Raw genomic sequence first — 142,808 nt, 5'->3', positions numbered from 1 at the left:
GTGGCGTGCAGGCGAGCCCAGGACCAGCCGAGGCGGGTGTGTGCCCCTGGGGCCGTGGGGTCACCGCAGGCGAGGGTGCTGTTGGGTAGAGGAGGGGGGACAAGGAGCTCCGCGTGCTCCTTAAATGTGAACTGTTGCCTGCCAATCATTCCTTATGGAAAGCAGCGCCAGTGTGAGGTGTCTCACACCGTGCCGTCCTGTCACAGAGAGAACAGACGAGAGGGGCCGGCTTCCAGCAACCTGAGTCCTCTCTGAGGCAAGAAGTACAATTTGGACGTCCTCTGTCAGCCTGACCTAAAATTCAAAAGATGCCTTTGCAAAAGGAACGAATCCAGTGTACTGATCCTTCTGGGATTCTGGTTGTGATCTATAGGATAATGTTTTGTTTTGTTTTTTAAAGATAATTCTGAGGGCGCCTGGGTGGCTTAGTCATTAAGCATCTGCCTCCAGCTCAGGTCATGGTCCCAGGGTCCTGGGATCGAGCCCCGCATCGGGCTCCCTGCTCGGCGGGAGGCCTGCTTCTCCCTCTCCCACTCCTCCTGCTTGTGTTCCCTCTCTCGCTGTGTCTCTCTCTGTCAAGTAAGTAAATAAAATCTTTAAAAATAATAATAATAGGGGCGCCTGGGTGGCTCAGTTGGTTGGGCATCTGCCTTCGCCTCAGGTCGTGATGCCAGGGTCCTGGGATCGAGCCCCACGTCAGGCTCCCTGCTCGGCAGGAGCCTCCTTCTCCCTCTCCTCCCCGCTTGTGATCTCTCCCGCTATCTCTGTCACTATCTCTCTCAAATAAATAAAATAAATAAATAAAATCTTTTAAAAAGTAATAATAGTAATAAAAGTAGAGATAATTCTGTTCCTTCTTGGCATGGCACAAACCAGCATTAATGTAGATGTTCTAGGAGTTACTCCTACTTTCTTGTAGACCAGCGTCTTTGCAGATGAACCTTTCCTTCAGAAAGAAACCATGAAATGTGTAACGTGGGGAAAAAGCCGTGTTAGAGTCCCACTTGCTATTCACTGATTACGAACCTTGGGTAGGGCCCTCCCAGCCTGGAACACACAGCCTGTTTTCAGCTGTGTTGATCCTCCATGTCTGTGGAGACTCACTAGCTCTGAGAAGCTCTCCTCCCTACACCCCAGCTCGGAGGCACCTCCCGGGCTCTGGGATTGCTCAGAGAAGCTAGAAGCTCTGCATTACTGCCTTTATAAAGTAATCATGCTTTATAATGCTTTATTGAATTCAGTTCTAGACTGATGTGTATATAAACTGCTGTGAAAAGGGGTGCGAGCCTCAGGCCATGAGCAGCTGCTAGTAGCCTTCATAACATTTTATGACCTCTGAAATTGCTTGGATAATCATCAGTGAGCCAGTGGGTGAAAATAATGATGGCCATAATGATCGAAGGAGGCCAAAGACCAGAGCCCAGATGTGCAAGCACTTGGTGGTAGAGGCATAGGCCTGGGCCCCAGTCACCGCACCTGCTACCCTCCAGTCCCTAGACTCCACGTAGTAGGCGAATGCTACAAAGCCCCGGCAGCACAGGGACCAGACGGGGTGGTCAGGCACGGAGGTCTCACTGCGGATGTTGATCATGGTGGTTGTCACGGGGCCCAAGCTCTGGGACACACAAGCGGGGGATGGGGCAGAGGGAGAGGAGAGAATCTCAAGCAGACTCCATGCTGAGCATGGAGCCCCACGTGGGGCTTGATCCCACGACCCTGAGATCATGACCCGAGCCGAAATCAAGAGTCGGACTCTCAACCAGCTGAGCCACCCAGGCGCCCCAGATTTCAGAATATAAAAGCAATTTCTAAATGTGTGGCCATGATCAGCTAGATCTCCCCATCCTCATCAGGCAGCATTCAGGAGTGGAGTAAGAGAAATTGAGCCTCCTAGTCTTTGTGACACTTCTCTTGGGGTGGAGGTGGGGGGAATTTTGATTTCGCGGTCTTCATCCAGACCCTTAACATCAGCCTCTTGCAGGTTTCTGCCTAGAAGGTGGGTGGGTGACCTTTTAAAGCTTTCTTCATTGGTCCAACAGGTGACTTGCCCCAGCATCTTCAAGTAATGATCAACCTTCTGCGTTGTGAAGATCGGATCAAGCTGGTAAGAAGAGACAAAGAGCGGCAAGTTTTAATTTTTAATTGTGCGATTTGGTAGGGAATTATTCACGAGCAGTGGGAGGTGGGGAGTTCCTGTGTTCCAGCAGATTCTCCCAAATTGTTCACAAAAGCCAGAGCCAGGTTTGCTCTTCACCACCCACAAGGTCCAGAGAAAGGATATGTTAGATGTCTGTGTCGATCTGAGGGTGGAGATCTTCATTCTCTGGATTGTACCTGTTCACCCATTTGACCAACTTTGGGGGAATCTCCCCAGAGCCAAGCACTGTCCGTCGTGCATGGATATAAACAGACGCGGCTCCTGCTCTTAAGAATCTCATCTTAATTCCTGAGCTCAGGGCGGGGGAGGTAGAAAACAAAAGCCCTCGGTGTTGATTTGGTCACGGAAGGGGCCACCACCTTGAAAGGCAGGCCAGTGAGACTGTCTTTGCCTGTCTAGGCCGTGCGCTTGGAGAGCGCCTGGGCGGAGCGGGTCCGGTACATGGTGGTGGTGGACAGCAGCGGGCGCCAGGACACAGAGGAGAGTATCTTGCTGGGAGTCGACTTTTCCAGTAAGGAAAGGTGAGTCTGGTAGGGCGGTGGGGACCTGGGTTGCCGTGGTCCCGTGTCCGTGGGAGATGATGACGGGATGTGTGGTGGTCAGCGGCACGGGTGACCAGGCATGCAGAACAGTAGAACGCACCATTGCAGCTCGTGTGTGCCTGGCGCTGTGCTAGATTCAGTCTCTGCTCTCAGCTCCGACTGAGAGGATAGAAGAGTTACACTGAGCTTTGAGGTTTACCACTGGGTTGCTATCGGGGGTGCCATGGAAGAGAGCACCTGAGCCGGGGGGGCTTCCTGAAAGAGGTGACGGCTGTGGTGAACACCCAGGAACAAGCAGGAGGGAGCCACATGAAGCGGGGACGGGCCCGTGTAGAAGTATGTGACTGATAGGCATCGTATCGAGCGCTTCCCCTATATTACCATCCCAAGTGGATTCCCAAGTATTTGTTGACGGGTCCTTGGTCAGAGGCTTAAAGGGAGGTTTGGAATTTTCCAATAACTGGAGGGCAAGTTAGTTGTATCATAGACCCTATTATGTGTGTGAAATGAGGGCGAATGGCTCTTCTTACATCCAGGATACGTGAATGTGCGTGAGATCATTGCAGACCCTGGCTTTGTGAAACCTGGATTAAGATAGGCTCCCTGTATTTGTGATCTTTAATCTACTCATCCGCCAAGGCAAGTGTGTACGTTCTCCTGTGTATGAGGCAATGGGCCAGGTACACAAAGAAGCAGCCGAAGCTGTGGTCCACCTCTGAGAGCCTATAAGCTCAGGGAGGAAGGAGCCATGACCAGATGGCAGGGCAACGGGCTCGGTGATGGAGGGGTGCTCGGGGGGTTGTGGAAGCACGGGACAGGGGTGGGCTCAGAGTGGGCAAGCAAGAGGCCTTCTGCAGCGTGTGATGGCTCACCGAGTCTTAAAGGGCAAGTGGGCAGTAGGGACAGGGCAGTGGGGGCTGCATTCGAAGGCATCTTGGGCAGAATCGATGGCAGGACAGAAAAAGCCACAGACGCAGTGAATGGTGTGGCGGCTACATGGTCTCGTCTTGTTCCCGCAAGAGAGCTGCTGTTAGGAGGGACCAAGACTTTGTTCCCGGCCAACAAGCCCGCGAAGAAAGAGGGAGGACGTTTCTTTTATGACCTTCTTCCTGGTACAGGATAGCATCCTAAGAAAGTTTTGTGCGGCACACGTAGGGAGAGACGTGTGAGCCGGCATCTGTGGCCTTGGGCTAGTTGGGAAGTCTGGATCTGGAAGACTGTGGAGCCTGGCGGGTCTTAGGAGGCAAGCTGTGAAGAGCGCCCCGGAAGGCAAGAGGGCCCAGCACCTCGTGTCAGGGCACCCCCAGGCCGGCGCTCTGGGACACGGGCGGAGCTCGGTGTTTTGTGCAGCACGGAGGTATTTAGTGTGAAACAACGATGCAGTTACATTTGCTCTTGGATGATCAGCCAGCCTTTCGGAGTTCCTTCCGGGGCAGGGGCGTTCCTCGCCACATGTGGTCCGTCCTTGTAACACCCTCCGGCCCAGAGCGGGAACCTGCCTCCCCGTGGGATGTGCCCACCGTGGAGGTCTGCCCCTCCTGCTAGCCATCTCTGTCGCTTCCGTGGGAAGAGCCCAGGGCGGTTGCCACGGCGTGTCCTCAGCATCTCATTGAACCCTTAAACCACCCCGTGGAGCAGGTAGCCCTGATTTGTGTGTAACAGATGAGAAATGCAGCTCGAGAGGTCGGGGTGGGTACCCCAAGGCCATCCTACTAGCAGGGCTGGGCATCAGAAGCCGGGCTTTTATGGTGGCCCTGCGGTGTAGACCCTGCACATCGATACGCTGCACTCTCCTCTGCACCCCGTTGTTCGTGAATTCATTCCTACGCGACCATCTGTACTGTTAGCACTTTCTGCGTGCCCGGCCTCTGCTCTCCGACCTCAGAGTCTGGAGGTCGTGACCGTAGCGTTAGATGCGTACACATGCCCTCCACGTTGTCCTTCATGGCTGGAGTGGACAGGCCCGTGTGCAGGCGTCAACCCCGAGGCCGGTGGTTGGGGAGGTGGGGCAAGGGGCTGCCGAGGGTGAGTAGGTGGTCAGAGGGGAATAGGACCTAAGTGGCCTTCGTGTTGTCGAGCCTGAGTGGCAGCCCTGCAGGCCCAGGCATGTGGAGGCGGGGGCCTGGGGCCTGGGCCCTGGGCGCTCTTCTGCGGCCGCACACTGGGGAGCCCCAGGCACCAAAGCCCTGGTGCTTACAGAAGCTTTTGGCCTGCTGAAAGCATGATATGCTTGTTTTTCTCAATTCCTGACATGAGATTTTGCTTCCTTATTCCAAAAAAAAAAAAAGGAGGGAGCGATGAGTGCTGCCCATAGCGGGTACATACCCTGTGGGAGTTCCGGCAGGAGGATAGGCAGGGGCTGTTTCGGACGGGACGATGCAGGGGCAGAGACGGGCCCCACGGGCTCACGGGTTCTCTTTCAGAGCCGCCCATCTGCACATGCGTCGCCCCAGAAGACAGGAGCGGCCACCCCCAGGTTCCATTTTGCGTTTGGGAGGCGAGAGCACCGTGAGTGCCTTGGGCACACACAGCTGCCCTGTGCTTGCTGGCACCGTGCGGTCTGCGAAGGGCTTCCACGGCGCCCCCCTGTGCCAGGCCTGGCTCCCGTGTGGCCCTCGAGTCCCCACGCTGGCCCCACTGGCCCCTCTGCTCCTGCTGTTTCAGTTTCCTCTGAAGCTTTTCTTCTCCCCCAGCTGCCCCACCCACGTCATCCCTTGAGGTCGTTTCTCCTGGAAGACCCCATGTCCCTGACCGGGTGCCCCTGCTCCCCCGTACGCCAGCACGCAGGCCCTCCTTCCCTGTAGACATTTGACTGTCCGTCACTGCAGGACTACTGGAAACTCACACAACAGCAGATAAGGGGACGTTAGGGAATTTGCAGTTTTTTCAGTCGTGCCATGGTCCCCGCCTGTGCTCTTGACCGCAGGTGGAGACCCTGCGTGGGAGTCCTCCGTGGACTGAGCCCCATGCGCACAGTGCTCTCTCCAGGCTCTTCCCCATCTCCGCAGGTAGGGGAGGCCAGTTTAGATGCTGCCCTTGCTTCATATGGACAGTTTCATCTCGGCCTGCCCTGGAAGGCCCCCTCCTGCTCTAGGCCTGGGCCTGGGCCTTTGGGCCCCCCCCCCCCCCCCACCGAGTCCAGTCCAATGCTCCTTGTAGCTCTGTCTTCTCTCCTCATTACCAGTCCCTGGCGTGGGTCGTCAGTGCTGAAAGGGGGTGAATCTTCCAGGCCTGGCAACGTGTTCCCAGGTGCCCTCTGCCCTGGGCTCTCAGCATGTCGGTTTGGGCTACGAGGAGGCCCCCTGCTCGGCCTCCCGAGCACTGACACAGCAAGCAGCTCCGGAGCTCTGCGGGTCTCAGCATACGTTTTATTTTGCAGCTCTACAAAGGAAGTAGAATTAGCCCATCAAGAGTGGGTAGGAATGCAGGGGTGGGGGGTCAGGTAATTTGCCTAACACAAAAGGCTTCGTCTGATTTGACCTGAAGGGCTTGCAGCTTCCTTCCCCACAGACGGAAGCAGAGGGTGGAAGAGTCCCGCTTGGTCACCAGCACTGCAGGGGAAGAGGGGGGTCTGTGAGCTCAGAGCTCCCTGTCATAGGCGTCACGTTACTCCCTGGGCTGTGGCTAAGAGGGAGTAGAGGTGTACGTCCACGATCCCTGGGGGCTCTCGGAGTTGGCCTTGGCCGTTACCGTGGTCTCTCATGAGCAGACTCTTTCTTTTAAATGCCTGAAGAATTTTCCTAACGATCCGAGTAACCCTCTGATAAAGTCCTTTCTGTCCCTCTGTTTCTCAGTGGCACCTGTCTCCAGAGTCACTAAGCATCATTTCACTGTTAGGGTGAGCAAACCAAAAGCAGATTAAGCTCGTTTTGAAACTGCAGCTGTGCAGAAGGTACGGAAACAGAGGCCCAGAAATGAACTGCAGCCCTGGTGTTGGCACTGTCCCCATCCCCGCCACCTAGGACAAGAGGCCCGGTTGGCTGCCACGGCTCGCCTGTGTCCCCTGGAGTGCGTGTGGCCTCGTGCCAGGAGTGCGCCAGCCATCAGCAGCTTCACCCCTGCTGCAGCGTGGGCGTGTGGTCAGCTGCTCGCTCCCTGCCCCCGAGAGCCATAGCCGGGGCCTGGCGTTTCCGGAGCTCCATCCGCACCTCGGTGGGGTCACAGTCCCCTGGGACTGTCTCCAAGTAGAGGTCACTGGGGACCCCGTCTGATGGGACCGTCCCAGACTCACGTCTTCTAGAATTCAGTGGCGAGTGGTCCCTACGCAGACAGCCTGAGAGCTTCTCCCTGATACGCACCCAGCAGCCAGGCCCAGGTCGGGGGGTGGTTCCTTTCTGAGAGCTGGACAGGCTGGGCGAAGGCAGGGAAGAGGGTGCATGAGCGGGCGGACCCTGACTCTGGGCATCTTCTCTTTTCTCCTGAGCAGTAAAAGCTGCACCATCGGGATGGTTCTCCGGCTGTGGAGCGACACGAAAATCCACCTTGATGGAGACGGGTAAGGAGATCTCTTTAAAAGATTCTTCCAGGGGCGCCTGGGTGGCTCAGTCAGTGAAGCGTCTGCCTTCGGCTCAGGTCCTGATCCCCAGAGGCCTGGGACCGAGCCCCGTGTCGGGCTCCGCCATCAGCGGGGGGCCTGCTTCTTCATCTATCTCCTGCTCCCATGCTGTGCTTTCTCTCTCTCTGACAAATAAATTAATAAAATCTTTAAAAAAAAAAATACTAAGAGATTCTTCCACTTTGGGCATCCTGGATAATCATTAGGAGCAGAGTCACCTGTGTGACGTGCTCACACAAGGACCAGGGATATTTGGGACATTATGTAAGGGAGTTTGGGTCTCGAAGTATCAACGGAAGAGTGTTTACAGGGGATGTGCTGCTGTGTGAAGTTCCAGCGCATCAGGGAGCTGACATCCATCCGTTCCCCTTGATGTGTTAAGTGAATACTCGGTACGTGCCCCCCACGCGGAGCCGGTCACTGTAGGTTCACGGTTGGAAAGGACACGGCCGGAGCACACAGCCGTGGGGGTGCGGGGGGAGGCAAGCGGCTAGTGGGCACAGCAGCGTGTCAGGTGCGTCTCCGGGGGCTGCAGAGGAGGAAGCCTTCCGTGTGGCTGGGGCGAGGTAGACAAGAGAGCCATCCGGGTTCCACGTACATTTGCTTCCAGGGGAAATACGCGGGTTCTGCCAGGAGTGGGAGGAAGGAGCTGAATACAAGTTGCCCCTTCACCAGGATTCCAACGGTAAAAGTTAAATTGCCTCATAGAATCGGGGAAGAAAAATTAAAATGTGATTTTTTTTTTTGAAGAGGCAGGATTACAATGGTTATATTTTTTTCCTTTGTCAGATTTTGCCATCTGTGAATATATTTCGCATGCAATTACAAAAACAGTGGGTGGGATGTGTGGGGCAGGAAGTAGCAGGGGGCTGGGACAGTGGCAGGAACGTGAACGAGATGGTGTGTCGGATGGTGGTGTTACCTTTGCCAGGGTTTGTGTTTTTGATAGACCTCGCGTAGCCGGGTTAAAAGCAAGTCTTAAAGATTTGAGAACACTTTTTTTTTTTCCCCACTTTTTTCCTGCTCTTGCCCTTGTTCGATGCAGCGGGCTTGTATTCCCTGCTCAGAAAGCGTGAGCCACCCTTGTCATCTGGTGTGGCCTCAGGGTCTAACTTCTCACCGCGCTTCCTTTCTTTTTTTGTTTTTCATCCTCAGGGGATTCAGCATCAGCACTGCGGGACGGATGCACGTCTTTAAGCCCGTATCCGTCCAGGCCATGTGGTAAGTGCTTTTAGGGACTTTTATCACCATAGGAATATTTTTTTTAGCTGCCAGCACGAATAGGAAAATCCCCTTCGACTTTAAAGCTCATTTTGGTGCATTTATTTTTGTGTGTATGGCAAAATGCACGTAACGTGAAGTGTACCGCGTTTACCATTTTTTAAGTGTGCAATTCAGTGTACATCCATGATGTGCAGACGTCACTATCCATTTCTCGAACTTTCTCATCATCCCATTAAACACTAAGTCCCTCTCCCCCGCCCAGGCCCTGGTTAACCTCTGTCCTACATTCTGTCTCTAGGAGTTTGCGTACTCCAGGTCACTCCAATAGGGGGGAATCCTCCCCGATTTCTCCCTTTGCGTCTGGCTTCTGTTGCATATCTCGATGTTTTCGAGGTTTGTCCGTCTTGTCGCACGTGTCAGAATCCTTTCTAAGGCTGAATGTTACTCCAGGATGTGGTCATAGACTATTTTTTGTGTAGCCCTATCATCCGTCAGTGGACATTTGGGTTATTTCCACCTTCTGGCTGTTGTGCTTGGAGCTGCTATGAACACGGGTGGGCAAAGTGTCTGTTGCAGTCCCTGCTTTCAGTTCTTTTGAGGATGTACCTAGAAGTGGAATTTCTAGAGCACGCGGTTAACTCTGTGTTTCACTCTCTGGGGAACCAAAACTGTTTTCCGCAAACTGGACTCTTGGTCCCATTTCACACTCCCACCAGCCGTGCACGAGGGTTCTGGTTTCTCCACGTCCTCACCAGCTCCTGCGACTTAGTTATTGAGTTTTCATCATCGCTCTCTTAATGGGTGTGAAGTGGTATCTCGCTATGGTGTTGATTTGTATTTCCCCACTTGATGAATACCGAGCATATCTCTTTATGTGCTTATTGGCCATTTGTACATCTTTTTTGGAGAAAACTCTATTCAGGTCCTTCAGCCAGTTTTTCATTGGGTGGTTTTTTTGTTGTCGAAGGTACTTTATTCTTACGTTATCTACAGTTCCTGCTGCCCAAATGCCATTCCAGCGCAAATTTGCATATTCTTTATACCTGGTGCACGCTCGGTTTGTGCCCTGAAGGGAATGGCACGCTGCCAGGCACTGGGCATCTGGGAAGGCATACGACGGACATAATTCCTGTCCTCGTGGGGTTTAAAGTCAATGGAGGGGAGGTGGCCATAACCCGCGCAGAGTCACGTGTTGGACCAGGGAGCGCAGGGAGCGTGTTCTCACAGGGTGCCCCGCTACAGGATGCGGGGTGCAGGGCCCGCTTCGGGGGGAGGGCCTCCCACACACTCTGCTTTGGGGATGAGGTAGCCGCGGGCGAAGGCTGCACTGGGTGAAACAGGTCAGGCCGGTGCTTCTTCAAACCCGGCACACACACCTGCGAGCCTCCCTCATCCTTGGAGGGTCGCACAAACCACCCCTGCAGCGAACTCAACACAACCGTCTCTCTTTCCAGCAGTCTGGAAAAGGCTCAGGAGAGAGCTGGTGGCATCTGACGAGAAGGGTTCTGCCCAGTGTTTCCCAGTCATTACTTTGTTTCCTGGGACGGTGAGAGTTAGGCCGAATTCTCCTATGGGCCACCAGTCAACATGGTGCTTCATTTTTACCTCGTCCATTACTCTACACTGCCCTCAATTCAGGCTCCTGGGGAAAATCACGAAATCATAATTCCCTTGATACCCCAGATGTCTCTTGCGTCCCTGGATCATTTCTTACCTCTTTCTCTACAGGCAAGTAAAAAACAGGCCCACATGTTTTTCCAAAATTTCAGGAGCAAAACTAAATTTAGTAAATATGCAGCTCAAGCCTATTCCCTGAAGCAGCCTAGAGATAGGACAGACATGCCTGAGTGGGACGGGTACAGCACATAGCAGGGGTGAGCCCTTCCCTGAGCACTCTCGCTCCCTCCGGGGCTTCCCCACTCCCACCCTTCGTCGATGCCTGGTTCACCCCCTTCACTGAGAAAGTTTCAGCCTAGATTTTTGTTAAAAAAAAAAAAAAAAAAAGATGACTAAGCTGAGCATTACCATACACATTCTCCACGTTGTTCCTTCTGCCCCACTCTTCCTTCCCGAACCTCTTCTTCATTTCATCCCTGTATTAATGTGAGTTTCTCGTACTCCCTTCCCTAAGAGAGCTAAGCATCGAAGCTGTTATAACAATGACGGGCAAAGGTTAAAAAGCAAGTTATTCAGAATGCAGTAAAATGTGTCTGCTGCATGTGAAAGACTTTCCTTCCACCTGCCAGGCTTTGTGGCGGTGTCCCTCCCACCCCCCGCCTCCGAAGTAAATCTGAGTTCTTGGGCGTTAACTGGCCGAGTGGGAGATGATCGTGAGCCAGCCTGGGTGGGAGAGTTACGAAGTTTGCCCTCTTTCCTTGCTGGGCACAGTGAAGGATGGCTCATCTGCTCTTGGGTTCCGTTACCCGGCAGCCGGAAGGTTTCGGGCTGCCTTGCATCCCGCACGTAACCTTTTGCATATGGCGACGCTCGTAGTGAGTCCTTGAGGGGTCGCCCTGCCCTGCCCCGTTCTCAACCCCCCCATGTGGAGGGAAGAGCCCATCACTCCCTGTGCCTCCCCAGGCCTGACCCTGTCCCCCCTCCTCACCCCAGGTCTGCCCTGCAGGTCCTTCACAAGGCCTGCGAAGTGGCACGAAGACACAACTACTTCCCCGGTGGCGTGGCGCTCATCTGGGCCACCTACTACGAGAGCTGCATCAGCTCGGACCAGAGCTGCATCAACGAATGGAACGCCATGCAGGACCTGGAGTCCGCACGGCCCGACTCCCCGGCCCTGTTTGTGGACAAGTAAGTGCGGCGCTGCCTCGCCCACGCCGGGCCTGACCCTGAGTCCGCACAGGGTCACACCACCCTGGTAGTCCTGGGATTGGGAGCCTCCTCTCCCAGGACCAGCATTCCAAGCAGGGGTGCCTCACCTGCTGCCCATGGGTAGTCTGTGGCTAGGGAAGGCTCTAGGACCACCACCCCACTTCTAAACTTAGAGACGGATTTGGGTGTGAATGCGTTTCCGGGGAACAGCTCCATAACTCCCATCAGCCTACGTGCTTCACCGGCTCTTGGGCCATGTTCTATGGTCTGGCCTTTCCCTCTGTTCTGAGGAGTATTATATATCCATCGTCCCAGGATCCCAAAACACCACTGCACCGGCACTGGCTGGGGGCGGCCTGCCTTAGAGGCCACAACAGTGAATCCGGGGCCTGTGTCGCGTGGCCACCAGCAGAGCTCACGTGGCCTGAGGCTGCACTCAGTGAAAGTCTGGGTCCAGAGGAAGGAAGTGGCTCCCCCCTTCTCTCTTGGTTAGGACCCTCCTCCCCCAGAGTCGTGTGTCCCTCTGGGACTGCATTATGAGGGCCATGGACACAGAGGTCAGCCTGAATGAGGAGAGGACCGGAAGCCACATTCTTTGAGGCCCCAAGTGATGAGCGGGTTGGGGAGAATGACAGTTGCCTTTGAATATAAAAAAGGGCATTCTGTGGAAGAATTATCCTGGTCTGTGTAGAAGCAGGGCTGATGGGTAGAAGTTACAGGGAAGCACATAGATTCTCCATGTAAGAAGGAGATGAGGAGAGCCGGACCCAGTGATGTCCTCCCACCCAGACATGTTCAAGCGCAGACAGAAGGATGTGGTTGGTGGGCGGACGTTCCGCGGGTGCTTCCAGCATCTCGTCCCGAGAGCCTGATTCTCTGCAGACCTGAACGAGGACTATGCTTTCCAGCCATTGTTTGTGCTCTCCATCCGCTCACCACTCTGTGGACTCCCACAGGAGTTCTAGACACAGAGCCGGACTTCTCTGTCCCTTTCCCCTCCTCCCAAAAACATGCACACCAAGAAGGTAGCTGTCTGGGCGCCTGGGTGGCTCAGATGGTTAAGCGTCTGCCTTCGGCTCAGGTCATGATCCCAGGGTCCTGGGATCGAGTCCCGCATCGGGCTCCCTGCTCCTTGGGAGCCTGCTTCTCCCTCTGCTCTCTGTCTCTCTCTCTCTGTCTCTCATGAATGAATAAATTTAAAAAAAAATCTTTAAAAAAAAAGGTAGCTGTCTGCGTGCAGGCCATGTTCTGTTTAGCCCAAGAGTATCTGGCGTTCCTGTAAACGCTGACCTCAGGCTCCCTGTCGTTCTCCATCTTACTGAATGTCCCTTCTTTCTAGGCCAACTGAAGGGGAAAGGACTGAGCGCCTCATCAAAGCGAAGCTCCGGAGCATCATGATGAGCCAGGATCTAGAAAACGTGACCTCGAAAGAAGTAAGAGAGCTCTTCCCTTACCAGGCCAGAGGTCACAAGCTGTCCATCTGTCCTGTTGCTCAAAGCACAGCAGAGGCAGGTCTGCCACTTGGCCTTCTTACCGACCAGCTCACCGACTCTCAGAGGCTTTTTCCCCGCAGGACTTAGCAGAGAGAGCGCAGGCCTTAGATTCCCACTCTAGTTTGGATCCAGCTGTGCTGCATACCAGCTCTGGGGCCTTGAGCAAATTTCCCGAGCTCTCTGAACCTGTAAGACCTTTGGTGTTGGGGCGCCTGGGTGGCTCAGATGGTTAAGTGTCTGCCTTCGGCTCAGGTCATGATCCCAGAGACCCGGGATCGAGTCCCGCATCGGGCTCCCTGCTCCTTGGGAGCCTGCTTCTCCCTCTGCCTCTCTCTCTCTCTCTGTCTCTCATGAATAAATAAATAAAATCTTTAAAAAAAAAAAAAAAAAAAAGACCTTTGGTGTTAATTCCACGAGACCCACGCATTGCCCCGAGATACATCTGCCTGTTAGTGCCCTCTTCTCTGCCTTGTGTTTTATTGAAATACAGCAAACTCTTATTTCTTATTTCAGGATTATCACTTACTAGCAAGTTACTAACCCTGGACTGCCTTCTGTGTGCCTTCGAATTTTTTTCTGGATCACTTTTTTCTTGTTTCAGTTGCTTTTTGTTCCAAAGAATGCAATGAATTATAATAAGCGCTTAAACTAGGTAGATATAAGGGCTTAAAAGGGCCATTTGAAAAAGCCATATATCACCCTTTGTATTAATTAATATACATAAAAAGTCATATTGTGGGGCAACCAACCCTCTTGGGTTCCCTCCCTCTTTGGGAACTTTGTACTATCGCTCAATAAACTTTGCTGCCCACCAAAAAAACAACAAAAAACTATCCTGTTGTGATGCCTTCCAAAGAAAGATAAAGCTGATTTTATGTGTTCACTGTGAGATATTTGATATTTAATTGTAAAAATAGAAGTGCCTTAAACTCAGTAGAAGAGATGCCCTGCGAATCAGCTTCTTGGTATAAAATGATGAACTTTGCCCAGTCTGACTGCCCGTGAGGCTGTGTAGCCTCATTCCCACCACCTACATACGTGCTGTGTGCGTCTCAGTGCGTTGTGTGCTTTCTCTGGGGTAAAAAAAACAAAAAACCGCCAAAACAACAAGACACCTTTTTTGAAAACAACCACAGTATAAGTTGTGACTTGACTTCTTTGGAGGTGGATGGCTCTTGTTTTGTTTTGTAACGAATCACTTTTTCTGCTCTTCTCCGCTCCACAGATCCGTAATGAATTAGAGACGCAGATGAACTGTAACCTGAAAGAATTCAAGGAATTCATAGACAACGAGATGCTCCTTATCTTGGGACAGATGGACAAGCCCTCCCTTATCTTCGACCACCTCTATCTCGTAAGAAGCGCCGCACAGGGCAGGGTCTGGTTTGGGGAACATCCGTCTACAGACCTTGATTGTTTGGAGCTTGCAGCAGAGTCAGAGAGGGGGAGAGAACTGGAGTCGCTGGGACCTCGATCCTGGCTGTTCTGGGAACTCCTGTCTTCGACCCCCTTCCTCTGGCCTGCGCTGGTTTGCCCTGGGGCCAGATGTGTGAGATGGGGCTCCCAGCTGAGCTGGGCGGATTTGTTTGAAGGCTCTCTGGCACAGTCCACTGGCAGCAATTTTCAGAACCTCTCCATCCTTGGTCTTCAGTTGCTAACACAGAGGCCGCATCCAGTTACCTCCCCACGGTTTGCGGGCTCAGAACCCCCAGGTACGAAAGGGCGCATGCTCGCCAAACCCCAGAATTACACCTGGGCATCACCAAGACGTGAGAAACAGTAGGCAAAACAAACCGAACCCCCGAAACCCAGCTTCTTCCCCTCTCACTGTCCGGGCGGCTACCCTGTGCCCTGCTCCCAGGCCCGCCGAAGGAACAGGCCCTGGAAGCACCACCGGGGGGCCGGGTCGTGCAGGTTCTCCCCACCTCCATCTCTTGCTCAGATGCTCTTAATGGTGTAAATCTCCATAGAAGGCAACTGGCAAGTTCGCAGAGTCCCTCAGAGAGACTATAGGGGAGAGCATGTTACTAAAATTAGAGAAGTGGTACAGTGTGATGGAAGTCAGACCCGCCAGGGCCAAGTTCCCACTCCCCAGCCGAAGCAGCTGTGTGAGGGGAGCGAGCCTCTTTGCCTTTTCTCCATTCTGTACCATGTGGGATGATTGTGAGGATTAAGTAAAAGACAATCTTAAAGCACCAAGTGTAGTTTCTGTAGGTACTAATAAATGGCAATCATTGTTACAGCAAAAATGACTTCCTGGGAAAGTGGAGGAAGTGTATTTGCTGCTGAAGCCATGAACATCTTGTTTTCTGCCCACAAGAATTAATTAATGGTTCTCCAAACGCATGTGTCGTGATATATACTTAGTATATTAAATATATATATATCGCAAATATATATATTTAATGTATTTGTGTGTATCAATTCATATTTGTGAATATGTGTGTCTGTGTATATATATACATGTATATATATACACATATATGTTTAACGTTTGTATTAAAACATATATGAATGTGTGGATTTGAAGCCTATATCTTGAAAGCCATCAGGCAGCACTGGGCTCTAATTTCCCCAGGAAGTTGGTGGTTTTTCCTAGTGGAAACAACAGAAGGCAGGCCGTCTCTCCACTAGGTGGTGATCACAACAAGAGGATGCTCACAGATGTAGTGAGCTTTCATTATTTTTTTCAGTGTGGTTTGGTGGTCTATGTCACTTTTTCCATGAGAGATACTAAAGGAATTTTTATATTTGAGCCTCTCCCTCCAGCATGAAAAATCCAGCTAACACCCGCACATTACCAGCCCCACTTGGCCGCCTGGGGCCCCTGCGTCCTGAGGGGTCTGCCCTCCTGGGAAGGGAAGTTTCTAGGGAGACTTGGTGGGGGGGTCTCTTGTTCTTCACAACTCTGTGTCATTTGCATTGCCGAAGAGCGAAGTGATAGCTTTTTCTTTGTTTTTTCCCCTTCTGTGTTCCTGGGAAGCTTAGAAATGGAGGGTTCATTTTATAATAATGCTTTAAAAGGCATTAAATTAAAACACGTTATAGAAGGTTCAGAAACACCAGTAACTCCAAAGAAGAAAGTAAAAAGCATTCCCAATTTCGCAAATCTAGACGTAGTCACCATTAACGTTTTAGTATATTTTTTTTCCCATCTTCTGGGTTTTTTCTTTTTATGTCTATATAGCTTCTTTAAAAAAAAGAAAGAAAGGAAAGGAAAGAATCATAATGTTTATATAGTTTTGTATCCTGTTTTTCTTTTTTTAATTGTTTTCATTATGCGGCATTTCCCTGTGTCGTTAAATAGCCACCCAAAGTACAATTTATTTTTAATTGCCCCATCGTGTGGCTTCATCGTCATCATCATTTATTTTACTGGTTTCTTCTTGTCGGATCTCTAAGTTGTTCTCATTGTTTGTCCTCGCAAATAACCATAAATATCCTCGTGCATAAATCTACGTGCGAATTCTGGATGTTTCCTCAGGGCAGCTCTTTGTATGTGGAACCACTGGGTCAGAGGGTGGGAACTTTTAAAAATACTTGCCCGAAAAGGTAGACAGATTCCTGCTTTAAATTAGTGGTGTGTGAAAGTGCCCTCTCCTGAGCGGGAAGCCGGAGGTCACTGCCTCTGGTGACAGGACCGTGCCGGAGCCTTAGGAAAGGACGTGGTGGGGGCGGGGGCGGTCCAGGTTTTGCCGTTTCCTGAAGGCCAGGGGACAGCCAGGGCCTTCCACGCAGGCTGACAACGCCGGGAATGCCTCCGGAACCTGCTTGGCTAGCGGCCTCTTTTAGTTCTGTCCGCCCATCTAAGGCCAAGGGCCCATGAAATAACCCTCCCCCACCTAGGGCTGGCCCACCCCATGCATCCCCTAAGCAGCTCTGAGGCGGACATGTGACACTCACGGGGGTTTGTGTGATCTGTCCCCCAGGGCTCTGAATGGAATGCATCCAATCTGGAGGAACTGCAGGGCTCAGGGTGAGTCTGCTCCCCTCGTCCCCCCTTGTCCTTCCAGGCAGCTTAGAAACCCCCGAGGTTGAGCCCTCATAACTGCCTGCACCCTGTCTCCCATCTCCAAGGGCTGGGCTGATTTGCATAGCTAAGCAGATGTGCTTCAAAATGCCACCTCCTGAATAATTCATGCGTTTTAGATCTTAACGGGGTTCTGTGGGATTGTGTGTGTCACCAAGAACGATTCTCAGTCACACTCCAGTGGCAGAGGACAGCCTGGATGCTGGTAGGGCCACGAGCCCCCTCCTGGGCCCCACTGCCCTCCCCCCCCCCCCCCCCCCCGGAACAGGTGCTGGCAGTCGTAGCGTGGACACACACACACCTGTGGGGCCAGTCGGCCACTCTGGTCCCAGGACCACTCCTGGTTCTCCCTGAGGTTAGACTTTGGGGCCTGGTGGGAATCTGGCGGCTAAATACTCAGTGTTGGTCAGAAACATATGCCCATCTCAGTCTGAGAAATGCCCAGCAGCAGGAATTAAAAAAAAAAAAATGTTTAAATCTAGACCTTCAAGAACAGATGTCTGGACATTTTTTTTTAAACAACACAGCCACAAAATCACCGTTCTGTGGGTCTGACATGATGGCATTCTTGAATTACTGCATTTAAAAATCAAGACTAAACAAATCTTAAAATATATCTTTAGAACTACTGGTTAAGATGTGTTCTTTCAACAGAAAATTTTCTTAAAATGTAGAGTGATACCATCTATGCTTTCTCTGGCTGGGAATAAATAAATGATTTTGAAAGGTATTTTGTAAAGCATTTATAAGTATTCTCTTACAAACCCTATTTGAGGTATTTTCTAACTCCTGAAATTATTTTGGTCTTCCGGGAATATAAGTATCAAGTTTAGAGAACCTGCGTTTGAAGACCCTCCCCGCTGTTTATGTATTTATTTGTAGTCTGCCTTGTTTCAAGAGGATTTAAGGCAATTCTCAAGGACATAAATAATGGATGGATATATTCTACTCTCTTAGCTATTTAAAAGTAGAGACTTTGTTTTTTGTTTTTAAGCCTCTGTATATTAATAAATAACCATTACGAAGTTTGAAACTTTGAGTGTGTCTGAAAATGTATTTAAGTAATACATATGTCTCGTTTCCAGAATTCACATTGCTCAGCAGTGCTTTGAACTTTTTTTTGTAAGTTTTTTTTTTTACAAAGAAATTTGTTGTTTATTATAAGTGTAATACATTCTCATCGTATAGAGGACATTTGGAAAATACAAAAAAAAAAAAAATTACTCCTTAAGGAAAAACCAAAGTCCCACCGTAAACATATACGCTTTATGTGTGTATTTAATTTTTTTCCTTGCTCAGTTTTCTGTTACTTTGTCTTTTTGTAGTTCCTCATTCTGATTCTCCAAATTTGTTCTTTTTTTTTTTTTTTCTCCTTACAGTGTGGACTACATTTTAAATGTCACCAGAGAAATAGATAATTTTTTTCCTGGCTTATTTGCGTATCATAACATTCGCGTCTACGACGAAGAGACAACAGACCTTCTTGCCCACTGGAACGAAGCGTACCATTTCATAAACAAAGCAAAGTAAGTGGATGGAGAAGCCAAAGAGGCTGGCCTGAGGAAGTAACTGGCAGATGCCGGCTGGGCAGAAACTAATGGCAGTCCCAGACATCTCTGGTTTGTGAAGCCTTTGATGTCTGGTGGACCTCTGGTTTTAGACCACAGGACTCCCTAGCACCAAAAGGCACAGTCACTGATCTTCTCAGGGTGGGGGCCCCAATGAGCCTGTTTCCCCTGTCATCGACTGTGACATTGGATCACACTTTTGTCATCATCACTGCTTCCAGGCAAGGATCTGATATCTCGTGGACATTCTTTGGAGCTCTGTCTACAGGGAGTCGCTGAGCCAAAGGAGGGAGGAGGGTGGGCCAGGTCTTGCGTGGACTATGAACACCTTTGGGGCTGCTTCCCCAGAGAAAGCTGCTCAGGCAGAGGCCGCGAGACCTGGCCCACCTTCTGCACCTGAGTTACTGTAGTTTTCTTGTTCACGGAATGGGGCAGACCATCAGAGGTCCTCGTCGCCCTGAGCCTCTTCCTGGCATCACCCTGTCTTCTGTCCTCCCCTTATTCTCCTGTGGGACAACTCTGCCTCACTGAAGTCCAGAATAGAGAGAGAGAAGCTTTTGCATTGCTATCGAAAGAAACCCTGTCTTCTGCTTCGTACCTCTTGAGGTCAAAGCTCTGTAACATGTCCTTACCGAATCTTAGTTTGTTTGCATTCCTGGGGGATAGATTCCAGGCCAGCAGTCAAACAAAAAAACAAAAACAGAACAAAATGCACTGACAAATGGGGATGAATTTGAAGCCTGGGGTCTAGGAAAGGAGCCCAGACCCACCTGATGGGCCAGCTGGTTCCAGTGTAAACAGGCAGGCTGGTGGGTCTGCCTCCTGTACAAATAAAGCTTCCCAGGTGCGGCCCCTTCCAGCATCGTGTACCCTCCCATTCTCGAGCCTCCGAAGAAGTCTCGACAAACACGGCCTTGCCGTTCCTGTGACATCAGCCCCGCCCAGGCCACTACCGCCTCCTTACAAATGACCGATCCACCTGCCTTCTTCCCCTCGTCCAAGTTGAGGTTGCTGCCGTCCTTGTTCTAGCTCCTCAACCCTCCCTGTCTGGCGAGCGTCTTGCCCTCCCGAGGACCTCGCAGCCTTCCATTTGCTGACCCCGTTTTCTCTGCAGTCACCCGTTGCCCATCTTCATCTGCTGGGGCAGCTGTGTAGCTTTTGCAGATTACCCTTTCGCTGCCCCCTTTGCTTCCTGCAAGAGTTTCTGGTCTCCTGGCCCATCCCAGCAGTCCCGCTTTGTCCCTGAGGGCGGCCCGATTTGGGAGCCCTCCCTGCACCACTCGGCAAGGCAAGGACAGATTTATCTCGATTTCCCATTGTGTGCTAATTGATTTTGCAGTGAAGGTATTTCCTTTCAAGGGTGTGTGGCCATCTGCTGCATAAATATCAGGACGTGGGGGGGCAGTGGGGTCTGGGCACTGAGATAACTTCAGGGTTTAAAGAAAAACAAAATGCATTGGGTAAAACCTGAAAGAATGAAATTATGGAAGTTTCTGGACTCTGTCCCCCGCCTCTGCAGGAGGAACCATTCCAAGTGCCTGGTACATTGCAAAATGGGTGTTAGCCGATCGGCTTCCACGGTCATAGCCTATGCAATGAAGGAATTTGGCTGGCCTCTGGAAAAAGCATACAACTACGTGAAGCAGAAACGCAGCATTACACGGCCCAATGCGGGCTTTATGAGGCAGCTGTCTGAGTATGAAGGCATCTTGGATGCGAGGTGGGTGAGCGTCTGCGGGGAAGGGTTGGCAGAACCAAGCGGGCTCCCGTCTGGCCTGGCAGCAGTCTCTGCAGCTAAAATCCTGCCTTTGGGGGGGTTGGTGGGGAGTCGGACTGAGAAAAACAGCTATTGTTTGGGGTTTGATTAGTGGTTTCCAGGAGGGATCTGTTTGATTTTGTTGGCACACACAGAAAGCTGTTTTGCTGCTGGAGGGAACGGTGCGCGGTTCCTCATCCAAGGCATGACGTCATGGGCGGCGCAGGCACGTGGCCGTCCCCGTTTCCTGAGCATCTGCTTTGTGCCGAGCCGTGGGCCAGGCTTCGCCACAGGGCAGTTCCGATGCCTCAGGGCCAACTGGCTTCCGGCACCGACGAGCCGGGCCTTGTAGGGCAAGCTCGCCGATCTCCCCCGGCCCTGGTTTCCTCTTCTGAGTTTGCAGTTCAAGCCCACCTGGTAGGGCTGTTGTGAGATCTACCTGAGGACTGTGCAGGTTTACCTCTGCAGATGCCGGGCTAGACCTGGCTCGTGGTGAATGAAACGGAGCTTTTGAAATCTCTAACCCCCACCCAGAAAAGGTCTGCCCAGGACAGGGTATCCCCGGCGTACGGGGGGAATGAGCTGACGCTGGAGGTTAGGGTGTCCCACATCATACAGCCAGTGGGCAGCACGGGAGAGAGCACACCCGGGTCTGCCCGCCCCCAAGGCTCCGGTGTGGGGAGGCCCCGTGGAGGCAGATCCCCACTGCACCTGGGACTCCCTTTCTCCCTGGATTATTTCTGACTCGTATTATGAGGAGGCCACAGGCTCAGTCCACGGGCTTCTTGGCCGAGTGTGAGCAAGCAGGAGTGCCCTGGCAGGGTGGAACGGGGTCTGAGAACAGCTCTGGACATCTCTGGAGTCCCTTTACTGTCACCCAGGGAGCGGCTGGACAGATCCCCAGGCAGGGCCCCGGGACGATGCGGAGGGGGCGGAGCCATGGGCATCCTGCTCCTTTCCCTTAGCCCTTCAGACACTTGCTGCCATCGGGGCTTGCGGCCTCCACAGCCTCCCCAGGGGTCGTCAGGCCGAGGTCACAGCCACAAGGCAGTGACCTTGACTTGCAGCCCCGTCTGGGGGCCCTCTTGGCCTTGCCTGGAACGGGCACACAGAGCGGTCTCGAACGGTCGTGGTGCTCCCGTGCGTTGCAAACAACAGCAGGCCCTTAATTCACACTGCCCCGTCCCCATCTCCTCTCGTCGTAGCCCACACCCCTGCAGGGTGTTGGTGCGGGTGCCCCAAGGGTCATGGAGGTGCCTTACCTGATTTCACCGTCAAATTTTCTCTTCTTTTCTTTTGTTTTTTGACCTTTACATTAAAAATGTGTTATAACCATACTACCACGATATCATAAGACCTATTTTTAAAAGTGACCTGTCATCTTTCTGACAAAAAAAAAAAAAATCTTGTGGTTTTCTCCAGTTTTCCCAACTTGACGTGCATTATGTTTACCCATAAATCTCCATGTGCTCTCTGCTTCGGTCCCCGCTGTCTCCCTACAGGATAGGGAGGAGAGGATTATTACTCTACTGACAGATGGAGGGCTTCAGAGGTGGGACGGGCGGTGGCGTGGCTGAGTTCACAGAACGAAGCGGCACGACGAGACCCTGATGGTACCCAAGGTCTAGACCGCCGTCACGGGTCTGCCACCTGGTCACTGCATGGCATAGTCACTGAGGGCTGCTGCCGGGAGCCCCGGGGGTTGAGCGCCCTAGCGCCATCTGTCAGCCATGGGCTGTGTCTTGCTGTCCCTCCCGGGACCCGCAGGGCACTGGCCCCCATGACCTTCCTCTGCCCTTCCTCCCCCACAGCAAACAACGGCACAACAAGCTCTGGCGCCAGCAGAGCAACACCTGCGTGCAGCAGCCTGCGGACGACCCTGCGGGGTCGGGGGACTTCTTGCCGGAGACGCTGGACGGCACCCCGGAGGCCCGGCTGCCCTGCCTGGACGATGCTGCCCAGCCCGCGTTCCCAGACAGCGGGGCCCCGGGAGGCCCCACTCTCCCCTGCTGCTTCCGGCGGCTCTCAGACCCCCTCCTGCCTTCCCCCAACGACAAACCTGGCAGCTTGGTCCACCTGGAGGATCTGGAGAGGGACGCTCTGTTGGAGGAAGCGGCCGAGCTGACTGAGGCACACATGCCAGCCAGACATCCCCAGGAAGCTTCTGGACTCTGCGAGAAGGAAGTGAGGAAGAAGCTGGAGTCCGGGAGCCCCAAGGCCCAGAGGGGCTCCTCGCAGCAGGTGGAAGAGATGGAAGGGGAGGAGGCCCCAGGGGCAGGGCGGTGGGGGCGGCCCCCACCCCAGCCCAATAAAGGCCTGCTCAACCGGGAGAACCTTAACAACAACAACAGCAAGAGGAGCTGTCCCGATGACTTCGAGGTGGGCAAGGGGGGCCGGCGCGGAGGGCGAGGGCAGCGGCCGTTCCCCGAGTGCGGCTGCAGGGCGCCTGGGAGTGCGGGCGTACCGTGGGTCGGGGGTGTGCAGGGCCTGGCGCTCATCCCTACAGGCCCCCCACAATGCGCCTCATTCACAGCTGGTCAGAGCTTCCAGCTCGGTCTCTTTCTTACGTAAAATGTAAAACAAAACTTACCACCCAGCTTCAACATTTATCAACACAAGGCTATTCCTATTTCATCCCCGCCCCACTCAGTTTCCCCACACTCTGAGTCATCTAACCAAACCCCAGCTGGGTCGCTTCATTCGCAGATGCTTCCGTCTATAACATAACCACAATACCACCTTGAAGAAATGGGTAGCAATTGCTCAGTATCATCAACTATCTGGTCTTCCAGCTCCTACTGTAATGCTTGACTCCATTAATCCCGCGTGGCTATCCTATTTAAATGGTGGGTTTCTGCAACATGGTCTTAGCAAGCTGGCCCTTGCTCAGAAAATTATTAAATCCGCCAGGCTCTCCCCTCCTCCGGGGGGCCCAGGAGCCGAGGCTGGTGTCATGAGCGGTGTGCTGTGCCGCCCGCTCCCGGGTCCCACCCTCGCTCTGTACCAGCTCTTGCCACGGCCCGGGCCAAGGAGCTTCACTTCCCCAGGCCTCCCCGCCCATCTTCCGAGACAGCCGGGATTCACAGGTGAGAGCACTCGGCAATGCATTCCCACATCCAGAGGGTTTGTCTTTCCCACGTTCTAATACAAAGGAAATGGGAAGTACCAGATGTTAGTTACTGGTGAATTTCTCCCACCACTCACCCTTCCCTCAAAGAGCAAATACCTATAAAGACAGATGATACAAAACGCCTGTCCAGGACTGTCCATCAGTCTGAAACGGCACCGGGTGGGTCGTGGATGAACAGGGGCAGCGTGGGTAAGGAGAGACATGAAGGACGGCCTGCCTTTCCTGGCCAGAATTGGATTGAATGGGTGAGGTTCTCTAGGGAATAGGACCAAGAGACAAGCACTCGTTCACTTGTTCAACTCTCCTTTCCTGACTACGGTGCCAGGTGGGAGAGGGCTGAGCTGCAAGGTGACTGCCTTCTCTGCTCGCCTCTGCCTGGTCAGCACCTGCTGGTCCCAAAGGTCTCAGCTGAGGTTCGGCTCCTCAGGGAAGCCTTCCCTCTGCAGAAGACTTTGAGCTCACCCTTCTCCATCCTGTCACTTGTCACTCAGTTTTCTGGTCCACACTAGACCCTCTGAGGGCAGGGACCATGTCTTGTTTGCAGCCCCTGTGCGTGACGCCAGTCCTGACGTGTGACAGGCGCTCCCTAAATGTGAGTTGGATGCGTGAATTTGCTCCCAGCCTATTGCTCCTGGGCTCCGAAAAGTAGTCCTAAATCTCCGACCGTGAGACATTCTAACCACATTTTAGAACATTAGGTCCTAAAGGTTTTAGGAGAAAACTTCAGTCAGAGCTTCAGAAAAATTTCTGGGTCAAGAGTTCGGGGGTGGTCAGGTCTCACTGGCTGACCCAGGAATCCTGACTAGGTTAGGAGGTCGGCCTCCCGCCTCCCCCACCACACGCTCTCCGTATGCTCCCCTGCAGCCCCTAGGAATCATGGCTGGGTTTCCTTACGATTCCTCCAGTATTGGACCACCCCATGACTTCTTCTCTTGGGGGACCTACATCTGTGACACAGGATGGGATTAGGCCCTGATGGTCAGGGCCGTGGGCAGGGGGCAGGGAGAAACATGGACCAGCAGCCCTTTGCCAGGGGGCCGCTGTTTTAGGCCAGCTTGGGAATCTCGCAGCTAAACCACTGTCCGCCTCAGCCCAGAGGAGCAGCCCTGTTGTCTGTCGATGGGCGTGTGAGGGAGGTGAGCAGTTGCCCTGCCCGTCGGAAGGGCCCGATGTGGAGGCGCATGGCACATTCGCCTAGAGGCAGGTGGCTTTCCTCAAAAAACAATGCAAACATGTTCCCCATTGGTCTATAAAACCCACCTCAGCCTGGTTCCCTCATGCGGGACTGTGAGCACCCGTGTTTGGGTCTGTATTGGAGTCTTTCCAAAGCCATTTTTGCCTTTGACCACCTCCACCGTGAAGACCACAGCCAATGGCTACATGGTGATTCTTTGGAGCTAGCTGTGTTCATGCTAGCAGGGAGGAGCCCCGTTTTCAGGCTGCGTACTCCCCAAGCACAGATTCTTTCTGAAAGGGAAAGAAAGGGAGAGGCGCCCGCGTGAGATGGTGAAGGCAGGGTTGAGCAGGCTGCGCCCCTGACCGTGCTGGCCGTGTGGCCGGAGGTGTGCCCAGGATCGTAGTCACGTAGCTTCTGGACAGTTGGGTTCAGCATCTGCATCCACCACTCACTGTTCATGGCTGCGCGGGTTCCGAGAGACCTGTGTTCCTGTGCGAGCTGGAGGGGGGTGGGGGAGCACTGCCTTTCCAGCGCCTGCCCAGGCCCACACACCCTGCTCGTGTGTTGCGGCCTCTGGCTCGCTGTTGTATACTCACGATGTTCTTGTCCCCTTTCAGCACGATGCTATATTCGGGATCCTTAACAAGGTGAAGCCTTCCTACAAATCCTGCGCCGACTGCGTGTACCCTGTAACCAGTGGGGCTCCTGAGGCCTTCAGGGAGCGGGGCGAGAACCCTGGAGCTCCCGCCATCTGTACCCAGCCAACCTTCCTGCCCCACCTCACCTCCTCCCCTGTGGCCCACACGTCCAGCAGATCCCGAGCTTTAGAGAAACTGGCGTCTGGCCCAAGCGAGAGTCCCCCATTGGTACCACCAGCAGGCTCGAGGAGGCCAGACGTCGGTGGCTCCGGGGCCGCGGCTGCCCCAGAACTACCAGCTAGCCTTTTGGAATCTTCCAGAGAAACCCAAAAAGTCCTGCCAAAGTCCCTCCTTTTGAAGAATTCTCACTGTGATAAGAACCTTCCAAGCATGGACGTAGCGAAGGATGAATCGCCGCCCAAGAAAGATCTGAAACCGGCCAAGGACCTGCGGCTTCTGTTCAGTAAAGAAGCTGAGAAGCCGACAACTAACAGCTACCTGATGCAGCACCAGGAATCCATCATTCAGCTGCAGAAGGCGGGCTTGGTCCGAAAGCACACCAAAGAACTGGAGAGGCTGAAGGGCACGCCCGCAGACCCAGCGTCTCCCTGCAGGGACGGCCCCGCCGGCAGGGTGGAGGCCAGCGTCCCCGAGGAGAACACTGATCTGGCTCCTGTCCACCCGCCAGGGCCCCCGGCCCTGCCCAGTCTCGCTGGGAGCGATGACAAGTCAGAGGCCATCCCGCCTCCGTTCGAAGGCGCCTCACTCAAGAGCCCCACTCCCTTCCTCTGCCGCCTGGATCACACCAGTCACTTCTCAAAAGACTTCCTGAAGACCATCTGCTACACCCCCACGTCCTCCTCCATGAGCTCCAACCTGACGCGGAGCTCTAGCAGTGACAGCATCCACAGCGTCCGAGGCAAGCCAGGCCTGGTGAAGCAGCGGACGCAGGAGATCGAGACCCGGCTCCGGCTGGCGGGCCTCACCGTCTCGTCCCCACTGAAACGCTCACACTCTCTGGCCAAGCTTGGAAGTCTCAACTTCTCGACAGAGGACCTGTCCAGTGAGGCAGATGCGTCCGCCCTCACCGACTCCCGGGACGCCAAGTCGAGCGAGTCTTCCTTCTTGCGTGAACCCCAGGCGACCCCAAGGAACCCAGCCACGACCTCTCAACCATCAGGGAAATCTGCTTCAGAACACTTGAGAAGCCCCTCGTGGATGAGCAAAAGCTGACCCGCCTCTTGCTGTATTCGGACGTCTATTTTCACGTGGTCCCTCCCTTTGTTTCACTGTGGGTTTTGGCCGTGATGTCTCCTAAACGATTGACACTCTAACTCTCCCACTCTCGCCGCAGAGAGGAGGAGAGGAAACAAGAATAACCCAGCACAAGAAGAAAGGGGGGGGTGATGCCAGTGGGGTGGCCCAGGAGAGCCAGAAGCCATCGGCCAGTAGACACAGAACTCCGATCCCCGAGTCCTGTGTTTTCAGGAAGAATCCTGTTCTTAAAAAGGGCGCATACAGATATGCACACACATCCCGAATACTCCATGTGCACCGTGCAAAAGGGTGGCAGCGGTGATGTTTCCGTCGCCACGGCGCACGTTCCTAGCTCATTCAGGCCCTTGCGGGGAAACCCTTGGATGGCAATATAAGTCCTACCTCTGTTCTTGCTGTGCTTTTTATTTTTAAAATACAGTAGTGACCAAGGCTCCTCCCAGGGAATAATGCTGTGTCAGAAAAGGTTTTTCCAAAAGAGAATTTTTTTTTTTAATTTTTATTTGGTGGGGACCCCCAAAAAGTGTTAAAAGACTTTTTAAGTCGACTGCATCCACCACTGCTAGGTAAAGTTAGACAAGGCCGTGGAATGCTGTTGTTGAACCAACTCTGTGGTGTGTGGAGATCATCTGTGCAGTTGGATTCCTTGTCCTGGTGTGTTGTCCCAGCGGAGCGGCGTGTGTCTGGCCGGCACTGGGGTGAGGAGGGGGGAGGTGTATATGGGACGTCCTCAGTCATTGCTAATGCTGACGTGTAAGTTACCCCTGGTCTGGGGAGAAGGACCCAAAAAGCATCACCGCGCCTCATCTGCTGCTAAACCCGATGTGGTTGCGTTGAGGCTTTGAAAGCGCTCGAACGTCTGGCAGGGGTGGTGGGTCCGAGACGTGTATCGGCCTGCCAGGAGCCCGGGCCCTTGGGCTCATGAGGTCACCGGAGCATGTTCGGGGAGGAAAGGGGGCTTTAAGCGGTCATGAGCAGCTCTGCCAGTCGCTCTCCAGGAACAGCCCTGCAGCTTCTCGGAGAAACGAGACCATTGAAAAGCTTCACAGATGTTTACAGTCGCCCCTTCCTTCCGTGAGGCTACTGTTCCCTGTCTCTCTTTGGCCCTTCCTAGCGGTGAGGACAGAGTAGAGGAGGGGTCTGTAGTCCCGGCCTGGGCTGGGGGGTGGGGTGGGGGGGGCCTTCAGAATCAGGTGAGCTGAGCCTGTGACACTCACTGGCCCGGGCCCCGGGCCTGGGCGGAGGGAGTCCGCTGGTGTCGATCGGCAGGACGGGCTGTTTAAAGTATTTTGGAGAGAGAGAGCGGGGAAAGGGCCTGGTAGTAAGGCAGAAGGGTTTCATCCAGGGAGTCCGCAGTGCTGTTACACAGACCCATGAGCTAAGGGTGGCGTTTATATTTATAAGGGGTTATTAAAAACAACAACCTGATCTGCAACAGGACCGCGTGGCCTGCACAGCCCAAGATCCTCACGATCGAGCCCTTTCTAGAAAAGGTTTGCTGACCCTTGGTTTCATTTGACAACAGGGCTGCCCGGGGCCCTCCAGGAAGAAACTGGCAGATCTGAAGCCCTCCTCCCCTGCCTCTTGGACACCTCAGGCCCAGCCCTTGCCTTCTCCCGACCCAGACCTTGCCCACCCACCCCTGCGTGCTCTCCTGCAGGGTGGGGGTAGCTGCGTAGGTATGGGGCGCTGCCGGCTGAAGCTTTCTTTTGCACTCAGCTGTCAGCCAGATGTATTCAGTGGAACTAGAAGCCTTCCGGCGCCAGCCAAGCTCAGAAAGTGGCCAAAGGAACTGCCATCTTGTATCTTACAGTGGTCGGACCTGGGTCCCCGAGAGCAGCCAGAGAGTACCCCAGGCAGGGTCTTCAGGAACAAGGGTGGACAAGGGTGGTCCACATTTCAACTGGTGGGTGGAGTTTGTGCCGAAACACTCTCTCCAGGAACTTTTCCTCCCCAGTGTTGTTTTTTTTGTTGTTTTTTGTTTTTTGTTTTTAACATAATGTTATTTTATAGGAATTTGTTTTTCCACCCCTGTCAATTGAAATCACCTTAAAAGGTGATTATCTACTTCTTCCTGGAAACCCTATTGGGGTCCTCCCTCCCCCCTCCGCCCCCAGCCAAAAGAAACATCATTCTCCAAAAACATAATTGAGTTCAATATGTTTTGCCAAATTAAATTTCGCGAGATGGCTCCATTTTTGTGTCAGATGATCCTTTAGATTTGATGGTGACGGGCTTATGTTGCTCTTTTAACCACACATGTCTGGTGTGTGAGAACAATATATTTTTGCAAACTTTAATTTTGAAAGCATAGGAGGAGGATTACAAATTGGAGTGAGACTTCGGCCTTTGGTGACCCTTTCGTTTTCACAAGCACGGCTTGTAGGTCAGCATCTACACAGACCAGGGCCCGGGTCCCCATTATCAAAGCAAAATGGCGGCGTTCTTGATTGGGTGGATAACACCGTGGCCTGGAGGAAAGTATACGAACTTTTTTCCATGACTCACTGGCCTCTGAAAAGAAAGTCTGTGCCATAAGATAGGCCGCATCTTGACCAATGCTCTGTCTGCAATCTTTGCTGATGGCAAACGTGCTGAACGTGGGGGGCACAAGTGGGAGGCGGGGGTTTCTGCTGTGAAAGTCATTGATCCTGGTGACCACCATCTTCAGGGAATGTCCTTACTGAAATGGAGAACGGGATTTTTCTAGATCAGCTGGATAATCTCCCTGAGTCTTGAACTGCCTTTCATGTCCCACCTCGCCTCTGTCTCTTTTACTGTAATTCAGGCGGCGTGCCGCAAGTTAGACTGAACTTCCCTCCATCTTCATCTTGCATTGATCCGGGGTGGGGTAGAGGGTCTTCTTGTCAAGCTTTGTTAAGTACGAGGGGGAAACCGGATCCAGAGAGAGGAGGAACCACGCTGCCCTCTGATCTTGATTCCATAATGCCAATTTCAGTTTCTTTGCCTTCATGCTACTTTAGGGTGTTGGAGCGATGGTCACCGCTGAAGAACCTCAGCACAAGGCTTCTTGCTCTTGGCATTCCCCGTTTCTTTGATCTCTTCGCGGGGACCCATGCCGACCTCTGGGTGCCCAACAGCACGCTCCTGGGTGGTGACACCGTTTGCATGCGTGAGATCACTCACCAGCTGCTCCCAGGTGGCCGCACTGTCCAGCCTTCCCTTCCGTTCCACCCCACCCCTCTAGCCAAAAACCATTCCAGCCCATTCTTAAAGCCTTTTCCCTCCTGGATAAGCCCAGAGGACGCCACAGGGTGGAGCCAAAGTTGCAAGAGCATTAGCATCTTCAGGACAGCCCAGTACTTCGGCACTCGTCTCTCCACCCTGGCCCGATCCCAGAAGGTTCATGACTCCCCCGGCCCCCCTGGGGCCTTTTCTCCCCAGTGAGAAGAATTGATGCGTCATTTAGGCACGGTCATATGCGTGACCTTACCCAAAGTATCTGAAGAAAGACGTGCTCTCTGTTGACCAGAAAGGCTTTGTTCCAGAATACATTCCACCCAACCCTCCTCTGGCTGGCCACCTAGCAGAGCTTCCCCGGACCCGGTGAGGACAGCCACGTGACCTCCGGCAGGAGAGCTAGGCAGGCTAAGGAACTGGCAACACTTAGGACAGCGAGGGTGCCCCCGCTCCGCTGCCATCCCACAGATTCTTGCCAATGCTGCATGCCAAACAAAGGGAGTTGATTGAGCCCCCCATGCTCAGCTACTTGGTCTTTTTATTGTGTACTCTGCAACTGCATACTTATGTGTATGAGCTCACTCTGCATACATATATATATGCATATATATATATATATATATATATATATATATATATATATATATGCAACTTGAATCAAATCATCTTGCGGGTCACTTCTCTCCCATCCACGTACATGCTGTGTCACCCTAGTACAAAGCGGATCACCTTGACCGATGTGGAATGGGGCCGTGTGCAGCGCTACTCCTTGGAGACCCGGACATTGACCCCCCCCCTTTTGTCTAGCGGTAGGTGCCACGGCCCCGGCTTCGGTCAGTCTCTGCAACAGGAGTCTTTACAACCAGCCCCCCAGCCCTTCTGCTGTCCTTTGTGTTGGCCGTGCCACACAAGAAGGTGGCTGCTTCCTCCCCCTTTTCCGACACTGTAATTATTGTTTTACAATTGAGTGCCTTAATAATAGTTTACAAATACTGTGTATTTATGGGAAACTGGTAAGCTCTCACCTTCTGTGATTGGACCTTTGCCTTGTCAGTGGTGGTTAGCGTGAGGGCTGGAGCTCGCCCTACCCCGTGCTTGTGCTCATCTGCTGTGCGATCATATGCGGGGGTGGGGGGGTGCCCCCCGCAACTGTCCAAGGAGCGTTGGTGGTTCCTGCAGGCGAGGCAGGCACTGGCTCACGGTGTGTCCCACGGTAGCAAGGAAAGCACAGAACTTGGTTTGCTAGCCAGCCGGGGGTGCACCACCCCCTCCCCCCATCACACAGTTGTACCCTTGTTTAATAGAGCTGTGTCACCACCTAGGCCTCCCTGTTTTCTCCTCCGTTGGTGTCCTGAGCTCGCTGCAACCAAATGCGGGGACAGACACCAGCCCCTGCAAAATCAGGAGCTCTCTAAGATAAGTTCTTTGGTTTTCAGAAGCTGCCAGTGGGTTCCAGCGTGTTGCGTTAAGATATCAATGATTTTTTTTTTATTCTATTGTTTTTCTTCGTGTTTTTTTTATATTATATATTTAAAAGGCAGTATCTTTTGTACTGTGAATTTGCAGTAGAAGATGCATAATGCACTTTTTTTTTTTTACTTCTGTTGGTGTGTACTGTAATAGTCTGTGTGCTTGTGATGAAAATAAACTTTTTCTTTATAAACGTTTGACGACCTGTGAACTCATGCAAAAGGAAGCTGCTTCTTCAGTCCTTGCCAAGACAGTCAGCGTATCTGCATCATCCTGACAGCCAGTCTTTACTGAGCACCTCCTTTGTGCTAAGCCCCATGCTATAGAAACCTGGACCCATTAGACGGAAGAAAGAACAAGGGAACAGATGTTAGCTCCTCTAGGAATTGTCTTGTTTCTCCTCCCGATTTTATTAGTAAGGAAGAGCGGGCCCGCATGTGGGTGGTCATTTGTATACCCAAAAAAACCTGTCCCTGCCAAGGTGGGACTTGGACTCTGGGAGGTGTCTCCTCTTGCTCGAGTGTGTTCGGCACCACCACCTAAGCCAGCCCAGCTGCACGTCATGGGAGAGGAGACTGTGGAGGCTGATTACTGCTGGTGGCCAAGGCAGGAGTCCTAGGGAACCTCAGTTGCTGCACACAACAAAGGCTGATCTCCTGCCCAGGTCCCAGTCCACTGCAGGTCAGGACCCTTTTGGTGGCTCTCCTCCCTTGGTGACTCACGAAGCTGAGCTACTTGTGTTTTAAACCCTGCTATCTTGGTGTCCTTTGCTCTGGCCGCGCAGTCAGGGGAAAGAGCATGGGGACTCACATTCACTCCGAGAAACACTATGTTTCGTTCACCTCGGCTTGCTGTGTCTGTCGCCTGGACTCACAGGAGACTGATGGATAAACCAGAATGCAAGCGGATTACTTGAGAGCAAGAATTAATAGCTGTCAAGCAGGTCCGAGTACTCTCACTTGCCAATGAGCACACTGAGTCCTCTAGACAAATCTACATTTGAAGCCAAATTACGGTTAGGAATTGCTCATGGAGTAGGAAATCAAAGCAAAAGGTTAAGGTGGGGTGGGGTGGGGGGGTGATTCCTGTGGTTAGTGCCAGCACGCTTCAGGGCAGTCCTTTCTGTAAGATGTTCGTGAAACCAAACCACTGAGGGTCCTGGTTCAGGACAGGCTTCGTCGGCAAGGCTGGAGACACCTCCTAAATTCTCTTCAGGCTCCAAACATGAATCAGAGCCTGGGGAGCGGGCCCAGCACTCTGTACGCTCCTGATGGATTCCCTGGGAATTCTAATGGCCAAGCACAGAAACCATCAAAGTAAGAGTGTGATGCAATGGGGCAGGCTTCCACTTCGCTAGCCACGATCACATTCCACACAGCTTCCTAGAGACAACACCCACATCCCCCTAACAGAACCCGGATGATCCCCAAACTCGTCAGATACTTCATTTACCCAGGGCGCTAGGAGAACGTTCCTATCATCGGCTGATTTTTACCCTGATTTCATCCTCAGAGTAACGATCCTGAGGTTGAGTGTGATCCCAGGTTACGCCACCAGTGGGGGTAGTTTGTAGAGGAGGACAACCCCTTCCAGCCCCCCATCCTCCCCCCTCCCACTTGCTGCTTGTGTTGATGCCTGGAGAAGCCCCTCTTGGCCAGATGCTTGGAGGAGGCTCCAGAAGGCGGGGCTTGGGGAATAACTGGCGTTTCAGAAGGATTCACCTCACGGTGGGGAAGCCCTTTCTAAAGATGTCCACCAACAGCGTCCAAAGTGAGCCCTGCTCAGAAAACCCAGCCATGCATGCTGTACCCTAGCACGAGGGCAGATTCTACCCACCCTCCTGTGTCCCCGGCACTTTACGTAAGGAATCCCGGAGTCCTCGAAACAGCCCTGTTGATGTGATCCACAGCTCACACATGAAGAGACAGGCCTGCAGAGGGCAAGTGGTTTGCCCACGGTTACATCTGGGAAGTGGTGAAGCCAGTAGGTACTGCTTATTCCCCGCCTGAAACCTTACCCAGAGCTGTCCCCACCCCAGAAGTAGAAAAAGCAACCTGAAGATGCATCTTGGTCTCCCTATAGGTATCAGCAAGAAAACACAGGAGTCAGGAATGAAGCCTCCAGCCCCTGGAAAATCTGACCCACGTCGTGCTCCAAAGGCTATTTGGATGACACAAAGGTGTGTGTGTCTCTTTCCCAAATCCTGTCCACCACTTTTTGCCTTTAAAGGGAAACTGCTCTTGCATCCTGAAGTATAGTTGTAAAGGGTCCCATTCCAGCTCAAAAGTCCTCTTGTTGTAAACTGTTTCAGCAAATAAAATGTTGGTGTTGGCAGGAACAGCCTCCCAGCGTAGGAAAGGATGCATAAGACCCTGATGCTAAGAGATTCTCCTGCAGGTGGTATGTTGGAGGTGGTGAGCTGTCTAGTTTGGAAGTCGGATATCAAAATGGGTTAAGGACAATGCTACCTACCTCGTGGAGCCAAGAATTTGAGAATTAGCTTATAATGTATGCACCCCCTTTGGCCTGGCCCACCACCCATGTTGTATCATGGTGGCTGTTCTTGTTGGTACTGGTGGGAGGGAAGGGGGGACGGAAGCGGGAAGGAAGTAGCCTACACTGAGCATCTACTACTTGCAAGTTTCACATATATTACTGGGTTGGTCCTCACAACAGATTTGACCCCCTTTTACAAACAAAAAGGTGGAAGCTCAGAGAGGTTAGGGAATGTGGGTCAGAGCCACGCAGCCAGAAAGGGACAAAAGTCCAGGGTGCCTGACTCCAGATTCATATACTTTCTACCCCACCATCCTCTCCCCAAAGAAAATAGTCCATAGTGTACTTAGTGCAATGCTGAGCACATAGTAGGTGCTTAATAAATATTTGATGATTGTGAATGAGCATTCATTTGATGATTGTGAATGAAATGTGCTCTGAAAGCGAGTCCTCATTTCATTCACCAAGGCCTGGAAAGTTTGGGGACACCCATGATTGCCTAAACCAAGTCCCTCTGGGGCAGGGTCGGTACCTGTCACCTTCTGGACCCCAACAAGGGCTTGGCATATTGGACCGAACCTTAAGTCAGCACCAGGCATTAGCTATGAATCTAAGAATCCTGAGTTTTTCGGAGTCCAGAGCATCTGAAAGGTCACCCAAGCCAGGTCCCTTTATAACATCCATCCCTTCTGGCATTCTCCCTCCTCCCCCCCCCCCAATTTGCGGCTCCCCTGCCATGTGCCAGGCGCTGGGGACAAAGAGGAGGCCATCTGTTTCATCCCTGGGGGTCCTGACAGAAAGCCCTTCTGTAAACGACAGGAAGAAAATACACCACCTGCTAACAGAAATGGAGTCAGACAGGTAGGAGTCAAGGTTTATGTTTTTTCCTCCTTTTCCCTATTTTCCCGCATCTCTGCAACAGGGTTCTGTTACTTTTATAATGAAAAAGAGAAACGTAAAGTTTTAATAAAAGGATGCGTTTGTATTGAGCTAAAATTTGCACTGTAAACTCCCAGGCTCTTGGCTCTGGGGGACTCAGCACAGCATTTTGCGGGAGAAGGTCTTTGCTCCCCTCTGATGAGCTGGCACAGCCCTGGGAACAGACAGAGTGCTCCCAGATTGCAGTGGCTCAGTATCCTGCTCTGTGAGCTTCTCCAGGCTGCTCAGGCCCACCCTCTGAGCGTCTGGGGGGTGGTGATGTAGCATCCAGGGTAGGCTTCACGGGCAGCTGCACAGGACTCTGCACTTACCAGGGCACTGCGATTGGTCTGAGGCTCTGCTTGTCACCCTTGAAATCCTTAATAATTCTTTTTTTTAAGATTTTATTTATTTATTAGAGAGCACGCACACATGGGTGGGAGAGAGGGGGGAGGGGGAGAGGAAGAAGCAGGCTTCCCGCTGAGCAGGGAGCTGGACATGGGGCTCGATCCCAGGACCCTAGGATCATGATCCGAGCCGAAGGCAGATGCTTAACCGACAGCCACCCAGGCGCCCTGAAATCCCTAATAATTCCTTAACAAAGACCAGGCCTTTTCATTTTGCAACAGGGTCCTGCAAATTACGTAGCCGGCCCTGGCAGTGTCACCTGTCCAATCAAGGGCTTCGGAGGAAGACAGGCCTGGACCCCAATCCCAGCTCCCTGACTCACCTACTCTGTGCCCTGGAGCAAGTGACTTAACCTCCCTGTGACTCAGTTTCCCAAGGTGAAGAACAAAAATAACCTCATAATGCTGTGCTAGAGATCGGCACTGGGTAGTTAGCACCAAGTACACCCCCCTGAATTTTAGTGTTATTTGTTACATGAAGTACTTAGTACAGGTCCTGGCCAAAGTAATCCTTCGGTGAGTCGTTGCTGGAACAGTGGGGAAGACTGGTTAGACACCCGCAGATCAGACCCTGCTGATGGGCAGCTCTCCTCCCCACCCTGCTTCCTTAGCAGGGCTCTGGAGGGCAGAGGGAGGCAGGGGGGAGGGGGACTCCGCTGGGGTGTGCACACACATCCTCCCCACCCCCGGCCACCGAACCCTCCGAGGACGCTGGCTCTGCGTCTCTCCGGATACAAACACCAACCCGTCCCCGACCTGGCCCCGCGTGGTTCTTTGCAATAAAGCCTTTGGGAGAGGGAACGGCGTGGGCGGCCTGGGAGCGTGGGCTTGTCCCTGCTGCGATCCAGCGGCACATCCTGTTCTGGCGTTGCCATGGCACAGCCAAACATCTGCCACAACAGACGGCCGTGGCCGGCGGCTGGCAGCGGGGCCGTGGCCAGCCACGGGAGGCCGGGGTGGAAAGGACGCAAGACGCAGCAAGACTGGAGCTGAACCCGGACCTGGGAAACCTCCTCGAAACCGCTCCCCCCCTCCACCCCACCCCGGCCTCCGCCGCAGATGCATGCACATGCACGCGCACAGGCACACGCACGCGCACCCGCACAGAGCCGAACACAGGCGCGCACGTGCACACAGTGTCTGGAAGGCTTCCGGGACCGGCGCGTCTCCCATAGGGAACAGTTCCTGATTCCCGAGTTTGTTCCTGGAGGTCCCGGGAGAAGATCCTAAGTGCCCAGCCCTAGCAGGACGGCCCCCCCCCCCCCCCGCCACCCCGAATTCTCATCCTGGCCTAGCTCACAGCCAGGCTCCCAGAGCTGCCCTTAGGCGGCCCCATCCTGCTCCCAAAATGGAATTTGCTTTCCTGGTTGTTATTGTTTTTCCTGATTCGAAAGTAAAACACAGTCATTGTATCAAAATCACGTGATGTCTAGAGTGACAGTAGCTGCCCGGGGGGGGGTGGGGGGGTGTATGAGCCGGCGCTCGCTGTGCCGCACCCTTGCATGCGTAAAGGGCTTAGAATGGCACCGGGCCCAGGTAGGTGCTATACATGCCCTTGTCAAATAAAACAATTGCTAATATCTGATTCCATACATCAAGCTGGCAACGCAGGTATGAACACATTTCCTACAGGAAGAAACAGAGGCTCAGATAAGTGACATCACCTGCCTAAGGTCACTAAGGAGTGTCTGACCCCGATTTGAATCCGGGTGACACCAACACTAGAGCTTTAAGCCCAGAATCTTCCACCACCAACAACCCCTTTTGCAGCTTCTCTTAGTCCTTGAACACCTCCTCTCTTTAGGCCACACGCCCCCAGCCCTGACCTCATTCCTGCTGGAAGCCTCAGGGGTCCAGCTGAGGTCACAGTTCTGGACTCTAGACTCACGGAGGCCACACCCTGTCTGGGGCCTTTGCACTCTCCTCACCCATTAGCCTGCGTTCCTGCCTTCCAAGGGTTTCCGCACTCTCTGCCTGTTGCCTCCCAGAGCCTAGACCTCAGTGACATCACGCCTCTTCCCTCCACCCACTTTCTCTGCCCGGCAGTGGAGGCTCGGTTGGGATCCTAATGTTAGTTGTAACAAGTGACACCCCTTGAGCTACCAGACAAGCTGGCTTTGTTTTCACCATTGTTCAGATGAAGAGACTCAGAAATTAAATGGCTTACCCAGGTCGCCCAGCCAGAAAGTAGACAGAATTCCAGATCCACCTCTTCCAGAAAGCCATCCCTAATAGCACGCCCCCAAGTCTGCAAGAGAGGGCTATTTAGTCTGAGCACTCCATGGGCGTGTACAAGACTGTGAGCCCCTTAGCTTGGGGGCTGGGTCAGCTTTATTGTGGCCCACCCTATGCCTGACATAATAGGCACTCAATAAATATTTGTTCAATAAATGGTTAAATAAATAAATTGATGAATGATGGAGCTGATCTCTTTTCCCCTTTGGGGCCATGAGAGGTTTGCGGGAGTCAGGCAGAGCTGGTTGAATCTTTCCTCTGCCACTTCCTGGCTGCGTGACCTTGGCCCAGTTACCTAACCTCTCTGAGCCTCCACTTCCCTCTCTGTAAAATAGGGTTACGGTCTGTGGGGAGGGGTGAAGATGACTTACAATGGCTGTACATAGTAGGTGTTCAGTAAACAGCACCATAGAGAGATAATTCAGGCCCGGAATCAGGCTGTGTGGCCTCAGACAAATCACTTTCCTTCTCTGGACCTCATTTTCCAGATCTGTCACTTGGGGATCATAACAGCACTGATCACTCGAGGTGGTGAGGATTAAAGAAGAGTCCACCTAGTAAGTCCCCCATAAACATGGGCTTCTGTGATTTGGGGTGAGTTCTTTCACTTCTTCTACCCCAGGGCCTTGCTCCCTGCTAGGCACACGATAGGTGCTCAGATTGCTGAAGGAACCGAATCTCCTTTCTGTGGCTGTTTGGCTATGGGCCCAGAGGACTGAAGCAGCTCCCAGAACACCCTCCCCACTGGGCCGGCTCTCGGGTGTTTTTTCATCAGACCTCCTGACTAGGTGGAGACGGAGCTTCGGCCCTGTCACTACCTTTGTGCTGAGTTCAGTGGAGCTGGGATGGCAGCTTCTCCTCCAGGAGAGCACCTCCCCACAGAGGCTGGAAGGAGGTGGGGAAGGTTGGAGCGGGAATGGAAGCCCCCCCAAAGTTAGCCTCGCACCCCAAGGGGAGGAAGCTACTTGTACAGGAGAGCAGGACTCAAGCTGAGCACCGCTACTCCTAGCTGTGTGCCTGGGGACATGTCCCCCCACCTCTCTGAGCCTCGCTGGCTGGACAATGGGCTGTCGATGACATGCGTGCCCCCTAGAATTGTTGAGAAGCAGGTGAAGGGTGGAGCATACAGTAAGCGCTCCATAAATGTACCAGGCACTGCTGTCTCAGCTTTTACTGTACGGCTCCTGACTTCCACAGATGGGGAAACTGAGGCCCAGAGAGGGCCAGTGACTTGTCCAAGGTCACAGAGCCTGTATCTTGCTGGTTCCAGCCGTGGCCTTAGCCATTCTCCCTGCTCAGCCCCAAAACAACCAGCAGGGCTGGGCTTCTGGGCAGACCAGGCAGGGGTCTCCCTAGAGCAGAGGGGGTGGGTGGGAGGGGGTGGTGGAGAGCAATTGTAACAGCCCCCTTTACCCAGGGCCTTGTTTTCTCGTTAAATCCTAAAAACTCTATGAAAGTGCTATTGTCATCCCCATTTTACAGATGAGGGAACAGAGGCTCAGAGAGGTGACTGTCCCTTGCCCAAGCATACAGTGGAAAAGGGAGGCTCTTGACCCCAGCCCCAGATCTGTTTGTTGAATGAAGGAAGTGACAGTGGCCAGTCCAGGGACACACAGTGAGTTGTGTGGTTTCAGGAGCTCAGTCGGCCTCCCATACCCGGGAAAGGGAGGTGAGGGGGACACACAAGGTCTGCAGCTTCTGGGCTTGGCGTGTTATTAGAAGCTCCCAAAGGGCAGGTGAGAAGGGGCCCTATCACCCATACGGCCTCCTCCCCCTGTGGGTCCAGAAGCCTCTCGGGGGTGGCAAAAGGGTGTCGGGATGGCTTCTGCAGCCCCAGGGGGCAGGGAGGGGTCGCTCTGGGCCAGATGGGTGGACTCTAAGCACTGCCTTCTACCTGCCGGTCCACAGGATGCTCCCCTGTCCCTGGCTCCACTCCTCACAGGACCGCTGGCCTCCTCGCAGGGACCCCAGGGACCACGCCCCTCCTCCTCCTGCCGGGCCCATGGTACACAGTCTGGAGGAGAGTGGGCATGGCCCGCACCTCCTGAGCCCTCCGGCCTCCAGTCCAAGGGTCCCAGCTGCAGGCCCTGCATGCCCACCAGCCTCCAGGGGCACCATCTCCGGCAGGGTGGGGGGGCATGACTGACGCCAAGGCCAAGAGCAGGTGCACTTAATACAGTTAGGTCCAATAGGCAGGGTTTGAAACCTGCTCGACAGTCTACACCAGATCCACCAGCTGATCTCAGCGTCCCAGCGGCATGGGTATGTCTTGTGTAGCCCCACTTGAGAGATGAGAAATCTGAGGTCTTAGTGGTTCAGCTTCTCCTAATTTCACAAAGGCTCCGTCTAGGCCAGCAGGTGTCGGCTCTTGCAGCCAGTCTTGTGAATCTGCAATAGTATGATCCTGACAACCATTTGTTATGCTCTTATTGCATGCCCTACACTTTGCTAAGCGTTTAAATGTGATCTCGTTAAACCTCACAGCAACCATGAGAGGTAGGCCCCATTAGTCTCTCCTTTTCTTTTTTCTTTTTTGGTTTTGTTTTTGTTTTAAGATTTATTTACTTATTTGAGAGAGAGAGAGAGAGAGAGCACAAGCAGGGGTGAGGAGCAGAGGGAGAGGGAGAAGCAGACTCCCCAAAGAGCAGGGAGCCCGATGTGGGACTCCATCCCAGGACCCCGGGATCATGACCTGAGCCGAAGGCAGACGCTTCATGGACTGAGCCATCCAGGCGCCCCTAGTCTCTCCTTTTAAAGGTGAAGAATCAGAGGCACAGAGAGGCAGAGTGACTTGCCAAAGGCCACACAGCATGTCTTTGGCAGAGATGGAAATCAAAACGGGGTCCACTCATTTGCCAAAGCCTGTGCTCATCGGCCGAGCAGCTCCAACTGCTAAAATGATAGCACAAAGCCTTGCTCTTTTTCTCTGTCACCTCTGGCTTGCCGACCGAGGTGGAGAAAGAGCTAGCCTCCTCCAGTTCTCTCACACCATCAGCCCCTTCCCCCTGAGGGATGACACTGCCCCAGGCCCTGGGAAAGCCCTCGGTTCCAGCAGCAGGGAGGCTGCAGCAAGCTGGCTGCAAGGAAACTGTATTTGCATCCTTTAAAAGCTGTTTGAGTCCTGGGAGTCTCAGGGAAATAGGGACAGATGGGGCCATAGATTTCTTCCAGAAATGGTCTCCTTTTCTTCGCACTCCCTGGGTAATTAATGTGTTGAGGGTCAAGAAAAATGACTGGTCATTTCTCACTGAGCTGGTGGAGGGGTTCAGGGGAGGGGACAAACGTTTGTTTCTAATTAACAGGACAAGGTAATATCTCTGTGGCCCTTGCTTGCCCTGGGTGCTCCAGAAGCCTCCCAGTGTCCTAATCCGCGTAGGGGACAGAGAGGATGGGGGAGGTGAATGAGGAGCAATCCCCGACACATCGCTGGACTAGCTGCTACTTGGAATCACACCCTAGGGGTAGGTAGCTGCTAAACCTCTGGTTTGAAGCCAGCCTGGTTAAAGGGGTGTTTCAGAAACCAAAATGCTCAGCTTCAATTTTCTGGGAGTGTCGAGGAGAGAGCAGCCCAGCAGGATGAATTTATAAATGAAGAGCCAGCTTCCTGCCCTCAGCGGTCCCACATTTGGGTGCCCTGAGCCTCAGCTACCCACACCACTCAGGCACATGCCCGCCCACAGGAATAACCAGGGCCAAAGCGGGATGCTGTCTTGACGATGTCTTCCCAGCTCTTTCTCTGGGCAATAGGCACGCAGATAATCGTTATTCCATTGTGTGGCTTCTCATATAGGAGGATGCATGCAGGGCGCCTGGGTGGCTCAGTGGGCTAAGCGTCTGCCTTCGGCTCGGGTCATGATCCTGGGGTCCTGGGATCGAGTCCCACATCGGGTTCTCTGTTTTTTGGGGAGCCTGTTTCTCCCTCTCCCTCTGCCCCTCCCCCTGCTCGTGCTCGCTCTCTTTCTCTCAAATAAATACAAAAAATCCTTAAAAAAAAAAAAAAGGACACATACATAGGCTGTTTCCAATTTCTTACTATTGTAAACAACGCTGCAGCGAACGCCTTCATGCCTAACACCATCCGTAGCACCTGTCACCCTCCCTTAGACCCGATGCTCAGAAATGGTAGCCTCCTTCCAACGGGGGCTCCACGCTACCTCATATTCACGCCTTTAGGAAGTCGCCTGCCATGTGGAATCAGGGCTGGCCTGCGTGGACAGAAATGACAGTGTGTGACTTTCAAAGCCAAGTCATAAACAGCATCGCAGTCTCTGTCTTGGGCTCTTGAATCTCACCGTCTGGGGAAGTCAGCTGCCATGTCATGAGGACACGCCAACAGCCAGAGGAGATACCCACCTGACGGGAAACTGAGGCGTCCCACCAGCGGCCACACCAGCTTGCTAGCCGTGTGGGGGAAGCACCTTAGAAAGGGAGTGGGGTCTCAGTCAAGCCTTCCACAGACTGCAGTCCCACTTTCACCAGACGGCAACCTTCTTTTTTAAAGATTTATTTATTCGAGAGAGAGAGTGGGCAGGGGCAGGGGCAGAGGAAGAGAATCTCAAGCAGACTCCCCATAGAGCACGGAGCCCAACATAGGGCTCGATCTCACAACCCTGACATCATGACCTGAGTCAAAACCCAGAGTTGGACGCTTAACCGACTGAGCCACCCAGGCGCCCCTGCCTCCGACCTTCTAAGAAGCCCTGACCCAGAACCACACAGCTAGGCGGCTCCCAAATTCTCAACCTGCAAGAGATGATAAATGAGTTTGTTTTAAGCCAATATGTTTTGGGTGATTTGTTTTTCAGCCAGAGGTAACTAATAGACATAGCCAAAGACCAGAGCACTTTTAAGACTCATGATAGAGAATGCCATTTCTTCTTTCCTCTTCATTCTGCCAGATTATCAGTTGACTCTGACATGGAACCGGTCTGATGATCTAGCGTGACCTCCCCATACGAGTTCCTATCAGCTCTGGGGATGCAGAGTATGTTTGGAAAGCCCCATACGTGACCAACAGCCGTCTCCACGCTGTCCCCCCATGAAGACTGATTTTTGATTTGTGGCTGTGGGCATTTCCAGGGAGAGATGTTCACAGCTTGTTTCTGTGCCCAGCTGATGCATCGAATAGCCCAAGCTGGGCAGCAGAGAAAGTCCGGCCTGTTGTCAGTTAAATGGCCCCTTTCTTTCTCTGGATTCTCAGAAACTTTTTAAGGAGTGTCAGCAAAATCGTCTGGCTCACCAAAGAATATTTCATCAGAGGCCATGCAACAAGAATGAGGGTTATGGTGAGGAATTCGGTTTTCATTTCTCTAGCTCACATGCTCAAAAGCTCTCCCACATGATGCACAGACCCAGAACCTGCATGGGTACTTGGAGAAACATTGAAGTTTCCATTCATTTAATCACTAGTATGTTTGGTAAATATTTATTTAGCATCCCAGACACTCAACAACACTATGTTGAGAACATTCAAAGGCATGTGTGTCATGGTCTTTGTGCCTGATGTTGTTCACAGAGGCAGCGAATGGAGTAAATAGTCCATAGATGTTGTTGTTTCTACTAGGTTCAAGTCCCCGCTATAACCACCTACAAGCTGTGTGACCCTGGTCAGGTTTCTATACCTCTCTGAGCCTCCATTTCCTCTTCTAAAAGGAGAAGATAATAACTATCTATTTGCAATGTTTTGAGGATTAAAGGAGATATGCATGTGAAATGATTAGTATGGGCCCTAGAGCTTGGCATGGGTTTAACCACTGTGGAGTGTGTAATTGTTAATAGTAAAAGGTCCCACAGCGCCACGGATAAGCCCACATCACAAATAAGACAGACCCCGGGGCACCTGGGTGGCTCAGTTGGTTAAGTGTCCGACTTTTGATTTCGGCTCAGGTTGTGATCTCAGGGTCCTGAGATCGAGCCCTGCGTTGGGCTCCACGATCAGCAGGGAGTCTGCTTGAGACTCTCTCTCTCCCTCTCCCTCTGCCCTTCCTTCCACATGCACTTTCACTCTCTCTCTCTCTCTAATAAATACATAAATCTTAAAACAAAAACAAAAACATAAACAAAACAGACCCATATTTGAATCCCGAGTGTGTGCCATGGATCAAATGCCTTCACCACTCTGAGCCTTGGTTTCTTGATCTATAGAAAAGGTCTAATCAATGCACCTTGCTGGGCTGTTGTGCAGATTAAGGCAATGTGTGCATCTAGATGTTCAGCACGCAGGAGACCCACAATATATGGCAGCTGTTTCTATTAGCAGGGAAGATGATCAGAAAAGCAAATCACTGCAATACAGTGTGATAAACGCTATAGAAAAGGTCTTTACATGGGTTCTTGAGGCGTGGGTGCGGATTTCTGAGGAACCAGCCAGCAATCCGTTTGGGTAATAGGACCTTTAAGAGCAAGCCTTCCTGGGCGCCTGGGTGGCTCAGATGGTTAAGCGTCTGCTTTTGGCTCAGGTCATGATCCCAGAGTCCTGGGATCAAGTCCCGCATCGGGCTCCCTGCTCCTTGGGAGCCTGCTTCTCCCTCTGCCTCTCTCTCTCTCTCTCTCTCTCTGTGTCTCTCATGAATAAATAAATAAAATCTTAAAAAAAAAAAAAGAGCAAGCCTTCCTTTGACTTTGGGGCAGGAACTCTAGCTGCAAGGGCAGGACCCTGTATGGTGAGCAGGTGATCCTGGAACCCCCAGGCACAATGGGGTTGTTATTAAGAGTCTGTCAGATCGGGGCACCTGGGTGGCTCAGTCAGTTGGACGTCTGCCTTCAGCTCTGATCATGATCTCGGGGTCCCAGGATCGAGCCCCATGTCGGGCTCCCTGCTCAGGGGGGAGTCTGCTTCTCCCTCTTCTTCTGCCCCTCCCTGCTCCCGGCTCATTCTCTCTCTCTCTCTCACTCAAATAATAATAATAAAAAAAGTCTGTCAGACCAGGGGAGCCTGGGTGGTACAGTCGGTTAAGGATCCAACTCTTGGTTTCCACTCAGGTCATGATCTCAGGTGAGATCGAGCCCCACGTCAAGCCCTGCATCAGGCTCAGCACCTGCTGAGAGTCTTTCTCTCCCTCTGCCAGCCCCCCTGCTTGCACCCTCTCAAATAAATAATCTTAAAAAAAAAAAAAAGAGTCTGCCAGACCAAGGTCCAAAATTCAGCTCCACCATTGACTTAGCCAAGTGAAATTAATCAATGCAGTTAACCCATTTGTGCTTCAGCGTCTTCATCTGTAAAATGCTGTCAATGATGGCTGTGGTATGAGCTGAGCGCCCCTGTGTCAGACCTGGTTTTAAGTACTTTACATTCATTAATGCACCGAGTCTTCATGACAGCCCCAATGAAATAAGTGCTGTTATCATATCCCCATTTTACAGATGGGCAAGTTGTGGCACAGGGAAGTTAAGTCACTTACTAGTAAGTGGCTAAGACGGGTTTTAAACCAGGTAGTCAGGGTCTTTGGCCAGTGCTCTGAACTTTTTAACTCTGCAGCTTTATATCCACGTGATGTGGTTTGGGAGAGGATAAAATCAGATGACACGCATGTAAAGTGCTAAACCCAGAGTCTACAATATATGTGTGGTGTTCCCTCACCTGGAAAGTGAGGATTATTCCCTTGGAAGGGGAGCTCCTGACATTTTTGGCCATTTTTTGCAAGTCGGTCTTCTCCAAGGAAGGTGTTTTCTCATTCCCACATATTTTAGAAAGGTCATACATACTCTCTTCCCTTACTGGCTATCAGGTATACAGAACAGGACGCAGAGAGGATGGGTGAACATTTGGGGCTCCCCCATCCAATAAGTCATGGGTTGTCAAAGAGCCTGTGTTCTCTAGCTTGGTGTGTGGGTCTTCCCGCCATGCTCCAGGGTGGACATATTTCCACAGAGCTTCCGAGCAGTCGATTATATGTCCACCAAGCTAATGAGGCCGAGGGCATGGCCAGGGTCCCCCAGCAAGCCACTGAACGGGGGCAGTAAACACAGTCCTCGCCTCATCTGCTGTCTTATTAACAATTGGTCCTGCTTTAGGGACTAGAGATGTCAGAGGGGGCCCTCATTGCATGGTGTAGGAGAAAGAGACTGAGCCTTGGCAAGCTTCTCCAAGTTTCTATTTCCTTGTCTGTAAAGTGGGAGGATAAGGGCTATGTATCAGTTACCTACTGCTATGTAACAAACCACCCGGAAGTGTTAGCGGCTTAAAGCAACATATACTATTTAGCTTGGTTGTGGGTTTGCTCTTGCATCTGTGGTCAGCTGGAACGTTGATCATGGCTGGATGGTCTAGGGTGTCCTCACTCAAATGTCTGATGATTGGTGGCTGCTGGGTGGGGGTGACAGGATGTGTCTGGGTCAAAGGACTGTCATCATCCAACAGGCTAGCTTTTCTTCCTGGGCTTTTTCACATGGTGGTTGGGGTCCAAGTACAGCAAGAGAAGGTAAGCTCCACACACAAACAGTTTGCAAGTCTTTGCATGTGTCATGTTTGCTCATGTCCCATTGGCCAAAGCAGTCCCATGGTAGAGGGCTGAGTCAGAGTGGAGAGCAACTGCACGGGGCATGGCTAGATGGAAGAGAATAATTTGTAGCCATTTTTGCAATCTTACCTCAGTGTCCCTGCTAGGAATATTGGGAAGGACAAATGAAAAAGGACATGGTTCTCAGTAGTAACTAAGTTAACAGAAATCACTTATTGGCATATAGTAGGGGCTCAAAACATGCTGAATGAATAATCCTCACTTTCCAGGTGAGGGAACTGTTGTTCACAAAAGTTGATCATTTAACCAGGGTCACACAGTTAATCCTTGAAACAACTGGACTCAGAACCCGGGGCTGTCTGATTCCAAAGCTCACGGTCATAGCCATCCCTGCGGCTGTTTTCCCCAGCACAGGTAATTCAGTTCAAACATTAATGGAGCTAAGAGAAGCCTCTATCTGGGTTACAAACCTGGTTTCTCCTGTCCGACCATGAAGGTCTGGCCTCATTTGAAAGAAGCCAGCTGACTCCTGCTTGCTGTCTGTAGTCCAAAACTAGAGTGCAGTTGAGCCTGGCGCAAAGCAGAAACCAAAGAACACTTGTTTGAATCAAAGATATTGCCGCCCTGGTGTATGCATGCAGACACAGAGTGGGAGATGTTTTGGATCCCACTGGGCAAATAATGCCTTCCTGCCACTGACAGTTCTGGTGGCAGGAGTCTCTCTGTTTCAGAGGGCTGTTCCCCCTTTTCAGCTTTCCTTTGGGAGAAATCATTTTCTCACACCTCTCAGAAAAGGAGGTGGCACTTCCTTGGGGAGAAAACAGATGATCTTCTACCTTGCTCTTCTGCTGGGAAAGCCATCAGCTGATGGGGGCTATGATCAGAACCTGTAAAGGAAAAAGGAACATATTCCAAACCACCTGAGAGAGGAGCTCCTGTGTCCCCCACCCTACCCCCACCCCAAGGGCTCCAAGCCTGGTGTGATTTACCCTGATGTGTTCAGGGATTCTTGATTCTGCAGGAGAGCATCCCCATCCTGGAGGTCCCAAGTGTAGCTCTGAGGCTGGAGAGTGGGAACACGTGGGCTCGCTCAACTGGTTTCTTTGCTTTTGTTTCTATCTGGAAGTTTCCATAATTAAAAAAAAAACACAGCAATTTTTTGTGTTTGGGATTTGGAAGCAGAGACTGTGGAGGGGAGAAGACGGGCCCTGAAGTCAGAAACATGCAAGATAGAGGTGTATAGTCTCAAGTTCCTTCCCCTCCTAAAGCCTCAGTTTCCTCTTCTATAAAACAGGCATGCTTACAGTCCCTATCTCCCAGCATTGCTGTGAGGATCACATGATTTTTCCTGTAAAACCCTGAGCCCAGTAAGACTTAGTAAATCTCCCCATGTCTGAGACAGGGTTTCTCAACCTCGCTACTGTTGGCATCTGGGGCCTAATACTTCTTTGTTGTGCGGTGGGATGGAGGCTGTCCTGTACATTGCATGATATTTAGCAGCATCCCTGGCCTCTACTCCCTAGATGCCAGTAACATTCTCATAGTTGTGACCACCAAAAATGTCTCCAGACATTGTCTGATGTACCTTGGGGGCAGAGGTGGGAAGTGTAACTGCCCCCAGGTGAGAACCATTGGTCTAAGCCTTTATCATTGCTGTTAATTAACAGTAACCCCCTTATCACGTGAGGCAGAGGCATCTGATTGGTGAGGGGAGGAACACAGGACAAGTTAGACTTTGGAAGCTGTAGCTCACGCTGCCATAGATGATACAGGCGTTTGTAAGGTTTATTGCCTCAACAACAGGATTTACGTGGGTGAGCGAGTGTTTTTCTGTACCCAGATTTGTATTTGAATTTTGAAAAATCTTCAAGGAGCTTGGGGGTCTTGACAGAACACCTTGAATATACAGAATTCCTTCACCCTCTTCGGAAAGGTGACATTTTAAAATTTCAAGCCATTGAATGCCCTTCACAGAAACATGAGAAAATAGAGAACAGGAAATAGAAAAAGGAAACTCACTCATAACTTGAATTCTGTCACTCAGAGATAATTTCTATTACTGTGTGTGTGTGTGTGTGTGTGTGTGTATAGAAATGGGACATAACTGATTTCGGACCTGCCTTTTTCACTTAACAGCACATCTGGGACAGCCTTACATATCATTAAGCAACCAATCATCTTCCACAAAATTCTTTTCTATTTCCTGCTTAACAACCTGTGGCTCCCCGTGGACTTAGGAATAGTCAGGCTTCACAAGGGGAAAAGGTTGAGGCCATATTCCATGGTTTGCGACAAACCAGTTGTTTACAGATGTTACCTGGGCATGTGGGGGCCAGGGACCATGGACCTCATGCAGGAGGAAGGCAGAGGTTGGATTCTGGGAAGTCCTATTTGCCTCTAGGATGAGGTACAAACATTTTGGCTGCTGTTCATTCTTTCCAGTGCCTGACCTCAGCCTGTCTTTCTGTTCATATCCCTCATTTATTGCATTCCGTCCAATTACTGCACTGGAATGTATTTACCTAACTGTTCTTGTTTCCAGCCAGGGTTGTTTCCAGAGCAAACAGCAATAAACGTCCTTACACATATATGGTCAATCCTCATTATCTGTGGACTCCGTATTTGCAAATTCAGCTACTTATTTAAAATTTATTTGCAGCCCCAAAAGCCACACTTGAAGTGCTTTTGTAGTCATTCGTGGGCACACGCGTGCACAGAGTGGAGAAGATGTTAATCATCCAGCATAAACACTGCCGGCTGAGGTCGAACTAGGCAACGTTCTGCCTTCTCGTTTCAGCTCTTGTAATGGAAGCAAGTGTCCTTTCACGGTATACTTGGTATTTGTGTGCATTTTTAGCATTTGTGTGCATTTAGGGCACGATCTGCTATTTAAAATGGGCCCCAAGTGTAGGGCTCAAGTGCAGTCTGCGATTCCTAAGTGGCGAGGAGGCTGCGATGTGCCTTAGGGAGAAAATGCTTGTGTTAGATAAGCTTCATTCAGACATGAGTTATAGGGTAAGTTTAATGTTAATGAATCAACTATATATATATATTTGTAATATATACAATGTATATTATACATTATATACAATATACAATATATTGTAATATATAATATACAATATATTTATATATATTATAATATATAATATAATATATATAATAAACAATATATTATAATATATTTATAATATATACAATGTATATGTTAAATAAGGTGCCTTCAAACAGAAACACACATAAAATGAGGTTAAATATTGATTGGTTGATGAAAATGCTGTGACCAGTAGCCTGCAGGAACCTAGCCTGTATTTCCTCTAGGTGCAAGGACTCAGTATTCACTAATGAAGTGTTTGTGGTGACTTTATTATAGAGTACAACAATAGTAAATAATGAAAATTGACTGTATCTTTGCATGCAACCATGATTATGGCCTTAGGATAAATTTCTGAGAATGGCATTACTGAGCTTAAGTAGAATAGCCCTCCTGAGGTCTTTTGAGTTTGTTTCAGTTAGCTCTTATTGTGCAACAACAAACCTCAGTCTCCCCTGTAAAATGGAGATTTTAAAAAAACCATATTAGTTTTCATCAACTTAGGATGAATATTCCTTGAGCTAGTGCCTGGCCAGTTGGTAACACTGGGCCTGGTGAGCAGTAAGTAAGTGCTTAATAAGTACCAGTTCCATTATAGTATTTATTTGTATTAACGATCTGTGGCAGGTGCTCTCACAAACATAATCTCAGATTAGCATCATTTTTTTTTCCCAGTGAAGAGATAAGGAAATGGAGGGCCCAAGAGGTGATGTGATTCACTCAAGATCACAGGGCGAGGAGGACTGGTAGCAGGGCCAGTCATTACCCCAGGGCTTCAACCATCAGCTCAGTCCATCATAGCGATCGTGCATGGACTCAGCCCCTAGCATGCGCTGGGCCCTGAGCCAAGAGTGCACACCATTTTCTCATGGATGCTCCCACATAATGACGTGGTGTCAGAGGAGGCTGAGTAGGGAGTGGGGATGTTCATCCCCACTGGGTGGTCATGAGGCTGTCACCCCATTGGTGTCAATGGAGACCTCTGGAGGAGTCTGGATTTCCACCCCCACCTGGTGAAATGATGTGCATGTCTCTCTCCTCTAGGGTGACATCAGAGAAAGCGTAATAAAGAGGTAGGACTTTTGCCACCATCTGATAGAGTCCTAATTGTATGTAGAGAAAATCTTTAAGATAATTGTATTACAAACAAAGGGGGCATAAAGGGAAATAAGTTTGCTATGCTTTACTTGAACTGGTGAAATGACACCAGCAGACTGTGAACATATCTATAGATACATAGATATAGATACATAGATATAGGCTCATCCTATGTATCATGTAATACTTAGAGCAACCACTAAAAAATGCTATACACAGAGATACACTCAAAAATACTAGGGATAAATCAAAATGGAATTCTAAAAAAAAAAAAGTTCAAGTAACCCACAAGAAAGCAGGAAAAAGAAAATAAGACAAATAAAAAGTAGAACAAGCACAAAGCACAAAACAAAATATCAGATTAAACTTTAACGTATCAATGATTGCCTTAAATGTAAATGGTCTAAATACACTAATTAAAAGACAGAGATTGGATTAAAAAAATATGAATCAACAATATGCACTCTATAAGAAACTCACTTCAAATATATCAGTATAGACAGGTTGAAAGTAAAAGGATGGAAAAAAGATATACTATGGAAACATTAATCAAAAGAATTCAGGAGTGGCTGTGTTAATATTAAATACATTTCAGAGCAAAGAAAACTACCAGGCAGAGAGGGACACTCTGTAATGATGAAAGGGCAATCCACCAAGAAGACCTAACAATCCTAAATGTGTATATACCAAACAATAGAACTGCAGAATATGTGAAGCAAGAACTGATAGAAGAAAGGAGAAAGGAGAAACAGACAAATCCATCCTTATAGTTTAAGATTTCAACACTCCTCTCTCAACAATCGAAAAAACAACTTGACAAAAAAAAAATCGGCAAGGACACTACCAGCTGACAGGATCCGATGGTCATTTGTAGAACACTCTGTTGAATCACAACAGAACACATACCAACATAGACCATATTCTGGACCATAAAAAAGAAACTTCAGGAGATGCCAAGCGAAGTGTGTGCATTTTTGATAACTATGTACATCTGGTGACTGTACAGTTTGAAATACTATTTTTTTTCAAGTTTTATAAAAATGCAAAAACAAAAACAAAACTTTGGGGCACCTGCCCGGCTCAGTCGGTAAAAGCATGTGACTCTTGATGTCAGGGTCATGAATTCAAGTCCCACGTTGGGCGTGACATCTACTTAATTAAGATGAAAATTATAAAAAAAAAGAAACTTCAACAAATTTAAAAGAATTAAATAAACCATACTGTGTGTTCTCTGATCATGATGAAATCAAATTAGAAATCAATACCAGAAAGATAACAGGATAATCTCCAAACACCTCAAAGCTAAATAACAAATTTATAAATAACTCATGAGTCAAAGAGGAAGTCTTCAGGGAAATTTAAAAGTACATTGAACTGAATGAAAATGACAATACAAATATCAAAATGTGTGGCACACAGCTAAAGCGGTACTGAGAAGGAATTCTATAGTACTAAATGCATATATTACAAAGGAAGGACTAAATACATAGATAAAGTCTCATATCAATAATCTAAGCTCCTACTTCAAAAACCTAGAACAAAAAGAGCAAAATAAACCCAAAGCAAGCATAAGGAAGGAAATAATAAAGAGCACAAATCAATGAGATGGAAAATAGAAAAACAATAGAGAAAATCAATGAAATGAAGAGCAGTTCTTTGGAAGGATCAGCAAAATGGACAAATCTCTAAGAAAGAAGACAAGAAAAAAGACAAGAAAACAAGAAAAAAAGAAGACACAATTTACAAATATCAGGAATGAAACAGGAACTATTACTACAGAACCTGCAAACATCAAAAGATAATAAGAACACTCTACAAACAACTCTACACACATAAATTTGACAACTTAAGTGCAATGGGCCAATACGGAATAGATAATTTGATACCAATATAACTATTAAGGACATTGAATTTGTAATTTAACAGCTCTCCCCCCCCCCAAATAAAAGCCTAGAGCCATATGGTTTCACTGGAAAAACCTACCAAACATTTAAAGAATTAACAGCAATCTACAAAATCTCTTCCAGAAAATAGAAGAGAAGAAAACACGTCCCACCTCATTTTATTAAGGCAGTGTTACTCTGCCTTATCAAAACCAGGCGAAGAGTACAAAAAAGGGAAACTATAGACGAATATCCCTCATTAGTTTAAAAACAAACATGACTAAAAACACATTAGCAAATAGAATTCAGCTACATGTAAAAAGAATTATACACCATGACCAAGTGGAATTTATTCCAGGGATACAAGGCCAGGTCAATATTCAAAAATCAATCAGTGTAACCCACCATAGTAATAGGCTAGAACAGAAAAACCATATGATCATTTCATTTGATGTAAAGAAAATATTTCACAATATTCAACACCTATTCATGATAAAAACTCTTTTAAAAAGTAAGAATAAAGGGGGAACTTTTACAACTTGGTAAAGAGTATCTACAAAGAAAATCTATAGCTAATGCCATAGTTAATGATGAAAGACTGAATGCTTCCTCCCTGAAGTCAGGAATAAGGCAAGGATGTTTGCTCTCACTATTTAGTCAACATAGTACTGGAGGTTGTAGCCGGTGCAATAAGGCAAGAAAGGGGAATAAAGGCATACAGATCAGAAAGGAAAAAATAAAACTATCCCTATTTATAGATGACATGATTATCTACATAGAAAATCCCAAGGAATCTGCAAAACACTTCCTGGAACTAATAAGTGAGTTCAAAAAGGTTGCAGGATACAAGCTAAACATACAAAAAAATCAATTGTATTTCAATACCCTACCAAGGAACTCACAGACACTGAAATTTAAAAATACAATGCTATTTATAATCGTAAAAAAATAACTTAGGTGTAAATCTCACAAAACATGTACAGGACTTATATACTAAAACCACATAACACAATGAAAGAAATCAAAGAAGATCTAAGCAGACATACGATGTTATGGATTGGAAAATAGCATAGTAAAGCTTCTGTCACTTCTCCCCAAATTGATATACAGGTTTAACAATTCCTATAAAATCTCAGAGAGATTTTTTTGCAGATATAAACAACATTATTCTAAAATTTATATGGAAAGGCAGTGAAGTTAGAATAACTAAAACATTTCTTAAAAAGGGTAAGGTGGGCAGAAACAGTATACCCAATTTCAAGATTTATTATTTAACTACAGTAATCATGACTGTGTATTAATGGCAGAAGATAGATAAATAGATCAATGCAACAAAGTAGAGAATCCATAAATAGACCCACATAAATATGCTCAATTGATTTTTGACAAAAGTACAAAATTTAAATTCCATGGAGGGAAGAAAGCATTTTCAACAAATGATACTGGAATGATTATACGACTGCTGGAAAAAAAAAGTTAACCTCAACCCAAGTCTCAAACTTTATATGAAAATTAATTCAAGGGGCGCCTGGGTGGCTCAGCTGGTTCAGCGTCTGCCTTCAGCTCGGGTCATGATCCCAGGGTCCTGGGATTGAGCCCTGTGTCGGGCTCCCTGCTCAGCGGGAAGCCTGCTTCTCCCTCTCCCTCTGCTGCTCCCCTTGCTGTGCTCTCTCTCTCCCTGTCAAGTAAATAAATAAAATCTTAAAAAAAAAAAACACCAAAAATTAATTCAACAAAGGTACACTTGGCTGGCTCAGTCAGAAGAGCATGTGACTCTTGATCTCTGGGTGGTGAGTTTGAGCCCTGCACTGGGTATAAAGATCACTTAAAAAAAAAAAAAAAAAACTTAAAAAAATGATAATTCGACATGGATCATGGACTTCTCAGATTTAATATCAAAAGTGTGATCCAAAAAAGGAAAATTGACAAATTGAATATCAAAATTAAAAATATTTTCTTCATGAAAGACTACATTAAGGGGATGAAAAAAATACTACATACTGGGAGAAAATTTTGGAAACCACATATTCAAAAGAGGACTAGTAGGTAGAACATATAAAGAACTCTAAAACTCAACAGTCAAAATACAGAAGGTTCAATAAAAAAATGGGCAAAAGACATGAAGAGACAAACAGATAGTAAATAAGCATATGAAAAGATTTCAGGGGTGCCTGGGTGGCTCAGTAAGCTAAGCATCCAACTCTTGATTTTGGCTCACTTCATGATCTCAGGGTCATGAGATTAAAGCCCACATCTGGCTCCATGTTCGGCAGGGAGTATGCTTCTCTCCCTCTTCTCCTCGTCCCCCTCCCCTGCACTTGCTCTTTCTCTCTCTCTCAGAATAAATAAATAAAAAAAATTTTTTTCTTTAAGAAAAGATTTCAACATCGTTAGCCATCGGAGAAATGCAAATTAAAACCACAATGAGATACCACTACATACCTATCAGAATGGCTAAAATAAATAATAATGACAACCCCAAATGCTGGCGAAGATGAGAGAAACTGGATCACGTATGGATTTCTGTTTGATAGGGGTCTAAAAGGGTATAGCCGCTCTGGGGAATAGTTTGGCAGTTTCTTACAGTACTAAACATGCAATTACCATATGACCCAGCCATTGTACTAGGCGGCAATTTTTTTTTCACAGAGAAATAAAAATTTATGTTTACACAAGAGCCTGAACATGAATGTTTATCATGTTTATAGCAGCTTTTTTGGTAATAATCTGCTCCGAACTGAAAACAACCCAGGCGTCTTTCAAGGGACGAATGGTTAGACTGTGATATATCCATCCATGGACTACCATCCAGAAATTTATACTGAGTGCAAAAAACCAATCCCCGAAGGCTGCATACTGTATCATTTCAGTTGTCATTCTTGAAATGACAGAATTAGAGAAATGGAGACCAGATGAGTGGTTGCCAGGAGTTAAGGAGGAGGCGGGCCAGAAGGAAGTGGGTGTGGCTCTGAAACGGGGCCGAGATTTTGTGGTTTTGGTCACGTTCTGTATCTCGACTATATCAAATGTCAACATCTGGGTTATATTGTACTATCATTTTATAAGACGTTACCATGGGGGGAAACTGGGTAAAGGGTACATAGGATCTCTTTGTATTATTTCTTACACTTACATGTGAATCTGCAATGATCTCAAAATAAAAAATTTAGTTTAAAAAAGGCAATCCAGGGACGCCTGGGTGGTTCAGTCCACGGAGCGTCTGCCTTCAGCTCTGGTCGTGATCCCAGGGTTCTGGGATCGAGCCCCCGCCGGGCTCCTTGCTCAGCGGGGAGCCCGCTTCTCCCTCTCCCTCTGCTGCTCCCCCTGCTTGTGCTCTCTCTCTCTCTGTGTCAAATAAATAAAATCTTTTAAAAAAATTTAAAAAATAAAATAAAATAAAAAAGGCAATCCATCTGCAGCCACTCATTTCCAGCTCCTCGTTTGCAGAAAGAGGGACTCAGAGCAGTGAGAACCGAGATTTATCGATGTAGCGTGAATTTTAATATTCTCTGAGCTTTGTCCTCTTCTGTCACTCAATTAGGGGTCTTGCCTGCTGAGATTACTCTAGGAGTTTCCAGTCTCTCATGTATTTAATATTATTATTTGTTAATGCTTCCACAGGGCTAATTCACTCAGCTTCCAGGTTGCCCGGGCAACCCAAGACTCATGTCCCCATTTGGTACAAAGAGAAACCAGAAACACGATGTGCTGAGGAGCTCCAAATGCAGGCTTCATAATCCTTTCTTCTGCATACATGAGCTGGTGCACCCGTAGTGTGTAGTATTTGGAATCCCTCTTATTTTTCCTGATCATTCAATTTCTCTTCATCTAGCACACGTCTTAGGTCACTTCAGAAACCACTGGCAAAAGACTCTAAAATCCAGCATCTCACCTGGACCGGAGTCCTTTCATTTAAGAGCCAGCTTGGGCAGAACTTGGGTAACTTCATTACCTTCAGGCTCACAAAGGCATTGCTGTGGATTCAAGAACAGGGAGATGTGGGGTTTTCTCCCAGCAAAGGGTTACACAATCTTCCTGCTATTTCTGGGAGTAGCAGCTCTAAGCTGACCACATTCAGGGCAGGTGTGGGGTGGGGTGGTGAGGTGGCCTTGTTTCTTGTGCAAGAATCACCACTCCCAACCCAGGAATTGAAACAGGCACCTGGAAGGCAAAGGCCTTGGGAACTTTCTTTCTCAGTGTATTCAGTGGTTGCTCTCTGGTGGTGTCATCTGGGGGAAATTGGTGTCATGGAAAATTTTGCTTCTAATTTCATCATTGAAAAAACTGGGGTAAGTGAATCAACAAGTTTTTCTTTTCTTTTCTTTTTTTTAAAGACTTTATTTATTCATTTGACAGAGAGAGACGCAGCAAGAGAGGGAACACAAGCAGGGGGAGTGTGGGAGGGAGAAGCAGGCTTCCCGCTGAGCAGGGAGCCCGACGCGGGGCTCGATCCCAGGACCCCGGGATCCTGACCTGAGCTGAAGGCAGACACTTAACGACTGAGCCACCCAGGAGCCCCGTGAATCAACAAGTTTTAAACATCTGCTGTGTGACAGACACTGTGCCGGATGCTTTGCCGTGCCTTAATTCATTGAATCTTAGACCCTTGAATCTTTAAAATCTACCCCGAAGTAAGCATTTGGATGAACCCCACTGTATAGATAAAGAGAGTAAGCCCAGAGAGGAGAAAATGACTTGCCCAAGGTCACACGGTGGGTAAGTAGAGGAGCTTGAAGGTAAGGCCAAGGCCACCAGGATCCAAAGTCCCTGTTTTTTCTAGTCTTTCTTGCTGCCATAGAGGCCGTTTAATGGAATGACTAATTGGCAGAGGGTGCAGATTCTGCCATTAGAGGGATGTGGGTTCTACCTTTAGCTCTGCCTGGCTCAAGTTGTGTGACCTTGAGCAATTAAATTAACTTCTTATTTTCTTCACCTTTATAGATGGGGATTAAGAATCATTTTTGTAGGGGCGCCTGGGTGGCTTGGTCAGTTAAGCATCTGCCTTTGGCTCAGGTCATGATTTTGGGGTCCTGGGATCGAGCCCCGAGTCATCTGTCCACCTGCTCAGTGGGGAGTCTGCTTCTCCCTCTGCCCCTCCCCCCGCTCCTGCTCTCTCTCAAATAAATAAATACAGTAGTAAGAAAAAAGAATTGTTTTTGTAGCCACAGGATTGTTGGAGGAATTTCAGGAGATTTTGTGTTCAAAGCACTCAGTGCCTGACATATATAAGCGATGTTAAATGTTAACAATAATCTGTTCCCAAAGAGTAAGCCAGTTTGGTTCTCGGTTCCTTCGCAAAGCACTTGCATCAAACTTCATTTCCCCCAAACCACTCAGAACTCCGCTGCTAACAATGCCCTTGCTTCACTAAAAATAGGAATCATGATAACAGCCAATGGTTTTTGTGCATGGCCAAAGGCCTGCCACTGCATCAGGTGCTTCACCAACTTCATCTCTCATTTAAACGACGTTAGTAGCCAAGTCTTTCTGTGGAAGGGGTGCTCCTGTTAGTGGCTGCTTGAAGGCAAAACGAAACTCACCTCTCCACTTTGTTGAGGCCCAGCAGTAGCAGCATCAGGTACCATTTGTTGAGGGCTCATCACAAGTTAGTCACCCTGCCAAGTGCATTACTAAGCTCACGGAATCCTTCCAGGAGTGGCTGTTACAGTCCCTATTTTACTGATAAAGAAACTGAGGCCTAGAGATGATAGGTAAGTTGCTGTTAGAGCTCTTTTGGTTCAGGTGGGCCATAATTTCATAACACAGATTTCTGAGACTAAGGCTTAAAATGAAAAATCACCCCTGCACCCCACCCCGTGAACAGCAAAGATGCCTTGCTTTGGGAAGTAACCAGCCCTAGGCGGGCCTGCTTTGTTCATTCAAATCCTCAGGTCCAATTTCCCCAAATCTTGGTATTTCAGAACTTGGTATTTTCAAAAGGGGCTCGGGCTAGTAACAGGACAACTTCACGCTAAAGATCAGGAACGTCGGGCCCGAAGAGGTGAAGGGAACTGACCCAGGACACACAGTCTGACAGCAGCAAAGCTGGGACTCCGCTGCTCTTTGGCCTGGGCGGCCCAGCTTTGGAGCAAACGGGTGAGGGATTTTGGCCAGCACAAGGAAGGGAAGAACCCTCTTCCTCACCTGCGAAACGGGGTCAAGACGGGACCTCCCTGTGGAGTGCGTGTCCCACCCAGGGGCAGCCACCCGGTGCTAGGAATGCGACAATGGAAAGTGGAGGGAGGGCTGGAGCGCTAGCTGTCCCCGGAGGTGGTGGTGGGAGGGTGTGATGGGGAACAGGGGCGGAACTTCGGATGGCAAAGGCGGGAGTTCGAGAATTCGGGAGGGGCTCGGAGATTTAAGGATTTAGATAGGCAGTGGGCGGGGCTTGTGATGCCGAGAATCAGGTTGGGGTCCGCGGGTGGGGCTTCTAGCAGCGGGGCGGGGTTTCGTGGCGCCGTTGGGCCAGTTCGGAAGCAATGGGAGGGGAGGCGGGCTTAGGGGGCCAGGAGGCCGGCTAAGGGTTTGGATGGGGCAGTGGGCGGGCTCAGAGGAGCTGATGTTCCGGTTTTGAGGGGCTCTGGAAGAATCTTTGAGGAGCGGGGGGATGTGGCCCTGCAGAGCCAAGCGGGTCAGTGGGCGGAGCTCTAAGAACGCCGCTCCCGGTTCTGAGGAGCAGCGGGCGTGGCTCCGGAGCGCCCATGGGCGTGGCTCTCCGGCTAGTTGACTAGTGGGCGGTGCGTGTGCTTGGGTACCGCCTTCCTCCGCAGCCAACCGGCATCCCTCGGCGCGACCAGAGGGGGCGCCAACGAGAGCGGGGCATGGAACCAGGGGTGGGAAGCAGGCTTCCCCTCCAGGAAGTGGGCGTGGCGGGCCGCAGCCCGAGGGGCCCTTTGGTTGGGCGCGGTGCGGCGCGGGGGCGGGGCCTGCGTGCGGCGGCGGTGGCGGCGGCGGCTGCCCGCGCCCCTCCCCCGCGCGGCGCTCAGTGCCAGGCGGGAGGCGGCAGCGGTTAGAGGCTTCGCCGGGCTTTGCAGCGGGGACTTCGGCGGCGGCGGCGGCGCCTCAGGCACCTCGGCCCTGGTGAGCAGCGCGCGCCTGGCGGGACCGCTCGTGAGCGAGCCGGCGGGCCGACCGAGCCTCTCGGCATGTGCCGGCGCCGGCTGACAGGAGCCGGCGGGGTGTGGAGCAGGGCCCGGTGAAGGGGAGTGGGCTGTGGTGGGCGCGCGCGGCGCGGACCCTTGGTCCGGGGCCCCCCTCCCCCGGCCGGTGTGCCGCGGGTTGGAGCAGGGGCTGCTGTCGGAGGTTCGGGACGGAACCGCTTGGCCTGGGAGGGTGAACCGTGGTCCCTGTGGGGAGGAGGCTGCCCAGGGGAGGCTTTCGGGGGTTCAGATGCCTCTCGGCGGGGTGAGGAACCGCGGGTCGGGTGGGGCGGAGCTGCCCGAGGAAGGGTTTTAGGGGTTGGGGACCCGCCTGGCTGGGTGGGGTCTGGGGTGGGGAGGGGCTGCTCGGGGCTAGGGCGCCGAGCCCCGGGGCGCTGGGCCTGGGGGCGGGGTTTGAGCCGCCCCAGGGAGCCAGTGGGTCGGGGGTGGGGGGTGGGCAGGGGCCGGGCTCACGTGGGGCCAGGGCGAGCTGGGGCCCTGCGTGGGAGGGGCGAGGGCGGCGGTCCAGCCTGAGGGTGGTTGGCCGTGGGTGCGAGGCCAGCTCCGGGCCCTGAAGATCTAGCTCGGGGGTCGGGAAGGGCGGGGCGCGGCTAGAACTGGAGTAATGTGGGCGGGGGCGGCTTGGGAAGAGGGATGAGCCGGGCGGTGGGAGCGGCGGGCTGGGAGGGCCGGGACTGGAAGGGGGTTGGGAGAGGAAGAACGGAGCCGGAACGCTGCAGGGTCCGGGGCCTGGAGCATCGGAGTGAACCCGGTGATTCAGAGGTGTGCTCCCCTAATAGCGGAGCAGCTGGCGAGGGACGCAGTCAAAAGGAGTGAGGTGCAGGTGGGGCTCCGCTGCGCCTAAATGACTGGGGGTGAGGTCGGATGTAGAGGGTGAAATGCAGGAACCCAGCTCTCCCGCCTGTCCACACAGGCGCGCACACACCAACCCTCGGTCTCTCAAATGATTTGAATGTGTTGGGGGAAGTGGCAGGCTGCAAGGGAGAGCCGAGAAGAAAGGGGCTTCCTCTTGGAGGGAGGCGCTGGCCCTGCCGTCCTTTTTTGGGAGTATTCAAAGGGTTTTGATCGCTGGAAAAGGAAACGTAGGCTTTACTGCATCGTGGTTTAGAATCACATCCTATATTTGGCCTTAATGTTGGCTGCCCTTGTTTTGTGGTGTCTGAAGTACTTGCTCTACATGTTGCAAACGTGGGATTCAGTGTGGGAAGCAAATTGCAAGTTGTTCATCTCCCCCAGGATAGGAAGATACAAAGGCCCTTCTTTCCTGTAAGACATTTAAATAGAATTGAATGTAGTGCGTGTTTTTAAATTGGTACTGGGTGGCCAATGCCTTTACTTTTGGTAATAGTTATCACAAAATATTAGGCCCTTTTACCGCAGCCGTCCTGCCTGGGATTACATTCTAAAACAGTACTTGTAGGGCTCTTAGTCACTCTATATAATAATGCATTTCATTGTCCTTATCTGGCAGAACTCTCTCCTGACACCAGGGCCTGGTAGAATAGACAAAAACATGATTAAGTATAAGCAGTTGCTTTGTACCGTCTGTTCATTTGTGAAGGCAAATAGATATCTGTTTATATAACTTCACTTTCTGCATTCCCGGTGAAACTGAAGAAATGGGAAAAATCTGTTTTGGACTTGATTTTGTATATAAAACTAACTTGAAGGTAATTTTTATTTTTTTATTTTTTTTTGAGTGGAGTACATTTGAGTACATTTCAGAGACACTGTTAGGATGTGAAGTCTAGTAGTAACCCTTGGGTCTGAGAGGTTGCATAACTACTTGGGGGGGGGATTGAAAAAAAAAAAGGGAATTCTGTTGAATGTTAGGCGTCCATGATGTGCAATGTTTTGTGGTGGGGATAGTCATGTGTACTGAGGATTTAACAAAGATTGGTAGAAAGGTAGGGTACACACCTTTTTGACAAATGCAGAATGTGCCTTGTCCATATTTGTTTTTGATTATTTGTGGAAGGTACATTGAAGCCTGATGAATTTTAATGGACACATAGCAGTGAGCTATCACACTGCACACAGTATTGAATTTTTCATGGTCATTTGTTACTTTGCCTGCAGATTGTGCTAATCAGCATTTATGGCTATTACTTTATGTAGTTCAGGATTAGATTCAGGGTGGCACATAGTACTTTTTAAACACTGTTGGATTTTTTGATTTACATTTTATGTTTAATGCACCTGTCACTTTTGGGATCCACACCAGCCATGAGGAAGAGAGTCACTCCAATGTCTGTGAAATGGAATGTTCAAAAGGATAAATGATCAGTTCTCAGTTATGTAACTGGGAATGGCAAATTATTTCTTAATTCTTTGATTTGTCACAAATTGGTGCTTTAGAAACAGATTTTTTTTTTTAAGATTGTATTTACTTATTTGTCAGAGAGAGGGAGAGCCCAAGAAGGGGAGCAGCAGGCCGAGGGAGAAGCAGGCTCCCCACCGAGCAGGAAGCTGGACTCGGGGCTCGATCCCTGGACCCCGGGATCATGACCTGAGCCGAAGGCAGGCGCTCAACTGACTGAGCCACCCAGGTGCCCCTAGAAACAGATATTATTAACTGGGCTATTTTACCTTTGACTTTTTCAGAGGTGGAACAGTAATAAATTTGGGTGCCTCTTTCATATGCAGGGTACAAATCCATGTTTGTTTTCCATTTGGTGACTTCCCTGTGTTATCCTATTTCTGAGTTATAAAAACTCTTTTTTGACACTTCTCTGTCTTTTTCAACTTAAGATGTCTTTCCTGTATTAAAACATGGAAATCTTCATGAATATTTCAGTATGACCTAGTACCTAGAATCAAGTAATAGAATCTCTCTGGGTTTTCTTTGCCCTAGTTTGGATTCTTTAGAATGAGTGAACAAGGTCCTATAATCCTTTTTGAGAGCTTATTTGTATTTCAGTAATGCATAATGGAATTTTTGTTTGTTGGTTTTATAACTGCTTTTTGAGATATAATTCACATACTATACAATTCATCCATGTAAAGTGTACAATTCAGTGGTTTTTATTATATTCACAGAATTGTGCAGTCATCACCGCAGTTTTAGACCATGTTCATCAGTCCAAAAAGAAACCCCATACCCATTAGTGGTCCTCCAACCCCCTTATTCTCCTCCCTCCCCTGCCCTAGGCAGCCACTAATCTATTTTCTGTCTCTGTGGATTTGCCTATTTTGGACTTTTCGTATAAATGGGATCATTCAATATGTGGTCTTTTGTGTCTCTTATTAAGTGTAAGGGTTTTCAAGGTTTATTTATGTTGTAGAGTGTATCAGCACTATATTCTTCTTTAATGGTCGAATAATACTCCATTGTATGGATATACTGTGTTTTGTTTATCCATTCATCAGTTGATGGACATTTGGGTGTTTTCCCCTTTTGGCAGTTATACATAATGCTGCTATGAACATTCCTGTAAAAGTTTCTATGTGGACTTGTTTTCATTTCTCTTGGGACTTGCTGGGTCATATTGGTTACTCTGTGTTTAACTGTTAGAGGAACTGTCAGACTGTTTTCCAAAGCAGCTGCATCATTTTACAGTTCCACCGGCATTGTATAAAGGTTTCAATTTCTCCACATCCTTGTCAACAGTGTTATTCTCTTACTTTTTGACTCTAGCCATCCTAGTGGGTGTGAATCAGTATCTCATTGTGGTTTTGATTTGCATTTCTCTGATGGCAAATGATGTCCAGCATCTTCTGAAGTAATTAGCAGACAGTTGTATATTTTCTCTGGAGAAATCTCTATTCAGATGCTTTTCTTATTTTTAAATTGGATTATCCGTTTATTGTTATGAGTTATTTATACATTCTAGATTATATAGTATCTTATTAGGTGTATGATTTGCGAAATTTTTCTCCAATTCTGTGAGTTGCCTTTTGACTTTCTTGATGATGTCCTTTGAAGCACAAAAGTTTTTAATTTTGGTGAAGTCCAATTTATGAATAATGGAGTCAGTTGATAATGGAGTTAGAAGTTACTTAGACCTTGGGCACCTGGGTGGCTCAGTTGGTTAAGCGTCTGCCTTTGGCTCAGGTCATGGTCTCAGGGTCCTAGGATTGAGCCCCTCATCAGGCTTCTTGCTCAGCAGGGAGCCTGCTTCTCCCCGCCCCTATCCCTCCCTCTGCTTGTGCTCTCTTGCTCTCTCTCTCTCAAATAACTATCTTTAAAAAAAAACAAACAAAAACGTTACTTAGACCTTAAATCACATCCTCATCAATATTTTGGTTCTATAAATTAAAAGCCAACTGTGAAAGGGTTAGGGAAAGATTTAAATTAGTTCTAGATCACAAAGGGTTCATCAGGAACATGTCATTCCCCTGTTTAAATCCTCTGGTGGCTTTTCACCTCTTGTCTGTGGTTAAACTTCAGGCTTCTTCATGTGGTTGTGGATCAAGGTGTCTCTGATTTCAGCCAGCCTCATCTCTCACTACTCTCCTTCCTGTGTTTTCATCTCTGTTGCCACTTCCTGAAACTTCCAGCCTTCAGATCTTGTGATGAATTTACTAATACCCGCCCCCCCCCGCCCCCCCATCTGCTGAATCCCACTTGTCCTTTGGGATCCTCCATGAAACCTTCCTCATCCCTGCAGGCAGACATTGTCCTTGTCGCCACGCATCAGACATTCATCACTATTGTCTGCTACGGGGAAATGGACCTGAACTTGAGCTTACTGTCTGAAAGGCGCCTTCTGAAATAGAAGGCAGAATGTGAGAGAGAAGTTCCTATGGAAGGCAGACCAAGATTCCCTTGCTCACAGCTTGGTCTCAAGTGTCTTTTGGGTTATTTGCTGAATGAAGGATTATTGAAGTTAATTGGAAAGATCTTGAGGTCAGTGGGTTTCTCTGATGATTATTTACCTCTTTGTTGCCTGTGTTAAAGTAACATGAAATACAGGGGTGATTCCCCATCTGTTTTTCTGGTACCCAAGTCCAGCTCATGCCAAAAAATTGCTCAGATGTAAAACCGAGCGTTTGAAACATTTTCCTGAGGGCAGAACCTTCTCATCCAGGTTCTTTCCCCCTAATGAACAGTGATGACTGGTGCACAGCCTTCTAAGTAGAACAGATGGCCAGGGAACATTTTTAGTTTGGTATGATTTAGCCACACCAAAGGCAGCAGGCCAGTCCTGATGGTACTGAGTCGGTCAGTCCTGGAACCACCCCTGTGTACACCTGATGACGGGTGTAAACTGGGTTTTCAGGGCACACACCTTCTTGCCTTTCATTCTTTGGTTCATGTTCTCTTGCTTCTCTCAGAGCGTCTGACTCTAGTAGTCTTTAGTTATGTTTTGTGCTCCTATGTTCACTCTTAGTAGTTTCATTGAAAATACTCCAGTTAGCATTTTCTTTTTTTTTTTTTTTAAGATTTATTTATTTTAGAGAGAGGGGGAGAGAGAGAGAGAGAGTGCCAGAGTGGGAGGGAGAGAGAGAACCTCAAGCAGACTCCATGCTGAGCGTGGATCCTGATGTGGGGCTCGATCTCACGACCCCAAGATCATGACCTGAGCTGAAATCAAGAATTGGACACTCAACTGACTGAGCCACCCAGGCTCCCCCGGTTAGTATCTTGAGAATTAGGAGAGACCAGTTGGCCATTTGGGAACATTTCTTTTTTTGTGTGTTCATTGAAGTGGTTGGATTATGATAAGGTAGTAAAGAAAAGAAAAATAAATTTCAAATTTCTTCATCCCTTTAGGCTCAATGAGCCATCCTACTTTATGCAGGTTCCTGCTCTAACAGAGTCTTATATTTAGAGAAACTGAGGCAATAAAAGGTGCAGGCCTTTAGAGCTAGACTGAGCTGGGTTTCACTCTTGGCTCCACTTCTTAATAGCTGTGACTGCCAGTTATCCCACCTCCCTGAGCCTGCCTTCTCTTCTATAGTGTAGGGGTGCTAATGGTGCCTTGCTGGGCTATCGAGTAGACCATGAATAAATTTGTGTTCCCTCTGTCATCACTCTTAATGTCTGTTAATGAATGGAACTGGGGAGAATCAAAGAGAGTAAGTTTAATACATTTTATTTCTGAAATTAGGCTATTAATGTATGGATTCCTACTCCCACCTCAGCATTTTAGACTTCAAATCAAAGTTGAATTACTGAAGAGGGGAAAAATGTCTAATTTTAGGTTAGGAGGATAACATTAAAGATGAGGCAGGGTTTTGTTTTGTTTTTGCCTTCTATCTGAATTAGAAATGTCTATTTAGGGCGCCTGGGTGGCTCAGTTGGTTAAACGACTGCCTTCGGCTCAGGTCATGATCCTGGAGTCCCGGGATCGAGTCCCGCATCGGGCTCCCTTCTCAGCAGGGAGTCTGCTTCTCCCTCTCCGGCTCCCCCCTCTTGTGCTCTCTCACTCTCTCTCTCAAATAAATAAAATCTTTTTTTTTTTTTAATTTTTTTTTTTTAAAGATTTTATTTATTTATTTGAGAGAGAGAATGAGAGACAGAGAGCATGAGAGGGAGGAGGGTCAGAGGGAGAAGCAGACTCCCTGCTGAGCAGGGAGCCCGATGTGGGACTCGATCCCGGGACTCCAGGATCATGACCTGAGCCGAAGGCAGTCGCTTAACCAACTGAGCCACCCAGGCGCCCTCAAATAAATAAAATCTTTAAAAAAAGAAAAAAGAAATGTCTATTTAGACAAGCTTCTCTTATTCAGGCCTCCGTTGTATTCAGTCTGTCTCTTTTAAGGAAAAATGTTTAGTTCCTGGAAAAGATTGATACCTTTTAGGGTTTGGAAAGAGATTGCACTGCGGTGCTTGAGACCCTCATCTGGTTATAATGTGAATGGCAGTGTTGTGATAAACTAACATTCCGTGTGGGGAAGAGCCTTAGTAGCTACATGGGATGTTAAATTGGGCCTGTCATTTAAATTTCACATTAATAACAAAAATGGTTCCTCCTCTTTGCCACAGTAAAGAGAAATTAAGTCAAATTAATGCAAAGGTCAGAGTGAGAGAAAGTGGAATACAGATGGGTATAGGGAGGCTTATATTTTGTATGACTGAAGGCAGTCATTTCACAATACATATCCTCCTCCTCTGGTCATGAAATTGCCTACATTAATTTTTTTAAAAATTATGAAAATGGATCATATATAGCACCAGTATCTTACTACCTTTTTAAGAATACATCATTTTAGGGTGTTCGGGAGATTATTTCTCAATTCCAGAGGTCCTCATTCTTTTTTTTTTTTTTTTTAAGATTTTATTTATTTATTTGTCAGAGAGCGAGAGAGCAGAAGCAGGGGAAGCAGCAGACAGAGGGAGAGGGAGAAGCAGGCTTCCCGCTGAGCAGAGAGCCCGATTCACGTGGCTCTATCCCAGGACCCCGGGATCATGACCTGAACCAAAGGCCAATGCTTAACTGACTGAGCCACCCGGGCGCCCCCAGAGGTCCTCATTCTTGACTATCCATGAGGATCAGCTGTAGACCTTTATAAATACATCTGCCTGGGCTTGTGCTCCCTGGTGATTCTGAATCAAGCCAGAGCGGAAAGTACCTTGTTGGTCTGTTCCTCCTCTTAACGGTTGAAGGGACTACTGTCATAGGAACATGAGAGACTTGCCCAATATCAGGAACTTAACTGTTCCATCCCTCTTCCCCCAACTGCCTTCCACCTCCTTCCATGTGTCTTGCGAATTTCATTTTTAGAGTTGGTTATGTTGATTTATAGTGTCTTGTGAATTTTTTTTTTTTTTTAAACAGTGTGAACCTGATGTACTTTCTCTTTTTAGTCCTTGACCGAATGCACCAGTTCCCTCTTAACCTTCCACCACGGTCTTTTGCCAGATTACTCACAGAGTTTGCCTCTTCAGTTTATCGCCACTATCAGTAGTTTGTACCAATGTTTGTGTCTTTTCTCAACATCTTTAGATTGTGCATGTATTTTATTTACACTATGAAGGTTGGTCCAGATTTTCAGGTTTTTTTAGATGCCTTTGTGGGGAACTTAAAAATACACTGAATCTCTTGGATAAGCCTTTGGTAGATTTGATTTCTTAGTTTTAACATAAAAAATCCCTTTTTATTTCCTCAATCTTATAATCTGACCATTAGTAAACAGTGGTTGTAGGTGTTTATCTCAAAAGTTTCAAAGACCAATTAATATTGCAAAGGTGCCTTTGCATTGTGTCTTGCCAGAATAATCGGCACCATCAGGCCATATGCATATGAAAACGCTAATTTTGACAGGAGCAACATGCTGGGTACTGGAACTACACAGATTGTAACAGGCGTAGTGAAAACCCTTTAGGATTAGCAGAAGTTGTTCACAGCTTCACAGTATGGTCATTCTGGCTCCACGGGACCAAGACAGACTGGGAATCTGGGCACAGGGCAGTTTGGTGCAAGAGCCTTCTTTGCCCCATTATGGAGTCAGATGCGTCCCCATATTCTGAGAACTGCTGAGGTATTCATCCTGAATGAACAGAGATGTAGTTTTTCAGTTTTGTGAAAGGCCATAAACACATGTGGGAAAGGAAGTGTTGGGAGAGTGCAGCCTTTGAGGGGGTATTTTCCACTCTTTATATTATAGGGCTTCTTGACAGAATTCACAAAGCACCTCCTCCTTAGGACAAATGTTTAATCACCATTGTTTGCTTACTTCATATGAAAGATACTTAAATTCCTTTCCATAACGGTCAAGCATTCTTTTCTAGTTAAAGATTCTAATTCCTTTCATTCTTAGGAACTTAAAGAATTGAGTCTGACTTACAAGTATAAAAACTCAGATGCTGTGTGCATGTGACCGAGAAACACATGTAAACTTGGGCTGTCCTCTCCCTTAAGCGGAAGGATTTATTGGGAGACCCGTCACTTTAGAAGCTAGGTGGTGAATTAATTTTGTGGTTAGCAGTGTCTTTAGCTTAACGTTGTCATCCTAGTTTTTCTTGGCAAGCAAGAAAGGGGTCTCAGCCAACGAGTGCCGGCCATAGCTCTTTCGGGTGGTATTTAATGCGATGCATGTTGTCTGTTTTAGAAATAGAGTAATCTTAGGCTTTCTCTCTTATCCGAGCCACTGCTGCTTCACAGTGCTACTGTAGGAAAAGATAAGTTAGAAGTTTTTGGTTCTTTTAGTACTCTGAGAGTTTCATTTTGTTCTTACACTGCATAGAGATACCTGGCATGCAACTGGGCTGAAATTGTCAAGTGGAACAAATAATATGTGTCACCTGCAAGGGATGGTTGTGAAGCATGCGGTTTTCTAAGACTGAATGGTTGAGAGCCCAGATACAGTTTCTGTTTTGCAGGCACTGTGTACATTCAGTCTTCAACCCAGAGTTGTGTTCCAAAGTGGAACTCAGATGGCATTTATGGTCTAGATTCAGTATTATAGGTGGTGGGTAAGTTCCCAGCCGAGGCTGAAGAAATCTGTTTAATTCGCAGCACAGGTTTTTCACCTTTTAATGGTGATAGTGGAGTCCTGTGAAACAGAGGAAAGGAACCATGTTCTACCCCCACCAGCCTATGCTGGCATCTGGTGGCCTCCTGCCCCGGCAGCCCTCCACAGGCTTCATCCTCCTTTCTTCATTTGAAGCTTCGACTCCCCCTGGTTAAGCTGATCTCTCCTTCAAAATAGTAAAGCAAATGGTTCAAATTCATTTCTACTAATGTGTTCCTGGATGGCCACAGTCACTACTAGGCTACCACTGTTAATCAGTGTTAGGATGACTGTGGGCTTTAATTATGTTATTTTCCTCACATCCCTTTACCCTTTCAGAGGTACAATATTAATATTTTTATTGTTATTGTTAATTTTTTTTTTTTAAGATTTTTTATTTATTTATCTGAGAGAGAGAATGGGAGACAGAGAGCATGAGAGGGGGAGGATCAGAGGGAGAAGCAGACTCCCCGCTGAGCAGGGAGTCCGATGCGGGACTCGATCCCGGGACTCCAGGATCATGACCTGAGCCGAAGGCAGTTGCTTAACCAACTGAGCCACCCAGGCGCCCCTAATTTTTTTTTTTTAAAGAGAGTGTGGAGCGGGGAGAGGGAGAGAGAATCTTAAGCATGTTCCACACTGAGCGCAGAGCCAGACTCGGGGCTTGATCTCACGACCCTGAGATCATGACCTGAGCTGAAATGAAGAGTCAGATGCTTAACCAACTGAACCACCCAGGCACCCCAGTATTAATACTTTTAAAAAGGAATATTCCTATTAATAGATCCTCTCTCTGAAATTTTGGCATTCAGTGAGCGCAGCAAGGTTTCAAGGAGAAAGTTGAACTAAGGCATGTGGGATCAGGGAGAGCCCATATAGAGAGGCTAGCTCTGATACCTGGAATCAGGAAGAAGCTTTGCCTGCTTTTGAAAGGTTCTTCCTGTTACCTCTAAAACAGTTAATCTGCTAAGTTTTTTTTTTCCTGAAATATTCATGATCCCTTTTTCTTTCTCTTTCCTTGTGGAAACCACTCTTGAAAGGGTATTAAGTTTTAGCAATGACTTGGTTTTTCTGACCTTTGCGAAGTGGATCAGGGCAGGGTAATGTCTGTAAATTGGGTCGGCTTGTACTGGCCAGAGCTAGGCACTGGTCTCTATATTCCTAGTCCCTTATAAACTCTTACCAAAAGCCCCTTCAAACAATGAGAAATAATTGACCTCTCTTTTTTGTTGTTGCCTCTTTGAAGGGTTTGGATTGTCCAGTTTCCAAGAACTCATTCAAACATTTTTATGTATTAAGTATTTTATTTGCTTTTTTTTTTTTTTTTTTTAGATTTTATTTATTTACAGAGAGAGACACAGCGAGAGAGGGAACACAAGCAGGGGGAGTGGGAGAGGGAGAAGCAGGCTTCCCGCCGAGCAGGGAGCCGAATGCGGGGCTCGATCCCAGGACCCTGGGATCATGACCTGAGCCGAAGGCAGACGCTTAACGACTGAGCCACCCAGGCACCCCTATTTTATTTGCTTTTAAAATGTGTAATAGTTTAAAAAATGTTACAAGCTTCCTGTAGCCCTCAAGTGTATAACTCCTTTTTTTTTTTTTTTTAAGTAGTATCTACGCCTAATGTGGGGCTCAAACTTACAACCCTGAGATCAAGAGTCGTGTCTCTACCAACAGAGCCATCCAGGTGCCCCTCACGTGTATAATTCTCGATACTGAATTCCATGTGGGGACTGAGCTCTGTGGGAGTTGAGAGGACAAGGTGTTGGAGAGTCAGTATTTATGGGACATGGGGTTGAGGCCCTAAGGGTGTATAAAATAGCACTTGGCTGATTTGGAACAGGTGTAATAGAGGAGGAGGAGTGTAAGATGGATAGAGGAAATGGCCAGATTGTGGGAAGTCATGGTAATAGAATATATATCCTATGTATGTAAAATATAAATATAGTTTAGATATGGAGTTACAAAGGTAAATGAAAATGTAATTTGTGGGTGTCACTAGTGTTAATGATTTCTCTGCTAATATGAATTATATTTTGGGTTAAATGAATAGAAATTTAAAAATAAATATCTGTATGGAATTAATTTGTGTGCCGGCCATAGCTCTTTCGGGTGGTATTTTTTGTGAAAGTAAACACTAATACCACTATCTTTCACATTCCTTAAAGGCAGAGAATAGCCTACATTTTCTGTGCCTCCATTCCCAGCATGCTGCCTGGCACACAGTAGGTGTCCAATAAATGTTAGTTGAATAATTGAATTTCAGTTTTATGTGATACACTTGTGATAGAGATGGTCAGTCTTCCCATTTTACTAGAAGATGAAAGTAATGAAGGGGATGTTTTCTGTGGTGTGGAAGGATTACTAATTGTAAACATTTGCTTATTAAATTATTTAACGGTAATCCAACCCCATAATTTTCATTATAAATACTGTAAGCAAAGTGTGTGTGTTTATGTACATGTTTATTGAAACATGTTTTATTTGCAAAGCACATTTTGGAGCTCTGGTTATTTAGAGCATGAATTCTGATGAAAAACGGTGACATTACATATTGGTACTTCATTGCAAATTTACTTAACTGACTTCTTGAATAAGTTGAAAATATTGGTAGCTTGGGGGTTTTAGGTCTTTGTTTTGTAATTTGGTTAGCAGCTTTGATTTTAGAAGCAATTGAAGTAACATCCCAGTGGAAGCATGCTTTCATCTTGTGAGTTTTTGATGAGATATGAGAAGAACCATAATTTGTATCAAGATGAGGATTTGAAGTTAAGGTAGACATGGAAAAAATTGAGCTTCCCTTTCCTGTCTTTCTCCTCTCAAGTTTCTTATCCTTTAATGCACTGACTGCCTGTTAAGTGGATCCTGAGGGGCCTTCAGGCCAGCCCCAGGGGAATCACGGAACAGCTATCAGCCCTTTTCAGGGGCTCCTGGGCTCCAAGGTTTTAATGTGTTTGCCTTCATTTGACTTGAGAAATTGACAAGAACTGGGTAAATTAAGATAGGGCAAATCGTGTACTGTTCCAACTGTTGAATCATTTGGGGGTTCATTTGTTCATTTTTTTGAAAAAGATTTTAATTTATTTGACACAGAGAGAGAGCACACAAGCAGGGGGAGCAGCAGAGGGAGAGGGAGAAGCAGGCTTACCGCTGAGCAGGGAGCCCCATGCAGGACTCGATCCCAGGACCCTGGGATCATGACCCAGGCCAAAGGCAGACATGTAACTGAGGCACCCAGGTGCCCTCATGTGTGCATTATTAAAATTTGAAAAACCATAGGCTTTGGTTTATATTAGTGATGCGTGATCACAAAAAATTTGTTTTGTAATTGTGATATGTGATCACAAAGAAAGAATTGTTTTGTAGTTGTGGTAAGTGATCATATCATAAGAATTGTTCTGTAGGGGCGCCTGGATGGCTCAGTTGGTAGAGCATATGACTCTCTCTCTCTTTTTTTTTTTTTTAATAGAGCGAGGGCGAGAGAGGGCGTGCCCACACAGGGAGGTGGGGAGGAAGAGGGGGAGAGAGAATCTTAGGCAGCAACACACCCAGCAGGAAGCCTGCTGTGGCTCAATCTCACAACTCTCAAGATCATGACCTGAGCGGGAATCGAGTCAGACGCTTAACTGATTGAGCCACCTAGGCGTCCAGAGCAATTGACTCTTGTTCTCATAGTCATGAGTTCAAACAGCACATTGAGCATTGAGCCTACCTTTAAAAAAAAAAAAGTTTTGTAATTGCATGTGTGTGTGTGTGTGTGTGTGTATTTCTGGCAGGTTTTAGAGATTACTACTAACTATAAATGTAGGTTTTTTTGCTTGTCTCTTATAAATGCAGTCTTTTAAAAGAGTATTAGGGATGGGAAGCCCCCTGATCTTTATGCTAGTTTTCTACCCAAAATGCTTTAAAGAGAATTCTTCCTACTTTCTTTTGAGGATTCCTCCTACTTTCTTTTGAGGCATATAGCATTTCTCTTTTAGTTCTGTTATGCAGTCCAGTTAATTTAACATAAAGAATTGACTGTGATTTTCTTTTCAAATCTTCATACAGTTTGGAAGGAAAATAGATTTGGGGGTTGTGTTATAGTTTTGCCAGCTAAGGCTACTAAAAGCTTCTTGTAATAGAATATTCACTCCCAAAATACTTAGCCCAACTGTTTCCTCCTCAAAGAGGGCTTTATTTGTTTGTCTCACTTCCCTGGAGGTATTTTCATTTTATTGGTGAAATGGGATGTATGATGTTTTTTCCTCAAGAACTGAGGTCTTTGGAAGGTAGTGGGTGGTGGGAAAGTATTTATTTGCTAGTAACTGCATTTTCCTCAGTGAAGTTACACCTTCCTGTTTCTTGTACTTTGTTGTAGATATTGCTGTTCTGTGGGGTTTTTGTCCCCTACTCCTTTTGAAGAGAGGTGTGCAGATAAGGAAATAGTTTGTATTTTTACCCAAAAGGGTCAGACAAAATGATTTGCCCTAAGGTGGTAAGATTTTAAGAGTTATACTTTCCTATTTCTATAGGATGTCTGAAAATTCTGGAGACATAGATTTATATTTAAATAATGTTAATTTCATTTTGAAATTGCATGCTCAATATGTTTACCTTCAAGCTCTGGGTATGTTTGTGGGCAGAGTACCTTAATTTTAAAGCCATGACTCCAGTTATTAATCTGAAAAGGGACAATAAGTAATTTGAATTTCTTCCCTATTTTTTTCTCTGTTCAAACACCCTACTTGTAGAGAGAAGGCTTTTTTTTTTTTTAAGGTTTTATTTATCTGTCAGACAGAACAAGCAGGGGGAGAAGCAGGCAGAGGGAGAAGCAGGCTCCCCGCTGAGCAAGGAGGCTGATGCGGGACTCGATCCCAGGACCTTGGGATCATAACTTGAGCCGAAGGCAGATTCTTAACCAACTGAGCCACCTAGGCGTCCCAAGAGAAGGCTCTTTGAAGCTACTACTAAGAGGTGGTTCTTTTCCCTGGCTCTTGACTCCTCTGTGTGCACTTCTGCATCCCAACATTTGTCACAGCAGCACATTAATGTTAGTGTGAATATTTGATTATGATGTGTGTCTTCCAGCAGATTGTAAGCTGCATGAGAGCTAGGGCTGGGTGTCCTTGCTCAGCATTGTGTCTGCCATGTCTAGCATGATGCCAAGCACATGATCAAAGCTCAATAAATATTTGAATAAATGAATGATGAATGACAAGGATTAAAGATCTACTCAGCATTCACAGTTGAGTGTATGTGTTCTATGTATAACGCTGTGAGTGCTAGTAACTGAGTTCTCAGTGAATTGTGTGTCTTTTATTAGAGGGTTGTGGACTGGATCCCAATGAAATAAGCATTTCGTATCGATTTGTAGGCTTCAGATTACAATAGGATCCCTAGAATAATAACATGGTAGTTGCCCATTTTGTAGATGAAGAAACCAACAGCCGTAAGACAAAAATGATTTAGTGGTTAAGTAACTGTGTCAGGATAAACTTGTGTCTTGCATCTAAGCCAGAGTTTTCCCACTCTATCTCACTGTTCCCTTGAAACATTGTTAGGAGTATATGTTTAGTCACTGCCCAGGGTACAGGGTATTAAAAAGGGAAGACAGATTCTTTAGTGAAAGGTGATTACTTTGTTTTTTGACATTGCTAGCTTTGCCTATGACTACCCTTATGAAGGTCTTCATAAAAATGTCTTTTAAAACCCCCCAAAAGATCCGGGAATCCAGTAATTTCATTTCCTGGTACAAGTTTAGTGGCAAAGAATTATTAAAATTTTATTACAGGAGTAATTCCGTCTGACTTAGTGGGAGAAACAGACTTAGCAAGTTTGAACAGTCATACAGTGTGCTTTTTACCAGTTGTTGATAAGAGAAGTAGGTCATAGGTATAGAGAGTATTTCAAAACACATACATCATTAATTTTTAAGTGAGATTGCTGGGTCAGTCATGTCTGTAAAAGTTCTGTAGTTGCTTTGAGAACTCTTGGGGTTAATTTGGCTCTTTGATGAGAAGAGTTTCAGCTTCTGAGACTAGTCTCCTGTGGTACCCTTGAGGGAGATGGTGCAGCCTCTGAATCCGATCCACAGTGTTCTCCGGGCAGGTAGTGCCTGCCTCTCCGGCTCTGTGAGGGAGGTTTCTTACGCAATTCTTTTTCAAAGCTCCAGGGCTGGGGAGAGGTGATTGTGTTTATGAAGATGCTGGTGATAAGCAGCAAATTGGGAGAATATGAGGGATAGTAAACACATCATCCTTGCACATGATCATAGGAAAAAACTCTCTTATTTTGATAGTGCAGTAACAAAAATATATTTCTGTCATTGAAGAGCCAGAGAGGACCCCTAAAACCTTATAACTCATGTTTTAGCACCTGTAAAATTTCTGTAATGTCATTATTATTTATTATAAGTAAGTTACAGGCCCTGTTAGGGCATCTTTTAGTTGATAAAGGGTCTCTAATTCAAATGTGAGAGTTAATTTGAAGATTTTTATTTTTTGCATTTAGGATCTTTATATGTTGCTATTTTGCTGCTCGTATGCTGATTTCATTTTTAAAATTTTGGCTTTATTGAGCTATAGTTGACATGAAATTGTGAGATGTTTGAAGTGTACCTTGTGGTGATTTGATTTATGTTTTATAGCTCATTTCATTTCTCATCAGACTTCATTTTTAGCATTTTCATAGCTTCGCATTCTACTCCAGATCATCAGTGTTTATGTCACCATCAGGAATCCCTAGCTTCTCTCTGTAACAGGTTCATAAAATGACTACAAAATTGCAAAAGGTAAAAGTAAGAGTTCTTTTCTTAGGAAGCTTTAAAAAGTATAAACCTGTTAGAAATTGTCCTTGATATATGGATTTCTAGCTTTTTATTCATGTCCTTTTGTGCTGTTCTCTTAGACCAGAGAGTGCATAGCCCTCTGGCATTAAGCCTAAGGATTTTCAATCAGAAGTAAAGATTTGCTTCCTTTGGCATGTTTAATGCTGTTTGTCTCTCTGTTTTGAGTGTTTACAACCAGTTTCTATATTTTATAAAATGTGAGCAAAATGCAATTTCATATTTAAAAATTGCACAAACGGGCCAAGTGGAACTGTGAACTGTCGAGGCAGCACCCCCACAAGAGAGCTCTGAGTGGCATATTGGCTGACGTGGGAAAGCCAAATTGTATGTATGATGGGGAATTTATCATTGAAAAAGTATGAAAGTTCAGGGGGTGGAAAGTTGAACTGCCCTGTACTTTGTGGTTCAAGGTCGTTGTCTCTCTCTAGAAGTCTTTTATCTTTGGGCAAGTCACATAATGTTTCTGTGCCGAAAATGAAGGGCCTGGAATTGATGAGCTTTGGAACCTTTTCCACTCCAGGCTTCTGTGAGGACTGAGCCTGGATGCTTCTTGGTGGATCTTACTTGTGTTTTCTTTTTTTTCATTCCTGGAAAGATTTAAAAACTAAAATGATAATGGGTCATTGAATCGAAACAAAGTACATTTATAATTGATGCCTCCTTCTTGGTATCTTGCCTGTTACTTGGATGAATAATGGTAATGGGATGAAACTACTTGGAAGGCAGGAATGAGGGTGAACTCCCTCCCCCCTTTGTTCTTACCATTCTCGATGTCATAATAAATTGAATCAACATCAGGACTGTTCCATACTTGCAGTCAGTTGTCTTAAGTGGTCAGCTATTTTTCTAGGAAAAAAAAACCATTTTTTTTCCAGCACCTACATGTCATTAGTGGAGTCCACATCTCTTTCAGCCATAGCTGCTGTGTATGAGGTCTTTGGTGTATCTTTCTGTTGTGCTTTATAAGAAATGTTGCATGTGGTCTTTTTTCTTCCTTTTTAAAACAGCTTCTATTAAAGTAGGTAAATTAGGCATATTTTTTCTTAGAATGTGTCACATATGAATCTGTTAATTAAGGAATTGGCTGCAGTTAAAATGATTTGTTAGATGAATTCGAGTGTCACTGGTAGATTTTATTTAAGAGAATTCAAAACAGCTCAGCCATCTCATATCCAGAAATGATGAATGTTGAATTTTTGTATTTAATTATAGCACCTCCCGTATTTGCTTTGGGTGGCTGTTCTCTTGTGAATGTGTATTCTTCATAGGCTTACATATTCCATTTTCAGCTTCCTAAAAGCAATTTTAACTGTTCGTATTGCCATTTAAATAGCTGATTTTAGGACATTTGTTTCCTCATCCACAATCTTACCTGTCATTTTCTTTTAAATAATGCATCCGATCTCTCCCACATTGAAAAGTGCCTGCCATTAAAGCAGCAACTTAGAGGGAACATGTTCTTTCCCTGTTGGGACATTCTGGAGTCTTCCTGCGGTTGCTGCTGGCAAGGGAACACTCTGTGAGCACTGGAGTCATTGATGCTCTGGAATAGTCTCAGCAAATGTGCTGGGCAGGATTTTGCTACTAGTAGGGGTTTTCCTGTATGTGTTCCTAGCAGGATGTGTTTCCTTTCATATGAACCATAGAAATACATCTGCTGGAATCTTTAAACAGATAACTTCTCAATAAACAGGAAAATGTCAAAATTGTGGTCATTTTTTATGAGATTGATGGAAGTAGACAGAGAATAGAGAAAATGTAGTAACATTTACTAAGGTGTTTTGAGTGTATTTTATTTGGTACCATTAAGTATAAACACCCTGTCTTGTCTATGTTTTTTCGTCCTAACACCCAACACATTTCTTGTATGGCCTATGAAATAAATTTTCTAGGTATAACTTGGCAGTACCTTAAGACTTTACACTCTCCTAGAGGTTGAGGATTATTAACTGACTGTAATATGCGAGTTGTATTCTGAGTATGATTTTTTACAAACTTTCCTCTGACACTTATAAGTTTGGGGCACCTGGCTGGCTCAGTTGGTAGAGCATGCAACTCTTGATCTCAGGGTTGTGAGTTCAAGCCCCATGTTGGGTATGGAGATTACTTTTAAAAATAAAATCTTTAAAAGAAAGTAAGTCCCTAAACCATAGAGATAGACCTTATTTTTTTTTTTTAAGAATTTTTATTTATTTATCTTGACAGAGAGACAGAGAGAGAGGGGACACAAGCAGGGGGAGTGGGAGAGGGAGAAGCAGGCTTCCCGTTGAGCAGAGAGCCCGATCTGGGGCTCGATCCCAGGACCCTGGGATCATGACCTGAGCCAAAGGCAGACGCTTAATGACTGAGCCACCCAGGCGTGCCAAGATAGACTTTATTTTAACAGCTTGTTCTTAGTTAAGATGATCACTCAACATGTAAAGAAAATTTTTTTTTGTTTCCTTAGATGAGCTGTTAAGTATTGTGAATGTCAATAGTCAGCTTTTAGGTTTTATTTGAAGCAAAAACAGGAGTATATTATCAACTCATTAGAAATCTTTGTGGAAATGTAAATTTGTGCAGCCATTATGGAGGGTCCTCAAAAGATTAAAATTACCTTATGATCCAGCAATTCCACTTCTGGGTGTTTATCCAAAGGAAATGAAATCACTAACTTGAAAAGGCCCATGTACCCTCATGTTCATTATAGCATTATTTATAATAGCAAGAATTGGAAACAACCTCTGTCCTTCAACAGATGAATTGATAAAGATGATGTGGTCTGTGTATATGTATATATGTGTGTATGTGTGTGTGTATATATATATACACACATACCACATCTTTTCAATTCATCTGTTGAATATGTATATAACGTATGTATGTATGCATATAAATATGTATGTGTATGCATATATGATAGAATATTGTTCAGTCATAAAAAGAAATTCTGCCGTCTGTGACAACACGGGTGGATCTTGAGGGTATTATGCTAAGTGAAATGAGTCAGACAGAGAAATACTGTATGATATCACTTACATGGTTGTTTTTTTTTTTTAATTTTTTATTGTTATGTTAATCCCCATACATTACATCATTAGTTTTAGATATAGTGTTCCATGATTCATTGTTTGTGCATAACACCCAGTGCTCCATGCAGAACGTGCCCTCCTCAATACCCATCACCAGGCTAACCCATCCTCCCAACCCCCTCCCCTCTAGAACCCTCAGTTTGTTTTTCAGAGTCCATTGTCTCTCATGGTTCTTCTGGTTTTTTTTTTTAAGATTTATTTATTTTAGAGAGTGTGTGCCCATGGGGGGGTGCGGAGAATCTCAAGCAGACTCCCCGCTGAGCACAGAGCCTAACATGGGGCTTGATCTCACGACCCTGAGATCTTGACCTGAGCTGAGATCAAGAACCGGATGCCTAACTGACTGAGCCACCCAGATGCCCCACTTCTAACAACAACAACAAAAACAAACGAACAAACAAACAAAAAAACCCAGAACAGAACTTAGAAACAGAACAGTGATTGCCAGAAGTTGGGGGACGGGGTTGGATGAAATGGGTGAAGGTGATCAAAAAGTACAGACTTGCAATTACAAGATAAGTAAGTCTTGGGGATATAAAGTGCAGCATGGCAACCGCAGGAAAGATTTAAAAAATTAAAAAAAAAATGTATTATGATAGTCACTGGACAGTCAAGACCTAACCCTAACTCTTTCCTGTCCTTCAGTATTACTTGGGGACTTGGGCAGTAGAGATGACTGCCCATGTTTCTAAAGTAGGGGTTTCAGGGCGCCTGGGTGGCTCAGTCGTTAAGCGTCTGCCTTCGGCTCAGGTCATGATCCCAGAGTCCTGGGATCCAGCCCCGCATCGGGCTCCCTGCTCGGCGGGAAGCGTGTTTCCTACTCCCCCTGCTGTGTTCCCTCTCTCGCTGTGTCTCTCTCTGTCAAATAAATAAATAAAATCTTTAAAAAAAAAAATAAATAAAAAAATAATGTAGGGGTTTCAGGGGCACCTGAGTGGCTCAGTCGCTTAAGCGTCTGCCTTCAGCCCAGGTCATGATCCCGGGGTGCTGGGATCGAGTCCTGTGTTGTGCTCCCTGCTCAGCAGGGAGTCTCCTTCTCCATCTACCCTTCCCCCTGTTCGTGATCTCTCTCTCACGCTCTCTCTCTCAAATAAGTAAATAAATCTTTAAAAATAAAATAAAATAAAGTAGGTGTTTCAACTAAATCCCAGAGAGAGCATTTCATAGTTGAGCCTCTGCTCTCAATGTGTTCTCACATTGTCTTTCAAAGACATCAGTTTTTATTACAATGAAAACCATTTTGGGATAGTCCCAGTCTTGTTAGATTTGTGGGTAGAATGATAACTTTCATATTATAAGGCCTTAAGTAAGGTTTGTAATTCCTACATTTTGTGGAAATTAAAAACCACGTTGCATTTTCTCACATCTAAAGTCAGTTTATTTTGAAATTTGTAAACATTTCTTTCTTTGATTTGCTTAATGGATGACTTATTGCTACATCTTCTCCCTCTACTGATGCTGCTGATCCTACAATTGCAAAGAAAAGGCCCTATGCATTTTTAAGAGTTTGTACTTGAAAGACCTAATGAGCAGGCAACTTCTCCAAGGTTGGACTCTGACAAGAAATTTAAAATTATACCTAGTATTTCCTTGGACTTTGTGTCTATTGTATTAGTTTAGGATTTTTTCATTTATTCTTTTTAATTTAATTGAAAATTAGATTTCTTTATAAAGTGTTTTAATTTTGGGGGATACTTTAGTTGTATAATTTAGGATAAGATTATTTAACAAAAGAATTCCTAAGGTTGGATGATATGACGTCTTAATTTGGAAATTCATAGCTGAGCATTTAAAAAAACAGTGAAACACTAATGCCATTTGATAATGCAGGGGAGTTGAGAAGTTGAGATAGATCTTATTTTTTCCTTTGGGGGGAAATAGAAATATAGTAAACACTGTGCTAAGGTAGGAGAACATAAAATTTTGTAAAGGGTTCATGATAACTGATGCTAGTTCTCTTGCGTGAAGTTATACTCTTGGCCCAAAATCAGTAGGGAATTGATTAGCTCTCTTCCCCTCAGGTAGAGAAACCTATTAGGGGACTCTTCAATAATTAATGGCTAACATTTATTGGACCGTGCTTACTATGCTTCAGAGTCTATGCTAGGTACTTTGCAGATATTTTTAAAAACAGCTTTGTTGAGATACACAATTGATCCTTGAACAACATGGAGGTTAGGGGCACTGACCCCTTGTGCAGTCAAAAATCTGTATATAACTTTTGACTCCCCAAAAACTTAATATTAACAGCCTGCTGTTGACTGGAAGCCTTACCGATAATATAAACAGTCAATTAACACATATTTTGTATGTTAAATGTTATATTCTGTATTCTTACAGTAGATAAGCTAGAGAAAAGAAAGTGTTACTGAGAAAATTATAAGGAAGAGGAAATACATTTACAGTCCTGTACTGTATTTATTGAAAAAAATCTGCAAGTGCACCCATGCAGTTGAAACCCATGTTGTTCAAGGGTCAATTATAATTCACATGCCATACAGTTCACCCATTTAAAACATACAGTTCAGTGGTTTTTAGTATACGTAGTCACAGGTATGTACAGCTATTACCACAGTCAATTTCAGAACATTTTCATCACTTCAGAAAGAAACCCTGTACTTGTTAGCTGTAACTTTTTATTCCCCTGTTGTCATCTTCCTTCCCCACCCCCTGCCAAACAACCACTAATTTACTTTCTTTATCTGTCAGTTTGCCTATTCTGGACTTTATATGAATGGAATCATAATATGTAGACTTTTGTGGTTGGGATTTTGTGATTTATTCAGCATAATATTTTCAAAGTTCCTCCAAGTTGTAGTGTGTATTACCACTTCATTCCTTTTTATTGCTAAATAATATTTCACTGTGTGGGTATACCACATTTTGTTTTCCCATTCATCTAATGAGGCTCCAACCTATGGGTTGTTTCTTCCCTTTGGCTTACTGTGAATATGCTGCCAAGAACATTCACATACAAATATTTGTTTGAATATCAATTCTTTGGGGTGTATTTCTAGGAGTGGATTTCTGGGTCATATGGTAACTGTTTAATCATTTCAAAAGCTGCGAGACTGCTTTCCAGAACAGCTCTACCATTTTATATTCCGCTAGTAGTGTATGAGGATTGTGATTTCTCTGTATCCTCATAACACCTGTTAACTCTCTGACTTTTTGATTCTAGCCATCTTAGGGGGCATGAAGTGGTATTTCTTTGTGGTTGTGATTTAAATTTCCTTAATGACTAATGATGTGCAGTATCTTTTCATGTGCTTATTGGACATTTGTATATCTGATTTGGAAAAATATCTATTCAAGTTCTTTGCTCCCCTTTAAATTGGATTATTTGTCTATTATCGAATTGTAGGAATTCTTTTTCTTTTTTAGGATTTTATTTATATATTTGACAGAGAGAGAGAGAGCACAAGTTTGGGGAGTGGCAGGCAGAGGGAGAGGGAGAAGCAGGCTCCCCGCAGAGCAGGGGAGCCCGACCAGGGACTTGATCCCAGGACTCCGGGATCATGACCTGAGCTGAAGGCAGTCGCTCAACCAACTGAGCCACCCAGGCACCCGAATTGTAGGAATTCTTCTATATTCTAGATACAGGTGCCTTATCAGATATATGATTTGCAAAAAATTTCTTCCATTCTGGTGGATTGTCTTTTCAGTTTCTTGATGGTATCTTTTGAAGCACAAAGGTTTTTAACTTTGATAAAATCCAGTTTATCTTTTTATTTTGTTGCTTGTGCTTTTGGTGGTGTCATATCTAAGAATCCTTTGTCAGATCCAAGGTCATGAAGATTTACTTCTGTGTTTTCTTCCAAGAGTTTCATAGTTTTAATTCTTTTACAATTATGTCTTTGATCCATTTTGAATTAATTATTTTGTATGGTGTAGGTCAGGGTCCAACTTCTTTTGTAGTGGCTGTCCAGTGGTCCCAGCACCTTCTGTTGAAGACTTTTCTTTCCTCATTGAATGGTTTTGGCACCCTTGTTGAAAATCACTTGACCAAAGATGTATGAATTTATTTCTGGACTTTGAATTTCATTCCATTGGTCTATTTATCTGTCCTTCTTGTCCGTCACTGTCTTGATTTTCATTGCTTTGTAGTAAGTTTTGCAGTCAGAAAGTATGGATCTTCCTAATTTGTTCTTTTTCAAGGTTGTTTTGGTTATTTTGGGTTCCCTTGCAATTCCATATGAATTTTAGAATCTGTTAATTTCTATGAAGTCAGCTGAGATTCTGATAGGGTTTGCATTAAATCTGTAGATCAATTTGGGGAGTATTGCTTTTTTTTTTTTTTTTTTTTTTTTAAGTAGGCTCCATGCCCACCGTTGGGGGCTTGAGCTCACAACCCTGAGATCAGGTGTCCTGTGCTCTACCAACTGAGCCAGCCAGGCTTCCTGGAGTATTGTTATGTTAATGTTAAGTCTTCTGATCCATTAGCACTAGATGTCTTTCCATTTAATTGTGGTCTTTAATTTCTTTCAACAGTGTTTTGTATTTTTCAGTGTACAAGTCTTTCACCTTCTTGGTTAGGTTTATTCCTAAGTATTTTATTCTTTCTGATACTGCTGTGAATGGAATTGTTTTCTTAATTTCATTTTCAGATTGTTAAGAGTGTATAGAAATACAATTGATTCTTGTGTATTGATCTCTTATCCTTCAACCTTGCTGAACTTCTTCTAATAGTTTTTTAGTAGATTCCTTAGGATTTCTATATGTAAGATCATGTCATCTATGTTCAGAGATAGTTTCACTTCTTCCTTTCCAATCTGAATGCCTTTTATTTCTTTTTCTTGTCTAATTACCCTGGCTAGAACCTTTAGCACGTTGCTGAATAGAAATGGCAAGAGTAGACATCCTTGTCTGGTTCTTGATCTCGGAGAAAAAGCATCTTTCATCATTAAATATTGTGTTAGCTGTGGGGTTTTTGTTTTAATCAGTTTGAGGAAGTTTCCTTGTATTCCTGCTTTGTTGAGTGTTTTTATCATGAAAGTGTTGGATTTTATCAAATGCTTTATCTGTGTGAGATGATCATACGATGTTTGTTTTTATTTGATTGATATGTTACGTTATTTGATTTTCAGATGTTGACCCTACCTTGCATTTCTAGGACAGGTCCCACTTGGTCATGGTGTATAATCCTTTTTATAGGTTGCTAGATTTGCTCTGCTAGTATTTTGTTGAGCATTTCTGCATCTGTATTCATAAGACATACTGGTGTAGTTTTCTTGTGATATCTTTCTTTGATTTTGGTATTAGAGTAATACTGGCCTCATAAAATTAGTTTGGAGGTATTCTCTCCTCTTCTGTTCTTTGGAAGAATTTGTGAAGAATTTGTGTTCTTTAAATATTTGGTAGGCTTCGGTGGCAGTGGTGAAACCATCTGGACCTGGGCTTTGTCAGATGATTTTTTAAATTATTATAGGTATCAATCCCTTCACTTTATAGAAGAGGAAACTGAAGCTCAGAAAGGTTAAGTAATTCTCTAATAAGTGGCAAAACTGATCTTAATCTGAATGACTTTATGTCAGGTTCTAGGATGGTAACAATAGCTGACATTTACCACGTAGTTATGTGTCTCTAACCATACAAGGTGCTCTGACATATTAATCTCCTGCTACAATCCCCACACCAAGTGCTCATTTAATAATAGCTTCAACTTCATATGTATCATACCCGTTTTCAGATAGAGAATCTGACACTGACTTGCCCTATTGAACCTTGGCCAGGAAGTACATGATACAGCTGTGCTTCTCACTCACAAGGCTGTCTGACTCTGGAGCCTGCCCTCTAAATTGCTTTTCTCTGTTGTGTACAGCAAAAGCATCTGTGCCACATGTGGACAGCTGAGCCCAGGTCAGGTTTGACCTTGATTGTAAATGGGCTCACACTGTCCTTCAAGCTGCACTTGGACATACCTGGCTTCAGTCAGCATAGTGCTCTGGAAGTACTTTTTCTCACTTACTCTGTTATGTAGCTAACACTCTTCTCCATGGTTGTAGCAAAAGAACCTGTATATCATTCTGACTCCATGTGGTTAGGATGAAAGTAAGTTGTCACCATGTGCAATATAGAAATGACTTTTAAAGGTATTTTAGTATGGACATCAGCCAGCAGATTTGCATAATGTCTTTCAGTGAGGACATTCAGAGCACTTTATATGTTTATATGTATTTTCATGTTTTTGGTGAGATTAGATGGTATCTAGCCTATTTGAGTAAAGAGGGAAAATTCTATTTTTTAAGTTAAAGGCCCTCCTCAAATGTCCATTCACATTTCAAAGGAGGCACAAAAAGCTGACCTGATGCCTTGTGTGGGTGGAGGGGCTGGTTGAGTGGTGGAGCTCACAGAGGGAGGTTAGGTCTCATCTTCCGCACAGTGGGGTGGGTGGTATCTAGGCTAGGCCGCTGATGTTCTGGGAGCCCCAGGAACAAGGGCTCGAGGCTCCACTGTACAGAACCAGATTGTCAGTGGTACCTGCTCATATCTGTGCTCATCTGTGCTTGGTGTTGTCTTATCCAGGGCCTGCAGCCTGGCTTCTGCTGAGGCTGGCGTGGGGCAGTCCCCTCATTGTGCAGCACTGGAGGGAGCGTATCTGAGTGTCTAGCTGCTCTTAATTTAGGCTTTCAGTCAGTTTTCTCTGCAGCCTGTTTTCCACATCCCTGTCTTTAGAGATAGACAGCTTTTCTTCTGAGTGCTCTGGGGTTTCACAGTGGGCCTTGGCAGGCATCCTTTTGTGAGCCTCTCCTCCTGAGGCACTCAGCTGAGTGGAGAACATTCACACCTCAGTCAGTTACATGTGCATGATCGCTTTCTGTCTTCCCAGATTTTCTTGTCACGTTTATTCTTTTTTTAAAGATTTTTTTTTAAGTAATCTGTACACCCAATAGGAGGCTTGAACTTTTACAACCCTGAGATTAAGAGTCGCACTCTCCACCGACTGAGCCAGCCAGGCACCCCCACATTTGCTCTTTTGTAGGCTTCTTTCCAGTGTTCTTTCTTTTGTCCTTTGGTGTTACCTACTTTTATTCCTTTATTGGCATTTTATTAGGATTTCAGGAAGGAGTGGAGATAAATGTCATTTGTATTTCTTTTGTAAATTACCTCTTCGTGTCCTTTGTATAACTTTCTATTGGGATTTTTATGTTTTAAATCTGTAAAAACTTCATATATGAACAATAACTCTTCGACATATGGTGCAATCCTTCCTTCCCTCTCTCTTAACTTACTTTTGAAACACTTGCTGGAAGATACCGGTGGGGATTCCAGCTTCTGCTAACTTGTACAGATTGTTGTATATCGGGAAATGGATCCTGAGACCAGCTGGCTGTACATTAACTTTTATATGGATGTGATTTTCTTTTGGTTTTCACCACCTCATGGAAGCTGTCTTATCTATTCATACTTGAGAAATACTCATGCTGTTTTACAAATGACAGACTCTGGCCAAGTGGAAGCGAATCATTTGCCATCTCCTCTACCAGATACTCTAAATATATGGTCCTGGTAGTCAGCTGGAAAGGTCTGGCAGCAGCTGGGCTGAGGAACACGGGTGCTCAGATGCCTGCCAAACGTTTGTTGCCTCAGCCCAGCCACATGCCCCAGGCTTGGAAAGAGGCCACTTTTGCACATGCCTTGGAAGGGTAGGAGGCGGCCCTGGCAAGTATGAATGATCTCCCTCTGCACTTAGCAGTGGGCCCAGGGCCACGAGGGAGAGAATCCGAGGGAAGGAATTAGCAACAGCCCACCCTCTGTCCCATTTGGCATGAGGAGACAGGTGTTAACCTTCCTGCATGCGTGGTGATCAGGAGTACTGGTTTTCTGCTGAGTTGTCAGGTTTGACCATGTTCCATTTCCTCTTACGTTTTCTCCAGGCCCCATTTATCCTAGCCAATATGAACAGGATGTACTGCACATTAGCAGACAGGAAAATTATATTGGTTGCAGTTTAGGAAACCTGGATCAGGTGAGGCCTGGTGATCCCAAAGCATGAAGCTTTCAGTGCACATGTCTCTGGGATACCTAGTGGAATTTGGAGTCTGAAGTGACCCATGAGGAAGCCCAGGAACACCCGGCTTGGTGTCACTTCCCCTTTCCTAAGTCCCCTGATTACTTGGGAAATGGCTGTGGTGAATGATCAGTTCTGACATGAAAACCAGCCCTGGTTTCGTTTCCCCTCCCTTTTTCCTTTCCTCTGTCTGACTGCTACTGCTATAATCATTCTGGAACTTTCTCAGGCTGGTTTACTGCCACAGTTCAGCCAGCACCTTGCTTATAGCTTCTTCCCATCTAATATGTCCAGTATGCTACTGTTAGACCTCTTGTCATCCTAAATAGCACTTTTATCACATTGCTTTCTATTTAAATCTTTGCTGTTCTTTTCTAAGACCTGGCTTTTGACCTGTCTGCTGTCTTAGTCAGACTCCTGCTAACGCTTAGCACCAGAAGTCTTGTTCTAAGTTGCTCTGATATTATTCCTATGTTGGAAGGCTTTTGAAGACAAGGATGGTTGCTTATGTCTCTTGAATTTGCCACTACACATAACCGATCTGATGGAAACACTCTTGTAAGCAGGCACAGTCCTCACCAAGGAGTCAGTGTCTGGGGAAAATGCTTAAAAACTGAGAAATTACCTTGGCAGACTGAGGAAAAAGCCACAGTATCATAACTTTTGGGGGGATTTGCTTTAGCTTCAAATTTACCAGTTAACTTCTCTTTGGAGTTTCCTTATCTATGAAAGGAGAAGGTTGGAGTGAATTATTTTCAATTCCCACCCAACCCTGAAAGGCTAATTTTCCTTCATTTTTTGCTTTGATCTTTCTCCTGAAAATAAAACTGACGAGCTGTTTCTGGATCTTGAATTTGGAGCTTTTCATTTCTTTGTAATTCTTTCCCTGACGCATTTTGTTTTCTCTGGGTATGTGCTGCTAAAGGAAATTTGGGTTTGCCATTTGGCTACTTTTTAGGAGAGCAGACAAAATGCCATATTCTGATTTTTTTTTTTTTTTCTGCTTGGATTTTAATGTACTTTTTGCTCTTCCACAGACACAATGAGGCGAGTGGTACGACAGAGCAAGTTTCGGCATGTATTTGGACAAGCGGTGAAAAATGACCAGTGTTATGATGACATCCGGGTTTCTCGAGTGACCTGGGATAGTTCCTTTTGCGCTGTCAATCCCAGATTTGTTGCCATTATCATAGAAGCGAGTGGGGGAGGAGCGTTCCTTGTGCTCCCTTTGCACAAGGTAAGTAATCTGACTTTTCTATTCTTAGATACCCTCTGGTAATCTTGATTTATTTCATAATAGATTGACTTTGAAGATTGATAGTTCACTAAGAGTTGTGATTGTGGAGACCATTAGACTCTGATGTAACTGAGGTTTATTCCACACACTTCACTAACCACATCAGTTTTTCTCTAACAGAATCATTAAACAAAATGGTGAACTCTGTTCTGGGTGTGCCTTACCTGGATGAAGAGATTATTATAATGATGCTGTGAGTATGGGCAGGCACAGGCATTTTATGATTTGGTTAGTAATCATCCACTTTTCACAGAAGTTTTTTCAAAAAGTGCAGTTTTTAAAAGGAGCAGAAAATTTTTTTTAAAAGATTTTATTTGAGAAAGAGCATGTGTGCAAGCAGGGGGAAGAGCAGAGGGAGGGGGAGAGAGAGAATCTCAAGCAGACTCCACGCCCAGCGCAGAGCTCATCATAGGGCTCCATCTCACAACCCTGAGATCATAACCCTAGCCAAAGTCAAGAATCTGACGCTCAATTGACTGAGCCACCCAGGTGCCCCTGGGCAGAAATTTTTAAGTTCATCTTCTTCCTCTTCTTCTCCTCCTCCTTTCTTTTCCTTCTCCTCCTTCACCTGTGAAGTCATGAGGACTGAGACTTTTTGATTTTTTGAATGGTAAATGGGATGAAACCTTAAGAAAATGTCCCCAAACAACACAGGTTTTAAATCTGGACAAGACTAAGTTCCAGCATAGAATCTAAGCAGTGCAAATAAGTGGTACAAATAAAGGATCTTTACTGAAAGTTGTTACGTGTGACCTTCAACCTTACTGGGCTTCCCAGTCTCCTGACTTTATCCTTCCAGGGAGCCGTCTCCAGTATGGGGGAGAAGATAGGAGATTTGTGAATTTCTGACTGTTCTTGAGTATTGTAGATGAAACTCAGCACTTGCTTTAACAGGAAATCCCAGGATTGCAGATAAGTGGGTGGTGTGAAGAGAGAGAGCAAGGCTGGAAAGAGTCTTTTTCTAGTTGGCTTCTAAGAGGAAAATAAGTTAGATGAGTCCTGAACTCTAATGATAAGGGCTTAGTACCGGTGAGGATGCAGGTGTTGGGTCACATTACAGCTGTTTCCATTCTGCTAACATTGGGTCTCCGTGAGTCTGAGCCATGTATATTAGGGGTACATCTCATCATAACGGACTGTGTGTTTCTGAACATGGTTACAGTAAAGTGAATTTCTGTCAAAGTATTGTTTTCCATTATATTTTGATGTTTTTTTCCTTGGGAAAATTCTCACTGGGAAAACTTCCAATTCCCCTGTACTTTACTTTCTCTCAGATACTCATGACTGACTTATTTTAACGTCTGATTTTTACTTCAGTGGCCAGAATGATGTGATATTATACAGTAGGACCATCACACTACAGAAATAGTAGATGGATACCCTTAGGGAACAAATTTGATAAGTGTTTCCAAACGTACTTTCTTACTGGCAGAGTTGTTGATTATATTTTAAAGGAGACTCTTTTCCTTCTCATTCCTTCATTGAAATTTAATTTTCTACTCAGATACTTTTATTTCTGTGGAGAAAATTGCTGTTTAGTGGCAAATAATACATTACAGTATTACAACTGCTTACCTGATTCTAGAGTGGGAGTTTGAATTTAATGTCAGTTGCATGTGGTAGGTTTTACGGTGGCCTTCTGAGAGGAACACCTCAGCTTGTCAACCGACATCAGGCACCGGAGCACCAGGATGTGTTTTGGAGTTTGAGTTTTTATTCTCCCTTCTATAGACTGAGATACATTTAAGACTGACTTATTTATTTACTTATTTAGCTCCAAAGAAATGGAACAAGCCAATTAAGCCCCAAAATAAACTTTTGAATGGTTAATCTTCCTCTGAGTTCCTAGATAGTTCTCTTCAAGTTCCACATCCACAAAAGGCTCTGTGAATCCATCTTTGCTTTTACAAACCACAGGAAGCTTTGAGTTTCATTTATATCATGTAAGGGAGACCTGTATGCAGTTCCTAAGCCAACTGGATCTTATGATTTGGTTTTTGCTTGCGTTAGTATTTTGTTCTTTTACCAGTTGTATAGGAATTAAGGTAGAATAACTTGCTTTAAAAATTGCCATGTTTGGAAGAAGTGTTAGTTTTTGGAGGAGCCTCAAGGGTCATTTTCCCAGACTATAATACGGTCTATGTGGCTTTGCTCCTTAAATATTAATTTATTTTGGAGGAGGTGACATTGGCATAAACTAAGCGCAGCTATTGGAAATAAGGCCAGTACTTGGTGTTTAATGACTTTTATAATTGATGGGTTCACATGTACTATGTGGGATTTTGTGTATTAAAGTGTCTGTATTTTAGCCCTTAGGGTCAGTGTGGCATAGAGAAAGAACACGGGTCTGGGAATTGGGGAGCTGGGGGTCGTTCAGTCCTGGCTCAGCCACAGACTTGTAGTAGGACATGGATATGTCTATCCTTCCTACAACTTCAGTCTCTTGACAGCTTTGAAATAGTTTTATAATGAGGTGCTGCTTTTGTTTAAAGCTAAGGAAAACCAAATTCTTAAATATAATAGGAAGTGATGCTTGAAACTAAGATTGCAGGAAATGATGCTCTAGGTGTGTACTGGACTCCAGTGTGTGTTAGCAGTCTGGGATTCCTCTAAACATGAATTGTAGGAGATGGGCATGGTTTTTAATAGCCATCTCAGAGACTTCTATTAATGCCCCCTACCCCTTTTTTTTTCTGGTTATAAACAGGTGAGTTTTGGTGATGCTCTTGGGGCTCTCTGTACATACTAATACTGAATATGCATGTATTGATCTTAAGATGTATTGTGACTCTTCCACAAAGCTTCCTGTTTAAAAACATGGCCTTCCATGAATTTATCTTCAAAGCTAGTTAGTGTCAGCAGTAAATAGGGCTTATTATTGCTACTTCATGAGGTTTGTGGTTAGATTCTGGGAAAGTCGTATCTCTGTGGACTTAAAAAAAATTGGAAAGAGTAGTAGGGACAAATACATTAAAATACATACATAGCAAGAGGCAAGCTTAGGAATGAATGTATATTTATTTTAAGTGTGTGGTTTATGAGGTTTTCGTTAAGAAGGTTTTATTAGGGAAAGTGGGATTGTAGGAAGTCACTCTAGAGGACTACAGAAGGTACTCAGCCCTGACGTGGGGTGATTTAGATTAGCACACGTGGTTCAGGATCTCTTTTGTAATGCTCCCATCAAGCTGTGGCATGCCATGCTGTCATGACTTTCAAGGTGTGGCTTAATACATTTTCTTATTATTTGGTCTTTCAGAGGATGAATAACAGCAGTCTTGCAGAACAGAAGTTGGCCTTGTGGTTTTGGCTGTAGGGATTCCCCCCACCCCAACAATTACACAGGCTGCCTTGTATCAAGAACATACAGGTTTTAGCTCTCAGTGCACTCACTATACCGTGTGGGCAAGAACAAGCCTCTCCTGTGTGGAGTTAGCCGCACTGGTGATGGCGGATGAGGCATTCCCATCCCTGTCGTGAAGCATGGTGGCTTATACACACCAGTGTTTGTGGGAAGGTGCATGTATGTGCATGCACATACACACTAAAGCTTCAGATCACAGTGAATCTGTAAATCCTAACTTAAAACAAGGGTGGGGGGAGTTGGTTAGAATTCTCTGCTCTTGATCTCTTAACATTCACTTAGGTGGGGGCACCTGGGTAGCAACTGCCTTCGGCTCAGGTCATGATCCTGGAGTACCAGGATCAAGTCCCGCATCGGGGCTTCCTGCTTAGCAGGGAGTCTGCTTCTCCCTGTGACCTCTCCCCTCTCATGTTCTCTCTCTCTCAAATAAATAAATAAAATCTTCTAAAAAAAATTAACTTAGGTGGAGGATGCAAATTGCTTTTTCCCTTCCTCCCTTGACTATTCTTACTTTGGGTTATTGGAGTGATGGCTGATTTCATCCTCCCAGTAATTGCCTCTGAGGCAGCTCTGCTCTGGGCCAGGGTGGGCTGGGTGTGGCCAGGCCTCTGTTACCCTTTTGGGTAACTATCCCCTCTCCTTCTAGCTTCTCTGGTATAGCTGTGCAGTACCTTCTTGCACACAGTTATGTTTCTCCCATTTGTTTTAGAAACTGTATGTAGGCATACTGTGACATGGCTTTATTTATGTCTGTGAACTATCTTTTCAACTCATCTGGTGGTCTTTCTCAACTAGAGTTTTGTGAAAGAATTCAGTCCTACAGAAAATTATTTCAGTAAATATTTTCTTAGTTCTCTCAAGGATGGGACATGCTATGCCTTCCAGATGCATAGGAGAGAAATTAATTCATTACATGTATTTGCTGCCTTAGAGCATTAGGACTTATTTTTAAATCTCATAGAACCTGGGTTGACAAGGGCTGCTTTAGAGTGTTATTCTGTCCTATTTATTGAGGAATAAATCTTGATTCATTTCACTCAGAATTCTAAGTACCTCTTCTTACTGTTCAGTATCCAACTCAAATGTTATCTCTGATTCACTGAGTCAGTGAAAATCATCTTTTGGGTTCCCTTAGCTGCTTGTCCATGCTGCTGGTACCACATCCTGCACCATCACATTGTACTATAATTCTTCTCGTAGTCACTTAACAGATTAGGGGAGGATGATTACAGTTATATTCTCTTGATCTCTTGACAACAAACCAGATGGCTGTTTGTGTGGTAGATTTCCAGGATGGCCTCCAGTGATTGTCACCTCCTTGTATTCATGCTGTAGTGTGGTTTCCTCCCACATTAAATAGGGTTGAACTCTGTAAACACTGGGATATGGTGGACTTGATGGCGTGTGACTTCTGACACTAGGTTCTGAAAGCATGTTGGCTTCCACTTTCTCTCTTTGGGAAGCACCATGTTTTGAGGAGACTCAAGCAGTTCTGTGGAGAGGTCCACAGGACCTCCCGCTGATAGTCTGCATCAACTGACCAGTCCTGTGAGTGAGCTGTCTTGAAAGTGGATCCTCCCGCCCCAGCTGACACATGACTCGTAAGAACCGTGAGCTAGAACCACCCAGATAAGGTGCTTTTGAACTCCTGACCCTCAAACTATGAGACAATAAATGTTTACTGTCTTAAGCAGCTAAGTTTTAGGGTAACTTATTAAGGAGCAATTGATAACTGATTCATGTATTCTCAGAATATAGCACTTGGCTCATCATGTTAGGTCACGCAATGCATAAATAAATGAGTTACTTACAGTGACCTAAAAGCCCTTCTGGGAGTCCTAGGCACTCCTTCCACATATCTCTTAAACTATCTATACAGATGTATAAATATATATAGGTATATAACATTCTTAAATAAATCTTAAATGAATGATTGAGGGGTTCTGTACAGTAGCAAGAGAAAGTTATATGGCAAGATTTGGTTATCCTATGTTCCGTGTTATTATCATATAACCTAAAAAATGTGTTATGAGGTCATAGTCACTGTTGTATGTATAACTTCAAATTATGTTATTGGTTTGTGGGAAAAAGTCTGGAATGTTAACATTGATGGTGGGACTAAAGGTGATTTTTATTTTCTACTTTATAATTACCTGTACTTTTTTCAAAATGTTTTACAATGAATTTATTGCATGTAAAGGTTATTTTTAAAAAGTATTATCATCCATAATATTATCAGAGCATGTATAAAGAGCTAATTGTTCTTTAAACTTTAGTGAAGTCTAAAACAGTCCTTTAAAAAAATCATTTTCATTCATTCACATACTCATTCCTTAGACATTTGAGTGTTTGCTCTGTGTCAGGACCTGTGTTGGGTTCTTGCTCTTAAAAAGCTTTGGTAACAGTTGACCTTGATCCCTCTGATGGGGAGCTTTGTGTGTACATAAAGTTCTCTGACACAGTGATGAGAGATGAGTTCCAACTGCGGCTCATAAGTCAAGGAAGACCTCACAGAAAAGGTTCTGTTGGAATTCAGGTTTCTCCTGTGTGTAGGAGCTAGAGATGAGACAGAAGAGGAGCCCAGCCAGTTCACTAAACTAATGAGTTTGAAGAGGTGCTCAGTTCCCAGCAGGACAGAGAATGAGGTGGGAACCACATTCCCCCCTCAGATTCCAGGATCTCTGGGTGTGGAGGTGGGCATTCGGTGAAACTGGTGAAATAGGATGTTCGATTGGAGGGATTAAGAGGAGGTGAAGGATAGCTTTTTGGTAGAAAAACCATTTTCTTTTGTCCTTTTTGTCCCATCACTTCCGGTGTAAATAGAGCAAAATTAGTGTTTTCCTTGATCGTTATATGGAGGAGAACCAGAAAATAAGCATCACTGTTCTATATTTTAGGATTATTGTCGTAACTGGATCCACATAGCATCTTTCTTGTGTGTTCTTCAGGAAAAAGCAATGCCTTCATGTCATCTTCATAACGATGCAACTCCAAAATGACCTCAGAATGTGCTTGGGAGTCCCCTTCATAGATGATCTTAGTTGTTGCCCAGGTAGGGTTGCTGTCCTACCTGTGTTCTGCAGGTGTGGGAATTGAAGCTCATACTGAGTGATGGCCCAGAGCTATGGGGTCTTTCATGGATTAGAACCTGGGCCTCTGAGTCTTTATTTGATTTGTACATGTATATTTTTGAATAACATTTTCCCCCCACTGAGTGTGAAAAGATTTTTTTGGTGGGAGGCGTATAGAAACTGTGGTCTAATTGATACTTAATCCTTTGCATTCTTTCTTTCTCTGGCATTAGAAGGCTTAATAACAAAAACACTAGCTTGTCAGGGCTTTGGTTCTGTCAGCTCAGAGAATTGTCTTAAGGTTTGGAAAGTACCCTGGTCTATACCCTGCCTCGAGGACCCAGCCACAGCGTTGAAATCACAGCACTTCACATTATGGAGGGCTTCCTTTAATCGCCAGGCACCGTGCTGATAAGAGCCTTCTTTCATGGACTAGTTCAAAAGGAATGGCAGTCTCCCGATGGCGCTTTTCTCTTCTCTGTGGCCCCCCCGTCACTGCCGGCACCTGCTGGCTTTGCATTGGCTGCATGTCCCCCTTACTCTACTCTGCTGACAGGCAGTTTTCATTCCCACAAATAGCATTGCTCCAGTTTGGACAAGGGTAGCAATGCCAGTAGCCCTTTGTACAGTTGTGGGCGTTTGGCACATGGTCGCTTTGGTGTGACGAGCAGGGAGTTTTATTCAGTGCCAGTGTCCTGATGTGTCACGGGATGCCCATTCACTGCCTCCTGAAACAGATGCTGTCTGATGCGCTGAGCACCTTAAACTGTCAATTGTATGGGCGGTGAAAGGCTGCGAGGCGGGGGTGGGGGCGGTGCGGGATGCAGGGGGACGGCACCAGGTGCAGCACAATGACTTCAAATTATGTCACGAGCTGCCAGCCGCACGAGCACTGCACGGCCTCATTACCACATGAAGTGCCACAGAAGGGCCCTTTCATTTTCTCCCAGTGACTGTTTTCCACAGTCCTGCTATGGGGGCTTTTTGGGGGGATACCCTGCTCACCCCCAGTTAACAATGGAGCTTAGAGTCCTGGCAGAAGGAGCCTCACAATGTACCCTGGGGCTATTTTGGATTACAGTGAGTGGCTGTGACTCAGAGTGTGCCCTGGCAGAGGATGGCTTCCCCCCTCCCCTCCCCGTCCTCCACCCCTGGAGATGAGCAGGCAGCCTGTCCTTTGTACATTTCCTTGGCCGGCTTCTCCTGCCGCTGCAGTTCACTGATACGTCCACAGCAGCCGGCCTGTAGGCCTGACAGGGCTCTGACAGTGGTTTTTACCATATATGGCCATCAGAGCTCTGGGGCTGTCAGCTGGCCAGGATAATTTCCTTCCTTTGCTTTGATTGGCTGCTTGGTGGCTCAGAGAATGGTGGGATCTGGGAGTGTGTGGTGGAGGGAAGCCACTGAGTCAAGTGCAAAGAACGTTTAACTCTTTGCTGGTTTTCTGGAGCGTGGGTCTGTGCTGAGCACACAGGCAAGTGCTGCTAGCGGAAGCCCTCAACTGTGTAAACATTATAACCTAAGTCTGGGAAAGCAGCGAAGAAAAGGTTTCCGAACACACATAACTCTGAAATAGACCCAAGGTTTAATGGACAAATATCTACAGTCCTGATTTGTCCAGAAGCCTCCTTTATAACCATATGTAACAAATTTTCTGCTGCCAAGTTGAATATCTGTACTTGTTAGGGTGGGACCTGAGTTGAGTCCAGGGGAGGCTGAGCTGGGAGGGTGAGTGATGGAGCACGTGCTGGCTTTCTTAGAGGAACAGTGACTTGGGTTTCTTTTCTGGCTGAGCTTTAAGTCATGAGTAAATGATACAGTCTACTGAACTGGGTCTATCCTCCCATCCTCCTGCTTGTTTATAACTGCTGCAAGATGGGAACTGCCTCTGCCACAGAGCCCGAGGCATTCACCTTTAAAAAAAGTTCCAGTGTTTTTCTGGTTTTCAGCTCTACTTCAGGGAGGGTGGATTTTTCTTCTGACTTGTGTGTAACCCACTGCAGAGCTTGGACTGAAAGGGGTAGCCCTGGGAACCCCTGGACAGTGATTCACAGAGGGTCCTCGGGGAGAAATCCCGTGTCACTCGCTGAGTACAGGGGGTTAGGCAACTGATTACTCTCCTTTCTGATTTGAAATTGATTTGTTTTAATTTCCTAAATTTGCACTTATGTCAGCAGTTATTTTGCTTTTCAGCTTTTGCTTTCGAGCTGAATTTTATTTTGACTAGGTTCTACCTCATCTTGGATTCCTAGTTTTTGTTTATTCTCAGACCAGAAATTATGGAATTACTTGTCTGTAGTGATGAAGTTTTCACTTTATAAATTGTTAAGTTAGGAAATACAGTGTCTCCGTGCACTGTTGCGTATTCAGGCGTGGTTGAGCAAGGAAACGTTAACTTCCACTGTTTTGCTTTCGGATCGTGAAATCCATAGTTTTACAGTAACTTCCCTCATATTCTTAACGGAATTTTAAAATGGCCTATGTGGAATCAGACCCAGGTTTTATTTTATTTTATTTTTTTTAAATTTTTTTATTGAGACCCAGGTTTTAAAGACGACCCGTGGTGCCAAGTAATGTGCTTGGCATTTTTTCTTGTGCCCGTGAAGCCTGTTGTTCTTTGCTTGCAGGCAGGTGCACTCTCTGCAGAGCCACACTGCCTCTCTCTGGCGGCTCTAGAATCTCGCTTACTTGACAGCCCTGGGTAACCCAACCTGTGTGCTTGATTCCACGGCGCCTCCGCTTACCCTCGAGGTTGGTGTTTTTGGTTCCCTTAAAGTAAAACCTCCTCAGAATGTATTAGTCCCAGGTTAGGAGCTGTCACTCTCGGTAGCCAGCTTGTCAACAAGACATATATTGTGTGCCTCAGTCTCTCCAGTCTGCTGCAGAAGTCCCTGTCAACGTTCCCTGTGCCACTCTACCCTGTCCCACTATCACTGACTGTGTAGCTTCTTCGTGTGGAGCAATAGGGCCCGAAGAGATTTCAACAGAACATGTATCCACATAAATAATACTGATACAAGAAAAAGGAAGTTGAAAAAAAACTTCAATAGACATCCTTTTTGGACTCCTTTGAACTCTGCACAGTGTGAATGGAGCCCTTATGCCTGGGCTGAAAACTTTTCCTTTGCTTCCGAGCACATGTTTGACTTACCATTCTCCTTGCCGAGAGTTCAAGAATTCTCAGTGTACTACTCGGAGGCCAGTAAGGAGTCATTATCAGTGCCTTACAGAAGATCTTTTAAAGTATGGACAGAATGATAAAGTTATTGAACTTTGGGCATATAAAGTGATTTTGATCAGCATTTTTTCCCTAAAATATATAAATATAAAATAAGGATGGACAGTTTGGAAAATCTTTGTCTCTTGTTCCTTGAGTCAGGATAGGGAGGGGCTTTTTAGGCATTTATATCCAAGGGTGGTGAAGTCAGTCTGGATAATCACAGATTATAAAGCGGCTGGATGAGATGACTGCAGGTCAGAAGTTGGAAAGGCGCTGGGAAGCTGCCAAGCAGGACTAGATGAAGGGGACGGTGTGGATTACTGTCAGAAGCCCGCACGCACCCTGGAACAGCCGGGGTCTGCATGACTGAACTCCAGGATGTCAGCTAGAAAGACCTCGTACGTGGGATACGTGGAGCATCTTAAAGGGGAATACTTGATTTGACTGATAAAAATTAACACGTGTCACTTTTTAACACTGTGGAAGTTTATTAACTTTTTTGGAGACCTAGGTTATTGTGAGAAAGAGTGAGTCTGCTGGTTAAAGTGCTGTGTGGCTTTAATTAACAAAATGGTACATTTTGAAGGACCCGCTAGATGTTCATGTAGCCCCAGTTTGGTAGTATCTTCAGCCTAATATTGAGCAAGCTAATGTGTGGATTGAAAACAGTTATCATGTTAGGGGTTGCGGTTACATTAAGAAACAGTCATTCTGAATGATCTTTTATATAATGCAGAGGTCATATGGGCAAGCTTCCCAGTGTTGAATTTTGAGAGTTTGGGAGGGTGAAAATGTGTGCAGGTTCCTCTGTGATATACCATCAGCTCCTTTAAAAACACATTGCAGAGTGGAGCTCCTTTATAGAAACAGATCTGTGAGAAGACTTCTGTACACTTTTGTTCATGCGTATGTAGAGTTTTTTGATTGCGCGGTACAGCCTTTGGCGTGTAGGATGAGCGCACGTCCTAAGTATGGATTCCTTTTTGACGTGAGGTGTGAGAAATAAGATACACTGTGAGATGTAAGTGGGAGAAGTTACGGTTTCCTATCGAAATTGATGGGAAATGTCTTTAGCAACTAGAAATACCGTAAGAGTTACACTGAATTTTGTATGCCTCAGGAGGAATGTGTTTGCAAGGTTACTTAAAATCACAAACATTCCTTCTTAGAACAGTGAGATAATGTATTTACCAGTGCTTAAATTTTGATTACTTTCCCCTCCCCAAAAATGCCTCTTGGAGGAAAGCGTTGCCTAACTCTGGTTTTAGTTGAAGCATCAGTTTCCAGGAGCTCTGTTGAGTTTTGTGGCTGCTTTGAAATTTTTGAGAACTTTCCCCAAACCCAAAGTAAATGATAGTGCTAGTGTCTAGGTGGTTTTCTGCCACCATGAGGGTTGCTGGCTGGAACATGGCAAAGCCGTCAGCCTCCACTCGGGCCAGCCACATGGGAACTGCTGTCGCCCCCTCCCCTGTGCCAGCCGTGCACACGCTTTGGAGGCTGAATTTTCCCTGGGCCTCATGGTGCTGGGCCCTGGGCAGACCGCTGGATCTTTTAGATAATGACAGTCCCTAAGCCGGTGCCCTGACCTATTTCACTGATATGCCACAAGTTCATGAATGAGGCACGGGGCTGGTGCTGTTGGTAACCTTGGTCATTTTGCTACTTGAGTTGACTTGCTGGCCATCCCCAGCACTTGGAGTTTTAGCTAGAGAGGTACAATAAGAGCTTTCTTGTGACAAGGGGCAGGGACTAGTGAGTAATTGACAAGTCTTTAAACATTATTTAAAGCAGGGAGTCTAACTGGTGGCAGACTGTTCTCAGCTAAACTTTCAGTTCCATGCTAGAAAAGGAGTGATATTCTAGATGATGAAGCTGAGGTGTGACACATCCTTAATGAGACAGTGACCTGATTAGTTAGTAAATGAAATTACTCTATGTGTAAGCCTTGGAAAACTGATTGGTAGTACTTAAAATAAGTCACCATTTAGTTTAAAAAAAAAAAAAAAAGGCTGGCATTAAATTCTTGTAACTCTTTTTTCCAGCCTCAGCATTCACTTACACTTGCTGCTTAGAGGGGCAGGTGAGCTGTGGCGTCACCGTGACTCGCAGTGGAGGTCTCTTCTGAGTGGTCCTTCACAAGCCAGCAATTAGACACGGATTCCTCGGCCTAGTCACTGCATGATGAATGAGGATGTGTCATGGGTATGAACGAGAAATGCATTTTCATTAGATCCTCGTGCAAAATGTTTCTCAGAAACGATGCGTCCACATCTTTACCATATAAGGCCAGTATTGTATGGTTTCCTCCAGTTTCCATGTACTCGCACGCTCAGCAGTTTATAATTGCCCAGCTCTGCCCTTTTAATAACGTATACTCATTGGGTAAAATATGTTATGCTTCTCTTTTGATTGATTTTGTTATGGGTAAGAAGATATTCAGGGGTATAAGCCCTTGAAATCGAGATAGCTGACCCTGGATTGTGTGTGGTGAGCATCCTGTATGTAAAACAGTCAGTGTGCATTTAAAATGCCAGTTCTTCTCGCACTTCTTCCCTTTTTGTTCCTCTATCACTATCAGACATTTAGTCGATTCCCTTTTTGTTCTGCTGCAACATGATGCTACTTTCCCTGTTTTATTTGTTGTAAGGATTTGTGATGATGTTACAACCAGAGGAAACAGCTGTTGGCAGGATACATTTTTTATTAACTCTGTTTCTGATGACCAGCTGCCAATAATTTTAACATTACTTTCATGCCTTTTTCACAACCCGTGGCCTAGTGGGAATTTTCTTTCCCTATGGAAATCTGGTATGGCTGGATGGTCCGTGATGTTTTACATCTCTGCTTTTTCACTCCATTTCTTTATTTAGAAGATGGGGATAATAAAGTTGCTATGTCATAAAGCAGCTTTGTGACAATGAAGATCTAAAAGGTCTTCATACAGTTCCTAGCATGAAATACAATTTTTGAAAGTGTTAGCTACTTTTTAAAAAAAATTAATTTATTTGCTTATTTATTTTAGAGAGAGAGCATGTATGCAGCAGGGAGTGGGGAGGTTGGAGCCGAGGGAGAGGGACAAGCAGACTCCACACTGAGCACGGAGCCTGACTCAGGGCTTGATCTCACGACACTGAGATCATGACCTGAGCCGAAACGAAAAGTCGGACGCTTACCCAACTGTGCCACCCAGGCACCCCAAGTGTTAGCTGTTTTTACTATTACTTGTTTTTGATAGGAAAATGGGCAATTGGTGGCAGTTGCTCTTTAAATGACATTCAAGTTCCTATGAAAGCATTAGGCTCTTTAGTGCTTTGATGCTATGCACTTGTCAGCACGAAGCTGAGAACGGCAGCTAGGCTTACTCCTATTCTTAAATGTCTGACTTGACTGAACAATACTGGCCAATATCTTTATGCCAATATGTATAATACCTTAAAAAGGAAGTTATTTAGTAAACTTCTCAGTAGAATTAAGAACAACTTGTATTAGTACTTCCAAATTGCCCTCAAAATTTTTGTATATCTTTTTTTTTTTTTTTTTAAGATTTTATTTATTTATTTGACACAGAGAGAGAGTTAGCAAGAGCAGGAACACAAGCGGGGGAGTGGGAGAGGGAGCAGCAGGCTTCCTGCCGAGCAGGGAGCCCAATGCTGGGCTCGATCCCAGGACCCTGGGACCATGACCTGAGCCGAAGGCAGACGTTTAACGACTGAGCCACCCAGGCGCCCCAAATTTTTGTATATCTGAGCAAAAGCTCTTCTTAACCCAGATTGGAAAAAATTATTTTGTGTCCTTGGAAATTCAGAGTTTAGTGACTATACTTTGCCATCAAAGATGCCAGACGTGGTTTGCTGGGGAGAGCGTAAGGATGCAAAGACTCTGAGATAAAACAGTTCAGATAGAAAAACATTTTTTCCTTGGGAGTAAAGATCTCTTAATGTAAAGTTAATAACAGTACATTGGTGGTGGTGGTGGTGGGGAATAACAATACATTGGTGTGTTTCTCAACTTTATTATATTTTAATTATTTTTTTAAAAATAGGAAAAATAATAGAACACTCGTACTTACCCACAAGATTAAACAGATGTTATTATTTTGCCCTGTTCATTTCCTATCTCCTGTTTTTGAAAAACAAAGCATAACAGATGTAGCTAAAATTCCATTCCTCTTTGCTCCTCTTCTCCTTCACCAGAGGTATCCATTTCCTCAAAGTTGGGATGTGTACTTTTATTACATGTGTATCTATCTATATATAGGTTATTATTTTATATGTGTTAAACTTTTACATAAGTGATATTTATTTCCATACCAAGGACAGTTAAATTGCTTCTGCTTTTTTTCACTATTCCCAACGATGCTGCCCTTAATATCCTTTCTGTGTCAAACATGGGAACCTTTCTCTCCCACAGACCACCCAGTGCCATGTAGTATTGCTCAGGGGTGGGCATCTTCACTTCCACCTGTTTCTAGATTGCTCTCAAAAAGTACTGTAGCAGGAAAATCTCCTGTGATAGGTGTTTTTGAGTTCCTCTTTCCTGACATCCTTGGCAACACTTGTATTTAGACTTCTAAATTGTTGCCAATTTTAATAGATATAAAATGTTACCTTATTTTAATCTGTAGCTCCCTGATTACCAGGGAGAGCAGTATCTTTTCTTACATCTATATGCTGTCCAGGTTTCCTTCCCTGGGAATTCTGTGCTCAGTACCATTTGCCATTATTCTGTTAGGTTGTTTGTTGACTTTGTCCGGTATGGATGTTGCATATATATTTTCTCTGTCTGCAACTTGTCTTTCCACTCTTGCTCATGTTTTTTGAGAACAACACCTGCCGAGTTTGGTTTAGTTGTTGTTGTTGTTGTTTTTGAGGGGAGTTTGCATCAGTATTTGTCATATGGGCTTCAATTTCTCTTTCTTACACCGTCCTTTGTGTCAGGGTGGTACATTTCCTTATGTAATGAGTTCAGTGGTGCTCCTCTTTTCTGTTCTCTGGGAAGTTTTGTCTGAGATGATCTCTTCCTTGAGTGTTTTGTAAAGCTCTCCAGTAAAACCATCTGGGCCTAGTGGCTTTTGGTGTTACATGATTGATGGGGAGGTGGATACTATGTGGACTTTTGTTGCTGGTTCTTTTATGGTTATGGGTCTGTTCAGGTTTTTTATTTATTGAAAAAGTTTTGATATAATATTTTTTTTCCCCTAGGAGATTGCCTATCTCGTGTTTTCAACATGTTTTCAGATGTTATTCGTAGTATTTTCATGTCATGTAAATTTACACCATATTTGTAAGTTATGCCCCTTTTCAAATTCCTGGTATTTGTTCTCTCTTTTCCTAATCTATCCTATTGTGTCAATCTGGCTTATTATTTATTTTATTTCTTGTTAATTTCTTCTCATAATTTTACATTTTTGGGTGTGCTCTGTGTATGTTCTAACTTCTCATTACGTGCTTACCTCCTTAATTTTCAGACTTTTTGTATATATGCATTTAAGGCTACTGATTTTCCATTAAGGAGATCTGTTTTAGCTCTGTCCCATGAATTGTGAAATGTCATGTGTTTATTGATCAGTTTTAACCTTTTTCTGTTGGCCATTATAATTTTGTGTGTGAAGAATTTAGTAAATTTAAAATTTTTTCAGGGGCGCCTGGGTGGCTTAGTTGTTGGGTGTCTGCCTTTGGCTTGGGTCATGATCCTGGGGTCCTGGGATTGAGCCCCGTGTTGGGCTCCCTGCTTGGCGGGAGGCCTGCTTCTCCCTCTCCCACTCCTCCTGCTTGTGTTCCCTCTCTCGCTGTCTCTCTCTCTGTCAAAAAATAAATTAATTAAATAAAATTTTTTTCTGATGCCTTGGGGATTTTGGGTTTATATATTTTTCTATTAATTTTTAATTGAATTGCATTATACTCTGAAAATGGGCCACAGGATATTGATTCCTTGGTATTTTGTGAGATTTGCTTTGTGGTATCCTAACTGGTCATTTTAAAGAGGTAATGTTTAATGTGTGCTTGAAAAAAAAAATGTTTATTTTAAAATATTGGCTCCAAGGCCGGATACGTCCATTAGATCAAGCTTGTTACTTGCTAGAGTCTTCTATATTCATGCTAATTTTTGTTTGCTTGAGAGTAAGTCATTGTTAACATCTTCTAAGATTATGGCTTTGTCATTTTCTCTTCCTGGTTCTGTCAGCTTTTGCTATAATTAGTTTGAATCTCTGTAGTTAGATGAGTTAAAGTTCATAGTGACTGTAGCATCCCAGTGAATTGTTTAAATATTACGTAGAGGGGCGCCTGGGTGGCTCAGTCGTTAAGCGTCTGCCTTCGGCTCAGGTCATGATCCCAGGGTCCTGGGATCGAGCCCCACATCGGGCTCCCTGCTCGGCGGGAAGCCTGCTTCTCCCTCTCTCGCTCCCCCCTGCTTGTGTTCCCTCTCTCACTGTGTCTCTCTCTGTCAAATAAATAAAATAAAATCTTTAAAAAAAATAAATAAATAAATAAATAAATAAATATTACGTAGTGACATTAATCTTGAATAATGCATTGCACCTTAAAGTCAGCTTGTTCTAGCATAGCTGGCTGGTCCATATTTTTATACCCTTCCCCTCCTTTAGTGACCTTTTTAGTTTTTAATTTAGTTGTTGTATTATTTTTTAAACATGTCTCGTAGCTGGTTTTAATCTAATCTGAGACACGCTGTCTTTTAGCTGGTGGATTTAATGTAGTGTTCATGTTATAATTTCGTATTCTGTATATCGTAATAAAACGGACCCCTGTGAGTTCCATTACCACCTGCTTTAGCAGTAGAATGTCAGGGGGTGGCCGGCAGTAGCTTCAGGGCTGGGTTACTCACATGGTTTCGGTGAGGATGCAGGGAGGGGGACGGGGAAAACCACCTGGCTAAGGTGTTTAGTAGCAGTTGCTTCTTTAAGGAAAGACACGATCAGGGACATGATAGAGTGGATTCCAGCAGTTCAGTTTGGGGTAACGTTTATTGAGCCCTTCAGGTGCTGGGAAAGTAGTACCAAGTCCTTTACTTTGTCTCCAGTTAATCCTCACATCAGCTCTTACAGAAGGAGTTGTAACATTCTCGTTCTACGGATGAGGAAACGAGGTTGGAAGATGAAGTCATTTGGCCAGGGCCTCAGAGCCTGGGAAAGGATGGAGCCACGCTGCCAACCCAGGCAGTCTGGTTCCCGGCCCCTTGTGCTGTGCTGCCTGTGAATGACCCATAGGCCTCTCCTCATAACAAACACCCACATGCTATATAACATGTTCGTTGGCATTTTCTTCTAGGATTCCTTTTTTGGTTATGCAGTTCTGGAGATCCAAACGGGGTTGAATCCGATTTGCAAGGGGAAATGAGCATGTGAAAAACCCAGGCTTCAGGTCTGTGGACAGGGCCATCTCCACACCTCAGTTTAGAATTCTTCTTTCTCAGCAGAAAACTTGTGACCCCCACAGGCCTGGTTGAATGTCCCCCTCCCCTCTGTGTCCCTGCCACGCGTGCCTGTCCTGGTGGAGCATGTCTCATGCTGCGCTGGAATTGATGGTTTAATTGGACTCCACATTCAGCCAGGATGGAGCTGCCCTGTTTACTTTTGTATCTCTGGTACTCAGCACAGTGTCTGGCCCCTGAAAGTTCATAAAGGACACATATTTGTAGTTCTTAATGATGGAGTAAATTAATATATATATATATATATAGAGAGAGAGAGAGAGAGAACTAATAATAAGTGACAGTAGTTTTTTATTTAGTATTTACTATATTCCAAGCACTATCCAGGCTTACCTCATTTACTGCACTTGTCACGTACTGTGTGTTTTTTGTTTGTTTTTTTGTTTTTTTACAAACTGAAGGTCTGTGGCAATCCTGTGTGGAGCAAGTCTATAGTGGTTAGCGTTCTTTATACTTCAATACTTCAAAAGTACTTCAATAAAGTACTTTTTAATTAAGGTCTATACATTGTATTTTTTTTTTAGACCTAATGCTATCGCACGCTTCATAGGTTACAGTATGGTGTAAATATAACTTTTATGTGCCCTGGGAAATCAAAAACTTCATTTGACTCGCTTTAATTGCAGTGATATGGACCAGAACCTGCAATATCTCTGAGGTACAACTGAAATTAAAATTTTTACATACCTTACACAGATAATTGTAATACTAAGTTAGGTTTGCCAAAAAACTTTATTTCATCTAATCCTAACAGTAATCCTGGGAGATAAGTATTCTTGTTACTCATTTCACAGGTGATGAGATGAAGCTCAGAGAGATTATATGACCTGCCTAAGGTCGTCTGCTGTTGAAACAATAGAGCCTGGATTTGAACCCAATCTGTCTGACTGGATACTGTGGTCTTTGCATGTAGCATACTGCTTCTCTGGAGATTTCCACGGTTGAGTCAAAGTGGAGAAATCATAGAATTTCTTGATCTTGAGAAATTTCCGAGAAGCCTTGCCTCAGTGTTGTGATGACTTGCCATAACAGGAGAAAAACAACAACAAAAAATAGGTTCAGTTTTGCTTGGCAGTGATTCCTTTTTGTATGCCTGCTTTTAGAGCATATAGGACCTCAGCATGGACTGGCGTTAATCTGTTTAAAAAAGGAAATAGCTTTTATATACTTGTTGTTAACAATAGCATTGGTCTTGGTTAACAAAATTGGCTTGATAAGCCAGATTGACTGGTTAGATTCAAATGTATAACATGAGCATATTATGGTGGCTACTTAACCAATATTGAAAATTGTGTTCTTAATGAGATGTGGACCAGATAATGGGTGAGATCCAAGCTGGTGTTAATTAGATGATCTGGCTGGCTCTTCTGTTGATTGAAGATAGTGAAGAGACTAAGACATTAAAATAAAGTATGTCCTTTAGCCTGTGAGCAATAGCTAAAGCATTTCTTTTTAATATCCTAACTTAGTGTGCTCACAATGCCATTCATTTCCAGAACTGGTAATTTGTTATATTCAAGGGTATTAGTTAATTATATTAAAAGTTATATTTAACATTTAAAATAATACCAAGGTTTTTTTTTTAATAGTAAAAACACTTATAATTTACAAATTGTATTTTAGTGAAAAGATTTTGTATTTTCGGGGCGCCTGGGTGGCTCAGTTGGTTAAGTGACTGCCTTCGGCTCAGGTCATGATCCCGGAGTCCTGGGATCGAGTCCCACATCGGGCTCCCGGCTCAGCAGGGAGCCTGCTTCTCCTTCTGACCCTATCCCCTCTCATGCTGTTTCTCTCTGTCAAATAAATAAATAAACAAAATCTTAAAAAAAAAAAAAAAAAAAAAGATTTTGTATTTTCGTTTGCTGTGTCTATTAATGCAGTTGATTAAATAATACCTTTGTGGTTCTAGAAATCTGGATCCTTACAATTTGGCGGAGTGTCCTTGGCAGTAGCTATTTCTAGAAATGCAAGTTGACAGTTCCTACTAGTTGACACTGACCGATGTGAATGTCATCATATGTGGACACTGGAGAGTTTGGGGTGGAGGTAACAAAAGAAAAATGGGTTTGAGAAAACACACAAACTCTGTGGTGTTGGTGTTACTTATAGGAGATTTGTTTCTCTCTTCTTTCAGACTGGTCGAATCGACAAATCCTACCCTACAGTATGTGGCCACACAGGACCGGTGCTTGACATAGACTGGTGCCCACATAACGATCAAGTCATTGCCAGTGGCTCAGAGGACTGCACGGTTATGGTAAGCTCCCAGGGTGTGGCATGCACACAGGCCAGTGAGACCCACCTACTGCTCCCAAAAAGAGTGTGTGTGTAGGGGCTTGAAAAGCAGAAAGTCAGAGCAGTTTCAGTTGTCCATTGGATTATACACTGATTGAGTGACATGAAAGTGTATCTATAGATAAGCCTCTTGTAAGCCTTTATATCAGAGACCTTGTACTGTATTGTCTTTCTTCTTCTTTTGTACGGGTGTGCATGTGTGCGTGCTTATTGACAGTTGTCACATCTGCTCTGTGGCATTCTGTGAATGCCATTGATCCACAAGTCCTCTCCCTCCCTCAAAAGGAGAGAAAAAACTGCTAGCATGAATGGCGTATTATAGTGGAAGGTTATACATAGAAAATGCCAAAGGTTATACATAAAAAATGGGATATGTAACAGATATTGGGAAATAGTAAAGTTTTGCGATAAGTAAAGTGCTTATTTCCAAGCCAAGGTCAGAAGGTATGTTCTGTCTAGTCGGACCCTCTTAAGAAAGTCTTTTTTATGCACCTACACAAACAACATGAAAGATATTTAAGTTCTTTACATTCCCTCATTTAGATTCCAAAAGTAGATTAGGTGTGAAACCAGGCTTTGGGATACTTTTTAATGTATATTAAATACTTCTTATTCTTGATTATGTTCTTCTTAGCCTTAAAATGTAATTATTAGTTTGGATCAATTCTTAATCCTGGCCCCAAATATGTTGAAAGACTACCGTAAGTACCGATGGGGAGTAGTGCACTGAGAGCAGAAAGAAGTGAAGGTGCTCCCTCGGTCAGTTGCAGGCGGTCTTGTGCATGTCAGGTGCAGAGCTGGGAGACCCACACTACCCTCCTTATTTTCTGTGGACTGAGCCAGACTTAGAGACATTGGAAAGTTTTATTAATTAAAATTATTTTACATAAACACAAATTAATTCCTGACTGTGTCAGTTAAACATTTACCCATTTTTCCTCATGGACTTTTGGCTGAGGATAACTCCTCCTGTGATCTCATAATTTTGGCAGCCAAGTCAGATTATAATGAAATATGCTGCTTTGTTAAAAGGAATTGTTCCGCTTAGTGTGCCTGGCTAAATTGATCATTTTCATGGCGGCAGACACATTTTACTAAGGGAAAGGAACATTATTTAGTCCACTGATGCCAAAATCTTAAACTGAGACTTAACTTTTCCTGAAGAAGTAGGTTTGAGTCATCTAAAAACACCCTTTTTTTAATTACAAAACATGCTAAACAGGGAAGGAAGTTCAGTGAAGGGAATACCCTCTCGCCACCACCCAGGTCAGGAAATAGAACTTAGCCAGCCTTCCCAGACTCTTCCATGTGCTGCATCCCTGTCATAACCCCTCCCTCCCTCCTAAAGTAACCACTACTCCCACTCTTCGAATACTTCCTTCCTTGCTGTTTTTCATGGTTTTAATCACCCCAGCATGCATTTCTAGACACTATAGCTTAGTCTTGCTAGCTTAAAGAACTTAATATGTCTTGTAAGTCTTTTGTAATCTGTAGGTTCCTCCTCCATTGTTTTCTTGTCCTTAACAATGAATCTGAGGAAGAAGCCTGACCTCTGACCTGCATCTAGTTTTTGGTGATTGCACGCTAATGGTGCAGTTCAACATGCTCCTCTGTCCTCTGAACTCCCTGCAAACTGGCAGCTGGATCCTGAAGTGTGATCAGATTCAGGTTCAATCCTTTCAGCAAGACTATAGCTAGTGTTACGTTCTTCCATCAAGAGGCCCGTGATACCGAGATGTCTGGTCTTTGTTCTTTTTTGATTTGTGCAGCTATCGATGCTCACCGCTCAGATCCCACAAATCCTTAGGGGTCACAAAATGGTAATGTGAAATTCTGTTATTTTGTTTTCAGTTTTTAGCTGGTAAAAATTGTAAGGTGATGCCCTCTCTTATCTACTATTTGGTTGCCCAGTAGTACTGTTCATATAGGAAAGTAGGATAGATGATTGATTCTTAACTTTTATTTACCCAGTTTTCAAGATAATGAATTGGTTCTGTCTTTCTCAGAAGATGACCAGTTAACTGGTTCTCCCCACCCACACCCCTCCACCCCCATTTTCATTTCATTTTGAGCTCATGGATTTGAACATATTTCATGGGTTTTGGTTCATTACAATTCTTATCTCAAAGCTTAGGTCATCCAGTCTTTGTTAATGTGAACTTCTTTGAGTTTCCTGAGTTCTTTTGACAAACCCTCGTTTTTGGTAGCTTCCCTGCTATTTGGTATGTTAAGGTGTTCCAGGCTCATCTTGGACATCTCTTCACCCACACTTCATATCAGCCATTTCTCCCAGAAGCTCTGGCTTCTTTTAATGGAAAATGGAATTTCTAGATCAGTTTGGATGCTAGGAATGCTCATTGTTACCATGGTGATGATCATTTGTTTTTAAAGATTTTATTTATTTGAGAGAGAGAGTGAGAGAAAGCATGAGTAGGGGGAGGGGCAGAGGGAGAGGGAGAAGCAGGCTCTCCGCTGAGCAGGGACCCCGATGTGGGACTTGATCCCAGGACTCTGGAATCATGACCTGAGCTGAAGGCAGACCCTTAATCGACTGAGCCACCCAGGCACCCCTTTGATGATCTTTTTTTCTTTTTTTTTTAAGACTTTGCAGTAAATGGGGCTAGAATATACATATATATTTAAGAATAAAATACCTTGTGACTTCATCTTAATATTCCTTGTTCAAATTCTGGACTATCTAGTTTTAACCTAAGCTCTTGAATTTGCAACTTTATCTGTCTTCTTCCACACTGAGAATCCGGGTTCTCAAGGACTCAGAGGGTGAATTAGAGAGCCCTGATCTCACATGCTTTATCATATTATAGATACGACAGACTCAGAGCAAAAATACTGTTATGAGTACTGGTTGATGATTACTAAAAAATAGTTTTAAAAAGCCACAACTTTTTAATCTATGGTATCTCTGTTCTCCCTCTTTAAAAATGATATACTCTGTAATTCCAAGATGACATAGCCATTACATTTAACAGCCTCTCCTTCTTAGTTCCGTAAGTCACTATATTTAGTGCTCTCCGTAGGTCCTTATATCCACCCCTATCTAGTCATTTGGATCCTCTAAAGCTCCTTCCCTAGTAGATTCTAGACCCCAGTATGCTAGAACCCAACCAGAGAGTGCTTCCTTCTGGGACAGGCCCCGCATTGAGGAAAGATTGCAAAGAATGGAATCAAATAGAAAAGGCTCAGGGGAACAGTACTTTTTAAGTCCTTCTATATAGATAGTAGCTCGTCTGTGACCTTTATAGGTTTGAAGGTGAGTTTTTCTGAATATAAAATCCTTGGCTCACAGTTTTTCCTCAGGTATCTAAATATATTATTCCATTTTCTTTTGGCATAAAGTGTTGCTGTCAAAAAAAAAAAAAAATCCAGATAATTTAGTTCTCTCTCCTTTATAAACCATATGTTCTTTTCGCCTAGATGTTCATAAGATTTTTTTTTTTCTTAGAATACAGTAATCTTGCTAGAATATTGTTGGTTATTCTGACTTGGAATTCCTAGGCTGGTGGTATGTTCTTTCAGTATAGGGTTTCAGGACTTTTTTCTCCCTCCCAGGAATGTTTTCTCAGTTATATTCCTTAGTATTTGTTCTATTTTTTTGCTTTGGTTTTCTTCTTCAGGGACTCCTCCTGTTAATCCATATGCTTTGTCTTCTTTACCTGTCTTCAATATTGGTCAGTTTCTCTCCCAACTTTTTTTTGTTGTTGTTCATTTATTTTATTTTATTTTTTAATTAAAAATTTTTTTAAAGATTTTACTTTTTATTTATTTGAGAGAGAGAGCAGAGAAGGAGAGTGACAGAGAGAAGCAGACACCCTGCTGAGCAGGGAGGCCAATGTGGGGCTCGATCCCAGGACCCTGAGACCATGACCTGAGCTGGAGGCAGACGCTCAAAACCGACTGAGCCACCCAGGCTCCCCTAAAAAAAATTAATTGAAGTATAGTTGACACATAGTGTTTGTTACATTAGCTTTAGAACTTTAATCTTTTTTCTGCCTTTTACCTTTTATTTCTTTGGGGGCATTATTATGTTTTTGATAATGTGTTCTTTTTTGGTTAGTCTTCACTTCTAAAGTGATTTTTCTTTTGTTTCTAATTTCAAAAAATTTTTGCTACCTTTTGAGTTTTTCAAGTTCTGATTTTATTTTGTTTTGAAATAGTGATTGTTTTTCTAGTTGAGCACACCTTCTTAGCATTCTTTTGTTGTCTATAGGACACTATTCTGTGCCTGTTCTCTTTGTTTCTTATAGTAATTTGGGGGGCCTTGGCTTTTTTTTCTTTTTTTTTCTTTTTTTTTTTATTTGAGAGAGAGAGAGAGCACAAGAGGGGGGAGTGGGAGAGGGAGAAGCAGACTCCCTGCCGAGCAGGGAGCCCGATGCGGGACTCGATCCCGGGACTCCAGGATCATGACCTGAGCCGAAGGCAGTTGCTTAACCAACTGAGCCACCCAGGCGCCCTTTTTTCTTATTTTTATATGCGTTGTTCCAAAGGTGGCTCAGTTCATATAGCCAACCTAACTTCACAGAGCTCCCCCTTCTTTCCTTTTCAGGTAGTGTTCAGAAACGTGGTGGCTTGCTTTCTGAGATTTCCTGGCCTGCTTTTATTTGGCCTTTCTCATTCCTTTGTCCCTCTATTTCTGTCCTTCTCAGATTCTATTCCAGTCCTTGGAATTTCTCTTTATTGTGGGTCCTGTCTCAGAAAGGAGCCCTTCCTGGTTCACTTCTAGAGTATGGGGTCTAGACTGAGGTCTAGACTGCTCCAGCCCCTTCAGACCTTTGTATTTCTGGTCCCTGTCCCCGCCTGCTGTTGGAGGGGGCAAAACCCTTCCCAGTTTCCACTGCTTCTTTCTCGCTTCTCTCATGCTTGGCTTCCTTAGCATTTAAAAAATAGGGCCTTTGTGAGGAATAGCCCTTTTTATGACTGTAACTCTCTTCACTGCTTCCACTGTTACTCTCAGGTTTGTGAAGCACCCCATTGCTGCCCCATGATTTTTCCACACAAGAGACCCATAATACATAGGTCATATGGCTATTGGTGGTTTTCCTCCTCCCACTTGCATTTGGGGGTTATCACCTAGTTCTGGGTTTTTGTTTTGTTATCTGTTTGCTCTGTGTTTTTACAGAGAGACTTAAGAAGATCCCAAAACTGTGCTTGCCACTGACACCACCATCCTTCCAGAATCTTCTATTCCCTTTTATTGGTATTGCTAGAGTGAACATTTTGTAAGTTAAATAATGCTTTGAGATAAATCCTCTTCCTAGTTTGTTTTTTTTTAAGCCCTTAAGTATGGCACTGATATTTTAATTGTTTAATATCCTCCAAATCATTTGTTATTGTTACTGGAGCAATTACAAGAAGCTTTTATAGCTTAGCAGTTGAAATGAAATTTTAAAGAAATAGTTGATTTTTCCTACCCTACCTTCTCAATACCTCATTTTCCTCTTTGCTCTCCTGAAGGTAAAAGTACACTGTATGATAGACCTATCCGTTTCAAACACAACACCATTTTTTTAAATTTTTACGTTATTATTACTATGATGATGATGATTTTTTAAGTAATCTCCACGCCCACTGTGGGGCTCGATTCATGACCCTGAGATCAGGGGCCACCCACTTTATTGATGGATCCAGCCAGGTGCCCCAATACCATTTTGTTTTTGAAGCAAAATGCTTTCAGTAGTTTCCCAAGCCTAGGCTATTGGTAGTAACCCAGGAGCTACAAATAGTAGGTAGTGTAACAAGGCCTCATTCTAGTAGGAGAAGAATCCCGAGAAAAGCCCAAGATGGGGATTTAGAGCGTGTGTAGGCCGCTTACATGCCCTCAAACTCAGTTGCCTTACGGGTAAAATAATAATAATAATAACAATAACAACAGGAAGGAAGCTATAAATATAAAACGAGTTAGTATTTTTTACAGTGTACCTATAGTGATTTCATAGCAGTAAGAATATCTTTAGCAAATAGTTAAAAAAATACAATAGAACCACTTTGTCAAATGAACTGTAAAAGAATTAAAGTGTTTTTTTTTTTTTTTTAGAAAGAGCACATGCATGCTGTGGGGCGGGGGCGGGGTGGGGGGTGTGTAGCGAGGAGGGGCAGAGGAACAGGATCTTAAGTAGGCTCCATGCCTAGCTCAGAGCCTGTCGCAAGGGCTCCATCACACAACCCTGAGCCGAAATCAAGTCGGACACTCAACAACAACCCAGGTGCCCCTGAATTTATTTTTATTTTTTATTTTTATTATTTATTTATTTGACAGAGAGAGACACAGCAAGAGTGGGAACACAAGCAGGGAAATGGAAGAGGGAGAAGCAGGCTTCCCCGCTGAGCAGGGAGCCCGATGTGGGGCTCAATCCCAGGACCCTGAGATCATGACCTGAGCCGAAGGCAGACGCTTAATGACTGAGCCACCCAGGCGCCCCCCCCTAAATTTATTTTTAAAACTTGTTGTATTTATAGTTCTAATTCCATTAAGTCCTAAGCATTTAAGCATTGATTTAATTTTGCAAGCATTGATTCAGTGACAGGATGTCCTTTTGATTGTAGGTTCAGGCTAATGGTACATTCCTTCATCTTTTACAGATGACTTTTTATTTTTTTTAATTTGTGGGAAAAAAATTAGCTGTATTTCTTGTTATAAGAACAGCAGACAGCACTATACAGTAGACTAAGATTTTCTAAGTAAATTAATTTTTTTTATTAACATATAATGTGTTATTTGTTTCAGGGATACAGGTCTGTGATTCATCAGTCTTACACAATTCACAGCGCTCACCATAGCACATACCCTCCCCAGTGTCCATCACCCAGCCACCCCATCCCTTCCACCCCCCTCCCCTCCAGCAACCCTCAGTTTGTTTCCTAAGATTAAGAGTCTCTTATGGTTTGTCTCCCTCTCTGGTTTTGTCTTGTTTCATTTTTTCCTCTTTTCCCCTGTGATCCTCTGCCTTTTTCTCACATTCCACATATCAGCGAGATCATATGATAATTCTTTCTCTGATTGACTTATTTCGCTTAGCATAATACCCTCCAGTTCCATCCACGTCGTTGCAAATGGCAAGATTTCATTTTTTGGAGACTGCATTATATTCCAGTGTGTGTGTGTGTGTGTGTATATCACATCTTCCTTATCATTCATACAGATGACTTTTTTAAGCAGTCTGAAAGTAAATTATATTGGTGTAGCTTACCTTTAATGTATTACTTTTTGAAGCAGTGTCTTATACTGGCAGAAATCAATTCTATAAATCCTCCTCCCAGAAATTATACTCTGCTTCTAGGTTTTCCAGACTTTTCATACTGTGAGTTCTTTTCTCCAACAATATCTTCTCGTAGAGAGTTTTAAAGGTTGTGGCTACTAAGTATTTGACTTGGGAAAAGTTTAGCCCCAAGAAAATATTACTGTTTTAAATAATACAAAGAGCAGCCAAGTTAAGTTTAGTGAATGATGTTGACTCACTGTTGTTTGTTCCTTATCTGCAGGGAGTAAACAAACACAAATGTAAGAAATGGCCGGTTCAAGCAGTGGGTTGCAGTCATTGCTTCTTCCAGAATCTGGGAGAGGGAAAGATCTTGGAAACAGAGTATTTATCTTACTCGTCTCTGGCTATATGTTCTGAGCGGTCCCAAATGAAGTTCAAATGGACATTTTTCCCTTCTCCCAGATCGGTCTTACACTAGAAGTCAACAGAAGTAAACTCCCTATTTTGCACATCGTTGCTTCTGTGACAGATTTTCCTAATACAGTTTTTGCCTTGAAATAAAAATGGAAGTGATGTTGTAGTTGGTGATAAGAGTGAATTCCTCAGTCATTCTGCAGGTCTTCATGTTATTTCCATTTTGTGCAGATTACATCCGGGCCGTTTGCCAGTGGTTATTATAACCTGGGCACATCAGAAATGAGCTCTCAGTTCTTGATTTTCCCAAAACTAATGTTGTTTTCCACGGCCTGGTTCATTTAGGCAGTTTCTGTAGGGGATTCTGCTGTTTTGCAGCTGCTACAGAGTCTATAAGCCTCTGCCTGTCTCTTCAGATCATCTCTTTTCTTCATTTTCCCTTTGGAATTGGTCTCCTTAGCATTTAAGAAATAGGGCCTTTGGGGGGGAATAGCCCTTTTTATGGCTGTAACTCTAGTGTCTAGACCAGTAGCAAGTTCAAGAGGGGTGATTGAAGTTGGGAAGCAGTGTCTGGAAACGCTTTGTGTGTGCTTTAAATTTGCACTGTGTTTGAGAAACAAAACCATCAATGAATTGCACTTCAAAATTGCTCTTCAAGAGAAACCCAAGTTTCTTAATTTTCATCACTTATTTTTCTTTCTTTTTTTTTTTTTAAGATTTTATTTTTAAGTAATCTCTACACCCAGTGTGGGGCTGGAACTCCAACCCTGAGATCAAGAGTCGCATGCTCTACTGACTGAACCAGCCAGGCGCCCTGTTCATCACTTTTTTCTTATTGGAGCTGTTCTCTCGAGCTGTCCTTTTTCCATTTTCAGAATTTCACATGTTGAAAAGGATTCCAATGATACATTAGTTCCTGAACATGTGCTTCAAGTTATTTTTTTTCCAGAACCATGATGGGTTTTTACTGATTGATTCGCTTTTTCATCTGGAAGCCCTTGGGACTGATTACGTGTTTTTTTTTTTTGTTTTGATTTAAACAAAACATTGCCATAGCAATGTCTAGTCCAAATAGAAAATTTCAGGAATACACAGTATTATTTAAAAAACATAAAGCAAAAAATCAAGTGGAGGAGAGAGATAGCTTGTTATCCTTGCCGTGCTGAGATGCTCAGTCTGGGCACAACAGAGGATGGTTGATGCCTGTTTTCCTCTCTACTCACTGACTTTTTTTCAAAAAAAGCTGTTTGGTTTAGAGTAGTGGCTTTAGCAGCTGAACATGGAACAGAGAAAAGCTAATAGACCTGCATAGAAATCAGAGCTGTTCTCATTTGTGCTGATTGGTCTAGGCATGTACTAGCGCTTTCACACATCCTATCTTGCATGTGAATTAAATAGTTGGGTACAGTGCTGAATTAATTTGAAGACAAGACTCAAAGAAATCCTGGTGTTCACACCTAAAAATACATGCAGGGTCATAGTAAACAGCAAGAAGAATAATCGTGAACATAGTAAGCATTTTTTTTTGGCCAAGCTGTGTTTTCTAAGCCCTTTATGTACATGATTACATTTAATCATTATAACAGCACAGTAAGGCCAAGAGTGTGTCCCATTTTACAGCTTAGAACACCAGCCTAGGCAATAACTGGTTTGTCCAAAGGTCACCCTGTTTGCAGTATCTCACATCAGGGGCGTGCTTCAGGTATGCAGAATGTTTCAGCTCTTCTGATGTGTCCTTTAACGCCTGTATGTAGAGCGGATGCTGGCCCCATATCAAACAAGGAAACTGAAGCTCCCAGAAGTGAAGTCCCTTCTTAATGTGAACACAGCCAGTTAGTGTCCTAGCTCTGTCAGGAGCCCGGGTCTTCTGGCATCCAGGCCAGCATCCTTTCTGCCGCACCAGGCTGTGTCCCAGATTATGCACAAGAAGACTAAACCTGTACCAACTGGGGGTTCTGCTTTGTTGTCCCTGCGCTTCAGGAGGCAAGACCTCTTCAGTCCAAACAGGAAGGCCATTGCCTGGAAGCCTCAGACAACCCTACAAAGGGCAGAGAGCCACATAACAACAGGCCTGTGAGTAGGGCCAGTGGGCACCAGCCAAGCGGCGTGCATGCTTTATATGGAAAAGTTGACAGGTCTTCCAGCTCTTTCCCACAGTCCACAGCGCAGAACACCACCACCTTTATTTACCAGCAAAGGCAAGAGTTCCATCATCTTTTCATTTAGTTTCACAGACTTTTCCAGTCACTGGCACCTCCCACTGTAAATCCTCGGGTCTGTGTTACTCCTTCCTTCTTTCCTCTTCTTCCTGTCACCTAACTCCTGTTCATTGTTAGAGGTCATCTGCCCAGAGTCTTCCTGGATGCACCAGACTGGATAGCAAGAAGGTGACTTCATGGGGCGCCTGGGTGGCTCAGTCGTTAAATGTCTGCCTTCAGCTCAGGTCATGGTCCCAGGGTCCTGGGATCGAGCCCCACATCGGGCTCCCGGCTTGGCGGGAAGCCTGCTTCTCCCTCTCCCACTCCCCCTGCTTGTGTTCCCTCTCTCGCTGTGTCTCTCTCTGTCAAATAAATAAAATCTTAAAAAAAAAAAAAAAGACGGTAACTTCATGACACTTGCATTTTCGTGTAGCCCTTGCCGTATAGCAGCGTAGCTTTGCTTGCACGTGCTGTGTGGGTTCCGGGCACATTACACAGGCAGCAGCAAGGGCTCACACTTGGGAAGAGCCTGCCTTATGACAGGCGTTATTCTAAATACTTTAGACTCTTATTACCACATTGCTTCTCAAAACAACCTGTAGTGAAAACAGATTCATTACTCTTCCCGTTTTATAGATGAGGAAATCTTAAGGCTCAGAAAGTTTAGGTCACTGTCTCCAAGGTTATGCAGCTGATATGGGGCAGAATCAGGAATTGGGCAGTCTGTTCTAGTTCTGGAGCCCATGTTCCTAACCACTGTACTGTTCTGTCTCTGCATCTGACGGGGCACTGACTGAATGCCAGGCACTGTTCTAGGACTTATGTACATGATTAAATGTAATCATGTACATAAAGGGCTTAGAAATCCCCACAGCAGCCCTAGAAAGTATAAGTACTCATGTTTCCTCTGTGCCCAGTGATGTCGAGTTGTTTGCCCAGGACCATCGCTGTAAGTGTCCCAGGCAGGATTTGAACCCTGCGGGGTCTGTTTGGCTCTGGAGCCCATGCCCCAAGCCTCTACATCATACCACTTGTCTTCGATTTTTGGTCTCTTAGAAGTCTCTGCTTTCTGTTAGACTGTAAACCGCTTGACAGCAGACTCTGTGTGTAGTCACCCTTTCCCCTCTTGCCTGGTAATGGGCCTGCCTTAAGTAGAGGCTACTCGAGAGATGTGTTGTGTGAAGGAGTGACCAAGGTGGTAAAATGGGTTAGGAACCATTGACTCTGCTAAGGTGAGATAAAAAAGGAAGAGAGTATCCTCATTTAAAAAATTATGTAATAAATTTTGCTCCATCATTAAAATTTCCTTGCAATCCAAGGAAAACATGGATGGAGGGAGAAGCTAGAGACAGGAAAAGGTGAAGTCCCGTTATGGGCTCTGCTTCACCCTCATATTTAAGATTGGAAATGCTGACTGTAAACAAAGCCTTCCATCACTCCACGCCTCATCAGGGATTTAGAAAACACAGTATTTAATTGTGGTTAGAGTCCTTGCAAGAGAAGCCAGCAACCCGTGGTCGTGGTGCCATCTGGAGATGGCAGGTGGCGTTACTGCTTCTCCACTTTGAAGCCCGGGTCAGAATTCAGCTTGGAAAATGCATTTCCTGTTGAGTCACTGAAGTCCCATTTCATAATTGTTTCTCAGTGACTTCAGGCTTTGATCCAATCAGTTTTCCGTTCCTTCTATTAAAAAAAAAAACCCCAGACCTGCTCTACATTCAGATAGTTAAGTTCAATTTGGAGCTGTTTGACTAATCATAAACCCTTCACTAAAAATAGTGTGTATCCGGATGAAAGCAAACCAATAATGCTGGGGGTGGTAAGCAGATAGCCACACCCCCAGGGAAGAGAGGCACGGGTCAGAGTCTGTTTGGTGAAGAGAGGCAAGGTAGGTTTTCTTGTGCCATCTATGCTTGTTCACAACTGCATTGTTTAAAATTTGCTCAATGATGAGGGTTCAGGGGAAATCAGGTGACATCCTAAGCTTGGGCCGTCAGAAGTCACGTTTGTTTGGCCATGATTGGCGTAAGGGGTTATAATTAGCCTGGGCAGAATTTAGTAAGCGGTTATAGGGTTATATATACTATAACCAGGGTTATAGTTAGCCTGTGCAGAATGAATGATCACTGAATTCTTGACTTTTTCCCATTCTTCAGGATGGCAAACTTTTTCTTCTAATTTTTTGCAGGACAACAGAACTGAGCTGAACCTTAAACACTCATCTAATCCAGATCTCTGCCTTCCACTAAGCAGTTGAAAACAGACAGTTGTTTGTCTCCTCCTTAAAAATCCCCAACAAAGGAAAATTCTGTTTCTCACTTGTTCCACTGTTGAGCATGATTTTTCACTGGCAAGTTCTAAATTTTTCATGAACTAGTTCCTTAAAATCTTTTTTGGTGGTAAATTTACTTATTTTAATATATTAATACATTTGAATTGTTTAATATATTTTAAATATTTGTATATTTAAAATATATTAACTCATTTAATGTGTTTTAATCTCCGTATATAAGAAGATAATTATTTTAAACTTTAGCGTTTTCACAAACAAATATTACTGAATGTCTGGTTTTCTACAGGGTTTTCGTGCTACTCAGCTTAGTGGTGACTCGGTTCTTTCTTCTTAGAGGGTGTCTCTTAACCTGTTAAAACTCAGGTCTTCCACTGTCAGAGTCTCTTGTCCCTTCCGTCTAATGCTTTTCCCATCCCCGTCCCCCTCTGCCACCCAGGCATGTCCCCAGTTAAGATAAGATGAATCTTCTGTGTGTATTCACCAGTCAAGAGGATTTTTTAAAACCGCTTCATTGAGCTGTAATTCACATACAGTTCACCCATTTAAAGTGTACAGTTTAATGGTCTTAATTTATTCACAGATACGTAAAACTACCACCAGAGACAATTTTAGCTCATTTCATCAACCCCAAAAAGAAACCATGTATTCATTAGCTATCGCTGCCCCCGAGTCCCCAGCACTAAGCAACTGCTAATCTACTTTCTGTCTCTATGTATTTTTCTATTCTGGACATTTCATATACACAGAATCCTGCAATATGTGGTCTTTTGGAATTAGCTTTTTTTACTTAGCATAATATTTCAAGCTTCATCCATGTTTTAGCATGAATCAGTACTTAATTTCTTTTTGTGGACAAATATTCCCTTGTACACATATATCACATTTTGTTTATCTGTTTCTCAGTGGCTGGACATTTGGGTTGTTTCCACATTTTGGCGTTTATGAATAATGCTGCTATGAACATTCATGTACAAGTTTTTGTGTGGACATATATTTTCATTTCTCTTGGGTTACCTTAGGAGTGATGTTGCTGGGCCATATAGTAACTCTGTGTTAAATCATTTGAGAACTGCCAGACTTTTCCAAAGTGGCTGCACCATTTTACATTCCCACCAGTGGTGTAGGGGGCTCTGATTGCCCCCCATCTTCACCAGCACTCACTATCTGTCTTTTGATTATAGCCTCCCAGTGGGTATGAACTGATGTTTTATTGTGGTTTAGATTTGCATTTCCCTAATGACTAATAATATTGAGCACGTTTTCATGTGCCTTTGAAAACTATATATCTTTCTTGAAGAAGTGTTCTACTTAAATTCCTTGCCCACTTCTAAAATTGGGTTATTTTCCTTTTATTATTGATTTGTTAGGAGGTCTTTATATATTCTTTTTCACCATCTTGATTGTGTTCTTTGAAAGGCAAAGTTTTTAATTTTGATGAGGCCTGATTTATCTTTTTTTCTTTGTAAGATTTTTCTATGCTAGATGTTACAGAACTATTATGTATATTTTTATTTTCCAAATGTAAAATCACAGAAAACATGATGTTTTAAAAATGGCACCATCCCCCAGGAGCCCTGGTGTGTGGCGTTTGCTCTCCCCTCCAGAACCCTGGGCTCAGCTGGGGCCTGTCACCCCAGTGCTGCGTCTCACGGGTGTTTCAGGTGTTTCCTATTCTTTGATTTTTTTTTTTTTTTTTTTTTTTGGCACGCTTCTAACTGGAGATTTTGAACTTAACAGGGAATTTTAAAATAAAATCTCAACTATTAAGTAAAAGTGGAGAGGCAACATTTTATAGTCCTGATGGATGTTCTGATCTTTAATAGCCTACTCCATTTTTAAAAAACCTGCTTAGAGTCATACAATATTCTGCCTTTCATCCAAAAGCCAGTGTGTGTTCTGTTTATACAGAGCAAGTCAGCAAACTGGATGGTCACAGGAAATGTGACAATGAAAGGTCACCCCTCATATGGTCCCTCTTGCTTCCTTTCCCAACAGGTGTGGCAGATCCCAGAAAATGGACTTACCCTCTCCCTGACCGAACCGGTGGTGATTTTAGAAGGCCACTCAAAGAGAGTCGGCATCGTGGCCTGGCATCCGACTACCCGCAATGTACTTCTTAGCGCAGGTGGGAGCTCAGCACTGGGGGAGGGCACTGTAGCCAGTGTGTTTCCATGTGTGCAGGGCGCATCTGAAGCAGCTCACCGGGAACTGACAGTGAGGGGCCGGGATACGGTGGCTCCCCAGCCCCCGTGCCCACAGGCACATGGCTATGTGTGAAGGCCACTTTGGCAGTCTGACTCAAGACTTGTTGCCTAGAGAAAGGAACAGATACGTTCTTACCTAGAATCCCAACAGACTCATGGCTCCTGCTGGGGCCCTTCCTGGACCACAGTTTCAGTTATTCCTGAGATAGCAGGAGGATCCCTGGTAGGAGCCCTGGGTGCCCGCTCTGAATGTTGTTGCCAGCTTTGGGGTGATCCTGTTAGGCAAATCTCCTTCCTTGAAAAAGATACTTTGATTTTTCTCCTTATATAAGTAGTACATGTATGTTATAGAAAAAAATATATAAACAAAAGGGGAAAATAAAATCATTTGTAATCCTACCACCTACTCAGAAGGAATATCATCATTGATGTTTCTTTCCAGAAGAACTTTTGTGCACACACATAAATGATTTTACCCACAAAGATAGGTTCAGAAACTTTACATGTGACCTGCTTTCTGCTTTCTGTGCTTAGTGGTGCACTATGGTCCTGTCCGTGTGCCATTGAATGTTATTCCTGTTTTTTTTTTTTTTTTAAGATTTTATTTATTTGAGAGAGGGTGAGAGAGCACGAGAGCAGGGTGAGGGGCAGAGGAAGAAACAGACTCCCCACTGAGCAGGGAGTCTGATGCGGGGCTCGACCCCGGAACCCTGGCATCATGACCTGAGCTGAAGGCAGATGCTTAACCTACTGAGCCACCCAGATGCCCCATTCCTGTGATATTTTTAACACCACCATTAATAGTCCACTGTCTGGATACCTTCATTTATTTAATCAGGCCCCTATTTCGGGACATTGAGGTTTCCTGGGGTTTTTTTTTTTACACCTTTGAATAGCACTGCAGTGAACCCTCAAGCCAAGATTTAGTGTTCTTGGTTTGCCAGTTGAGTGGTTTCTAAGTGTTATCCTACAGAAATCTTGTCCTCTGCCTACAGTTTGAGATTTTATCTTTTATAGAAGCAATACAAAGGTCACAAGGGAGCCTCATGGGGTGGTGGAAATGTTCTATATCTTGATTGTGATGATGGCTACATGAATATATACATTTGTCAAAATTTAGCAAATGTATACTTAAAATAGGTGCATTGGATTGTATGTAAATTATACTGTAATAAAATTGATTTATAAAAAAAGGAATACTAAACTTAGTAGTAGAATTTTAAAGATCTTTCTGCTCACCAGTAAAAAGGAAGGGGGCAGTTGAGTTTTTAACTAGGAATAGAGGGTGTTTATGATGTAATAAGGTAAATTAAAAAACTTAACACCAGGTACCTATTGAAACCAAGGACTACTTTTCAAAAAAGATGCTATATAAAATTCTCTCTTTTAGTTAAAATCACAAGTGACTAAACCTGGGAACCTTCTGATGTTCTACTCAGTCTGATAAGGAGAGAAAACAGTTCCAGAGGTGGAATTCCATCATGGAAGTTTTCCTGCTGCCCCTTGTCATTGAGGCCCAGCATATGGCATCATCAGCCGACTGATCCCCATTCTGCCTTTTACAAACAAGGAGAATGGTTGATGGCAGTGTTGTGCGTATTTTCAGGCTACGTGATCCATCCATGGTGGCTAAAGTTACCTGTTTGCTTGTGGTGCACAAGGCAGAGGGAGGGTCAGGTCTCACCCCAGGGTTCAGGTGCAGCTTTACTGTTGTGCAGGCCTTTTTCCCAATCTCCTGTTTCCATCCCATAGACAACCTACGTGTCTGGATATCAGTGGCTGAGTTTTTTTGAAGTGCTTGCAAAATTGGCTTATTGGCAAGAATTTATCTTCAGGGTATCCATCCCTTATTTTGCTTCATCCTTGAACTAATGTCCTGGAAGCAACAAGTGGCACCTGCTTTTTAAAGTAGTCTTGAGTGGGGCACCTGGGTGGCTCAGTCAGTTGAGCGTCTGCCTTTGGCTCAGGTCATGATCTCAGGGTCCTGGGACTGAGTTCCTCATCAGGCTCCACACTCAGCAGGGAGCCTGCTTGAGATTCTCTCTCCCCCTCTGCCCTTCCCCCCCCTCTAAAATAAATAAATCTTTAAAAAAATAAAATAAAATAAAGGGGCCTTGGGCCTAATGCTTGAAGGAAGTTGGAGTCAATGAGCAGAGGGGTGTGGCTCCATCAGCATTGTGGCCTCTTCTGGGATCAGCTTCTGAATCCACATGCCTACTTGATTACAGTTTGGGCTTCTCAGATCAGCCCAGTCTTGACCTATTTTTCTCCCCTTTTAAAGATAAAGATCTGCTCTGAGCACACATGCATTTCCCTTCCGCTTACTTGATTTACCATGCTTTAATGTAAGACCATGTTTTACAGCATTTTTGATTTGAATAACCTGCTGTCCCACATTTTTGTTGAGTGTTCTAAACAGCTATTTAAACTTTATTTTTAGTTCTGCTGGAGAAGAAATAAACTGTTCATTCTGATGTTGGTTTTACTAGAAAAGGGAAGATTAAGATCACATGGGGTCCACCAGTCCCAGTTAATTCTCAAAAAAATAGATTTTATTTTCTTAGAGTTCTTTGGTCATTGCTTTTTGTTTGTTTCATATGAACCCAAACTTAGCAAGCCGTATTTTCCCTTTAACACATTTCTTTTATACAGATGTCTTTTTCCTTTGTCACTTGAGTTTTTAACTCCCAGCAAGTAAATAGAGCCACTTACAATCAGCGTCTTTCTTTCTGTGCGTATGTCTCCTCACTGTATTTGCAGCTTTCAAGCGTTGCTGTAACAGGTGTTTCTCATCTCTGAGGGGCGTGGCTTTGCTTGCTTTCAGGCTGTGATAATGCCATCATCATCTGGAATGTGGGGACGGGGGAAGCCCTTATAAACTTGGATGCTATGCATTCAGACATGATTTACAACGTAAGCTGGAACCGGAACGGCAGTCTGATCTGTACAGCTTCCAAAGACAAGAAAGTGAGAGTAATCGATCCTAGGAAACAAGAGATTGTTGCTGTAAGTATGCTTAGGACAAAATGCCCCATCTTTGTAGCACTTAGTGAACTTTGCTTGTTAAAAGGCAGGCTGTAGAGGCCTCGCCCTGGTCAGTGGAGCCTCGTTGTGTGCAGACGCCAGACGCTGAACCGTGAATCCGAAGAGCCTTGTTCAGGCTTCTGCCTCCCAGCCACTCTTCAGAGTTGTGCGTTCCAGCATTTACACGAGTCTTCTCTCTCACTTGGGGACCACTTTTCACAAAGAAATGAAGTTTTCATCAGTTCGCTAGAGTCCTTGAGAATTTACAAGTCTAGATCAGCTAACCTAAACTATTAACTGCATTCCTGGCTTAGTGCTGAGGATTGATCCCTGCCCCTTCCTGCAGCCATCATCAGAGTACCTCACAGAGATGCCACAGGTTGTCTCTTCAGTTCCATGTCTTAGTTTCTGCCACTCAGAGTAGGCCTCACCAGGTCACCCATTGTGACAGAAGATGGGCATTTGGGACTTGAGCTGGGGTTGAAACGGCAGGTGCTGGATCCCAGAGTGTCTTGCATCAGCCCCGGTCTCTGGTCCTGCATTTGCCTCTCTCTGGGATGTGCTGGTTTCTCGGCAGTTTTACTTCTTAAGAGTTGGGTGGCGGTCATGACTAGTGCTTATTGAGCACTGGGGACTTGCCCGGCCCTGCGCAAAGGGCTTTCTCCACTAGAACCTTCAGGGCTCACAACTAGTGCACTCTCAGTGAACAAATGAGATTAAGGAAGGGGTTAACTGAACTAGACTTCCTTCTGTCCAGTGAATTTGGTAGAAACCGTAGGGTATATCCAACTTCAGGTTATCCTCTTGAGAAACAGACATCTGGCAGAGTCCTTTCATGTTTTTTGTTTTTACAGAGCATGGACTTGGGTTGGCAGCAGGGCATGGTGGAAGGAGTGAGGCTTTTGAGTCAACTCCTGGCATTCTTGCTTGCTAACTAGCTGAGGGACCTTGGCCAAATTACATAGTCTCTTTGTTTTCTCATTTTGGGAGGACACACACACACACACACACACACACATACACACACACGTGCACGCCTGGTAATCTGAATGGCATGGGGGGCATGGGTTGGATTCAGGTATGAGCCCCCACTCTCCCACCCCACCCCACCTTTACTGCAGTTTGAATATAATATGCCTATGATTCTTGGTCCCCCAGGAGAAGGAGAAAGCACATGAAGGAGCAAGACCTATGAGAGCCATCTTTCTGGCTGACGGGAATGTCTTTACCACTGGTTTCAGCCGCATGAGTGAGCGGCAGCTGGCTCTCTGGAATCCGGTACGCCCCTTCCCAGCCTTTCCACTGCCTTACATTTGAGCTTTCTCTTTTCTGAGCAGGTCTTTGGGTGGGTAAATGGATTATAGGATTCTTAGTGTAGTTTTCTGAACTCCTGCTGGTCTTAAATTGGATGTTACGTTCTTATCCTCACTGGAGACTTATTGCTTAAATGTATTACAAAAATGCATTCTTGATACTCTCAAGTAGTCTGTGTTGACTACGTTTTTTAAAAAGAATGCACAAAGAAGCCAGTGTTTAGAACTTGGGAAACAAGTTCTGAACTTTATTTTTATATGATCAAATGTTTAAATCAAAATAGTCATGCTTAGGAAAATGTCGAGAATAGCATAAGTGAAAAAAATAACAAAACTGAATATACGGTATGATCTCAATCTGTGTGTGTGTGTGTGTGTGTGTGTGTGTGTGTGTGTGTGTGTATGTTGGAAGGAAGGAAGTAGACAAAAGCAGTCATTGTTTTTGCCACCCACTGGACTGTGGGATTATGGAATATGGGATGATTTTTATAGTCTTTCTGTAACTTTAAAGAATGTATATTTACAATAAGAAACATTTCTTTTGAAAAAGGAAATAGGGTGCCTGCCTGGCTCAGTAGAGTGTGTGACTCTTGATCTCAGGGTCATGAGTTCAAACCCTGCATTGGGCGTGGAGCCTACTTTAAATAAATAAATTTTTTTAAAAAAGAAAAAAAAAATCAAAGGGGAAGGGCTGTCTGTCTCATCTTTGTCTGTCTTGGAATCACAGTGATGTGTACATTGATGAGGTTGTCAAATTGACAGTTTTCATTGGTTTGGAAAATTGGTATTTATGTGTATGAATTGGTATTTACATGTATGAATATTATATGTGCATTGTTCAACTTTTCATTACTCTAGGAAATTGCTCACATAATTAGGGATAAAAGAATGATTCACCTTGTAAAAATGTGTGTGTATACAAATATATATATTTGTATTTTTTTCCCAGAAAAATATGCAGGAACCAATCGCTCTTCATGAAATGGACACTAGCAATGGGGTGTTGCTGCCCTTCTATGACCCCGACACCAGTATCATTTACTTATGTGGAAAGGTAAACAGTCATTTTAATGTTTCATATTAAATTTAATCTTGTAAGAGGAAAAGTATCCTTCAGAGATTTAGTAGATGGGCAATGCATTACATCATTTTAATATTTTGATTTATCTTATTGTGTGTATGTCTTAAGCTAAAATAAGGACCAGTGATTTTAATGTGTTTTCGGTCTTGAGACTGGGCCCTTTGAGTTTGTCATTTGTGTGGCAATAACATCCTGTGTTCAGGACTTCTGACTGCAGCAGGGGTGGGGATCTGGTGTTGGGGCAAATGCCGACAGGGATGTCTTTGCTCAGGCACTCTAATGAAAAAAAGAGGACACACTGATGTTCCTTTCACCTCTGGTGCCATGTGATCCGGGATTTTAGATTGCTCTGTAATGGTATGACGAGTGAGTAACGAGGTAGCCACATCTAATGCTGAAATCCACCGGGTAGCCCTATATTGGCATGTAGGTACTTATCACCACATGCCATGAGCTTTGTGGATAGGAGCTTTTGAAGGGCTCAGAGATTCTCCAGGGTGTTTTTCTTGTTCCTGGAGTTCCAGCATTAGGGCCCTGGGCTTGAAAGTGTGTGGTCTGCCTAGTTTCAGGAGGTGACAGTTGTTACAGGAAGACCCCACACTAAAATCAGAAAGCCTACCTTCCTGCCTTAATGATCTCTCTAATTACAGGGTTACCAGCTTGAGGAGGAGGAGGAGGATTTTATTTTAGTGGACAGTAACCTTAATGTTCCATATTCTTTTGTAGGTTCTGTTTTCCTTAGAATTTTTGTAGTTGAAATAAATGAATTAATGCAGCTGGAGCTGTTGATACATTTCCCCCAAACCTGTTAGGTAGCCCCTTGCTAGGTAAAACCAGAGATGTTTCACTTCTCATAGTTGTCATAGATCAGTTGCTTAGAAACTGGGATCTTGTCTGTTTCCTTGAAAGTCATTTTACTTCAGATGTTCACAACTGCCATAGAGTACATCAAAACAAATAACAGGAGCGGTTACCCAGATATTATTAACCCGAGGTGGAAAGTTATTTTGAGTATGCAGGAAACAGTCTGTGTTTAGCTTTTTTACCATTGCTTTAGATATTTACACCATTGAAACAAGTGGAAACCATGCAAAATGAGACTTGTAAACAAGGCATAATACTGCCTGGTTATTTATATCTTACACACACACACACACACACACACGCACACTGCTTCTAGCAGGCAGCCTTGCCTTCGTTGTTCAGGTTGGTATAACTGTGTGACAGTTATACTTGGAGAGACTAGCATATGCTTCAGATCTCCAAAAACATCTGACCTTTCTAAGCAAAATTATCATAGAATTTGACACACTGCTACGAGATAGCACTACCTTCTAAAGTGAAAGGATACTCATGTTTTAGTAAGTATCTTAATTATGAATTAAGAATTACTATGAGTTAAGAATAATGAATTAATAATGATTAAGAACATTTATTCTTAATGTTTCTTAATTATAAAAATCTTACTTTTTATTATCATCTGATGGTCCAGTGTTAGTGCCCTCAGGCCTGTGAACACCACCATTCCATTGCCAGTGAGAATCAGTCATTGCCTTCTCTGCAGTCCTACTAGACTTTTGTTTGTTTTTTGAAGTTGAATTGCAATTGCAGTTGCTTGGCCAGAAGTGTTAACATTTTTGCCCTGACTCCGACTTGGTGTCTAGCTCAGTGGAGTAAAATTTGAGCCTTCAGTAGGAGGCAGAGGAGACCGTTTAAAGGACAAGCTAGCATCTGATAAGTGAGGGCTGGCTTTGCCAGGAAGAGAAACCATCGTATCCTCTTCCTCTGAAGAGAAAGCAAAGGTTGGCCACTGAGGCGGAGTCCCGGTTAATGCTGGGCTTAGAGGGCAGAGAGACCCCACTTCAGCCAGGTGCTTCAGGTAACATCCAACGCAAACTTGTCTCTGATTTCTTGTAGGGTGACAGCAGTATCCGCTATTTTGAGATCACAGATGAATCCCCGTACGTCCACTACCTCAACACATTCAGCAGCAAGGAGCCTCAGAGAGGGATGGGCTACATGCCCAAGAGGGGACTTGATGTTAACAAATGTGAGATTGCCAGGTAAAGAATTGGTCTGGTAAAGTCTTCACATTGTTTGTGCCGTGCGCACCGCACAAGAACAGTACATCTACCAGTCATGCTGTGGAGCCAGTCTGTGTGCCCTTTGTTGTGGTGTAGAATTGGTGTCTCCTTTCCTGCCCACACTTAGGAACATGGAGTTTTATTTACTTTTTTAAAAGATTTTATTTATTCATTTGAGAGAGAGACGAGAAAGCACAAGCAGTGGGGAGTGGCAGAGGGAAAAGGAGAAGCAGACTCCCAGCTGAGCTGGGAGCCCGATATGGGGCTCGATCCCAGGACCCGGAGATCATGAGCTGAGCCAAAGGCAGACTGCTCAGGTGCCCCAGAACATGGAGTTTTAGAGCAGTGAAGAACCTTTCAAAATCATTTAATTGAACTGTGTCCCTCCCTATTCTTCACACTACATAACCTGCAGTGCACTGGGTTAGCCGAGGCATATTGCACACTTAACTTAAATAGCAAAGCCTTCATCTCTTGTCTTCAGGCTGAGACTGTGGCCAGTGTTCCCTGGGAGGCAAGCAGGGAGGGCCTGCCCTTGGGATGGAAAGAAGAGATGGTTTTTCTGCCCTGTGGGGGGACAAATACGTTCCAAACTGGATTGTAGACCTCATGGATCCTAAGTTAGAGAAGCCAAAGACCAATAGCTGGGTGTTGGGTTAGCTTGATTTAGGAGGTTCAGCTATGTTATATAATTCCTGCCTCTCTATACTACTGTGGATTTAAAATTTTATATTGCATAATGCTAGTGGTCTTCCTAAAGGGTAGGCTTTTTTGTCCTGCTGGTTAACAAATGATAGTTCATGAGACTCACGAATGACTGACCATTTCTTTTTTTTTTTTTAAACAGTTTGGTCATGTATTTTTTTTGTTTCTTTTAAAGATTTTATTTATTTACTTGACAGAGACACAGTGAGAGAGGGAACACAAGCAGGGGGAGTGGGAGAGGGAGAAGCAGGCTTCCCGCTGAGCAGGGAGCCCGATGGCGGGGCTCAGTCCCAGAACCCTGGGATCATGACCTGAGCTGAAGGCAGATGCTTAATGACTGAGCCACCCAGGCACCCCAGTGACCATTTTAAACAACAGAATGACTAGCACTATCAGGCCTAGTCATACCGCACATTTGTATAGCACTACATTTCTTTCTTCTTTTTTTTTAATTTTTAAAAATTTATTTTGTTTATTTTAGAGAGCGCACGTGCAGGGGGAGGGGCAGAGAGAGAGGGAAAGACAGAGCTCTCAAGCCGACTCCCTGCTGAGCGCAGAGCCCGACGTGGAGCTTGATCTCAGGATCCTGAGATCATGATCTGAGCCAAAATCAAGAGTCAGGCACTTGACCAACTGAGCCACCCAGGCGCCCCACAACACTACATTTCTATGGACATCTGCCTAACTATGCTGTCCTGGTCACACAAGTAATGAACACATCTTTAAAAATAAAAATAATTTTTTAGAAGCCCCTTTTTACATTAATTATTGTAAGTTTCTTTTTAAAATACATTCAGTTCTCTATAACTGGAGCAGTGAAGGAAAGCTGTCACAGATAATTCAGAATTATGGTGTAAACCAATCTCATCAAAATCTGGTTCAAAATAGACTGAATCCAAACTTAAGATTGCCTCCAGTATTTGGGAAAGCCTTTATTTTACTGTCATCTAGAAGTTTAAGAGACTTATAAGCACAATCCTTCAGGATACCTCCTACATATGAAGTGTTTCTTGAGCATTCGTTAGACACTGGGCACTGTGCTAAACAGGCCGCCACACGCAGTCCTTGAGCTGGCTGTCAGTCCCAGCGCAGTCTGTTTTACCGCCAAGCTGGCTGCAGAGGTTCCCACTCTTGCCACGTTTTGGATAATTTCAGATTTTTCTTGAATGTTAGACATGATGTGGTTTGCTTGGATGCCAAAATTTTAATCTTAAGATTGTTTTCTTTTCCTTTTTAAAAATCCTATTTATGTTGACAAACGTTCAACTACCTCTAGTTGGCAGAAGGCCTGGCATCCAAGTCATAGAAGCTATTAATATTAGGTGTTTGTTCTCTCCTGCCTGCTGACTTGGTCACTTTTCCAGAAGTGAATCATCGTCGGTGGTGGTGTTTCCACCATGGCTGGTCAGCCCCCAGATGACTGGAGTTGGACCATCCCCAGAAGTATAAACTTCTGCTCCTGGTTCTTGTTTCCAGTCCACCATTTCCTAGCATAGTTACTCTTGACTTCTCTTTTCTCACCTGGAAAATGGGAACACAAATTGTACCTGCTCCCCAGAGTAGATCAGCTAAGGTTATAGACAAAGCATTTTGTGTTCATCCAGCAATGTAGATAGAAGACTAGTTGTCAGTCATGAAGCCTGTTACCTGGCCTCCTGTTTCACTTAATACAACTTTGCCTTTATTTCCCCCTTGAAGATTCTTCAAACTTCATGAGAGAAAGTGTGAGCCTATTATCATGACTGTTCCCAGGAAGGTGAGTGCCCGGTTTCCTAGGCAATCCATGTTTAAAAAGATTTTTTAAATTCCAGGTCTGTCTTCTTTAAGGATTTTCCCAAAATGTCTCTTGTAGTCCGACCTTTTCCAAGATGACCTGTATCCTGACACAGCGGGGCCTGAAGCAGCGCTGGAGGCAGAGGAGTGGTTTGAGGGGAGGAATGCAGAGCCAGTCCTCATCTCCTTAAAGCATGGATACATTCCCGGCAAAAACAGGGATCTCAAGGTGGTCAAGAAGAACATTCTGGATAGCAAGCCCACTGCAAATAAGAAGTGCGACCTGATCAATGTCCCTAAGAAAACCCCAGACATGGCCAGTGTGGTAAGGCCTGCAGGAGGTGGGGGGTGTGCTTGGCTGGCTCAGGGCTTTGATTTACCTTTTTTTTTTAAGTTTTTTTTTTTTTTTTTTTTTTTTTAACGAGAGAGAGAACACGGGCAGGGGCAGAGAAAGCAGCAGACTCCCCACTGAGCTGGGAGCCCGACGTGGGGCTCGATTTCAGGACCCTGGGATCATGACCTGAGCTGAAGGCAGCCACTTAACTGACTGAGCCACCCAGGCACCCCGGGCTCAGGGCTTTTAGTGAATGAGAACATGTACTATTTGTAAGGACCTTCTTGGTCACATGACATTTGTGAGCTTGTGGCCACTTTTGTCTCCTTTAACTGTGTTTTTTTGTAAGGACCAGGGTAGAAGTCAATCTACTATCATCTCTGAGAGAAAGAGTGAGCGAAAGAGAGAGCGCACAAGCCAGGGGCAGAGGGAGAGGGAGAAGCAGACTCCTTGCTGAGCGAGGAGCCCGATGTGGGGCTCGATCCCAGGATTCTGGGATCATGACCTGAGCCGAAGGCAGACGCTTAACTGACTAAGCCACCAGGCGCCCCTGCTTCGGTGTTTTCTGAACTGTTTCTCCCCAGTGTTTATAGTCATGTCTGACTGGGGTAGAAATGAAACACAAGAGTGTGGGGCCACAGGTGCTGGAAAGAGAGGGTCCCAGGAAGGGGAAAGAGTGATAAGAGGGTTCAGGTGTTGCTGAGTGTTCCAGAGACAAGCGTCTGGTGGTGAGTGAGACTTAGCAGCAAAGCTGATCTTGGGCCTCTTGGCAAGAACTGTTTCAGTGGAGGGTGGGAACCAAAGCCTGATGTTGGACACCCGCATGGCCCCCGGGCTGCTGCTGAGAGAGCGGGGTCTGACTAGGGAGGACAGGCATGGGGAGTTGGCGGGAGTGGAGCAGGATCCCAGGGAGCCAGAGGACGGGCAGTGAGGTGTCAGTGAGAAGGTGAGTGGAATGAAGAGCCAAGGTACCTGCAGGAGCTGGTGCTTTGGCCGTCATTGAGGAAGCCACGTGAGGCGCCGTGGCCTGCAGGGTTTCCAAATGAATTGCCTCCACCTGGGACAGACTAAGGCCTCTTTGGAAGAGTTAGCAAGCAGGGCAGGAGGGGTTAGCTTCTAAGAAGGACTCTCCCTGGGAGATGGTGGGAGCTCTGTAGCCTCTGGAAGGTCACCCCCGACCCAGGTCACATAGAAGCTACTCCTGATGGCATTGCGTGGGATGGCTGGGCTGTGAGGCAGGCCTGAAAGAATCGGTCCTGTCCCACAGTTTGACTGTGTCCTGAGTCAGTCCAGGTGAGTGCACAGGCACGGGGAATGGGAGTAGCGCTGCGGGACCCTGGTTCTGCTGTGGGCGGCAGGTGGACTGACCAGCAGGCAGTACTTTTCTCAGAAGGCCCAATTTGGTGGCTGTGGCTTGCCACTTCCAAAGTAGAAAATTAGATTGTACTGTGGTAAGCTTCGTTTACTGTGTTTTAGTAACCTCTTCCCTCTCCACTCCCCCCTTTCTGGTTTCCTTAGCAAAACGAAGCCAAGTTGGATGAGATTTTAAAAGAGATCAAATCTATAAAAGACACAATCTGCAATCAAGATGAGCGCATTTCCAAGTTAGAACAGCAGATGGCGAAGATCGCAGCCTGAAGGTCCACCCCCCCACCCCCAAAATGGGAGCAGGAACTTGTGCTTGGTAGCTGGTTGTTGGCGTGGTCCCAGGGAGGGCGAAAGGGAGGCACTGCCATTCGGAGACATTCTGTGTCACATTTGTCAACCAGCGATAGGCCACATTCCAGTAAGAACTCAATTCGTCTCTCAAATTTGCAGAAACAAAATGTGATTTAAAATAGCTGAGCTTTTTATCAGAAAGCTTTTTTGATGTTTTAAGTGTTATGTGACTTGTCGAACTTTTAAAAGCAAAAGTGCTACTTTTAAAATCCCAGATATTCTGAATTTTAGAAAACCAACCAATTCTGATTCAGTGTCGTGCCCAAGTACCTTTTTTTTATGAACAGGGACCAATGCCACATTGCTTTTTATATTTCTTTTTTTTTAATGTTGCCAAAACCAAAAGTAGCTTTTTCCTCCCCCCCCTTGTATTTTACTACTTTGCAGTATTTGTGTGTGTGTGTTTTTTTTCCTTAATTTGAAAGGGACAGCACTGTGTATGTTTATAAACTAAATGAAGATAAGATATTATTTTGTATACACGTTCATCTGAGAACAATCAGAGCAGTAGCCACATGGTGCTGGCTCGTTTGCAGCACAAACCTGGTCATCCTCGTGACTGTACAGAAGGAAGACTTGAAAAATCACGTGGGTTCGCATCACCACCCTCTCCTTTCATGGAGTCTTCTGATCAAAAAAGCTCCTATTGTATTGTTTCCTTTCTTCCCTTTCTCTTTTCTAGAAACTGGGTGGTTGTACCAGAATGGAATTTCACTTCTTGGTTATCCTGTGCTTCAGATGATTATAATCTAACCTAAACTAGCATGTGTTTCTGCAGTTTTGTTATACACATAGAATCTATTGCATTGATCACTTTAAACATCATGTTTCAGGTTTCGGTCAATACTTGACAAGGGTTCCCGGGACAAGAAGCCACAGAAGCCACTGTGGAGTGCTCCTTCTTGCCCATTTCAGCAGCTTGCCTAGCTCTTGAGTACAGTAGGGGACGGAGACCTGGGGAACCCGGAGGGGAGTGCGTGCCCCGACGTGATCCTCTGCTCTCACGCACATCCCATGCCGTTCCTGTGTTGTGCTGGAGGCAGGGGTGGTTCTCCCTGTGCCCCTGGAGCCCCTGTCCTTCCTGTGGTCTCATGGATGCAGCCGCCTCTCTCAGGGCTCCCCCAGCCAGTCCTTCTGTCCTCCCTGCCTTTCAGCCCTCCCCACATTCAGCTAAGAGGAGGCCAGAGAGTGCTATTGAATACTGAGGGTGAGGAGAACGGTCTAGCATGATGCAAGACCAGGAGCGCAGGGCTCTGCTGTACCTTTAATGTGTACTAACTCGTCCCTTTGTGCTCGCCACACGAACCAGCCTGCCGTGCCCCTCCAGCTCACACACAGGCTCCCCAGACACACGGGCCAGCGACTGAGCTCTGAATACCTGTTCCATTCCTAGGTTAGCTCGAACTTCTCTCCCATTTCCATGTTCTCATTTTGCATGCCTGAGGAGCAAGATTTAAGCAATCTCTGGGAAGGGCTGAGTGAGTGTCTGTGTTTGAACATGAAACGTCTAGTGCCAGTGGGCCCACCCAGGGGCTCGCGTGCCTGTTCCTGCCTGTGTGGGACAGGACTGGCGGGGAGCATCTGCAACAGGGAGCCCGGATGGAGGTGGAGGGTGGCGGCAGTGGGTTGGAGTGCACAGCCGAGCTGGGGCTAATGTCCGCATAGGAAAGGTACCATGTTTTTACCCAGTATTGGGATTACTGTCTACACAACTTCCAGGCATCTGAACGTTTGGTGTGGTTTTGTGTGTGTGTGTGTGTGTGTGTGTGTGTTGGAGTGGATAGTGAGATGTAAGGAAAACAAGAATCACAGTGACTTATATTCAAACCTGTACATGTTTCTTTATCAACGTAATCTGCTGAGGATCTTCATTTTTAAGATTGAGAAATGTTTTAAGGTTCTGAAATCAAATTAAGTAAACAAAACTGTTGATGGTGGTGGAACACCATAGGGAATGTGGTTCAAAGAGAAGACAGAGCAAGGAGAAATTACCCTGATCTTAGTGTGTAGCTTATGACTTATTTAATGAATGGATGCCCAGCCAGGCTCAGAGTCGGCGCCTGAAGCTTTGTGGATTATTCTTCCTGTTGTGTCGTTTTTTGTTTTGGTTTTTTTTTTCTTCTTTTTCTTTTTAAAGCCGTGCTATCCCAGAGGAAAACCAGTGAATTACTCCTAGATCGGCTCTTATAGAGCGGCCATAGTCTTCTGTCAAAACACTTGCTTCCATTTTCAAAGATAAAAAATCATTGATTACAAAATGGTGTCCGTGTTTATTTCACACCTCAGCTGTCTTTGAGGCAGCCCACAGCCTCTCTGACTCAGTGGAACCCACCAGGCGACTGTTCCTCTCTGAGGGTGAGTACCGGGGAAGTGGGGGTGGGCCGCTGCGCTCCAGCCCAGGGGAGGTCGGGTGGGGTGTAGCGGAGGGAGGGCTACGTGCCGGATTCCAGCGGGCCTCCAGCCTTTACCAGGGGTGGGATCTGGGGCAGATCTCCTCGTCTTGAGGCGTCCCTTTCCCTGCTTTGAAGGAGGGCTACAAATCCCATGTCGTGTGGAAGAGGGACACCCGCAGCTGGCCACACAGAGTGCTCGCCACTGTGCATGGCTGACAGTGAGACCAGCTGAGTCCCTGACCGTGCCTTTGAAAGCATTGTTTTCTTCAGTACAAGCGCAGCCCTCTCAGCTTAGCTGTGATTTTTATTCCAACAGAGGGTTTTCAGGGTCATTTGAACTTCATGGCCTTTTTAGCTTCCCTTTTCACACCAAAATAGCATCTCATGACATTTCAGTGATTGTAGCAAACAATCCCCCACCATTTGGTTTTTCCGAAGGTTTGTAAACATGATGAATAACTGGCACAAAGCTCCCCCTCCTCAAGGACATTCTCCTAAAGTTGCTGTAGTCCGTGAGGAGGACGGCAGCCGGGTTTGTGGTCAGCCCGTGCGTGGCTGCAGGAAGTAGGGTGGGCAGATGCTGTCTGTGCCCCTCCAGGATGCCCACGGTCAGGGGGCAGGCGCCTGTGGGAGGTGCTGACGACCGGCTTTCTCTCTCTCCGGCGGCCTGCCTTCTATGCCAGAAAACCTAAAGGTCACCATGTCAGCCCCAGACGGCCAGCCAGGCCCCATTGAGGGAGGACTTCCGTTTTTTTTTTAAAGGCTACTTCCCTTGTCGTTCTTGGTGTTCTGTGTCCAGAAAAACTTTTTGTTGGCTCTTAAGAATCTGTTAACTCTAAGTGGCCCTTCTCTTTCTGCTAGCACGTTAGAATGTCCTGAAGCCAGCAGCGGGCTCGAACGTGAGCCATGGCCAAGGACACACACCTTTTCCTCCTTCAGACAGGCAGTGCTGGACAGTGCCCTTTGTTAAAGTCCTTTCCTGCAAGGCTGGAGGGGGTGTATGCTTATCGGCACAGCTTTTCCGGAGGGCAGTGGGACACGATACATCTGAAGTCTTCAGCGTTCCTACCTTTTGGCCCAGGGTTTTCACCTCTGGAAATTTTGCCCCAAAGAAACCAGCGGGAGATCTATTCAGGAATTAGCAGAGGAAAAATTAGTTTAGCAGGGTTAATTAACCAGCCCAGGACAGATTGCTTATGACAAGCCCTCTTAAGGATATGAATATATACAATATATATTTACTCGTTGAATGCAAGTTTTGTTGCTATGTGGAGTTACTGGCTGTGGGTAATTTTTATCTAATTAGATTTTACTGAATTTTGTATTTCCCATAAATGTCCTTATTCCCAGAGAGAAGTTACTAAAATTAATGTATGAATGATGAATTAATGATACATTGAAACAAGCATCCTAAATCAGTGGGGGAAGGAAGTGGTGCAGTGACATTAAGTAGCTCTGGGGGGCAGGGACTCCTTAGAGCCGCCCAGCGGGACACCAGTGTATGTTCCTGATGGAGTTAGTAGTTAAATGGAAAGAAATTTTATTTTCAAGTTTAGAAGAAGAAAAAGTCCTTTTCTATCTAGACTTTAGTCTGGGGAAAACTTTTTAAATCACAAAGGAGAAGCTAGATTGGCTCCATAAAAATCAAATTACCTAAGACTTTAAAATGTCAAAGTGAAGGTCATGGAAGCTGGGAAATAGATTTTCAACCAATATGATATGAAGCAATATACTTTAATATGCTTAATCTCAGTCCCAGCTGCCTGCTGTATTTGAAGTGGAGGTGATCTCACCTCCCTGGTGGGCTGTGTCCAGCTGTGAGGCCGAGAGGGCTGATGTGCCCCTATCGGCCTTCCTTCCTTGCCCCCAGGAGTTCAGTCTATCACAGAGGTGGAAGGAGATTGCTAGGCGACACTAGTCAGAATGAGCTTTTGTTCCCCGATGGCAAGTTTCTGGAAAAGGTGCAAGGGAGATACTGCTCCAGATTCAGAAGTACTCATGGGTAAGGTGGCTGCTAAGTTTGTTAGGTTGGCTGAAATGTGGAGAAAGGGGAGTTTGGAGAAGCTGCTAGAATCTGCAGTTCAGTGTAGCTTTACTGTATGTACGGAAATGCAGCCAGGTAAGAAAACAGATGGTAAGGGCCCGAGTTAGTGTGGGGCGGGGGGCGTGTTTGGGTGAAGGGCACAGCTTGGGTGACCGGGTGACCAGAAAGCTCTGCCCGTCCCACTGCCCAGGGAGCCTGGGGTTGGGAGGCAAGTGAATCACTGCAGTATGCTTGACTCAGGAGGGCGGAAAACCAGGTCTTTTCTGTTACCAAAACCACGGGGTGCTTAGTTTTTTGTTTTTTAAGTGGAGAAGCTTTCTCACACTGGTCTTAAAGACGAAATGGATATTTTTGGAAAGGATGACAGCGGTGGGTTTGCAGCAGCGCTGGAGAGAGATGATTCAGACAAAGGCCTAGCAGGCAGGTGGTGGGGTGTGGGGAAAGCTTTGGGTTGAATGAGACCAGCAGTCATCAGTGTTGCAAAGGGAAAGAGAAGGAGCTCATCTGGTGCCAGGTGCTGTGTGCGCTAGGACTTCAGATACAAATAAAGTACCTTTGCTGCCAACTGGTCTGGGCGATGCAAATAGATTACAATGTAAAGAGGTCACACAGTGCCTGGGGGCCCTGAGGGGCTGTAGGAGCTGAGGGGGTGGGTTGCCAGATGAGTCGAGCCTCACCTCCACTGGGTGCCTCTCTGGTCCCAAGTGGCGGCCCTGCCTTCATGATAGCCCTGCTGTCTTCTCATTACTTCTCTCCACCCCCACCCCCACCGCACACATTAGTCATGATTCTGTCATCTTGGCATTCAGTGGGTAAATACTTATTTTTCCGGTGAGGGTATGAAAGTCCTGGAGAAAATTGTAGTTGAGCAAATGACCAAGTGGTCCAGCTGTGTTCGGTGTTAAGACTGAAGCTGTGTGCCCTGATCGAGAAATCAACCATCAGTATTTTAAGCGACAAGATCCAAGCTTGTGGGCTGCACTGAGAGGTCTGAGAAGTGGGAAGTTGCCCCATAAATAACAGGAAGTTGTTGCAGGTTCATTTCCGTGCCAAGATGATACTTGGGTTGTAGAAGGTAGAAAGGGCACCTCACGGTTAACAAACTGCAGGACTGCAAATGGTCACCCTCAACTACGGTTCCCCAAGACAGTAAAATGCCCACCGTGGCCAGTTTCTGCTAAGGGCTGTGGATGGAAATGCCACAAAAGATGGCAAGGAAGAGAATCCCATATAGCTGTCTGGGCACCTGCCAGAAACTTCCCCTTGTAGAGAGAACAGACCATTGTCTGAACAGCCTTGTAACTGGTTCCTCTACCACCACCCACCTGTTCCCTTTTTTGCTTCCAGAGTAATGGTTTCTAGAACAGAATCTGTCAAGATCTCTGAGGGGGACAGAAGTGGGTCCCCTTGTCTCCAGGATAAAGTCCATGCTTTTCAGCCTCCTTTATGAGAGCCCCCTTGACTTGCTCCCTGCCTCCCACCCCACCTGATTCCCATCTCTTTTCTCATACCCCACCATGAGCTGTCAGCTACTCATGTTGGTTGTAGCTTCAGAATATGCACATATTCCAAATGCTTCTCACACTGCCACTGTTAACCCACTAGTCCATGTCCCTGTCATCTCTGATGTGGACTGAGCTTCTGTGTTAGGGTTCTCCAGAGAGACAGAACCAATAGGATGTGTACGTATATAGAGAGAAAGAGATTCATTATAAGGAACTGACTCACAGTTATGGGGACTGACAAGTCCCAAGGTCTCCTGTCAGCAAACTGGAGACCCGATGTTTCCATTTGAGTCCAAAAGCAGTGAAAGAAAACAATGATCAGGGATAGTCAGGCAAGGAGTTCCCTTTTAACTCCCCCCCTTTTTTTTTGTTCTTTTCTGGCCCTCACCTGATTGGGTGAGGCCCACCCACACTGTGGAGGGCAATCTGCTTTCCTCAGTCTAGGGATTCAAATGTTAATATCTGGAAACACCCTCACAGACACACCCAGAATATTTGCCCAAATAATCTAGGTACCCCATGGCTGAAAAAAATTGAAATAAAATGTACTATCACATCTTCCAGACCAAGCTTCCTGCTCCCTGCTTTACTCTGTTCTCAACACAATGGCCAGAGTGACCACGTAAGGTATTAAGGCAGATGTGGGCAAACTGAGGCCCACAGGCCAAATCCACCCTGCTGGAAGTGTCTGTAGAGCCCACAAATTAAGGATGGTTTTTCACATTTTTAAATGGTTGGGGGAAAAAACTTAAGAATAGTGACAAGTAAAAAGTATGTGAAATACAAGTTTTAGTGAGCATAAAGTATTGGAACAAAGTCATTCCTATTTGTTTACACAACATCAATGACTGTCCTTTACACCTTCAGAGTTGAGTTGCAACAGAGACTCTATGACCACAGACCCTAAAATATTTTACAATTTGGCCCATTAAGAAAAAGCTTGCTGACCCCCATATTTAGAGTCAAAACCCCTTATGGTTTCTCCTCCCACTCAGAATAAAAGCTGGCCTCCCCGTATTTGGCTGGCCTCACTGCCTCCCTGACCTCCTCTCCTTTTGTCCCCTTGTTTTTGGGAGGCTTCCTACCTTTGATATTTCCATGCACAGCTCTCTCCAGACCACCCATCCTCCCTCCTACCCCCAGAATCTGCGAGGCTCACCACTTCGCTCTCCCTCCCCTGCCATCTTCCCCATATCACCTTATTTCCACCAGATCTAGCAACTTCAATTGAGATTTTGACTGTCTCCCCCAAATTGAATATAAACTCCACAAGGACAGGATCTCATGTCATGCACTGTTATCCCCAGGATCTGGCAGATTGTTTTTAAAAATATTTGCTAGAGTGAAACTTCTTGCAAGACACGTCTCTAAAGGCAAGGGAAACAAAAGCAAAAATGAACAATTGGGACTTCATCAAGATGAAAAGCTGCACAGCAAAGGAAGCAGTCAACGAAACTAAAAGGCAACCCACGGAATGGAAGACGATATTTGCAAAGGACACTACAAATAAAGGGCTGGTATCCAAGACCTATAAAGAACTTACCAAACTGAACACCCAAAAATCAAATAATCCAGTCAAGAAATGGGCAGAAGACATGAGCAGACATTTCTCCAAAGAAGACATACAAATGGCCAACAGACACATGAAAAATTGCTTGACATCACTTGTCATCAGGGAAATACAAATCAAAACCACAACAAGATACCACCTCACACCAGTCAGAATGGCTAAAATTAACAAGTCAGGAAACAAATGTTGGCGAGGTTGTGGAGAAAGGGGAACCCTCCTATACTGTTGGTGGGAATGCAAGCTGGTGTAGCCACCCTGGACAACAGTATGGAGGTTCCTCAAGAAGTTAAAAATAAAGCTACCCTATGACCCAGCAATTGCACTACTGGGTATTTACCCCAAAGACACAGATGTAGTGAAAAGAAGGGCCATATGCACCCCAATGTTCATAGCAGCAATGTCCGCAATAGCCAAACTGTGGAAAGAGCCAAGATGCCCTTCAACAGATGAATGGATAAAGAAGATGTGGTCCATATATACAATGGAATATTACTCAGCCATCAGAAAGGATGAATACCCACCATTTGCATCGACATGGATGGAACTGGAGGGGATTATGCTAAGTGAAAGAGAAAGACAATTATCGTACAGTTTCACTCATGTGGAATGTAAGAAATTGCGTGGAGGATCATAGGGGAAGGGAGGGAAAACTTAATGGGAAGAAATCAGAGAGGGAGACAAACCATGAGAGACTCTTGACTCTGGGAAACAAACAGGGCTGCAGAAGGGGAGGTGGGTGGGGGGATGGGGTAACTGGGTGACAGGCATTAAGGGGGACACGTGATGTGATGAGCACTGGGTGTTATACGCAACTGATGAATCATTGAACCCTACATCTGAAACTAAGGATGTACTGCATGTTGGCTAATTGAATTTAAATAAAAAAATAAAAATATTTGCTAGGGGGGTGCCTGGGTGGCTTAGTCAGTGAAGCGTCTGCCTTCGGCTCAGGTCATGATCCCAGGGTCCTGGGATTGAGCCCCACATCGGGCTCCCTGCTCCGCGGGGAGCCTGCTTCTCCCTCTCCCTCTGCCTGCCACTCCCCCTGCCTGTGTTCGCTCTCTCTTTGTCAAATAAAATTAAAAAAAAAAAATCTTAAAAAAAATAGTAAAAACTAAAAATATTTGCTAAGTAAATGAATGAAAACAGACATTTTGGGGACAGGGACACCTATTGGCTTGTCTGCATGGCAGTACTTTGCTTCCAGAATGTGACCTTCCCCTGGCTGGGCCAATGCACCATTTGGAGCCACCTTCTGAGGTGTCAAATGTGGGTTTCCCTTTACAGAGGCCTGGGATTTGGGGACACTGGGGAGCAAGCAGGCAGAGCAGGTGTGCAGTGATGGAGAAAAGGCTTCTGGGTCCCTTTAGTTCCCTGAATCCATGCATAAGATCCAGCTACATTTCTAACCTCAAATTCCATGAGCTACCTCAGGAATCCTATTGCCACTTAAGCCAGTTTGAGATGAGTTTGCAGCCAAGACTCCTTCCTCATGCCGGTATTCCTCCTTCATCAGAGCCCCTTGAGGTCTGAGATCCAGAGTCCTCCATCACTGTACCATCAGGCCCAGTGGCCGTCGGAGGCATTGATCCTTCAACTGCCACTGTCGGAAAAACCACTGAGTCTGGAGCACATTTCTCTATTTGATTACCCTCTGGCCTTCCAGGTCTGGGACCAGCCCCTATGCTGGCCACTCTCCAGCACCCACGCTGACGTAGTGAGCCCCGGGGAGCCCCTGTTCTCCTTTACTCTGAAGGAGCAGCTTCACTCTGCAGGCCTTCATCCCAGAAGCTGCTCCTGGGGCTGCCCAGAGTGACAGCCAGAATCCAGGGCTCCCCGAGGTTCTGTTTCCATCTGAGAAGGGGAATTGCGTCCCAGCTGCGGTGGGCCCCATAGTGGCCATTTCCCCTTTAGATGGTTCAAATTGGCAAATTACAGCCTGTGAGCCCTCCCTTCAATCAAAGAGGATGTGTGTTTTGGAGAAGGGGGGAGGGCAGGCCCTTGGGTATGACTCCTCCCCCACCACCTCCCTTTCATTAAAGCAGCTCTGTCCTCCATGAGATCCTTGCTTTCCTTTGAACAAAGGACACGCACGGCAGGTAGTTTTCCAGCTGGACGCCTGTTTGGTAGGAAGCTGTAGG

At 45.6% G+C, this 142,808-nt stretch overlaps 3 protein-coding genes across 8 annotated transcripts in view; all 3 read left to right on the top strand.

The window, feature by feature from the left end:
* The window catches only part of SSH1 (slingshot protein phosphatase 1), a 58,034-nt gene extending 27,875 nt beyond the window's left edge, over positions 1-30,159 (top strand). For 2 of the 3 annotated variants that reach the window (XM_032397956.1, XM_032397957.1), the window contains exons 4-15: positions 2,040-2,104; positions 2,558-2,679; positions 7,127-7,195; positions 8,411-8,476; positions 11,090-11,284; positions 12,645-12,738; positions 14,024-14,152; positions 16,728-16,774; positions 18,208-18,354; positions 19,916-20,116; positions 21,964-22,531; positions 25,077-30,159. In XM_032397956.1, coding sequence (XP_032253847.1) covers positions 2,040-2,104; positions 2,558-2,679; positions 7,127-7,195; positions 8,411-8,476; positions 11,090-11,284; positions 12,645-12,738; positions 14,024-14,152; positions 16,728-16,774; positions 18,208-18,354; positions 19,916-20,116; positions 21,964-22,531; positions 25,077-26,330 — 2,957 coding nt within the window. In that variant the 3' untranslated portion in view covers positions 26,331-30,159. Of the gene's footprint in view, positions 1-2,039; positions 2,105-2,557; positions 2,680-7,126; positions 7,196-8,410; positions 8,477-11,089; positions 11,285-12,644; positions 12,739-14,023; positions 14,153-16,727; positions 16,775-18,207; positions 18,355-19,915; positions 20,117-21,963 lie in introns of all 3 variants that reach the window. The other variant, XM_032397958.1, reaches the window with a different exon arrangement.
* A 28,452-nt stretch (positions 30,160-58,611) lies between these two features.
* On the top strand, positions 58,612-133,917 carry CORO1C (coronin 1C). 2 transcript variants are annotated; one of them, XM_032397959.1, is made up of 11 exons: positions 58,612-58,713; positions 87,141-87,340; positions 106,636-106,758; positions 120,914-121,043; positions 123,947-124,128; positions 125,305-125,424; positions 126,409-126,513; positions 128,458-128,603; positions 131,028-131,085; positions 131,182-131,427; positions 132,955-133,917. In XM_032397959.1, exons 2-11 carry the CDS (start codon positions 87,146-87,148, stop codon positions 133,072-133,074), a joined length of 1,425 nt encoding a protein of 474 aa, XP_032253850.1. In that variant the 5' UTR covers positions 58,612-58,713; positions 87,141-87,145; the 3' UTR covers positions 133,075-133,917. The 2 variants fall into 2 exon arrangements, with proteins under 2 accessions (XP_032253850.1, XP_032253851.1); XM_032397960.1 differs by lacking the exon at positions 58,612-58,713 and adding an exon at positions 59,576-59,616 and having other exon boundaries at positions 132,955-133,908.
* An 8,604-nt stretch (positions 133,918-142,521) lies between these two features.
* Positions 142,522-142,808, top strand: part of SELPLG (selectin P ligand) — a 15,655-nt gene continuing 15,368 nt past the window's right edge. For all 3 annotated transcript variants that reach the window (XM_032398028.1, XM_032398025.1, XM_032398026.1), the window contains exon 1: positions 142,522-142,766. The gene's annotated coding sequence lies outside the window, so the exon portion shown is untranslated. The remainder of the gene's footprint in view (positions 142,767-142,808) is intronic.

The sequence above is a fragment of the Phoca vitulina genome, unplaced genomic scaffold (assembly GCF_004348235.1).
Source record: "Phoca vitulina isolate PV1807 unplaced genomic scaffold, GSC_HSeal_1.0 scaffold108, whole genome shotgun sequence".
NCBI lineage: Eukaryota > Metazoa > Chordata > Mammalia > Carnivora > Phocidae > Phoca > Phoca vitulina.
Note: the sequence above shows the minus strand (reverse complement) of the source record. Positions and strands in the feature narration are given on the sequence as shown.

Bases quoted from the DNA above. Each gene is read 5' to 3' on its own strand.
- CORO1C (XM_032397959.1), top strand. From the start codon at position 87,146: ATGAGGCGAGTGGTACGACAGAGCAAGTTTCGGCATGTATTTGGACAA. The intron at 124,129-125,304 runs GTAAGTATGCTT...TTGGTCCCCCAG, and splicing joins GGAAACAAGAGATTGTTGCT to GAGAAGGAGAAAGCACATGA. The intron at 126,514-128,457 runs GTAAACAGTCAT...GATTTCTTGTAG, and splicing joins TCATTTACTTATGTGGAAAG to GGTGACAGCAGTATCCGCTA.